General features: G+C 46.1%; 2 protein-coding genes and 1 long non-coding RNA gene across 13 annotated transcripts in view; 1 reads left to right on the forward strand and 2 right to left on the reverse strand.

Annotated features, from left to right (window-relative positions):
- gzf1 (GDNF-inducible zinc finger protein 1) overlaps nt 1-806 on the reverse strand; it is a 38,459-nt gene extending 37,653 nt beyond the window's left edge. For 5 of the 7 annotated variants that reach the window (XR_015077554.1, XR_015077553.1, XM_085981748.1 and 2 more), the window contains exon 1: nt 509-804. The gene's annotated coding sequence lies outside the window, so the exon portion shown is untranslated. Of the gene's footprint in view, nt 1-508 lie in introns of all 7 variants that reach the window. The other 2 variants (XM_085981745.1, XM_085981743.1) reach the window with 2 other exon arrangements.
- A 16,249-nt stretch (nt 807-17,055) lies between these two features.
- Nucleotides 17,056-20,510, forward strand: LOC147121472 (uncharacterized). Its single transcript, XR_015077555.1, has 3 exons — nt 17,056-17,146; nt 18,263-18,331; nt 20,456-20,510. It is a non-coding gene; the product is annotated as an uncharacterized LOC147121472 (long non-coding RNA).
- Nucleotides 20,511-37,118: 16,608 nt separating this feature from the next.
- LOC147121473 (GDNF-inducible zinc finger protein 1-like) lies at nt 37,119-86,219 on the reverse strand. Of its 5 annotated transcripts, none has more exons than XM_085981739.1 (9): nt 85,924-86,219; nt 81,297-81,380; nt 81,121-81,211; nt 78,215-78,330; nt 74,664-76,118; nt 73,330-73,424; nt 57,194-57,361; nt 56,231-56,388; nt 44,273-51,330 (listed from the first exon to the last, which is right to left on the reverse strand). In XM_085981739.1, exons 5-9 carry the CDS (start codon nt 76,094-76,096, stop codon nt 50,662-50,664), a joined length of 2,523 nt encoding a protein of 840 aa, XP_085837865.1. In that variant the 5' UTR covers nt 76,097-76,118; nt 78,215-78,330; nt 81,121-81,211; nt 81,297-81,380; nt 85,924-86,219; the 3' UTR covers nt 44,273-50,661. The 5 variants fall into 5 exon arrangements, with proteins under 5 accessions (XP_085837867.1, XP_085837865.1, XP_085837868.1 ...); XM_085981742.1 differs by lacking the exon at nt 81,121-81,211 and having other exon boundaries at nt 44,273-49,168; nt 51,061-51,330; nt 85,924-86,216; XM_085981741.1 differs by lacking the exons at nt 44,273-51,330; nt 81,121-81,211 and adding an exon at nt 37,119-37,484.
- Nucleotides 86,220-106,846: the final 20,627 nt, after the last annotated feature.

Raw genomic sequence — 106,846 nt, forward strand, 5'->3', positions numbered from 1 at the left:
GTGTTTGGGGGGGGTGGCGGTGTGTGTTTGGGGGGGGTGGCGGTGTGTGTTTGGGGGGGGGTGGAGGTGTGTGTTTGGGGGGGGGGGGTGGAGGTGTGTGTTTGGGGGGGGGGGTGGAGGTGTGTGTTTGGGGGGGGGGGGTGGAGGTGTGTGTTTGGGGGGGGGGGGTGGGTGTGCACGGGGGAACTGCACGTGGAGGTGTGTGTTTGGGGGGGGAGGGAGGGTTGTAAGCCTGCCCACCGCCTGGTCTACCCTGTGCTGCTCCCTCCACCTGTCCCGCACCGCATCCAGCAGACAATGTCCCTCAGCCCTTCTCTCTTCACCCACCACCGCACACCCGCTCCCCAGCGCCGGGCACAGCTCCCTCCCCCGGCGGCTGTCAGTCCCCCTCGGCCGGCGGGGGGCGGCTGCACAGGCTCCCGCCCCGAGCAGGGGTGAGCCCGGCCCTAACGCGGTTCACCCTGGGCGGCGGCCGCGGCTCCCAACAGCGGCTCTTGTCTGGACTTACCTGACTCCGGGGCTGGGCTGCTCCGGGTCCGGGTGCCAGGACTGTGTGAAGCCGGGACTCTAAGTGGCCATCGGGCGGCACTGAGGCCCGAGCTCGGCCCAAAAACCACAACAAGACAAACGTCCGCCTCTCGCACTCCGCTCACCCACCGGGCCGCTCAACGCAGAGGCAGCCGCGGGGATCAACCTCCGTCGTCACCAGGATGCGCATGCGCGTTGTGAGGGCGGCCAGCTCCCGAGTGCAGAGGGTGAATCAACGAAGGTGGTGTTTGGGGGAGAGGATCGACGGTTGATTTCCAGTGTCTGAACGCAAAATGAATGAAACACTTCAAGAGACGAAGCAACAGTGCATCAAAAGTCGTTCATTCGTGGGCTTAATATATAAATATATTACATGATTACACTTTTATTTACTATAAAAACAGATAGTAAGAGTTTTTATAGTTATATAAAAAGAAAAAGGGTGGCTAAAGTAAATGTTGGTCCCTTAGAGGATGAGACCGGGAAATTAATGGTGGGAAATATGGAGATGGCAAAAACACTGAATGAATATTTTACATCAGTCTTTACAGTAGAAGACACTAAGAATATCCCAACACTGGACAAACAGGGGGCTAAAGGGGGGGGGAGGAGCTAAACACGATCAAAATCACGAAGGAAGTGGTACTCGGTAAAATAATGGGACTCAAGGCGGATAAATCACCTGAGGGACCTAGGGTCTTGAGGGAAGTGGCGGTAGGGATTGTGGATGCATTGGTAATAATTTTCCAAAACTCCCTGGACTCGGCAAAGGTCCCGGCAGACTGGAAAACTGCTAATGTAACACCCTTATTTAAAAAGGGCAGTAGACAGAAGGCTGGAAACTATAGACCGGTTAGCCTAACATCTGTGGTAGGTAAAATTTTGGAGTCCATTAACAGGACATTTGGATAATCATAATTTAATAGGACAAAGTCAGCATGGTTTTATGAAGGGGAAGTCATGTTTGACAAATTTGCTGGAGTTCTTTGAGGAAGTAACGTATAGGGTGGATAAAGGGGAACCAGTGGACGTAGTGTATTTAGACTTCCAAAAGGCATTTGACAAGGTGCCACACAAAAGATTATTGCTTAAGATAAAAAATCACGGGATTGGGGGTAATATTCTGGCATGGATAGAGGATTGGCTATCTAACAGAAGGCAGAGAGTTGGGATAAATGGTTCATTCTCAGACTGGCAATCAGTAACTAGTGGTGTTCCGCAGGGGTCAGTGCTGGGTCCCCAACTCTTTACAATCTATATTAACGATTTGGAGGAGGGGACCGAGTGTAACATATGATGATGATACTAAGATGGGAGGGAAAGTAGTGAGTGAGGAGGACATAAAAAACCTGCAAGGGGACATCGACAGGCTAAGTAAGTGGGCAGAGATTTGGCAGATGGAATACAATACTGGAAAGTGTGAGGTTATGCACTTTGGCAGGAAAAATCGTAGAGCAAGTTATTATCTTAATGGCAAGAAACTGGAAAGTACTGAAGTACAAAGGGATCTGGGGGTCCTGGTGCACGAAACTCAAAAGGTTAGTATGCAGGTGCAGCAAGTGATTAAGGCCAATGGAATGTTGGCTTTCATTGCTAGGGGGATAGAATATAAAAATAGGGAGGTATTGCTTCAGTTGTACAAGGTATTGGTGAGACCGCACCTGGAATACTGCGTACAGTTTTGGTGTCCATACTTAAGAAAGGACATACCTGCTCTCGAGTCAGTACAAAGAAGGTTCACTCGGTTAATCCCGGGGATGAGGGGATGGACATATGAGGAGAGGTTGAGTAGATTGGGACTCTACTCATTGGAGTTCAGAAGAATGAGAGGCGATCTTATTGAAACATATAAGATTGTGAAGGGGTTGGATCGGGTGGATGCGGGGAAGATGTTCCCGATGATGAGTGAAACTAGAACTAGGGGGCATAGTCTTAGAATAAGGGGCTGCTCTTTCAAAACTAAGATGAGGAGGAACTACTTCACTCAGAGGGTGGTAGGTCCATGGAATATGCTGCCCCAAAAAGCTGTAGAAGCTACATCATTATATAAATTTAAAACAGAAATAGACAGTTTCCTAGAAGTAAAGGGAATTAAGGGTTACGGGGAGCGGGCAGGAATTTGGACGAGTCTAGGTTCAGATCGGTCATGGCCCTGTGGGTAGCGGAGCGGGCCCAGGTGCCGTGTAGCCTGATCCTGCTCCTATTTCGTGTGTCTAATTCTGTTAGATTCAGGAGATGGTTCTGTGATAGTGGATTGGCGGTTAGGATCAGATCAGCCATGATCTTATTGAATGGCGGAGCAGGCTCGAGGGGCCGATTGGCCTACCCCTGCTCCTATTTCTTATCTTCTTATGTTCTTATTTAACAAAGTTCCTTAACCCAGTGCTGCCTTTCTGCATTCCACTTCGGGGTCATTTGGATTGACAAATGGTGGTAAATCTATCCCGTCTCACATACTAGAAAACAGGGACATGGGACAGGCCGGTGGAAATGCGAGGCTGAGATGTGGTGTTCCTGCCCAAATGCAAAAAAAAATCACCAAGATTAGCAGAGTAATTGGACTATTCTGCTTGAAATTAATTTAAATTCTCAATATTTTAGAAAATTATTCGTCGTAGATATTTGCAAACAACCTCTTCAAAGAGGCTGTTTATCTTTTAATTCATTGTGTTTTCAACAACTTGTTTTTACAAGTGTTATGTTTGCCTATTTTATTTCCAGACTCATCATTTTGCATATGTGACACAATGAAGGAAAACAGGTAGTTGGGAGCAGACAACCATCGACTGGTCTGCTTTTCCACATTCAAATACAACTTCTTCAAAATTATTACTTTTCTTTCTGGCTGCAAGAAGCGGGACTGATCTCCAAATATAAAAAAACTATGCCACGTAGTTCTTACAATCTCGCACTCTTGCTGGGGAGAAATGTGACCGATTGGTTAAAAAAAAAGGCATTATTTTTGAACAGGTTGGTTTTTGGCCCAGGGATGCAAGGCAAGCAGGCAGATTCAGGATTCAGCAGCCAGCATTAAAAGATGGGCATTGCAGCACCACCACCGTAGTCCTACGCAACAGTATAGAAGACATGCTGCAGGGACACCACTCTTTCTTCTCTTAGGCAGTCCCTTGGAACCGAGGATGACTTGCTTCCACATTAAAAATGAGTTTGCAGGTGACTGATGAGTCTAATGCGGGACCTACAGTCTCTGTCACAGGTGGGGCAGACGGTGGTTGAAGGGGCGGGTGGGTGGGGTGCTTGGGTTGACGTGCGCTGCCTGCGCTTGGCTTCCGCTTGCTCCCAGCGGAGAGACTCGAGGTGTTCGGCGCCTTCCCGGATGCTTCCCCTCCACTTTGTGCGGTTTTGGGCCAGGGATTCCCAGGTGACGGTGGGGATGTTACACTTTTTCAAGGAGGCTTTGAGGGTGTCCTTGAAGTGTTTCCTCTGCCCACCTGGGGCTCTCTTGCCGTGCCGGAGCTCTGAGTAGAGCGCTTGTTTTGGGAGTCTCGTATCGGGCATGCGGACAATGTGACCTGTCCATCGGAGCTGATTGAGCGTGGTCAGAGCTTCGATGCTGGGGATGTTGGCCTGAGCAAGAACACTAATGTTGGTGCGCCTATCCTGCCAATGGATTTGCAGGAACTTGCGGAGGCAGCGTTGGTGGTACCTCTCCAGTGCTTTGAGGTGCCTGCTGTACATGGTCCATGTCTCTGAGGCATACAGCAGGGCAGATATCACTGCTTGCCCTGTAGACCATGAGCTTAGTGCCGGGTTTGAGGTCCTGCTCCTCAAACACTCTCTTCCTCAGGTGACCGAAGGCTGCACTGGCACACTGAAGGCGGTGTTGGACTTCGTCGTCGATGTCTGCCCTTGTTGACAGTAGGCTCCCGAGGTATGGAAAGTGGTCCACGTTGTCCAAAGCCTTGTTGTGGATTTTGATAATCGGGGGGCAGCACTGTGTGGCGGGGGCAGGTTGGTAGAGGACCTTTGTCTTACGGATGTTTAGTGTAAGGCCCATGCTCTCGTATGCTTCGGTGAAGGTGTTTACGATGGTTTGGAGTTCGACCTCCGAGTGAGCGCAGACGCAAGCATCGTCTGCATACTGTAATTCGATGACAGAGGATGGGACGACCTTGGATCTGGACTGGAGGCGACGGAGGTTGAACAGTTTCCCGTTTGTTCTGTAAATTAGCTCCACTCCAGTGGGGAGCTTACTGAGGGTGAGATGGAGCATTGCAGCAAGGAAGATTGAGAAGAGCGTTGGTGCGATGACACAGCCTTGCTTGACCCCGGTTCATACGTGAATTGGGTCTGTGGTGGAACCGTTGGTCAGGATCACGGCTTGCATGTCGTCGTGAAGCAGGCAGAGGATCGTGACAAACTTTTGAGGGCAGCCGAATTTGAGGAGGACACTCCATAATCCCTCACGGTTGACAGTGTCGAAGGTCTTTGTGAGATCAAAGAAGGCCATGTACAGTGGTTGGTGCTCTTCCCTGCATTTCTCTTGTAATTGACGTGTGGTGAAGATCATGTCCATTGTGCCCCTTAGTGAGCGGAATCCGCATTGCGACTCTGGGAGGAGCACTTCGGCCACTGGGAGAAGGCGATTGAGGAGGATTCTTGCGATGACTTTCCCTGTGGCTGATAGCAGGGTAACTCCTCTGCAATTACTGCAATCGGACTTGTCACCTTTCTTGAAGATGGTCACAATTACGGCATCTCTGAGATCCCCTGGCATGCTCTCCTCCTTCCAGATGAGAGAAATGAGTTCATGAATTCGCACCAGTAGTGCATCTCCGCCATGCTTTAGTGCCTCGGCGGGGATTCCATCTGCTCCTGAGGCCTTGTTGTTCTTCAGTTGTCAGATGGCCTTTTCAACCTCATGCCGGGCTGGGGTTGTGCTGAGATGGTGGCGGGTAGCATGCTGTGGGATGGAGTTGAGGACACTCGTGTCGAAGACAGAGTCGTGGTTAAGAGGATCTTCGAAGTGCTCCTTCCAGCGGGCACTGACTGGTTCCCTGTCCTTGATGAGTACCTCTCCGTTCTTGGCCCGCAGTGGGGAAGGGCCTTGGGTGCTTGGGGCGTAGATGGTCTTGACTGCGCTAAAGAATCCACGCACGTCGTGGTTGTCGGCTAGCTGCTGGATCTCCTGTGCTTTCTCCACCCACCATCTGTTCTTTAGGTCGCGATTTTTTTGTTGGACCTCGGCCTTCAGGCTTCTGTAGAGCTGCTTTCTTGCTCTCGAGTTCTGTTGCTGTTTCCAGATCAGAAATGCCTTGCGCTTGCGGCTTATTAGCTCCTGGATCTCCTGGTCATTCTCGTCGAACCAGTCTTGGTGTTTCCTGGTTGAGTGACCGAGCGTCTCTTCACAGGTGCTGATTATGGAGGCCTTGAGTGCAGACCAGATGCTGTGGGCACTCTGTGTCTCTGCATCACTGGGAGTCGTCAGGTTGTTTGTGAGGCGCAGACTGAATAGGGCTTTCTTAGCGGGGTCTTTGAGTGCTCCCGTGTTAATTTTCCTGCGGCATTGTTTCTGTTTCTGCCGCTGTTTTGGGGCTACATTGATGGAGATGACAGAGCGGATTAGGCGGTGGTCTGTCCAGCAGTCGTCAGCTCCTGTCATGGCACAGGTGATGCGGACGTTGTAGGGGGTGGTGTGGGGTTGGCGCGTACGCCCAGTCAGTTATGCCTCTGACTGTTTGTGAGCGGTTCAAATTGCTCCCACGCCCCTAAGTTCTAGACACCGGACTTAGGTACAGGCGGCGATACAGAAAAGACTCGAGTAGACAGGTGATTTAGATGTAAGCAAAACCAAGATTTTTATTGAAAAATAAATTAACACAACCTTATGAAAAGTTACTAGTATAAAATTTACAGGCAAATACAAAATAACTATACTTATACAGGGAATGGGGAACACACGGCACATCGAGGGAAAACGACTATTTTAACAATCCCCTTATCCTTATCCCACCCCCTATACCTAACTAGATTAAGCTATGAGGGGTCAGAATTCATGCTCACCAATCAAAGATCTGCTGAATCCAAAACAGCGGTGGGGTTTGGGCTTCGCTCTTTGTGCTCTCTGGAGCCTGCCATCGTCATGTGGTCTCGGGGTGCTGCAAGGGCGTTGTCCAGGTACAAGTACCCCAAAGTTAAAGTCTCTGCTTGGGTACTTTACCTCGCAGGGATGAAGGTTCCTCTTCCTCGGGCGGCAGTTGGAGTTTGCAGGAAGATAGTCGCAGGTCAGCTGGACTGAAGGCCCGATTATTCGAAACATTTCTTCAATCGTCTTCTTCACCACCTCGCCTCGTCGCTTCCCACCTGGCCTGGCCTGGCTTGTCCGTGTCCGCCTGGCGCAATGCCGGGCATCCCTGATGGAATGGGGAAGGCACAGGCAGTGGCTGGGCGGTAAGTGCGGGACGGGGGAAGAGCAGTAGCCACGAGGGCGAGGGGCCAGAGCAGGAGCCGGGAGCAAGGGCAGAGAGAGGTTGGCAGTGGGCCTACAATTATACTCCTTTGGATGGCCCTTATCTGCGCACCAAATCAGGTTAGTTCTTTGTCCCAATCTTGGTGGGCTAGTTTAAATAATTAAATTGCGCCTGGCGCTAAACTTAGCGCTTCACCAGGACTAGCGCCCCAAACGGGGCGATACCGAATTTCTAGCCCTTTGTGTCTTAATGCAAGGAGCATTCGTAATAAGGTGGATGAATTAGCTGCGCAAATAGAGGTAAACGAATATGATATGATTGGGATTACGGAAACATGGCTCCAGGGTGGCCAAGGCTGGGAACTCAACATCCAGGGGTATTCAATATTAAGGAAAGATAGGCAAAAAGGAAAAGGAGGTGGGGTAGCATTGCTGGTTAAAGAGGGGATTAACACAATTGAAAGGAAAGATATTAGCTCTGATGATGTGGAATCTGTATGGGTAGAACTGAGAATTACCAAGGGGCAGAAAACGTTAGTGGGAGTGGTATATAGACCTCCAAACAGTAATGCGGAGGTCGGGGATGGCATTAAACGGGAAATTAGAGGAGCGTGCAATAAGGGCACAGCAGTTATCATGGGTGACTTTAATCTACATATAGATTGGGCTAAGCAAATTAGTAACAATACTGTGGAGGAGGAATTCCTGGAGTGTATACGGGATGGTTTCCTGGACCAATATGTCGAGGAACCAACTAGAGATCAGGCCATCTTAGACTGGGTATTATGTAATGAGAAAGGATTAATTAGCAATCTTGCTGTGCAAGGCCCCTTGGGTCGGAGCGATCATAATATGATAGAATTCTTCATTAAGATGGAGAGTGAAATAGTTGACTCAGACTAGGGTCCTGAATTTAAATAAAGGAGACTACGATGAAATGAGGTGCTAGTTGGGTAGGATTCATTGGGGAATGTCACTCAAAGGGTTGACGGTGGATGGGCAATGGCAAACATTCAAAGATCGCATGGATGAACTACAGAATTTGTTCATCCCAGTTTCGCATAAAAATAAAACAAAAAGGTGACTCAACCGTGGCAAACAAGGGAAATTAGGGATAGCATAAGATCCAAGGAGAGGACATATAAATTGGACAGAAAAAGCAGTAAACCTGAGGATTGGGAGCCGTTTAGGATCCAACAAAGGAGGACAAAGGTATTAATTAAGAGGGGGAAAATACAGTATGAGAGTAAGCTTGCAGGGAACATAAAAACTGATTGTAAAAGCTTTATGTGAAGAGAAAAAGATTGGTGAAGTCAAACGTAGGTCCCTTGCAGTCAGAATCAGGGGAATTTATAATGGGGAACAAAGAAATGGCAGACCAATTAAATACATACTTTGGTTCTGTCTTCACAAAGGAGGACACAAATAACCTCCCAAAGATGTCGGGGAACATAGGGTCTAATGAAATGGAGGAACTGATAGAAATCAGTATTTGTAGGGAAATTGATGGGATTGAGGGCCGATAAATCCCCAGGGCCTGATCATCTACATCCTAGGGTACTAAAGGAAGTGGCTGTAGAAATAGTAGATGCATTGCTGGTCATCTTCCAAAATTCGATAGACTCTGGAACAGTATCCATGGATTGGCAGGTAGCTAATGTTACTCCACTGTTCAGAAAGGGTGGTAGAGAGAAAACGGGGAATTACAGACCGGTAAGCCTGACATCGGTAGTGGGGAAAATGCTGGAGTCCATTATAAAGGACGTAATAGCAGAGCACTTGGAACAAAGTGACCGCATCAGACAAAGTCAGCATGGATTTACAAAAGGTAAATCGTGCTTGACTAATCTATTGGAATTTTTTGTGGATGTAACTGGTAAAATAGATAAGGGAGAACCAGTGGATGTGGTGTATTTGGATTTTCAAAAGGCTTTCGATAAGGTCCCGCATAAGAGATTAGCGTGTAAAATTAAGGCACATGGGATTGGGGGCAAGGTATTGACTTGGATAGAGAACTGGTTGGCAGACAGAAAGCAAAGAGTTGGAATAAACGGGTCTTTTTCCGAGTGACAGGCAGTGACTAGTGGGGTACCGCAGGGATCGGTCCTTGGACCCCAGCTATTCACAATATATATTAATGATCTGGACGAGGGAACTAGATGTAATATCTCCAAGTTTGCAGACGACACAAAGCTGGGTGGGCGTGTGTGCTGTGAGGAGGATGCCGAGAAACTCCAGTATGATTTGGACGGGTTGGGTGATTGGGCAGAAGCATGGCAGATGCAATATAATGTGGATAAATGCGAGGTTATCCACTTTGGTGTCAAAAACAGGAAGGCAGATTATGATCTGAATGGCAATAGATTGGGAGAAGGGGAAGTGCAACGAGACCTGGGCGTCCTTGTGCACCAGTCGCTGAAAGTAAGCATGCAGGTGCAGCAGGCGGTTAAGAAGGCAAATGGTATGTTGGCTTTCGTAGCGAGAGGGTTTGAGTACTGTCTTGCTGCAGTTGTACAGGGCCTTGGTGAGACCACGTTTTGAGTATTGTGTGCAGTTTTGGTCGCCTTATCTGAGGAAGGATGTTTTTGCCATGGAAGGAGTACAGCGAACATTCACCAGGCTGATACCTGGGATGGCAGGAATGACGTATGAGGAGAGATTGGGTCGATTGGGCTTGTACTCACTGGAGTTTCGAAGAATGAGAGGGGAATCTCATTGAAACTTATAAAATTCTAACAGGACTAGACAGACTAGATGCTGGAAGGATGTTCCCGATGGTCGGGGAGTCCAGAACCAGGGGTCACAGTCTAAGGATAAGGGGTAAGCCATTTAGGACAGAGATGAGGAGGAATTTCTTCACCCAGAGAGTGGTGAACCTGTGGAATTCTCTGCCAAAGAAGGCAGTAGAGGCCAATTCATTAAATATATTCAAGAAGGAGTTGGATATATTTCTTAAGGCTAAAGGGATCAAGGGATATGGAGAGAAGGCAGGAACAGGGTACTGAATTTGGAATAACAATAGCAAATGCTGGAAAAACTCAGCAGGTCAGGCAACATCCGTGGAGAGAAATTTGAGTTGACGTTTCGGGTCGAACCCTTCTTCAAAACTGGAAAGAAAAGATAGATCAGAGGCAGGGCTGCGATCGGATAAAAGAAACAAAAGAAGTAAAAGAGACAATAAAAGGTATTAGAAGCTAGACGAGATGGTAATAGGCTGAGATTAGGTGTAAAGTGTACTGGCAGGGCAAGAGATAGCTGCCAGGTGTGAGAGAGAAACAAAAGGAAAGGTGGGGGGGGGGGAAAGGAGTGGAAAAATTACAAGAAAATATGAAATAAGGGCCGAGGTTATGATCTGAAATTGTTGAACTCGATATTGAGTCCAGAAGGCTGCAGAGTGCCTAATCGGAAGATGAGGTGCTGTTCCTCGAGTTTACGTTGAGCTTCCGTGGAACAGTACAAGAGGCCAAGGGCGGTGAGGTCCGAGTGGGAATGGAGCGGTGAATTAAAATGACAGGCGACCGGAAGCTCGGGGTCACCCTTACGGACTGAACGGAGGTGTTCCGCAAAGCGGTCACCCAATCTGCGTTTGGTCTCCCCAGTGTAGAGGAGACTGCATCGTGAGCAGCGAATACAGTATACTAGATTGCGAGAAGTACAAGTAAATCGCTGTTTCACCTGGAAGGGGTGTTTGGGGCCCTGGACAGTGGGAAGGGGGGAGGTATAGGGGCAGGTGTTACATCTCCTCCGCTTGCACGGGAAGGTGCCAGGCGAAGGGGAAGGGCTGTTTGGGGTGATAGAGGAGTGGACTAGGGTGTCTCGGAGGGAGCGGTCCCTGCGGAATGCTGAAAGGGGAGGGGAGGGGAAGATACGTTTGGTGGTGGGATCACTTTGGAGGTAGCGGAAATGCCGGAGGATGATCCGTTGAATGTGGAGGCTGGTGGGGTGAAATGTGAGGACAAGGGGAACCCTATCGTGGTTCCGGGAGGGAGGGGCAGGGGTGAGGGCAGAAGTGCGGGGGATAGAACTGACACGGTCGAGGGCAGCGTCAACCACAGTAGAGGGGAATCCTCGGTTGCGGAAAAAGGAAGACATGTCTGAAGCACTGGTGTGGAAGGTGGCATCGTCGGAGCAGATACGGCAGAGACGGAGAAACTGGGAGAATGGAATAGAGTCCTTACAGGAAGCAGGGTGGGAGGAAGTGTAGTCCAGGTAGCTGTGGGAGTCAGTGGGCTTGTAGTGAATATTGGTCGATAACCTATCCCCAGAGATGGAGACGGAGAAGTCGAGGAAGGGAAGGGAAGAGTCAGAGATGGACCATGTGAAGGTGAGGGAAGGGTGGAAATTGGAGGCAAAGTGAATGAAATTGTCAAGTTCGGGACGAGAGCAGGAAACGGCACCGATACAGTCATCAATGTATCGGAAAAAGAGGTGAGGGAGGTGTAGTGTCCGTGTGTAGATAAAGACACTGAAGACAGGAGTTGGTTCATAGGTATTTACTAAGCAAGTCTGGGGGGGGGGTTCTAAAGGATATACACAATACACAGGCTTATATAGCCCAAGTGGCAATTACCGGCATTACGCACACCTGGGGCTCTTAAAGGCACATACACCACAATTCCTCCCCTTCTAGCTAACTAGTACATCATATTTTAAGTAATTATTAATCATATGTTTATATGCAAAATAATATACATTGCTGTATTAATTAATTATAAGTTAGTCTCTCAGGAGGCTTCCTGACTCGGTCTGGATAACGCCTCGGGGGTGTAGTAGTTTCTGGTGGTGTAGTAGGTTCTTCTGACAAGGCTGATTCGGCTTGAAGGCCAGTGTCGGGTTCATCGGGTTCCAGTATCACCGGATCGGAGGTAGATATGGGTATCTCTACTTCATCGTTAGATGTATAGAGTGGTGGTGTAGGTTGTCCCTTTTCGGATGACTTGATGATTTGGTCAGCATGGCGCCTTATTATGCTTTCTCCGATGTCCACGGTATACATCAGTGGTCCTAGTCATGTACAGATAGTTCCAGGCTGCCATTTCTCGGTACGGTAGTCCCGGGCCAAAACCGGTTGGCCTATCTGGAAGGCCCTAGTTGGCCTTTCATTCATGCCCTGAAACTGCCGGTTCTCCACGTCCCTTCGGATGTTGGGCTTGACCAAATCCAGCCGGCATCTTAGGTTTCTATTGTAGAACATCATGGCGGGAGTTTGGTTGGTAACCATATGTGTGGAATTCCTATATGCAAATAAGAAGTTATCCACCTTGTGCTGAAGTTTTATGTCTTCATTACCCATGGCCTTTATGGCCTTCTTGAAGGTCTGGACAAACCTTTCAGCCAATCCATTGGTGGCGGGATGGTATGGGGCGGACGTGTAGTGCTTTACCCCATTGTTCTTTAAGAACTTTCTGAATTCTTCGGACACAAATTGCGGTCCATTATCAGAACATATCTGTTCCGGCAGCCCATTCTTGGCAAATATGGTCCTTAATACTGTGATGGTTTTTTCCGTGGTGGTGGAGGACATCTTTATTACCTCCGGCCACTTGGAGTGTGCATCAACTGCGATTAAGAACATTGAGTCCATAAATGGACCAGCAAAGTCGATGTGCACCCTTTGCCAGGGAGATGAGGGCCACTCCCATGGATGTAGAGGGGCCTGTGGTGGAGCATTTTGGACCTTCTGGCATCCTAGGCAGCTCTTGGTCATGTCTTCGAAGACTCCATCGATACCTGGCCACCATACAAACGCCCTAGCTAGGTTCTTCATTTTCACTCCACCCAGATGCCCCTCATGAAGCTCCTTTAGCACTTTATCCTGGAGTTTGGGTGGAATCACCACTCTGGATCCACACATCAAGGTTCCTCGGCACACTGACAGCTGTTCTCTTCTTTGCGAGAATGCTGGCAACAGTGGTTCGCCATGTGCTGGCCATCCCTTCACTGTTAAATCGTAGACCCATGAGAGAGTAGGGTCATTTCTTGTCTCCCTTTCAATGGCAGAATTTGTCACCGGTAGACATTCCACTATGGTAGAGTGGAATATCTCTACTGGGTCTACTGTAGGTGCCTCTTCTATCGTTGGCAATGGTAGGCGCGATAAACCGTCAGCATTCCCATGCTGTTTTGACCCTTTGTATTCAATGTTGTATTGGTGTGCCCCTAGAAAAAGGGACCACCTCTGTAGTCTTTGTGCCGTCATAATGGGGACACCTTTTTTAGGGTTGCATATGGAGATGAGGGGTTGATGGTCAGTCAGCAAGGTAAATTTTTGTCCGTGTAGGTAATGGTTGAATTTCTTCACTCCCCATACCAGGCTGAGTGCTTCCCTGTCTATCTGGGCATAGTTACGCTCAGCTGAGTTCAATGAGCGTGACGCAAAAGCTATTGGCCGTTCCGAGCCATCAGGAAATCTATGGGACAATACCGCTCCTATGCCGTAAGGGGATGCATCGCACGCCAGTCTGATTGGTAGTGATGGGTTGTAATGAGCCAAAACTTTCTCGGATGTGATTAAGTCTTTACATTTATGGAAGGCACGTTTACAGTCTTCGTTCCATTTCCAAATCACTCCTGTCTGTAGAAGATCATTAAGAGGGTGTAGAATAGTTGATAAGTTCGGTAAAAATTTATGATAGTAATTTATTAATCCCAGGAATGACCTTAATTGTGAAACATTTTCAGGTGCTGGGGCTTTTATAACTGCTTCAATTTTTTCAGGTGACTTATGTAACCCTTCCTTATTAATTATGTGGCCACAATATGATATCTGATTTTGGAAAAATTTGCACTTGGGGCGATTTGCTCGTAGGCCCCGTTCTTTCAGCCTAGTGAGCACCTGCTCCAAATTGGCAAGGTGCTCGTTGTCGTTTTCTCCTGTTATAAGGATGTCGTCTAGGTAGCATTGAGTCCCCGGAATCCCTTGCAGGACTTGCTCCATAGCTCTTTGCCAGATAGCTGGAGCTGATGCTACTCCAAAAACCAGTCGATTGTACTGGTACAGGCCTTTGTGTGTGTTTATTGTGAGATACTTTTTAGAGGTCTCCTCAACCTCCATCTGTAGATATGCCTGTGCCAAGTCAATTTTTGTGAAACGTTTCCCTCCGGATAGTGAGGCGAAAATATCTTCTATCCTCGGAAGAGGATACTGTACCGTGTGAAGGACCGGGTTTACAGTCACCTTAAAGTCCCCACAGATGCGAATTTTTCTCTGTTCCTCAGAGCCATTTTTCAATGCTTTTTTCATGACTGGAACGATGGGTGTTGCCCATTCGCTCCAATCTACTTTGGATAATACGCCTGCCTTTTCCAAATTCTCCAGCTCCGCCTCGACTGCCGGACGTATTGCGTATGGTACCGGTCTTGCCTTAAAAAATTTTGGAATTGCTGCATCGTCCACTTTTATTGAGGCGGTGATGCCTTTCAAGGTTCCTAGTTTCTCTTGAAACACTTCTTTGGCGTTGGCCAAGATGTCTTTTAATCGTTCAGGTATGATGTCATCATTGTTTTTTTCCTTACTGGTCACCGTCAGTGCCTGAATGGAGTGCCAGTCTAAACGTATCTTCCTTATCCATTCACGTCCCAACAACGGTGGACCACCATCTTGTAGAATGTATAAATACAACTTTTGTATTTCTTTGCCGTTGTATACCACAGGCACCTTTATTTTTCCTTTGGGGTATACTTTCTGCCCCGTATATGTTTTTAAGATAATGGATGTGTCTTTTAGAGGTATATGCGAAAATAGCCTCTCGTAATCTCGTCGATTTATTACGGTTAGAGCTGATCCTGTATCTAGCTCCATTTTAACTGGGGACCCTGCTATTATGAGGGTAACCCAAATGGTCTGGTAATCTTCATTGGCAATTACATTATGTAATTTGAGAGAGCTTAGTCTCTTGTTCCCGGAGTCGCTATCGCTCTTCTGGTCTTTGGAGCTACTGTCCGTCATCATTTGTACCTTCCTCTGCTTTTCCTTATTGATTCTTTTCCCGTTAGTGGATTTTTTATTTTCAGATCGGCATACACGTGGAATGTGTCCTAACTTTCCGCATCGTCTGCATGCTTTTTCTTTGAACCAGCAATTCCTCTGGTCATGGTTGGATCTGCCGCAGCGATAACATCTCTCGAAACCCCGTGTCATTTCATGGGTGCCGAAGTCCTGTGGCCTTTGCTGTATCTTTGCCGCTCGTATTGCACTGAAAGCCTTGTCCAGTGTTAAATCTTTCCCAGAAGATACCTCTTTTTGTGTTTCTACACTTGGGGGATCGCAGATGAATTTGTCTTGCAGAGAATCTGCCAGTCCTGCCTCGAATTGGCAGTGTAGGGTATCAACAATCTCCTCAAAATTCTTGTCCATCGGTTCGGCTGGAGTGATTAAGTTGCGTAACAGCTTGCATGTTTCTGCGCCCATTAGATCCAGAAGCACTGAAGCTTTTTTTTCATCTTCTATTCCATTTGCGGTGCAAAACACCTCCACTCTTTCTACATATGTGGTCCAATCCTCTATCTTGTTATCAAAAACATCAATATTGCCAAAGTTAGGCTCTGATTCGCTATCAGAAGCATCAATATTGCCAGACTTAGGCATTTCAAAGAAAAGATATGGCGCTTCCCGCACTTTTTTTTTTCTGTAGCAAGATATGGCGCTTCCCACGCTTTCCCACCGCTGCTACCGATAACAACGGTGTTTTACTGTGGTTTCCATTTATTCACTGTTGGAGACTCGTTTCTGACGGAGGTCTAAATGCTGACCTGCTTGCCGCGCCGGCCGTCTCCCGAGTGCACCCCCCAGTCCGTTATTGCTTGCCTCCGATGTCGCTGCCTGTCCCAGCTGTAGAGGCCGTCGCTGGAGCCCCAGCCTGACGCCCAGGAAGGATTAGCGCAGTACCTGCCACCAGCTTGGCCAGCTGGTGAAACCACAGTTTCTCTTACTTCCTTGAGTCTTATGGACGCTGTCCTTGAGGTGCTGCCGAATTGCAAGTAAGTCCGTTTCCACTTCGTCGCCACTGTAGTGTCCGTGTGTAGATAAAGACACTGAAGACAGGAGTTGGTTCATAGGTATTTACTAAGCAAGTGTGGGGGGGGGGGTTCTAAAGGATATACACAATACACAGGCTTATATAGCCCAAGTGGCAATTACCGGCATTACGCACACCTGGGGCTCTTAAAGGCACATACACCACAGGAGGGGACCCAAGTAGGACTGGAACAAAGATTGTTCCACATAGCCCACGAAAAGGCAGGCATAGCTAGGACCCATGCGGGTACCCATGGCAACACCTTTGATTTGGAGGAAATGAGTGGAGTTAAAGGAGAAGTTGTTCAATGTGAGAACAAGTTCAGCCAGGCGGAGGAGGGTGGTGGTGAATGGGGACTGATCGGGCCTCTGTTCAAGGAAGAATTTGGATGATCAGCCATGATCTTATTGAATGGCGGAGCAGGCTCGAGGGGCCGAATGGCCTACTCCTGCTCCTATCTTCTATATTTCTATGTATTGTTATTCAGTTCTGTTTTAAATGTCTTGCCGCAGAAATTCTATCGAGGTTCTCCCGACCATTTTCCTAACTTCAGTAGTAGATTGGAAAAGATAGTCATTTACACCATTTCTCCAGGGTTTCTGCCGAAGTTATAGTGGCCGATTGGGAGAGAATCCATGGAAATGGCATAGTGGTTAGCACTGTTGCCTCACAGCGCCAGGGACCCGGGTTCGAATCCGGCCTCGGGTGACTGTCTGTGTGGAGTTTGCACATTCTCCCCGTGTTTGCGTGGGTTTTCTCCGGGTGCTCCGGTTTCCTCCCACAGTCCAAAGATGTGCGGGTTAGGTTGATTGGCTATGATAAAAATTGACCCTTAGTGTTAGGGGGATTAAATATGTGGGGTTACGGGGATAGGGTGGGATATGTGTTGGTGTAGGGGTTACGGGGATCGGGTGGGATATGTGTCGGTGCAGGCTCGATGGGCCGAAATGGCCTCTATCTGCACTGTGAGGTTTCTGTGATTCTGTGATATTCCAGGTGTTCTGTTTTATATGCTTATCCGCTTATGTCTAGTCATCTGTGTATTGGAGTGCTTTTTGTCCTGCAGGTTGGGATCAATACCATGGACAATCCATTGCTGAAATATAGTGCAAAGGAATATTTCTTCAAAGCAGCACTGTGCCATTTTATTGTTGATGAGCTGAATGCTAAGGTGAGTGCAACTTCATTCTTAAGCTTCAGTGCTTTGGGGACTGGGTGCACAGTAGGACTTGTGTCGAATCGAGCTCAGACTGATGAGATGAAGGTTTATTTCTGCTGGTTTTAAGGTCCCTAAATGAAATTCGTTTGAACAATCTAAACCCAGTTTACCTAGGGCCACAGAATAAAACTGCCCCGGCAATCTGACTTGGTGAGAGCAGAAAAATGGCTGGTTAGAATGATGGAAATGTCACACTGGTGCAGGAAGTGGTGCAGTTCTGGGGATGGGTTTACAGCACACTTTTGGGGTGAAATAGAAATTAGTTTTACATTTGCACACCACTAACATCCTTCATCTGGGGTACAAAAACTCATCAAAGAATTTTAGGAAGGTGGGGGGAAAGAAAACCATTGCAGTGACGGCCATGTTTAGAAATATTAGCCTAGATTTTCTTACTGGCATTATTTGGGTTACTAGCAGAATTAAAATAATACTGGCAAATCTAGGCTATTGTATCTAAGGGAACATTAGCGATTACTGAAAATACTGCACCTGGAGTGTTGTTGGTAGAGGTGGGTAACAGGCCTGTCTCTGACTGATTCACCTTTTGCAGAGGACATGGATGGTGGTTGCTGTACAGAATGTACAAGTCTTCCTGGGACTGGGACAGTGAGTTTGGAACTTGGGCCAAGATGTAACCACATAAAAAAAAATTGTGGTGGGTGGGGAGGGACTATTTGTAGTAGGGGAAAGCGGGAGACAAAACCCATGCCAAAATAAAATTGGGTGGAACACACCACCCTTCATTCCCCACCCCCCAGGGTTACATCTTATGAAAGGCAGGGAGAGAGAGAGAATAATATAGCATCAATGTACTGTTTCCATGTCTTTGTAAGGGGATGTAACTTATGTGTGATCAGATTGGAGGCGTCTCTCTGTATTAGATACTCATGATGGGGATGCTAGCATTTTCTGTGTACAGGAATATCTTGCTAAGTGTACTTGGAAATGCTTATGAACATAAGTATTAATATGTAAAAATAAGTTAAATATTTTATTTTTTCCCGTCATTTTGATTTTGCACTTTTAATAAGTATGTAATGAAATTAAATTATTGCTTCCTCACAGCTTGCTCTGGAAAAGTATGAAGAAATGTTTCCAGCATTTTCAGACTCACGGGAATGCAAACTTTTAAAGGTAATGCTTGAGAATCATTGCACTGTTGGTCTCTCAAAAAAGGGACTGCAATCTGGTAAGATGAATAGATATTGGCCCGTAATTTCCGATAGAAGGCTTCCTGCGTGCGGATGCCTTCTATCGGGGAAAAAATCTACGTCCTTACCGGAGGGCTCCTGAGGTCCGGACACTTCCGATGCTGGGCCTCTCCACAGTCGAAATGCGCAGGACCCACGTATCCCAGGGACGCAGGCAGTTCGCAAGCATCCCTGGGATCACGTGGGCCAGGCGAGCCAATGAAAGAAGGGAATCCCCCTTCGTACTTTTGACAGACATGCCTCTCTCACACCTGGCAGCTATCTTTTGCCCTGCCAGTACACTTTACACCTAATCACAGCCTATTACCATCTCGTCTAGCTTCTAATCTCTTTTACTTCTTTTGGTTCTTTTATTCTTTTGTCCGATCGCAGCCCTGCCTTCGATCTAGTTCCTTTTCTCTCCAGTTTTGAAGAAGGGTCAAACCCGAAACGTCAACTCAAATTTCTCTCCACGGATGTTGCCTGACTTGCTGAGTTTTTCCAGCATTTTCTGTTGTTATTTCGGATTTCCAACATCTGCAGTATTTTGCTATCGTCAAAAGTATGAATGGGGATCACTGAAAGACACTAAAACATTAAATAAATTTTTAAAAAACCATCATGTTTTTAAAATGAGTTAAAATTACATTAAATTAAATATTTTAAACAAAAATTAATTTTTTGAGAATTTTTTTTACGGGCTAAAAATAAACTTACTTTTTTTTAAAGTATTTTTTAACTTATAAATGAGTGGGGAAAAATATATTTTTTACTTTTTTTAATTCTTATGATGGTAAAAGCAGGCCTTACATAAGATTTTTGAGTGATTTCAGAGGCCCTTCTCCAGGTTAGGCGTCCGATCTGTCAAGAGGATTCTTGACAGATCGAAAATGCTGGTTTTCAGCGCATGCGCTTCGCACGCCTGAAACCGGCATTTCCGATGTCCCTACGGGTGTGTACACACCCGCAGCCATCGGAAAATACGGGCCATTGTATAACAGAGGCATATAGTTTTTTGAAAAAGTTTGCTTTTCAAATAGCTAATTAAATGCTGGCAGCAGTGGAAAATTCTCAAAGGAACCAAGAAATCTAATCATTGAACATCAGTGGCCATCAGGACTGAGAGCATGAATCTCCAGAATACTCTTCTCATTAAAAGCTGAATTTCCACCACAATTTAAAGTTAAATTCCTTGTTACTTACAATCTCTTAATCTTCAAATGGGGGGGGGGGGGGAAGATTTTTAGTTCAGTTAGTTGTAGGAATATGAATATCTCTAGCCTGTTAATCCCAGATACTGTATAAAAGCTTATTTTCATGGCAAAATGCGTCATTATCATTTGCATGTGGTTGTACAAATAGCTGTTACAATACATCACTTCCTGCTGTCCATCATTCTCTTTATATCTTCCTCCTTTCCTCATAAATCTCTTGCCTATTTGAAGACAACAGCCACAATTCTTTACTGAAATAAACTTTGAATTAAAAGTCTGAACATTTTAACTTGCATGCCAGTGTAATAGAATAAATTATATAGAATGCAAGTGGCAGTGCTGGGGACTTGAGTTCTGGTCTTGGGCAGTACCAAGGACACAGGGACCACTGGCGCTTCTCAGGGTCAGGATCGGAGTACCTGTGGCGGTAAATCTTGCAGTCCAGTTTCAAGGTTCAGGGAAAGGCTTGGCCCCAATAAGTATTAAAAAAAAGAATAGTTCAAGAATAAACCAGAATAAATAATCATATCATATCAACAGAAAGAGGCAGAATTAAAAATATCAGTTACAAATTATTTGATAAGGTTCCTAATTGAATATCTATCCTCGGAACATAGACAGAGCCATAGGGGGTAATAAGGGGATGCATTCTTTCCCTCACAACAGTTTTTTTTGGCATGTGGTATGGCCTACTCTCCAAACCCCAGATCTGCCCCAGATAGCCCCTTTTGTTATGTTTTTGTCTCTACCTCTGCGTGGTCACTTTGTTCAGCATGGCTGGTGTGACAACAGTTGGATAATAACCCCATTGTACACTCACATCTGCATTTATAATTGACTTTTTTTTTGGATAGAAATTGCTTGAAGCTCATGAGGAACAAAATGGTGAAGCTTACAGCGAAGCAGTAAGTACTGGCAAGTTGTGAAACGTACACAGGTTATATTGTTTCAGATTTTCAATTAGTGTGTTTTAAGTAAAATGCGTTTCGTGAACCTAGGTCTGTATTCATTGTGATGTGAGAGTTTAGGTTTGTTAATTGTTTCATCTATTGAAAGAGTTCAGGAATTATTGATCTAATGCAGGTGCAAAATATAGGGTGGCGTGCAACGTTCCCACTAAGCTGGTCTGGAGGTCCCGCGCAGGCCACTCACTGGCTTTTAAATGGAAGAAACCGCGTTGCGAGAACATTTGAATGGGCCATGTAGCCAATTACAGGGACCGCGCACGGGGGGGGGGGGGGGGCGGGAAATAAGAGGGAACATTGGTGCGTATAATTCATTTTCTCTGAGATACTCTTGGACTGTTGCATTGACTCAACTTTTCTATTGAGAAACTTCAACTCCTGCAAAGCCCTTTTTTTTGCACAACAGAAACAAGATTGGACAGAGAAGGTAAATTGGTGATACCAAACTGGATTTGAAAGCCTGTAAGTTGTTGGAGGAAGGGAAGAGCGAGGAAGGTAAAGAATTCCAGAGTCGAGGTTTTGGGATAGAATGAGTTAGAGCAGGAGTTGGTGTAGTGAGTTTTAATTTCAGTGCAGGGAGGAAGAAGAGCATGTGAACTATCATGTATTGAGTTTAGGAGGGGCAGGATAGGAAAGTTCAGAAGCCCTTGCCATAGCAGCATCAATTCAAATAGAGTAGCAAGAAAGGTGCCAATAAAGATAAAACTTGGAAACCGCAGGTGAGAAGAATCGCTAATTAAATTAGACTTTACTGGATATTGGTGTATAACCACCTTATTTTTTGCTGCCATCTCTTTTTTAATTTGTCCGTCTTCTTTCAAGCTCACAACAGCAATCATTTCTTATACAAAATCGAATGATGAGAGTTTGAAACAAGATGGCTATCTCAGCATGTTTATTCAGTGAGCAGCTGAGCCACTCAGGCCATGAAGTCCTGGATTTGATCCCCAGTCTGTGCTGATTTACTCGATCCCAGTTGGGGCAGCAGCACAAATGTTGCAGTGCCCCTAGATTAGGGAGAGAAAAATTGGCCAAGGCTGTGTTCCTGATTGTTATCCAGTGACCCCTACCACCTAGAAGGACAAGGGCAGCAGGCGCATGGGAACACCACCCCCTCCAGGTCGCACACCATCCTGACTTGGAAGTATATCGGCGTTTCTTCATCATCGCTGGGTCAAAATCCTGGAACTCCCTCCCTAACAGCACTGTGGGAGTACCTTCACCTCACGGACTGCAGCAGTTCAAGAAGGCGGCTCAGCACCAGCTTTTCAAGGACAATTAGGGATGGATGATAAATGCTGGCCTTGCCAGCGATGCCCACACCTGTGAATGAATTTTTTTAAAATCCCACAGAAAGTGTGGACATTGGACTTGCCCACCACCATGGTCAAATAACATGCCAGCATTCATTGTCAAGTTTCACACACGAGTGATGGTTGTGGCTTAAGTACTGGAGGGCTCCAGTGTATCCCAACATAATAAAGTCCTTTGATAAAGTCCCACATAAGAGGTTAGTGTGCAAAATTAAAGCACATATGGGATAATATACTGGCATGGATTGAAAATTGGTTAACAGACAGAAAACAGAGAATAGGAATAAATGGGTCTTTTTCGGGGTGGCAGGCGGTGACTAGTGGGGTACCGCAGGGATCAGTGCTTGGGCTCCAGCTATTCACAATATATATCAATGATTTGAATGAGGGAGCCAAATGTAATATTTCTGAGTTTGCTGACTACACAAAACTAGGTGGGATTGTGAGTTGTGAGGAGGATGCAAAGAGGCTTCAAGGTGATTTAGACAAGTTGAGTGAACGGGCAAGTACATGGCAGATGCAGTATAACGTGGATAAATGTGAAGTTATCCACTTTGGTAGGAAAAACAGAAAGGCGGAGTATTATTTAAATGGTAATAGATTGGGAAATGCTGATGTACAAAGGGACCTGGGTGTCCTTGTACACCAGTCACTGAAAGCAAACATGCAGGTGCAGCAAGCAGTTAGGAAGGCAAATGGTATGTTGGCCTTCAATGGAAGAGGATTTTAGTACAGGAGCAAGGATGTCTTACTACACTTACACAGGGCCTTGGTGATGTAGGGGGCATCTATTAACTGGTTTATGGTAACATACCTGGCCAGCAGTCTTTTTGCCTGCTGCACTGTAAACCAATCGCTACCCCACCTTTCAGTTCTGGATGGAGGACTTATAATTAATGATATTAAAACGGACAATTGGTTTGGATGTGAGCAAAATTTATTAAACTAAAGAAACCATAATCAAATATAAACTATACCACACGAACACAGTAAATGCAGTAAAAGTGTATAACAGAAGGGGGGGGGGTTACAGATGGCGAAAACGAGGGATACAATGATTACAATGTTATTTAAACAATCTTAGCAATTCCCTTAAATCACCACCCCAAACTCCTTGCTAGGTTGTCTTGTTGAGGAGTCAGAACACCCTGCTCACCTGTGGTCCAGCGAAGTAAAAAAAGAAAGAGAGCTTCTCAGCAGCTATCTTTATACCTGTGTGCTGCTGCCGTTCTGTCTGGAAAATTCCCACCTAAAATTCCAGTACACAAACAAAAGGACTGTGATTGGTTGCTGAATTGCTTGTTTAAACATAGCCAGCCATAATAGGCCTTGGGTCAAGTGGGCAACTCCTGACCTCCCTGGTTTGATTGACAGGTCTTTCACACAGACACAATACAAGCTGCCTAGCTGACTGTGATTGGTTGCTGAATTGCTTGTTTAAACATAGCCAGCCATAATAAACTGTCTCTGCGGCCTCGGGTCAAGTGGGCAACTCCTGACCTCCCTGGTTTGATTGACAGGTCTTTCACACAGACACATTACAAGCTGCCTAGCTGCTTTTGCCATGCTTTTTGCTGATGGCCATTTTAAAACCTGTGAGATTGACTGGGCTCAAAGGCACAACTTTTAATCAAGATGTACTGTCTCAATGTGTGTGAATATTTCCACGAATTTCCTTGATTCCGTTGTAGTCCAGCTCAGCCCAGCTCAGCAGTCTTTCGTGGTTCTGAGTATGCTTTAAAACATTGCTCTGGCCCAGAGGCAATTCAAAACACATAAATCTTCATCCACGATGTGGACCAATGTTTCTTTTATCTTCAGGAAAATTAGGGGAATTTTGCGAAACCCCTACATTGAGCCTGCACCTGGAGTACTGTGTGCAGTTTTGGTCTCCTTACCTAAGAAAGGATATACTTGCCATAGAGGGAGTGCAGTGAAGGTTCACCAGATTGATTCCTGGGATGGCAGGACTGTCATATGAGGAGAGATTGGGTCGACTAGGCCTGTATTCATTAAAGTTTAGAAGAATGAGAGGGGATCTCATTGAAACGTATAAAATTCTGACAGGGCTAGACAGACTGGATGCAGGGAGGATGTTTCCCTTGGCTGGGGGTTCTAGAACGAGGGGTCACAGACTCGGGATACGGGCTAGGACATTTAGGACTGAGATGAGGAGAAATGTCTTCAGTCAGAGGGTGGTGAATCTGTGGAATTCTCTACCACAGAAGGCTGTGGAGGCCAAGTCACTGATTTTATTTAAGAAGGAGACAGATAGATTTCTAGACACAAAAAGCATCAAGGTATGGGGAGAGAGCGGCAATATGGTATCGAGATAGAGGATAAGCCATGATCATATTGAATGGCGGAGCAGGCTCGAAGGGCCAAATGGCCTACTCCTGCTCCTATTTTTCCATGTTTCTAAAATATCAATGCCTTCAGGAGAAGAGAAAAGAAATTGAAAGTAAGGAAAAGGGGTGGATTTTAATTTGCAGTGGGTATCCCGAGTTAATTTCCCACCCACGTGCGGCAGAATGAGGCCTCATTAATCACGCCACCAGACAAATTCCTGCCTGGAACAGATGGGAAGTGGTTGCTGGCCTGCGGAAAATCAGGACGCCAGCCAGCATCTGTTAAATGTGGAGAAGGGGTTTCTGGAGGGAGTCCGGGACAAGGGAGGCATAAACTTCCCTTGTGGGGCCCGGAAGAGCAAGGAAAGTAAACAAACTTACCTTGAATGGACTCTTTGTTTCCAATCCTCTTCTGATAGGCCTTCGCCCCGGCAGGAAAGCCACAGCGGCTTCCCTGCTCAGGCTTGAGTTAAGATTGTAGTCTGGGCCCAATAATGTCATCGGGCCCTAACCTGCATTTTTAAAGAAGGAAACAGTCGGCCTCGGGTGAGCAGCTTAGCCACCTGACCAGCTAGCCGGTATAAATCGGAAATGGCGGATTCCTGGTTGGTAAGTCACCTGGTGGATTTTAACTGCTTACCTGTCTGATATATGCTAGATGGGTAGGATTAAAATCTCTCCCCAAAGTTTACATAGGATATACAGCACAGAAAAAGGATATACGGCACAGAGGTACAAGTTAATTCATGTGTCTGGCTCCATAACATATACTTCATAAAATAAATACATTCCGTCCCCATTTGCAATCTTTAAAAGCCGGGCACTTTACATATTAGAATGAGGTGCATGTTATTGTGAGTGTTTCATAAAATATCCTAAAGCTGGTCAGTGAGGTTCAGTAGTATAATGCACTATGAGCTGCTTTCTCTAGTTGTGATGTACACATTTTAAACAAACACATGACTGCATTTAATGTGACATGGCGTTTTGTTTTGTGATACTGTGTCATCAGACTTGACCTTAAACTAAAACCTTTAATCCTGCTTTTGGGCTTCAAGCTTGTTTCTTCAGTGAAATCGGCTACTTGACTTGAGGATTCACCTTGCATGAATAGGTGTTTTATGTTTTAAAATATTTTAACTTGCAAAATGTAAATGCTGTATACTGACAAATGAACTCAGTACAGGTATTGCTATGTATCTTCAGTTATTACAGTTTCTGTATATTCACTTTCAGAATGAAAATTGCAGGCAAGTCCTTATTGCAAGAGGTTTTTATGCCAATAGGGACTTATTGTCCTCCATGCTCACTAGTGCTTATCCTAATCTGTTTAGTTGTTATATTTGGTCATTTGTTTTATGTTATTTAGTCCTGATGTTTTGAAAACAGATTTTAAAAAAATTAAATCCTCAACTGTTTAACCTAAGAATATAGATTGAATTAGTTATTTTTTGACAAGTGGGTACAAGAATAGAAAGCTAAAGGCTATAACGTTTTGTTATTTAGTGCAATTTGTATGCACATCATTTTGAATTCTGCTTTGAACCCAAAAGCAAAAATGTGAGTTACATTGGTGCTGTGAGAAATCATTTTTAGTGTTGGACTAAATTCTGGGATCACCGTTCAAATTGTTACGAAGGCCCAATTTACCAAGTGGGGAAATTTTCATTTAAACTAATTCTTCAAACATTTAATTACAAATTTAGATGAAACTTTATTTTTAAAGTAGACATTAGACATTCCATTAATGGTAGATTTGATTTTTAACTTTTATTGCAGAATTTATTTAATGCACAATTATTTGTGCTAGATAAGCTTCACATACACAAGATAATAAATAAGAAAAATACTTTGGGCACCTAATGGAGAAACCCTATTACAAATGCCAATAGTATGTAATCCAGTGAGTTGCAACCTGTCGCACACAAATGCAGTAATCAGGATGAAGTACTTTAAATATCTTCTCTTGCATTCCTGAAGTATGTCTATACAGTACTATTGAGAAATTGCTACAACTTGTTTTATTGGAGGTTTTAGCAACTGGCTTTCAAATTAATAAAGCTCCAGCACTTGTTTTGAACAAGTTGTTAAGACATTGGGTCAGATTTTTTTTTTGAGTTGACTTGAAGCATGGTGACCCACAGTTGTCGGGAATGTTTTTTCCCCGCTTTGAGGTTGGACTTGAGAAATCCAGTCTCTTTGTGGCATTTGAGTGGAGAGAGAGTGTGGTAAGTGGGAGAAAAAGTCATTTAAGTGTATTTTGTGAATTTTAGTGTGCTAAAAAGTTAATTATTTGAAGTGAGTTTATTTTTTGAGTGTAAATTAAGCTGCTGGGGAGCTCAAACCGGAAGTAGAATCCGGTATAAAAGGGGCGGGGCTAGTGCGGCTGCACAGAGTGCAGTGCATTGAGTGGAGTGAGAGTTTGGTAAGTGGGAAAGTTCGGGCAAGTGGGAGGTGAGTGGGTGTTTTTGCTCTGTTTTGTTCCCTACTCCCAGGCTTAGACAGCACTGCGGAAGCGGAGCTGCGAGACGAATCAACCAAACAGGCCCCACAGACAGCATTCAAAGAGGAGGTTGGTGATCAGCTGGTTGGTAGGTTCTCTTCCTTTCTCTTTTATACCTTTAAGTTGGTAAGTCCTATTGAATAGTGGTGTGATATTATCATCTATATCCGGGCAGGGTCTTCATAACTAATATTAAGAAATGTAATTAATTATATAGAATGGAGCAGGTGATGTGTTACTGTTGCGAGATGTGGGAGTCGGTGGACCCCATTGAGGCTCACGGTGAATACGTCTGCGACAAGTGTTTGCTGCTCGAGGAACTCCGGCTCCGTATTGAGGTGCTTGAGACCGAGCTTCAGACACTGCGACACATCAGGGAGGGGGAGAAGTTCCTGGACTCTATGTTTCAGGAGGTAGTCACACCTATGAAGTTAATTAATTCAGATGTAGTCCGTGGTCAGGGACAGGACGGTGTGACTATGAGTGAGGCAGGTACAGGGATCCAGGAGGTAGTGTTGAAGGAGCCGCAGCCCTAGCTCTTGTCAAACAGTTTCGAGATTCTTTCTCCCTGTGAGGGCAGGAGCGGGGACTGCAGGGAGGATGAGCAACCTGGCCACAGCACCGTGGAACAGGGGGCCATTCAAGTGGGGGGAGTAAAAACAAATGTTGTAGTGGTAGTTAGGGGGATAGATAGGGTTCTCTGCAGTCAAGAGCGGGAGTCCCTAAGGCTGTGTTGCCTGCCCGGTGCCAGGGTTAAGGATGTGTCTTCTGGGCTGGAAAGAAACTTGGAGTGGGAGGGGGAGGATCCAGTTGTCATGGTCCATGTTGGTACAAACGACATAGATAGGACAAGGAAGGAGGTTCTTTTAAAGGAGTATGAACAGCTAGGGGTCAAATTAAAAAACAGAACCTCAAGGGTAATAATCTCTGGATTATTACCTGAGCCACGAGCGAATTTGGCTTGGATAAATAAAATTTGAGCGTTAAATGCGTGGCTCCAAGATTGGTGTGGGAAAAATGGGTTTTGCTTCTTGGGACACTGGCACCAGTACTGGGACAAGAGGGAGCTGTTCCGTTGGGACGGACTTCACTTGGCCAGTGCTGGGACTAGAATCCTGGCGAATCATATAACTAGGGCTGTAGAGAGGCCTTTAAACTAATTAGTCGGGGGGGGGGGGGGAGGTTTCTAGAGAGCAAATAATAAAAATGACTACGGAGAAGGTCATAGACTTAGGTAGCAGTGGGGGAATTAAAAAGCAGAGTGTGTCAGGAAGGGACAGAAGGTATGGAGTAAAAGGTAAAGTAGTAAAAGGGGAAAAAGCAGGAACTAAGTGTCACAAAACATATTTGAAAGTTCTTTATCTGAATGCATGTAGCATTCGTAACAAAATGGATGAGTTAACGGCACAAATAACTACATATGGGTATGATCTTGTGGCCATTACAGAAACATGGCTGCAAGGTGACCATGACTGGGAATTAAACATACCAGGTTATTTAACGATCAGGAAGGACAGGCAGGAAGGAAGGGGAGGTGGGGTGGCTATGTTAATAAAGGAAGGAATCACTGTAATACAGAGAAATGATATTGGGTCAAAGGATCAGGATAGTGAAACAGTTTGGGTGGAGATAAGGAATAATAAGGGGACAAAAACACTAGTGGGCGTAGTCTATAGGCCTCCGAACAGTTGCAACTCTGTTGGACGGAGTATTAATCAGGAAATAGTTGAGGCTTGTAATAAGGGAACAGCTATAATTATGGGGGATTTTAACTATCATATTAACTTTACAAATCAAATTGGGCAGGGCAGCCTTGAGGATGAGTTCATTGTGTGTATTAGGGATGGGTTTCTTGAGCAGTATGTAACTGAACCGACTAGGGGGCAAGCAACCTTAGATTTGGTCCTGTGTAATGAGACAGCATTAATTAAAAATGTCCTAGTAAAGGATCCCCTTGGAATGAGTGACCATAACATGGTTGAATTCCATATTCAATTAGAGGGTGAGAAGGTTGGATCTCAAACAAGCGTGCTGAGCTTGAATAAAGGAGACTATGAAGGTATGAGAGCGGAATTGATTCGAGTGGACTGGGAAAATAGATCAAAGGGTATGACGGTACATGATCAGTGGTGTACATTTAAGGAGTTATTTTACAACTTCCAAAAAATATATATTCCACTGAGGAAAAAAGGGTGTAAAAGAAAAGATAGCCATCCGTGGCTAAGTAAAGTAATTAAGGATAGTATCCGACCAAAAGCAAGGGCATATAAGGTAGCCAAATCTAGTGGGAGGATAGAAGATTGGGAAGTCTTTAAAAGACAGCAAAAAATAACTAAAGGATTGATTAAGAAAGGGAAGATAGATTATGAAAGTAAATTAGTAAAAAATATAAAAACAGACAGCAAAAGTTTCTATAGTTATATAAAAAGAAAAAGGGTGGCTAAAGTAAATGTTGGTCCCTTAGAGGATGAGACCGGGAAATTAATGGTGGGAAACATGGAGATGGCAAAAACGCTGAACAATTATTTTGTATCAGTCGTTACGGTAGAGGACACTAAGAATATCCCAACACTAGACAAACAGGGGGCTCTGGGGGGGCGGGGGGGGGAGGAGGAGCTAAATACGATTAAAATCACTAAGGAAGTGGTACTTGGTAAATTAATGGGACTCAAGGCGGATAAATCTCCTGGATCTGATGGCTTACATACTAGGGTCTGGAGGGAAGTGGCAGTACGGATTGCGGATGCATTGGTAATAAATTTCCAAAACTCCCTGGAGTCAGCAAAGGTCCCGGCAGATTGGAAAACTGCTAATGTAACACCCTTATTTAAAAAGGGTAGTAGGCAGAAGGCTGGAAACTATAGACCTGTTAGCCTAACATCTGTGGTTGGTAAAATTTTAGAGTCCATTATTAAGGAGACAGTAACGTGACATTTGGATAAACATAATTTAATAGGACAAAGTCAGCATGGTTTTATGAAGGGGAAGTCATGTTTGACAAATTTGCTCGAGTTCTTTGAGGAAGTAACATACAGGGTGGATAAAGGGGAACCAGTGGACGTAGTGTATTTAGACTTCCAAAAGGCATTTGACAAGGTGCCACACAAAAGATTATTGCTCAAGATAAAAAATCACGGGATTGGGGGTAATATTCTGGCATGGGTGGAGGATTGGCTATCTAACAGAAAGCAGAGAGTTGGGATAAATGGTTCGTTCTCAGACTGGCAATCAGTAACTAGTGGTGTTCCGCAGGGGTCAGTGCTGGGTCCCCAACTCTTTACAATCTATATTAACGATTTGGAGGAGGGGACTGAGTGTAACATATCAAAGTTTGCAGATGATACAAAGATGGGAAGGAAAGTAGTGAGTGAGGAGGACATAAAAAACCTGCAAAGTGACATAGACAGGCTAAGTGGGCAGAGATTTGGCAGATGGAATACAATACTGGAAAGTGTGAGGTTATGCACTTTGGCAGGAAAAATCATAGAGCAAGTTATTATCTTAATGGCAAGAAACTGGAAAGTACTGTAGTACAAAGGGATCTGGGGGTCCTGGTGCACAAAACTCAAAAAGCTAGTATGCAGGTGCAGCAAGTGATCAAGAAGGCCAATGGAATGTTGGCTTTTATTGCTAGGGGGATAGAATATACAAACAGGGAGGTATTGTTGCAGTTGTACAAGGTATTGGTGAGATCGCACCTGGAATACTGCATACAGTTTTGGTGTCCATGTTTAAGAAAATACATACTTGCTCTCGAGTCAGTACAAAGAAGGTTCACTCGGTTAATCCCGGGGATGAGGGGGTGGACATATGAGGAGAGGTTGAGTAGACTGGGACTCTACTCATTGGAGTTCAGAAGAATGAGAGGCGATCTTATTGAAACATATAAGATTGTGAAGGGGCTTGATCGGGTGGATGCGGTGAGGATGTTCCCAATGATGGGTGAAACTAGAACTAGGGGGCATAATCTTAGAATAAGGGGCTGCTCTTTCAAAACTGAGATGAGAAACTTCTTCACTCAGAGGGTAGTAGGTCTGTGGAATTTGCTGCCCCAGAAAGCTGTGGAAGCTACATCATTAAATAAATTTAAAACAGAAATACACAGTTTCTTAGAAGTAAAGGGAATTAGGGGTTATGGGGAGCGAGCAGGAAATTGGACATGAGTCTAGGTTCGGAACGGTCATGGCCCTGTGGGTAGCGGAGCGGGCCCAGGTAGCCTGCTTTTGCTCCTACTTCTTGTGTTCTAATTATGTGTTAAATTTCAGGAGATGGTTCTATTCCTGTTCCTGGCTGGGGTGGAGATCACCTTTTACAGAAGGTAAGTACTGTGGAAAATATAGGGACAGAGTGATCTCCTGGACGAGTTTCGATCGCCTAGATGGGGCGGAGAGGAATTTCCCAGATTTTTTCTCCCAAATTGGCCATTGGGTTTTTTTATCTGGTTTTTCGCCTCTCCCAGGCGATCACATGTGTTCAGGTGGGATGTAGAGTGATAGTAGATTTGAGGTTAGGATCAGATCAGCCATGATCTTATTGAATGGTGGAGTAGGATCGAGGGGCCGATTGGCCTGCTCCTATTTCTTATGTTCTTACGTTATGTTCTTTCCCCACCCTTTAAAATATATACCAGCATACTTTTTTAGAAACCTAATACCATTTGGTCTAACCATATATATATAAAAAAAAGTATTGCAGTGGAGGTCATGCAATTTATATACTGCTGACCCCTCCTTCCAAGCTCTGGCTCAGTATTGGAAAAAACATAGCAAGAGTCGAACTCATCAGTATAAGTACATAACATCAGAATTATTGACATTCATCTCTGTAAAAATGTAAATATATTCATAATGGATGATTGTTTTATTTTAACAAGTAGTGTTCACATAGCTCCTACTTCGATTAGTTGAAAAATTGTGACAACTGTGGGGCACGATAGCTTTAACTATTGCCATATAAAGTCATGGATATTTTAGGGGGTAGGTGTGAAATTCCTTCAGTTAACTCCAGTGAAAAAGGAAGTATGATGGGAAGAACTTCACCCCTTCATGTTCTAAGGACTGGCTGTAGTATACTGGTGATGAGAGGCTAGGTAAGGTAATTTAACGAGTTTCCTTCCTCCACCCCCCCGGTTTTAATTCAAAATGACGTCCTTTGTATCTGCAAAGCTGTGTTTTTTTTCTTTTTGTCAGATGTCCAGGAAATATTTTGGCAAGAATTCCACTGAATTTTTCCTTAGTATTTTATCCAGTGTACTCTAATCTGTAATGGTGTAGAGCTATTGCCACTATGTTGTGTGGATTGTATGCCTGTTCCAATGTGTTGTGTTTAGGTGTTATGAAGTGTCCCAGTGTAATTATTCACATGTAGCATGTTATGTCTTCATAGGTATTGTTAACAAACCTGTGACATTGTGTGTATTAGAAACTGTTTAATATCTAATGCATCAAGACAATTTAGTCTTTGTGGTGTTGTTTTGTCAGATTTGCAGAACTATGAAGACAAATGCTTCTGAAAATAAAGCAGTTGGTCTGTTACTGAAACACAAGAAAACTAATTCCTCCATTAAAATAAAATATCCTATTATCAAAGTTTTGTGTTTCTTGACTTTTTTCCTGTACCTCTAGTGTACTGCTGGGCTCCATCCTTGGTCCCCACCTCTACCTCATTTACATGCTACCCCCTCAGTATTATCATCTGAAAGCATGGGGACAGCTTCCACCTGTTAGCTGGTAACACCGAGCATTACCTCTTCACCACCTCCATCGATCCCAGGTCTTTTGCTACACTGTTCCACTGCCTATCCAACTTTAAGATGTGCATGAACCAAAATTTCCTCTCACGTAATGTCTGCAAACTGCACATCCTCTTCAGTTCCTGCCAGCAAATAAATGCCTCTGACTTTGATTCCATCAAACTGCCTGGCTACCATCTCCGGCTTAGTCCAGAGGTGCAAAATACTGGCATACTGCTTGATTTCCAGCTAAGTTTCCTTCCTCACATCTATTCCATTAACAACACTGCTTTCTTGCACCTCTGAACGATCACCGGCCTGCACTCTAGCTGCCACCAAAACCATAATACATATTATTCCCTCATAGGCTTAACTTCTCAAATGCTCTCCTAACTGGCCTTTTCGCCTCAAATTTACAACTCATCAGAATGTCATGGCCTGTGTTCTCAAAGACCCACACTTCCATCACCCCAGCTGTGCCTAATTCCACTGGCTCCCCAGGCCCCAATGAATTAACCTTTAAGATCTTCATTTTCAAATCTCTTCACGGCCTTGCCCTACCTTACCTCAGTGATCTCTAGCTGCATGCTACCATACCCTCTGTTTCTGACACGTTTGTTCCGTGCTTCCTCCACTCTACCATCATTGCCGTTTTAAAGAATTCCCACTTTAAATCATTATGCCTTGTCATCCCTCTGATTTCAAAACCCTTCGACAAGCCCTCTTCAGTTACACAGTGTCAGCTGTGGCTCACTTGGTAGCACTCTCGCCTCTAAATCAGAAGGTTGTGGGTTCAAATCCCACTCGAGACTTGAGCACAAAAATCTAGGCTGACACTCCAATGGAGTGCTGCACTATTGGAGGTGCTGTAGGAATTGACGAATTCCTAACCAATAACTGAGGTCGACTCTGGTGATCAATCAAACAGGTCTTTAATGTAAGACTAAAAGAGTTTAAACAGTTTGTTGAGATCGATACAGGAGAACAACGAAAACAGGTCTTAACAAGATGGAGATTCCACGAGGACTGCCTAGGCAGTCACGTGGTTTGCGACGTGACGTCATCGCGTTTGCCCGTGTTTTCCCGTGCTCTTAAAGGGGCCACGCCCCGTACATACAAACACAGTAATGTCTAACACAATGGTACAGGCTTAGGCTGGTGTTAGAACATTAAAGGGAATTATATACAGTTGCCCAGAGTCATTCAGTGGCTCCGCCACATGCGCCCCCCCAGAATTCGCTTTAATGGACAAAGTCAAACGGTGAGGGGGTCTGATGAGCCTATCAGAACGGCTCCTGTACTCCTGAGGCGGCGGTTGCACTTGGTCTGCTGTAACGGCGATGGGTGGCCGACCACGTCTCGGCGGTTCTGCTGTCTCGACGGGGCGGTTGAGGTCCAGATGTGCCGGCTTTAAGCGACCGACCGAAATGTGGGCCGGTTTACCACCGCCCTCTACCGTGAAGGTTTTGTCCCCTGGTCCAACACGTGGAAGGGACCAGTATATGGGGCCTTGAGTGGATCCCTATGAGCATCATGGCAGATAAAGACGTACTCAGCCTTGCGAAGCTCCGGGGGAACGTGCGAACCCTGTAGCCCGTGGTGCGAAGTGGGCACCGGTGCAAAAAATCTGGCCGCCTCCTGGTGACTATTAAGCTGATCAGACGTGGACCATGGCTTCGTCGATTCCGGCAGGAAATCCCCTGGGACTCGCAGCGGCTGACCGTACACCAGCTCCGCTGCTGAGGAGCGAAGGTCTTCTTTGGGGGCCGTGCGAAGGCCCAACAGGACCCACGGTAGCTTGTCTGCCCATCCAGTGTCCTGGAGGCTGGCCCTCAGGGCGGCTTTCAGTGATCGGTGGAAGCGTTCACAGAAGCCATTCGCCTGTGGGTGGTAGGCTGTGGTGCGGTGTAATTTGACACCGAGTCCTTGGGCCAGTGCATTCCAGAGTTCAGAGGAAAACTGTGGTCCTCTGTCGGAAGAAATATCTGCGGGCACTCCGGCGACCCAGGTGGAAATGAACGCCCTGGCCACATCTGCCGAAGTAGTGGATGACAGGGGAACCGCCTCCGGCCATCTGGTGGTGCGGTCAACCATGGTCAGGATGTGTGAAAAACCATGGGAGGGTGGGAGTGGTCCTACCAGGTCCACATTGACATGGTCAAAACGCTGCTCCGGAACTGAGAAGGTGGCCAACTGAGCTTTGATGTGGCGCTGTACTTTGGCCTTTTGGCAGACCACACAGGTGTTGGCCCAGTCGCGGACATCCTTGTGCATGCCATGCCATACAAATTTTGCTGACATCAGCTTCTGAGAGGCCTTCATTCCTGGGTGTGACAACCCATGTATGGCGTCGAACAATTTACGGCGCCAGACGACCGGGCGAGGGTCCCATACCGAGACGTCACACAGCAGCGTGGTACCTGCCGAATGGAACTTGACGTCGGCCAACCGGAGGTCAGTGATGGTCGTTCTGCAGGCTTGGACTTCTGGGTCTGAGGCTTGGTCCGCTACCATGAGGGCGTAATCGATGCCCAAATGGACCATATTGACGGTCGCGCGGAAGAGGCAGCCTGCCACCAGGTTGTCCTTACCGGCCACGTGCTGTATATCCGTGGTGGATTCGGATATGTAGGTCAGTTGATGTTGCTGTCGGGATGACCACGGTTCGGCGGTCATGGCCATGGCAAAAGTTAGTGGCTTATGGTCCACAAATGCGGTGAAAGGACGTCCTTCCAGGAGGAAACAAAAATGGCGGATAGCCAGAAAAAGGGCGAGCAACTCCCGGTCGAACGTGCTATACGCTCTCTCGGTCCGCCGTAGCTGACGGCTGAAGAATGCCAACGGCTGCCGCGTCCCGTTCACCCACTGCTCTTGCACGGCGCCGATTGCGTAGTCTGACGCGTCGGTGGTGAGGGCGATGGTGGCTCCTGGCAGCGGGTGCGCCAGCATGGTTGCGTTGGCTAAGGCGCTTTTGGTGTCGGCGAACGCTCGGGCCATGTCCTCTGTCCAGTCCACCGGGTTCTTGCCAGTCTTGCCCTTGAGGGCCTCGTACAGGGGCTGCATGAGTAGTGCTGCCTTAGGCACGAAACGGTGGTAAAAGTTTACCATGCCTAGGAATTCCTGCAGGGCCTTAATCTTTTGCGGGCGTGGGAAAGATATCACCGCCTCTACCTTCGCTTGTAAAGGAACTGCTCCCTCTGCGGTGATGCGATGTCCCAGGAAATCAATTTGGCGCAGGCCAAACTGACACTTGGCCGGGTTGATAATCAGGCCGTGTTGGCGGAGGCGTCGAAAAAGGGTGCGTAGGTGACAGATATGGTCTTCCTTCGTGGGACTGGCAATTAGGATATCGTCCAGGTAGATGAAGAGGAACTTGAGGTCCCGCAGCACGGAGTCCATCAGGCGTTGGAAAGCCTGGGCAGCGTTCTTTAACCCAAATGGCATTCGCAGAAACTTGAAGAGGCCGAATGGGGTGATGTCTGCGGTCTTCTGTACGTCCTGAGGGTGCACTGGGACCTGGTGGTAGCCCCGTACGAGGTCGACTTTCGAGAAGACGGTGCTCCCTGCCAAATGGGCAGAGAAATCTTGGATGTGGGGGATCGGGTACCGACCAGGAGTGGTGGCGTCATTTAGGCATCGATAGTCGCCGCCTGCCGCCAGGCTTCGGGACGAAATGGAGGGGTGAAGACCAGGGACTATTCGACCGGTGAATAATCCCTAACCGTTCCATGGTCGCGAACTCCGCCTTTGCGACCGCCAGCTTGCTAGGTTCCAGGCGCCGGGCCCGCGCGTAGACCGGGGGGCCGTTGGTGGAGATGTGGTGTTCCACAACATGTTTCGTGGCTGTGGAGGAGAACATGGGTTTTGAGAGGTCGGGAAATTCGGCGAGCAAACAAGCGAACTCATCTGGAGTCGGGAAAGCACAGGCGACAGTGCGCGACGTAGTGTTACTGCGGTAACAAGGGATAGAATTGAAAGTTGTCGCGTTGATCAACCGGCGGTTCTTCACGTCGACCAGGAGGCTGTTGGCGCACAGGAAATCCGCACCAAGAATGGGTTGAGAAACCTTGGCCATCACAAACTCCCAGTGAAAACGTTGCCCCCCCGAAGCACACCCCCACTCGCCGTCTGCTGAAGGTCCGAATTGCTCCGCCATTGGCCGGTTTGAGGGCGAGGCCATGATTCCCTGCCTGCACATCGAGGGTGGACGCGGGTAAAATGCTGCACTGCGCTCCGGTGTCGCACAGAAAACGACAACCGGAGAGCGTATCGGTGATGAAAAGCAACTTGCCCGCGTTGCCGATCGCCATGGCGGCCGCAGGGCGCCCGTTAGACCCGTTCCTCAGTGGTCGCAGTTGTTTTTTGGGGGGAAAGCTGCAGGGAGGGCAGCAACGTCTCGCCTTTGTGCCGAACTGCGCGTGGTAGAAACACAGCCCCGCAGGCTGACGAGCTGGGACGGCGTCTGTGGGGGATGGGCGCCTCGTGGCGGTGCAGTACTGCTGCGTTACCGCAAAAATTTTGTCCGCTTCTGCCGCGCAGTCTTCCACCTCGGATCTGGCCAGGGCAGCTTGCACCTGCTCAGGTAGCTGGCTGAGGAATAGTTCACGGAATAGGAAGCATTTGGGTTCTGAGCCCAGGAGTGTGAGCATTTGGCTCATCAACTCCAAAGGCTTGGAGTCCCTGAGCCCGGGCATAGCGAGCAATCTCCGGGTGCGCTCCGATTAGTGAGGCCAAAAACTTGCAGCAACTGCGCCTTGAGGGTTTCATACTTGCGCTCCGTTGCCACGAGGCGGTAGAGCTGTCGAGAGTGGAGACCACAAAGAGATATTTGGTCTGATCCGCAACAATGTCCCTCAGGGCGAACTGGGCCTCGACCTGAATGAACCACGAGGTCGCTTGCTGCTCCCAGAACTGCAGTAGCTTCAGCGAAACGGCGTTGGCCTCCATGCTGTGTTCTTTTCACAAAAAACGGGGTCACCAATGTAGGAATTGTCAAATTCCTAACCAATAACTGAGGTCGATTCTGGAGATCAATCAAACAGGTCTTTAATGTAAGACTAAACGAGTTCAGTTTGTTGAGATCGATACAGGAGAACCACGAAAACAGGTCTTAACAAGATGGAGATTCCATGAGGACTGCCTAGGCAGTCACGTGGTTTGCGACGTGACGTCATCGCGTTTGCCCGCGCTCTTAAAGGGGCCACGCCCCGTACATACAAACACTATATACAAACACAGTAATGTCTAACACAATGGTACAGGCTTAGGCTGGTGTTAGAACATCGTTAAAGGGAATTATATACAGTTGCCCAGAGTCATTCAGTGGCTCCGCCACTGTGCTCTCTTTAGGATGAGACGTTAAACTGAGGTTCCGTCTGCTCTTTCAGCTGGACGTAAAAGATCCCATGGCACAATTTTGAAGAGCAGGGAGGTTATCCCTGGTGATCTGGCCAATATTTATCCCTCAATCAGAATCACTTTAAAAAAAACATTATCTGGTCATTATCAGTGTTGTTTGTGGGACCTTGCTGTGCGCAGATTGGCTACAACAGTGACTACACTTGAAAAGTAATTCATTGGCTGCTTTGGGATGTCCTGAGGTTGTGAAAGGCGCTTGTCTTTTTATACTTTTGTCTCCATCCACTAAACTCCTTTCTTCTTTTTCCATTGTCCTTACTCTGTATCCACTCTTCCTGTACTTTGTAAAGTGCATTGAGATGTCTTTCTGTAAATGGGAAGTACTACAGGAATATTACTTTAAACAAACTTCAAAACTTGCACTATTCATGAATATATACCAAAGGTCAGAAACAGGTGTTGGCGTATTGGTGCAATAGATTTGAGTTCCCATCCCAACCTGAATGTCTAAGCTTTGCCACAGAAGAACGAGAGGAAAAGTACATGCTGTCCACTTTGTAGCTACCATCAATACTATGGGATACAAAAATAACAGTTGAATGCAGTACAGACCCAATTTTTTCAGGTTTTTTTTAATGCAGGGGAAGAAACTTAGAGATGTAAACTAAACAAGGAACTTCATTTGTTTTTCTATCAGCATAACATGATTTGGTTATAAAGTGCAGGCTAAATGCACCAAGCAAATACACTTTTAAGAACACCATCCTTTTCCCAGTTTAGTTCTGGATCTCCCACATAGACTGAAGGAAACCTCTCTACTGCATACCCAGGAGTTCCAAATCATGATGCAGACTTTTTCAGATATACATTGGGACACTGTCATTGCCTCCACCCAGAGTCAAAATCGTGGGTCTTGCTCTGCTTTTGTATGTGAGTGGGGTGTCTTCGTCCTCCGCTCGTTCCATGTTTATGCCTCTTCACATGGCAAAGTTGTGGAACATACAGCAGACTACGAGATCTTGAAGAAGCTGGTGGGCCTGTGTTGTGAGACCTGATCTGTCCAGGTTTCTGACCTGCTGCTGCAAGTGCCTGTTGATGATTTTGGTAGCAGCACGGGCCCCATTGTATCTGCATTCTGCTGCTGTTTGGCTGTCTCAGAGTCGTCAGGAACTAGGGTTGACTATGATACCCTAGGAACACCCTTGCATTCCTTTTTTCGCTGTAAAATATTTCTGGAATGATATATAAAATGATGTATTGCTACAGTTGTACAGGGCTTTGGTGAAACCGCACCTTGAGTACTGTGTGCAGTTTTGGTCGCCTTACCTGAGGAAGGACGTTCTTGCCATGGAAGGAGTGCAGCGAAGATTCACCAGGCTGATACCTGGGATGGCAGGAATGATGTATGAGGAGAGATTGTGTCGATTGGGCTTATACTCATTGGAGTTTAGAAGATTGAGAGGGGATCTCATCGAAACTTATAAAATTCTGTCAGGCCTGGACAGACTAGATGCAGGAAGGATGTTTATGATGGCCGGGGTGTCTAGAACCAGGGGTCATAGTCTAAGGATAAGGGGTAAGCCATTTAGGACTGAAATGAGGAGGAATTTCTTCACCCAGAGAGTGATGAACCTGTGGAATTCTCTGCCACAGAGGGCGGTGGAGGCCAGTTCATTAAATATATTCAAAAAAGAGTTGGATATATTTCTTAAGGCTAAAGGGATCAAGGGATATGGGGAGAAGGCAGGGACAGGGTACTGAATTTGGATTTTCAGCCATGATCTCATTGAATGGCCTACTCCTGCTCCCATCTTCTATGTTTCTATGAAAGGGTCATGACTGCTGCTTGGGAAGCACTATCCCTGCAAGATCTTATTTTGATGGCCACAGGTGACTTGCACTTTGATGGAATGAAAGATCCTTGTGATTCAGAAAGGCCATAGAATTGTACGTATAGCCCTGTAAGGGACACATGGGTGGGTGCTAGCAATGATGATCTGGAGTTTGGGTAAATTCTGTCATCTGAAAAAAAAGGTACATTTTGCTACCAATTGTTCATGGGGAAAAATCAGAAGTTTGTTTTCTGCATCAGCCATCTGCTTGCTCCATCTGTGAACTGCAGATTGATTAATGATGTTGGCATCCCCTGTGATGGTTTGGAATAAGCTAGATGCATAAAAGTTCAGAGCTAAGGTGACCTTTGCAACTACTGGGCCATCGCTGTAGTGAAGGTCGACAAGAAGTCAGATTCTGGGAGACGACACAACTCCCACTTGCTCTCAAGTGAATTGGAGCCTATGAAGTCAGCTTTATTCCAACATTCCAAAGTGTGCCTCTGCCTGTAGATACAGCTTTCTGGTTAAGGGCGAGCGTGGACAGTCCATCACCCTCTTTTCATTCTCTCCTTTCTCCAATTCAGAAAAAAAAAGTGGACTGCCCTTTGGAATTACCTTTTTCAAATTGCAGCTTCTAAAAATGTGGTAGCCAAAACCCTTGGGCAAAAACCACTAAAAAAAAAATAACTTGATTAAAGTTATAAAAAAGAACACCTAGCACAAAACTAAATGACACTTTCAGATAGTCCTCGTCAGCCCAGAAGGTGCCTGTAGCCATCACCAGTTTTCCATGGGTGAACACAGCACACAGTTGGTTAAGGGAAGAATATTCGCCAGGGCAACAAAAGAACCTCCTGCTCTTCTTCAAATAGTGCTACAGGATATTTAACATTCACTTAAATAGGCAGATGGATCCTTGGACCATCTCATCTGAAAGATGGCAAAGATCTGAGAGCAAGCCTTCTGTTCATTCTCTCCACAGGATAAGCTACCTGCTACAGAGTGATTACAGGAAAGGGAAAATAGTAAAATACTTGTTTTAAAAAAAAATTCTGAATCATTACTTTCCTGAAAAGTGCAAATTAGATATTCAGAAAGATTTTTTGTTATTTATATTAAAAATTGTAAATGCAAGTACAAGCACAATTGCGATTTTGCTACCAATAGCAAACAAAGGAAATCTACATGTTCTCCCTGTGAGCGTCTACGCCATAACTTCGACATTTTTTTTCCTGATATGTGCTCCTGCAGGCAAGGCTCCCAGCTGGTTTGTGCATTTGTAAAAACAGTTCTCATTTGCTCTAAATGATACATTTTCAAGTAGTTATTTGTATTCTTTTGAATCATAATGACTATACAAAGTCTGAAATGTCAAAAATAATGTTTATCATACTAACAAATGAGTCTTGGTTTTAAAATGTTAAGTATTTCCAAAGATGTTTAATACTGGGAGCAACCGGTTTTACTATCTTAAAAAAACCCACAATTTTAATAGAATTTAAAAGATCATTTAAAAAATGAAACTATTTTTATTTATTCCCCAGGTCTAGAGGTAGGAATTGTACAGTGAATCTCCAATTCTGGAAATGTTATAAAAAAACAATATGGATAGGATTCTTGGGAAATTGTGGAAGAATGTGGCAGGTATTTTCTCTAGTTTCTTGTGATGAAATTGTGGATATGTATTACTATATATCTGCTGCTCATTCAGGTTGCATTAAAATTGTTTTATTGCCTTCCCCCTTCAAGCTGTCCCCTTCCCCTCAATTCATACTGCCACTCTTCCTTTCCATCCCCTCCTCTCAATTCATGCCTGCACTCTTCCCATTCCATTCCTTTCCTCCCCTCCAGTTCACAGATTCAACTTTCCCTCGACTCATCATTCACCCGAGGCCTGTGCTACGCTGGCGGGGGGGGGGGGGGGGGGGGGGTGGGGAGGTGATGGGGAATTAAACATTGCTACACATGATGATTGAGAATTCCTGATCTTGTGAGTTTTGTAATAGGAATTTTTGCCCATAGCATGCATAGAATGGTTACAGCGCAGGAGGCCATTCAGCCCGTACTGGCTCTCTGCAAGAGCACTTCAGCTAGTCCCACTCCCCCGCCCTTTCACCATAGCACTGCAATTTCTTTTCCTTCAGGTACTTATCCAATTCCCTTTTGAAAGCCGTGATTGAGTCTGCCTCCACCACCCTTTCAGGCAGTGCATTCCAGATCCTAACCACTCGCTGCGTGAAAAAGTTTTTCCTCATGTCGCCTTTGGTTCTTCTGCCAATCACCTTAAATCTGTGTCCTCTGGTTCTCGACCCTTCTGCCAATGGGAACAGTTTCTCTCTATCTACTCTGTCTAGACCCCTAATGATTTTGATCACCTCCATCAAATCTCCTCTCAACCTTCTCTGCTCTAAGGAGAACAACCTCAGCTTCTCTAGTCTATCCACGTAACTGAAGTCCCTCATTCCTGGAATCATGCTTGTAAATCTTTTCTGCATCCTCTCCAAGACCTTCACATCCTTCCTAAAGTGCGGTGCCCAGAATTGGACACAATACTCCAGTTGAGGCCGAACCAGTGTTTAATAAAGGTTCACCATAACTTCCTTGCTTCTGCACTCTACGCCTCTATTCATGAACCCCAGGATCCCGTAAGCTTTTTTAACCGCTTTCTCAACCTGTCCTGCCACCTTCAACGATTTGTGCACATATACCCCCAGGTCTCTCTGTTCATGCACCCCCATTAGAATTGTAACCTTTAGTTTACATTTACTCTCCTCGTTCTTCCTACCAAAATGTATCACTTCGCACTTTTCGGCTTTAAATTTCACCTGCCACGTGTCCACTCATTCCATCAGCCTGTCCATGTCCTCTTGAAGTCTCTCACTACCCTCCTCACTGTTCACTATACTTCCAAGTTTTGTGTCATCTGCAAATTTTGAAATTATGCCCTGTACACCCAAGTCCAAGTCATTAATATACATCAAGAAAAGCAGTGGTCCTAGTACCGACCCCTGGGGAACACCACTGTGTACCTTCCTCCAGTCCGATAAACAACCGTTCACCACTACTCTCTGTTTCCTGTCACTTAGCCAATTTCATATCCATGCTGCCACTGTCCCTTTTATTCCATGGGCTTCAACTTTGCTGGCAAGCCATTATGTGGATCTTTATGAAACGCCTTTTGGAAGTCCATGTACACCACGTCAACTGCACTTCCCTCATCAACCCTCTCTGTTACCTCATTAAAAAACTCAATCAATGCAACAGCATTCAATTGGCCAGAGTCGCTGCAGCATCAGTTAGGAATGGAAGTAAAGGGCAAGTTGATGAGTGGGGCAAGATGTTTTTTTTGCAGGGCTTCATGCTAAAACTGCAGCTGCAAGTTCCAGTGATCCTGGCTAGGGCACATTACAAAACAAACCCACTGCATTTCTTTCTATTGCACCCAGCAACAACCATCACCAGAATTTATCACTTTACTGCACATCAGCCGTCGACCACTTATCTCGAGTAGCAGCAATCAATGTCTGGGATTTATTTATACAAATAAATGTGTTATGGCACTTTACTGGCTGCACTACATTTGCTTTCTATGATTTTTGATAGTGGCAATGTATTTATATTTAACAACTTTAAACAGTAATAGACAGTTGAAATTACCAACATTTAAGCCAATGTGAATACAGAAGCCAAAACAATTTCACGCATGGGATGAAAGATGAAAACAAAGCACATTTTTTTGATTTCATGCCAATATCCAGTGTCTTGATTCTGTAAATCCACATTCAACTCAATAGCTATAAATTTAATTTTACTCATGTATCTGATCACTGTTGACTGCTGTTAGCAAATTGGGCAGATGATTGTACACTAGAAAACGATAGTGAAGAAAATCATACAAAAGACCTTGAAAAGCAAGTAAGGCCTATTCAACTGAACATCAATGCTGCAATAATAATTGAAAATTTTGTTTCCACTTGGACTAGATCAAGGTATCACGATATTTTTGGGGTGGCGGTGTGAGCGGGAATTCTGCAGTTTGAAGTTTTTTCTGGAGCAAGTTGCAGCACCCGTAATAAGTGGTCGATTGCTGATGTAAAGTGCTAATATCAAGTATCTTACTAGCAAAGCTAAACATATCTACTGTAACTTGGGATTGTGAGATAGTTTTATGTGTACTGCACATTTTGCTAAACTTTGGCAAAACCAGAATTCCCTACCCTATGAATTTTAGTAAACATTTATATTAAGCAATCAACACATCTTTTACCTTGTATTTTCAAACTTAACATTATTTCCCATCTTGCCAGGAAGGGGTGGAAATCCACAGTACTACAGATTGCTTACTTGATTTAAAGAAGTAACTAAACTTCATTTCATTGTACACTGCAGCAAAGCTGTTTGTCATGAATAAAATAGAAAATTGAGAATGTGATACTGAACTGTGGATTTTAGCTACAAGACTGCTCTACCAATGAGAAACTACTGAAGTCTGGGCGATTAAATTAGGTGAAGAAAAATGTTATTTAATAGAGCTAAAAATGACTAGAAGCACTGAAAAGCCACTCACATCTGCCCATATATATCACAGAGAAAACACAAAGTACAAATGTGCTTTTGCTTTTAATCTACTTCAAAAGAGAAATTATTTTCTTTCCTCTCTAGGGGTTTAAATTCCTCCGAGCAGTTTAAATTCCTCTTGCACTATTTTAACAGTTGTTAACCATTTATTGTAAATGGATTAATGACCACATTAAAATAGCACAGGCAACAATTTAATACATATGCATTAATCAGTATTCTAAAAATAATTAAATTAAATCCAAACAAGCAACACCACTGTTAGCTAGGAAAGCCGGTAGATGCCTACTTCTAGACCTCTGCCAATACTAACCCGAGTGACTTATTCAGTCATTTCCCATCTCTCTCTGCCCTCATGCAGCATTGCCAAGATGTGAAATTCACAGAGGGGCATCATGTGTACAAACTTCTGCAGGTGCAGTTTAAATCTGGATGTTAGCAATAATCCACACTTCACTAAAACGATGTGTAATTACTAGGCTTATCAGTAGCATAGAAATAATTAAAAACACACTTTGTATACTTGATATATCAGCTGAGCTCAATCTTACCTCTGGGTCAGAGATTGTGGGCTCAAGGCCACTTTAGGACTTGACCACACAATCTAGTCTGACACTTCCAACAACACAGCACCCCCTCAGTACTGTAGTAGAGTTGCTGTCTTTTGGATGAGCTGTTAAACGGTGGCCTTGCCTACCTGTATAGGTGGGCGTTAAAGATCCTATGACACTATTCTAAGAGCAGGGTGTTCTCCAGCTGTTCAGGTCAACATTCCTTGCTTAACCACCACTGCCAAAACAGATTAATTAGTCATTTATCTTATGTGCAGTTTGTGGGACCATGCTGTGCCGAATTGGTTACTACATTTGCCTACAAAGCAGTGACCCATTTCCAAAGTAATTTGTTGGTTGAGAAATAGTTTGGGATGTCTGGAGGACATGATACAAGAGCTATAAAATGCAATGTTCTTTCTTATATACAACTTTAAAAAAAAAAATTTTAATTACAAAATTCTAACAAAACATTAGCAAAAATGAAAGTGCACGGAAATGGCAGTAGCCTTTGACTTGGGTTGGAAATTAGCTGGGAGGTAGAATTCAGAGTGGTGATAGTATGTACTCTGGTAGGATGTTGTAAGTGGTGTTCCCCAGGAATCTCAACTTTTCACCATATTTATTAATGACTTGGATTAAGGAAGAGTTGTATATCCAAGTTTGCAGATGACACTAAGTTAGGAGAGACAGTAAGTAGTGCAGATGGGAGCAGGAAGTTGCAGAGGGTTATAGACAGATTAAGTGCGTGGGCAAAATTGTGGCAAATGGAGTTCAATAAAGTATCTGAAGGAAAAAAATTTGCAGGGCTACAGGGAAAGGGCAGGGGAGTGGGACTAGCTGAGAGTTGTCACAGGCTCGACGGGCTGAATGGACTTCTTCCAAGCTGTAACCTTTCTATGATTCTATAATGTGGGCAAATGTGAGGTCATCCACTTTGGACCCAAGAAAGATAATTCAGAGCATGGTGAGAAACTAGGAACTGCAGAGGAGCAGAGATATTTGGGAGTCCAAGTACACAAATCATTAAAAGGTAGGAGCCAGGTACAAAAAGCATTAAAAAGGATAATGGAATGTTGGCCTTTATCTCTAGGTGGCTGGAATACAAAATGAAGAATTATTTCAGTCAAATATTTCCCAGCTGGAGAACTGCATTCAGTTTTGGCTACCGCACCTCAGGAAGAATATATTGGCCTTGTAGAGGGTGCAGCGCAGGTTCACCAGAATGACACCAGGGCTAGAGTTAAATTATAAGGGCAGGTTGAATAAACTTGGTTTGTATTCCCTTGAGTATTGAAGATTGAGGGGTGATCTGATCGCAGTGTTTAAAATATTAAAAGGATAGAGTAGACAGAGAATCTATTTCCTCTGGTGGAGGAATCAAGAACAAGCGAACATAATAAAATTAAAGCTAGGCCATTCAGGAACAAAATCAGGAAGTTTTTCTTACACAAAGGATAGTAGAATAGTAGTAATTTTCTCTCTCTTCACCCTCCTCTCCACCAAAAGGCTGTGGATGCTGGGACAATTGAAGCTTTCAAGACTGAGATAGATAGATTTTTGTTAGGCAAGGGATATGGTGGGTAAATGGCGTTGAGGTGCAGTTCAGCCATGATCTAATTGAATGGATGAGCAGGCTTGAGGTGAACAGCCTATTCCTGTTCCTAAATGGATTTAAACTACCATGTGCTGGATTCACTGTTTTGATAAGACCCATTAATTTAAATGAAAAATTTGAGTCATAAAGCTTTAACAGGTTGTTCGAGTACAAGCGTAGAAAGAAAAATATAAAGGAAAACACAACATAAAAAGGTCTGTTGTACATTTATATCTTTACTACCTACATAGCACTTTCATAGGAAAATAAGAAATAAACATAGTACAGGAAACTTTGTGCTATCCGGCACCGACGGGACCAAGCTGTTGCCGTCCCATCAAAACTGCTGGACAAACCAGCGCTAATGTTGAAACATACGGAGATTTTGAGCTCCGTATCTGGCAACAAACCCTGTTGCTTAGCAACAGCTTCTAAACAGTCGGCCGTACCTTGCAAGCGTCTCTGTAGCTTAGCAACAGCTTCAGCGAGACCTTGCAGAGTCTGACTGGTGAAAAAAAAGCAACGAAAAGAAAAAAAACCTAACGAAACGGCTCCTGATTTTTGCCGGTGGCTCGAGCATTCCGGACAGTTAACCTCCGGATAAACCAAAGTTTCCTGTACTTGATGTTTTCTAAGATAAATAACAGTTGTTTGAAGCATTAGACTATCAATGCGAATGAATCATTAGAAATAATGACAATGTTTGAACTTGTTTCACTCAAAATAACCATTTAACATGATGAAAATACACGTTACACAATTGAGGCACGAAGATAAAATAAATAGGACATTTTTTGGAGAACCTTTCATGTTGAAAGTTTGACTATTGAGCTTTTAAATATCAAAAAAACCCTAATAAATTAACTACAGGGTAATGTTAGGCCTGTAATACAATCTGACTTTAATAGGTGCTTTACTTCTACATAAAACCACATCTCCTTATTTAGAACATGTGTAGCTTTTACTTTTCTGCAATAAATTCCTTTCCTTCATCTGTTTTCAGCAAAATTTTGCAGAAGAATATATGGGAATGGAGTAACAGAGGGTTGATGTCTGGTAGAGCAGCTATGCAAAATTGCATTTTAAGTCAGTTTGTTTTTATCTTGCCAGTTTTTTTGGTGGGGGGCATGGGAGTGTGGACAGACAGACAGACACAGGGAGGTCACATGACAGGATACAGCAGAAAAGGCTGGCATTTGGGGGAGAGATGGCCAGGCCTGTTTGGTAGCGCCAAAAACTACTGGAAGGTTTGCTCACCAGAGCTTTCCAAATAATCCCGATGAAGAAACAAATCATTGCTTCTTGGATCACACGATGTGTAGTAGAACATAAATTACCAGGCAAACACTAAGTAATTTGTTGCATGTAGAGCTTTTAAATTCTACTTTTAATAGACATTTCAACTGCTTTGCTTAAGAATTCAGTTAGTTTTTCAAATTGCTTGTTCATGTATCAGATCACAAAAAAGTTGCAAAATCTGAACACTTCATCCGTCAACTTAAAACAGGAGAAAAGTAACAATTTTACCAAGAATTAAGATACTGCTTTCAAATTCATTCAAACTGCAGCTCAAATGTGATGAGAAGGATACAAAGACACAGAAAACCTCTGTACACTTTTTGATGCACTAAAAATATACACCATCACCCTTTACAGATTTGCCTCAGGCTACACTTGTTATGGGAATCCAATAAACTAAGCAACATCAGTAGCATTGGAGGCATCAGAACTCCATTTGGGGAGGACAAATGTAAGAAGTCACACAACACCAGGTTATATATAGTCCAACAGCTTTATTTGAAATCACAAGCTTTCGGAGCGCTGCTCCTTCGTCAGGTGAAGTGGAGAAATGCATAAAGGCACAGCTTATATAGTGAGAGAATCATGTCAGATGTTTACAGGTAATGTTTCCAACTGCCATCATTCAGCCTCCGATCTTCGGGTAAGCATTCTCCAAGGCGGCCTTCGAGACACAGGACAACACAAACTCGTCGAGCTGAAACTGATAGCCAAGTTCCGCACCCATGAGGACGGCCTCAACCGAGATCTTGGGTTCATGTCACGCTACATGTAACCCCACCTGACGCAGGGTCATCCAGACTCGAGTCGACATTGGCTTGTTCTCTCTACACAGATGCGGCCGGACCTGCTGTGATTTCCAGCAAAAAAAATGTTTTTTGTCTGTTTTTTAGTTTTTCATACAGACCCCAGCATCTGCAATATTTGACCCCTTGTGACCCCACCTCATTGTTCTTTGATGTAATGTTTTCCTGACTGACCTGTTTGGACACCATTTATACCTTTGATTGCTGTCATAAATGGCAGTTGGAAACATTACCTGTAAACATGACATGATTCTCTGACTATATAAGCTGTGTCTTTATGCATTTCTCCACTTCACCTGACGAAGAAGCAGCGCTCCGAAAGCTTGTGATTTCAAATAAAGCTGTTGGACTATAACCTGGTGTTGTGTGACTTCTTACATTTGTCCACCCCAGTCCAACTCCGGCATCTCCACACCATTTGGGGAGGTTTCACCTGGTGCTTGCAGATGCTGGATATCTTTTTTTTTTAAAAGCTGCCGTTGGCAGTAGTTAGGTTCGTGTCCACTATCTTGGATCTGGACACAGGCAGGCTGAATTCTCAGGATGCTTGTGCAGGTCACTAGTGCATTTTTGTCATTCCTGGCCTGTATAGACCTTTCCCCATCATTACCAATTTGCAAATGCCACTTCGCACAATTATCCATTGTTGCTCAATCTGCTCCTGTGACAGAATGGAAATTGTTCTGTAACATAAATGGGGTATTTGTCTGAGAAACTTAGATTGAAACTTAATTTCTGCAGAGCAGAAATTCCTTTTATTTGCATGTGAAAGTGATACCCTTGTTTTCTCACATCTATTTTCTATGGAAGGCACTTTGCACAAGTTTACCCTCAAACTGGGAGAGGGGTAATCTGGGCCAAGAACTCTAAATTATTGCAATCATTGTTTCATAATCGACTAGTGGAAAATGTGTCTGTGGTGGGACAAGATAACATTACCAATCCCTGCCTCAAATTGAAACATTCACTATACTTTTTAAACAATGGTAGATTAGACCATCTACTATATAGATGGATGAACAGAACATCTAAAATGGGTCCTGACTCCAAAGAGAAAGAAAGAGGCTACGAGGTAGAGATATATATAAACACTGGTGCAGAAGGGGCAAAGGATAATAGAAACTTAAATTAGAAAACTAGTGAACAGAATACAGGTCAATGTTCAAAAATAATTGGGAATCAGGAATGAGTGGTACATGTGTGAATGCACAAAGCATTCAAACCAAAAGTGAAGAGTTAGAAACATTATTAACTATGGAGGGATGTGATATTAGAGCAATAACAGATGTAGCTTTGTTTGGGACAGGACTAAAACCGTAATATTTCTGGTTGTAACATTTTCTGGAGAGATGGCAATGTTCGGCAAGAAAGGATATGGCTTAAATTCACTGGGCAGAAATGTTAGCAAGTAGGCCTACGGATCAGCAGCAGGAAATCTTCAAAATCGAGATGGGTAGATAACATAATATTCTTATAGGAGGGCATTAAAAAATAAAGCACCAGGGATAAAGAGAGAGATTAAAACTAAAATGAAACTGAAAAGGGAGGCACATGATAAAATTAGGGCTAACAATACTAAAGGTGAAAAGGAGATTAGAAAGACTAAAAGAATACGAAAGAAAGGCTCGCAGATAATATAAAAGGAAATAGTAAGGGCTTTCATAAGCATATAAAAAGAAAAAATAGTTAAAGAGTATAGCTACTCAGGGATTAAGGAGGGACTCCAAGTGTGGAGGATGAAAGTTTGGCAGAGAGATTAAATAAATACAGGAAACTTTCGATTAACCGGCCCCTAAATAACCAGAATGCTCTATCCACCGGCAAAATTCAGGAGTCGGTTCAGGTAATTTTTTTACTCCATTTATTGCTCTGCAAGGGTGTAGCTGAAGCTGTTGCTAAGCTACAGAGACGCTTGGAACTTGCGGCCATTGTTCTGCACCTGTTGCTAAGCAACAGGGTTTGTTGCTTTATACGGAGCTCTCAGCTCTCTGTATCTTTTACTATAGCTCTCAGTTATCCGGATTTTTTGATGCACCAGCATCATGTCGGTGCCGGGTAAAAAAAAGTTTCCTGTAATTTATTTATTTTTCCTTTCCAAAATCTGGATTCTGATAATTTAAAATTAGTCCATGAGTTATGGGAATATTGGAAACAAATACAGCTGGATAATACTAGTTTACATTTGAATAGTCTGAATATTGGTCACTCCATTTACTGTACTCTGCAATGCTGGCAGATTATCACTCTGCATAACAGTTAGCTGTGAAGACCCTGTTGATATGGTGACAGGTGTTCCACTCTGTATTTGCCCAACCCCAGCTGCATGTGTTAACATGTTATTGATGTGACTAGTCATGACTAGGCATGCAGGCACAGAAATTGTAGTCACAATGCTTGTGCTAGGGGTCCCATTTTTTTCCAATGCATTGCTGTCAAGGACTAGCGCTTGTGTACTTGCTGCACCTAACTGTTCAACATTAGCCAAGGTATACAAGTGAGGCTGCACTGAATCGGTTGGGGCATGGAGTACAGCTAGCTCATTAAAAGTGGCTGCCATGGAGGCTGCTTGAGTTACCATAGTGATGGAAGGCAGACCAGCTGACCTCCAATCTGAAGTACCAGATGCGTTTTGTGCATGTGCACCGGAGATGTTTCCATGGAGCGTTACTGTATTTTGGTCACTGATTATTTCTGTACAAGATGCTGAGTCGTCTTGTGTTTCTGAAGGGGCAACTTGCTCACAATCAACAAATGCGTGGAGATCTGTTCTTCGAACATGGCCCTTTTTAGAGCCCTCATCCAAAGTGATAAGGAAGGATTGCCATGGTGCATTCTTGTTATGAACCTGTTAACAATTTTAATTTAAAAAAATCAAACATTTGTGACAGTTGTTAAAAGATGATTTAAAGAGTTTAGAACAGCACAGTTCAAATGCACATATGTTTAAAATATTTCATCATGTAAGCATGTAGATCAAAGCACAATATAGCTGAGCTGGAAACTTGCTGAATGTGTTCACACTCTGCCACGTTGCATGTCACTTTCATGTCTATTATAGATTTAAAAGGGAAAATAGAGCAGAAACAGCACAATTAAGTTTAGAAAAGTTCCTCACAGTAATAGTACAAGTTACCAGTACGCAAGTAACATTCACGCCACACAAGTGCCAGGCAATAACTACAGGTAGACTACCCTTTATCCGAACTTCTGAAAACCGAAACCCTCTAAAAACCGAAGTTTTTTTCGGTCAGCGTAAGTCGTGCACACGACCCCCGCCGACCCCCCCCACGGAACCACCTGACTCTCTTCCAAAGGCTCGAAAGCAACGAGAGCTCTGAGCCCGCGGCGGTGCCGGCCCCTGTTCCGACCGAGCACGACGACCTGTTGGTGGAAATGCGGAACTTCATTGCATTCCAGGCTAGCAGCGATGGACAAGCCACGACTGCGGACCCCCCCGCGGACCCCCGCCGACGCCGACCCCTCCGCGGACCCCCGCCGACCCCCCTTCCGAAATCCGAAATTTTCCGAAAACCGAAACACGGCTGGTCCCGAGGTTTTCGGATAAAGGATAGTCTACCTGTATCTCAAACAAGTGAGAGACTAACCACCGCCCCATGACATTCAATGGCATTACCATTGCCAAATCCCCCACCATCAACATCCTGGATGGGGGGGGTGGTCACCATTGACCAGAAACTTAACTGGACCAGCCACATTAATACTGTGGCTACAAGAGCAGGTCAGAGGCTAGGTATTCTGTGGCAAGTGTCTCACCTCCTGACTCCCCAAAGCCTTTCCACCATCTACAAGGCACAAGTCAGGAGTGTGATGAAATACTCTCCACTTGCCTGGATGAGTGCAGCTCCAACAACACTCAAGAAGCTCGACACCATCCAGGACAAAGTAATCCACTTGACTGGCACCCCATCCGCCACCTTAAACATTCACTCCCTCCACCACCAGCGCACCATGGCTGCAGTATGTACCATCTACAGATGCACTGCATATACTCACCAAGGCTTCTTTGACAGCACCTCCCAAACCTGCGACCTCTACCACCTAGAACAAGGGCAGCAGGCGCATGGGAACACCATCATCTGCAAATTCCCCTCCAAGTACACGCCATCCTGACTTGGAAATATATTGTCGTTCCTTCATCGTCACTGGATCAAAATCCTGGAACTCCCTCCCTAACAGCACTATGGGAGTACCTTCACCACAGGGACTGCAGCAGTTCAAGAAGGTGGCTCACCACCACCTTCTCAAGGGCAATAAATGCCGGCCTTGCCAGCGACATCCCAGGAATGAATTTTTAAAAAGTACTGAGAGGTTATAACTATCAGAAATGATTGAACAGGCTGGGATTCTTGTCTCTAGGAAAGAGAAGGCTGAGGGGTGACCTAATACAGGTCTAAGATTATGAAAGGATTTGACAGGGTAGTCATGGAGAAGATGTTGCCACTTGTGGGGATTCCAAAACTAGGGGTCATAAATATAAAATAGTCACTAATAAAGCCAATAAGGAATTCAGGAGAAACGTCTTTACCCAGAGAGTGGTTAGAATTTGGAACTTGTTACCACATGGAGTAGTTGAGGCGAACAGCATATCGATGCATTTAAGGGGAAGCTAGATAAATGCATGCGGGCGAAAGGAATAGAAGGATGTGCTATTAGGGTTAGGTGAAGAAGGAGGAGGAGGAGGCTCATGTGGAGCATAAACACCGGCACAGACCAGTTGAGCCAAATGGCCTGTTTCTGTGTTGTGAATTCTATGCAATACATCTGGTCACTGGATCCATAAACATTTGAGAGTATGAAAAGCAGGTTGAATGTATCTACAAGTCACACTCTCACCATGAAAGTTACCCCTAACTGCATCACTGTCTGCAACAGCAACAAATAATTTGTGTATTACATGAAATCTTGCTTTGACATACCACCTCAGGGAAAATAATTTGAAATAAAAGTTTGGCATTCTATAATTTCTCAGGAATTTCAAAGGCATTTCACATAGTTCTATAAAATTACATGAATTATGGCTAGTGTAAGAATTCGCAATAATTTACAGTTCTGAAGATTAATTTTTTTGATTAAAGAATCCCTGGGCGTTGTGCTTTTAAATTTCCAGGGATAAAAATGGCTGTCACACCACATGGCCGAAGACAAAGGACTTGGAAAGCAGCTTTCTGTGTCTGTAAGTAAGGTTCAATGGAGCTGCCAATCAAAGGGGAGTCCCCACCCCCCCTGCAGCAGGACTATCGATGCCTGTTTACAAAACGTTCTACAATGTTGACTCTAAGATCGAGTGCTTGAAACTGCCAGCATGAACAAAGGAACTTTGTTTGCTAAGCACTCAAGACTGTCAATCAATTGAGGTTCCAGATGACCACAGGACAATGCTTTGTTTACAAAGCAATTGAATGCTATTAGCATTTGCTTGTATATCGAGTGGATACATCTAAACTGCAGAAGAGACTTTTGTATCTTGAATGGGATCCGTTTAAGAACTGAATGGGTTTAAATCACCTAGTATTCTGGACAATAGAGCAGTTGTATTTCCCTTTTGTTTCAGCCCAGGGAGCTCCGGAAGACACATTAACCCAGTCCAACCACTCTGAGTTAGCCAATCACAGCTTTCTCTTGTGTATTGGACCCTTTGGGTGGGAATTTTGCACACAGCCCTTGCAAGGCAGAACAGCAGGACCTCACCAGGTATATAAGATAGCTGCTGAGAAGCTATCGCTCTCTTTTACTTCCTGGGACCAGAGGTGAGCAGGGTGTTCTGACTCCTCAGCAAGGCAACCTAGCAGGAGTTCGGGGGTGGTGATTTGAGGGTAATTGCTAAGATTGTTTAAGTAAAATTGGAGCCATTTTATCCCTCGTTTTTGCCATCTGCAACCCCGTTATATAGTTTTACTGTAATTACTGTGTTCGTGTGGTATAGTTTTAAACTTTTGATTGTAGTTTATTTAGGTAATAAAACTTGATTTTTCTCTCATCCAAACCACTTGTCCGTTTTAATATCATTAATTATAAGTTCCTCCACTCAGAACTGAAGGAGGGGTAGCGATTCGAAACCGGTTTGTAAATTGGTTTAGAGTGCAGCAGCAAAAGGCTGCTGACCAGGTGAATTATCGTAAACCAGGTAAAAGGTTGGAATTGGTCAGAGCTCAGAGGCAAAGGCTGCTGGCCAGGTAAATTACCATAATCCAGTTAAAAGATGCCCCCCTTACACTAGGGCAATGATTTAATGCAACAAAATTAGCAAAAATCATGGGACGGTGTGGGGGGAATGTGGCACTCGCAAGGTATATTTGTGTTCCAGTTGTTGGTTGGGATCAGTTACGGAGCAAAGTGGAGTGTGTTGAGTCTGTAAGACCATCTAGGGAAAGACTAACTGTTATAGTAGCTAGTCTTATAGCAGGCACTTTCTTCAATTCTACACCTCAGTACTTTGATTGAGACTCTAATTTTAAACAATGTCAGTGAACAGAGTTTTTGCCAGGTGTAAAACCAACTGTTACATTAAGCTGTTGGAAACTTCATTCCATGTTAAATGGACTGAGAGACAGAGTACTGCAACTTAAAACAAACTCATTAAAATTAAAATGCCGGTGAGGAAAGAAACTGATAGTGAAGTTTTACAGTCAGAAGAAAGTTGCAGGATTCAGTACAGGCCACTTGCCCTAATTAAAGCAGAATTCTTCACAACTTAGAACCACTGTTTGAACACTATTAAAACAACATTGACACAGGCTTTTTCAAAGAAACTTCAATTATAAATTAAATAGCCTACTGAACAGAAACTGCAGCAACATTCTAATACTAGGAAAGATTGCTATGGTGAACAGTAAAGGTTTCTGTTTTTATGCCTTAAACATTGTTCAAAGACTTTTTAATTTTACATTTCACAGACAAATAACCATTTAAAAAAATTAATTAATACAATTCCTACTGCTTTCTATGTATGAATGTGCTTCTCCTATATCGCTTCTTTCTTCATTTGCTTCTTACAGCTTCCAGTTTTATCGCAACATCAATTTCTACAACACAAATGATTTCCAGTGGCATTGTTGCTGGAGAGTGTACACAATGGGATCTGCCCAACATTGGCAGCACAAATAATCGGTTGCGAGAGTACAAATATACAGAGGTCCAAGGTTGCATGGGTGCAGAAACCCAAAATGTGAGAAGGGCAAAAATTGCACATGGATATCAAAATAACAGCAGAAGTACAGATTCAGCCTGCTGTGAGGACCAAAGAGAAGAACAGTATCTCAGCAAATGGAGCAAGAGACAAGTTTACAGAGACAACTTCCATTATAAATGTGGACACAGGAATTTATAGTGGAAAAGTTCACCTGAAGTGCATGCAGACACAAGATTTTAAATATAGAGAGTGAGAGATTATCACAAGAAATTTTAAGATATATATTTGCACACTAGCATGTTTGCGATAAAGTCTCAATCTGTTGGGGGGTTAATGCATTTGTCAGTGTTTGTAATTTGACTGTGTGGGGAAAACTGATTGTTTTGGGGGAAAAAAATAGGGCTACGACATGGCAGATATGATTGCAATTACATTAGGAAATGGGAGCACCCAACTTCAGGTATGCTAGAATCCCCTTTGCTTCGCAAATTTCACTTGTAAAGCAGATTACTCTGGAAACAGGAAATTGCTCATCTGCAAATGATAGTTTAAAGCATCACACAGATCTATTATGTGGAATAATTCAGATACTCACTGAAGTATGTCTTCTGAGTGTAGATTTTTCAGTAAATGTCCTCCCACATGCACTGCACATAAAAGGTTTCTCTCCTGAATGTATGCGATAGTGGCGTTGCAGAGCATTCAGCTGTGTGAATTGTTTGCCGCACTGTTCACAGTAATAGGGCCTCTCACCTGAAAAAGACGCAGTAAATTACTGGACGCTAAAACAGAACACTACTTGCCTCAGCATTTGAAAACGTCAAACATTTCATGCTAGCAGCATTATAATGTTCAAATAAAAGCTCTTCCCTTAGAGAGTAGTGTGAAATAGTGGGAGGAATCGCAGGCTGTTTAACAGTCGGACAGGCCGTGACGTGAACACTCCTTCCATGGCCAATGCGCCCAGGTGATGGTCACGTATAACTTCAGAATTGTATATCCAGTGCCATTATTTTTTTCCTCCTCCTGTCTTAAGGTGTGGACCACTCGCACCAAAAGCCCTTTGGCAACTCATTCCAGTGGCTATTTTCCATGTTTGGAGTTGGCAGTGGGTGGCACAGCTGAGTCAGATCTATTGTAAGCTGACATACACTTTCCAGCAGAGATAATTAACAGGCAAAGGTCCTTGATACATACTCTCCAGCTCAGGAAATTATTTCAAAATTCAGTTTAGTAAATTAATGTTAAAGGTATCTAATACCAATAACAGAATCACGTTTGGACATTAAGAACCATTCTTCCCACACCTCTCCTCACCAAAAGTAAGGTATTTCTTTCCCCCAAAGCTTTGTAAAGCTTTAAATCCTTGATTTGTAATGCCATTTGTTTTAATACAGCTGCTCCAGGCTATTGCTAAATTTTGTATCTTTAGAAAATCTTTATTAAAGCAAGTTCAGGTTTAGTGCTTGGCTTTTAAGTAAACACTGAAATGAGGCATGTTTTTTGGCCCACTGAGCTTTCATAATGAAAGAAAGTTAGAACAAAAATCGTATCACACCTGTGTGAACTCTAAGGTGTTGGTGAAGAGAATTTCTCTGTGCGAAAGCTCGATAACAGATCTCACATACAAATGGCTTTGATCCAGTGTGGATTCTATTGTGATGTTTCAGATTCTCCTTTGAAGCAAAACTCTTGCCACATGTTTCACACATAAAGGGTCTTTCACCTGCAAGATAAAAGTCAAATTAATACAACTGCATAAACTATCTTGAAAATTTGGGGGTCAGTGATCATGAACAGTAGTGACTATTCTATGTAGGGGTAGGCCATTCAGCCCCTTGAGCCGGGTCCACCATTCAACCGATTCATGGCTGATCTGTAGCCTAACTTCATCCACCCACCTTGGCTCCATATCCCTCAATATCTTTGGCTAGCAAAAATCTATCGATCTCAGATTAAAAATTGAGCTAACATCTACTACTTTTTGTGGGAGAGTTTTCCACACTTCTACTACCCTTTGCATGAAGAAATGGTTCCTAACTTCTCTCCTGACTGGTTTGGCGCTGATTTTAAGGTTATGTCCCCTTGTCCTAAACTCCCTCACCAGCAGAAAGTTTCTCTCTTTCTACCCTATCAATTCCTTTCAAAATCCTAAGTACTTTAATCAAATCACCCGCTAACCTTCTATATTCCAGGGAATACAAACTTAGTTTATGTAACCTCTCCTCATAATCTAACCCTTGGAGCCCTGGTAACATTCTGGTGATTCTGCGCTGCACTCCTTCCAAGGCCAATATATCCTTCCTAAGGTGCGGTACCCAGAACTGTACACAGAATTCCAGATGTGGTCCAATCAGGGCTTAGTATAACTGCAGCAACACTTCCTCCCCTTTATATTCCCCTTTGTAGAACAAAAAGATAAAGAGAAACTGTAATTGCTGAAATTCCAAAATAAAAACAAACATTCTGGAAATACATAAAGGTCACTCAGCATCTGAAAGGGAAAGACAGGTTAACTTAAATCAGTAATGGCATAAACTGCTAGAACCGATCCACACATGTGGATCAACAGAACTGAGAACGGGAGAACAAAAATGATAATGGGCTCGTCTAAAGAGCAGTTTAATGAATTACTGACAACTGAGTATACAAAGGTTATGCCTACATAGACCTGACACATTTGCAATGTTAAATCATTGTGGAGAAAGTGTTCTTTTTATGCTTTTTTATCTATTCTGTCAAAGCTGCTTTTTGACAGTACTGTGCAAATATTGCTTAAAGGGTGTAGATTTGCAGAAAGCTTTTATTCCATTAGGTTCCAAACATTTGTACAAGATAACATATCAGTGTTGAGAAGCTCCAGATAAAGATGAGTAACAGAATCAAGATGTTCTTAGACAATGTACTAGCCCTGGGGATGCCATATGTTTGGTCAGTTTAAACACCGAGGTTGAGGGCTCAGCTTCTGCCCACATGTGGTTTACAAACATCCAATGTTCCATTAGGTGTAGAAAGTTTGCACATGCTGCAGCTTAGAAGCTGATGCACAAAAACAGGAGCTCAACTTTCAAGTTTGAATTCAGCCACATGAATAGTTTCATGGTCACCACTACTAGCTTTTTATTCCAGATTTATTTAATTAATTGAATTAAAATTCCCCAGCTACTGTGGATTTGAACTCCCGTCTCATGAATCATTAGTCCAGGCCTCTGGATTACTAGTCCAGTAACTTAACCACTATGCTACCGTACCTGGCCTAAACTGTTAACTGGTACTGCCACATTTTTTCCACGGATAAAGCTGTCTTCAAGATCAGTTTTAACTTGCAAGCCAAATATTTATTTTCCTTTCTCTGCTCAGAAAAAGCTTGTCTGATAGGAGATTCCCCCTTCAACCTTTCTTGTCTCTCTCTCTATTTTATCACGACTATTGATCAGTGCTTCTCTAAATTGCTCTAAGCTGCAAATATGTCGTCTTACTCTCTCGTCATCCTCCCTTAAATTAAATCAAGATCCATTTCTTCTCAGGACTTCAAAGCTCACTTCCCCTCAGTCTTTTCTTCCTGTTACAGTCTTTAAGCTTTTAAAACTCATCACTACTACTTGCAGATGACACAAAGCTGGGTGGGAGTGTGTGCTGTAAGGAGGATGCCGAGAAACTCCAGTATGATTTGGACAGGTTGGGTGATTGGGCAGAAGCATGGCAGATGCAATATAATGTGGATAAATGCGAGGTTATCCATTTTGGTGGCAAAAACAGGAAGGCAGATTATTATCTGAATGGCAATAGATTGGGAGAAGGGGAAGTGCAACGAAACCTGGGTGTCCTTGTGCACCAGTCGCTGAAGGTAAGCATGCAGGTGCAGCAGGCTGTTAAGAAGGCAAATGGTTATGTTGGCCTTCGTAGTGAGAGGGTTCGAGTACAGGAACAAGGATGTCTTGATGCAGTTGTACAGGGCCTTGGTGCGACCACACCTGGAGTATTGTGTGCAGTTTTGGTCGCCTTATCTGAGGAAGGATGTTCTTGCCATGGAGGGAGTACAGCGAAGATTCACCAGGCTGATACATGGGATGGCAGGAATGACATATGAGGAGAGATTGGGTCGATTGGGCTTATACTCGCTGGAGTTTAGAAGAATGAGAGGGGATCTCATTGAAACTTATAAAATACTAACAGGACTAGGTAGACTGGATGCAGGAAGGATGTTCCCGATGGCCGGGGAGTCCAGAACCATGGGTCACAGTCTAAGGATAAGTGGCAAGCCATTTAGGACAGAGATGAGGAGGAATTTCTTCACCCAGAGAGTGGTGAACCTGTGGAATTCTCTACCACAGAAGGCAGTAGAGGCCAATTCATTAAATATATTCAAGAAGGAGTTAGATATATTTCTTAAGGCTAAAGGGATCAAGGGATATGGAGAGAAGGCAGGGACAGGGTACTGAATTTGGATGATCAGCCATGATCGCATTGAATGGCGGAGCAGGATCGAGGGGCCGAATGGCCTACTCCTGCTCCTATCTTCTATGTTTCTATGTTTACTTTTTCAACATAATGGACCTTGGTTCTTCAACATTGGTTTCTCATCAAAACTAAACTCAAACTTCTACTGCAATGTTTCTGTTGCGATCCATCTAAATTTATGATTTAGATTTTATTTTTAATGGAGTTTCTCCCCATTTTACTGAAGAATTTACAGAAATAACATACAAACCCTGGCAGATGTCGTAGTGAAAACATTGGCCAATATAACAAAAGGGCAGGAGGGAGCTAAACTAAAGCCGAGTTAGGCAGTTTCCAATAATGCTCCAACTGTATTTCCCAATACCCAAAATCTATTTCTTCCCCCTCCCATTTTCCAGTTGAAAACAGAAGCAGTAAATGGAGATTCTGTCAGGGACTATCGTGACAGGTGAAAATGGCAAAGTGGATCTGCATTTGAGCCATGCAAACAGAGCAAACATGCAAGAAAATAGAGGATAGTTAACAGGATCGTGGTCCACTTTAGAGACAACATTATTGATAATCATGCGAGCTGATCTACAGAGTGGATTGCAGTCATCATGCTGTTGGTAAAAAGAATGCTTCATCATTTGCAGAAGCATTCTTGTTACCAACAGCATATAACTGCAATCCACTCTGTGGATCAGCTAGCATGATTATCAATAATGTTATCTCTAAAGTGGACCAAATTCTAAGGAAATTAAGAAATTCCAGAATTGAAAATCCCAGGCAACAGGCCAATCAGATGAATAAGCTGTAATTATAAGCTTTATTAATGGCTTTAAGAAAATAATGATGTCTAACCAGGATTGCCTGGTCAAGGTTGCATCTTGAGGTTTATCTTGTGGATTTTTAAAATCAGAACTATAAAATCTTATTTGACTTTAAAGAAAATCATTTTCTGCATAATATATTATTTTCGACAATATCCAGATTTTATGGCTGTTTTTTCAATTTCATGAAGGCACCCAATTTCCTCACCTGGTGCTCCCAGGCTCTAATAACGATACTCTTCTGACTAACTGGAAAGCACCAAAGGAGGCCACAGTAGCCTTCCTCTTCTGGGGAGTTAACTGGCCTCTGCTAAACACTTCTTTCCAATAGGACAATCACAGGCTCGCTGTGAGTAATTACAAGCATGAACCAATGTCCTACTATTTCCTGGCAGAGTGGGAGTGCTACCAGTTAAAACGAAGACTAGACATGTACTGGTTTTATATTCAAATGTTGCTATTGATTAAATAGCTCTTAAACCACAATCCAATGTTCAGTAGCATTAAAATTTTAAGCAGCAATAGATGGAAAGTACAAAATGTAAGCCCAATGTGTACTGAAACTATTGGAGGTCTAAAAAAAAGTAAAGGTGATAAATTGATACCGATAATTTGTTTGAGTCTATTTCAGTGACATTTCAGCTGAGCTTTATTCACATCACCATGAACCATATTAGGAAAGCATATACCCAGTTTCTTAAATGCTAACAAGTAGTTCCTGAAGTGTAACCATTTGACAAACATGCAAATGATGAAACAATCAGAAGTGGCCATATTGCAATCCTTTTCAGAATCCTACATTTGCCACTGGTAGTAAAAAGAAAACCACGTATGACTGAAAGCTGAAATAAAAACTTGAAAATTTTTGAAACACACAGCAGGTTTATCAGCTTCTGGAAGAACATGGTAACGTTTCAGAGGCAGGAATTGCACCCAAAAAGTTAACCTACCTTTTTCTTTGAATGCTGATCAACCAGCTGTGCTGTTTCGTTATTTTCTGTTTTTACATGTCTGGATCTAAAAGTCAGCTGTTTTCTCTCTGGATGTGTAGCAGCTACATCCATCAATATTTCTTCACAACATGGTTGAATGGAACTTGCATCCGTTTGTGTGAGAGAGACTTTTTCCTAAACTGCATGAACAAACTTGCTTTCATATAGTAACTTATTACATCTTGCAGGAATATCCCAAAGCACATCACATTCAATGAATTACAATATAACGATCCTTCTTATGTAGGTAAATGTGGAAAAACTCCCTGCATTTCAAACAGTGCCATGGTGCTTTAGTGTTCACCTAAACAGGCAGGCGTCTTATCTGAAGTACAGTACCTGGTGCAGTGCAGCAGTCCTTCAGAACTGCACTGAAGTGTACATCAATATTACATGCACAAGTCCTGGATTGGGGTTTGAATTCTCAACCTATTGGCTCAAGACAAAAAAGTGTTCCAACTGAGTCAAGCTGATAATTACAATTACATTGTATAAAACAGAATAGTTCAGAAAATATTTGAGTGCTGAGTTTGCCGATATTGGCCAGGGCAATAGCTGGAACATCAAAATTACCCCCAGGATCTCTGACCGTGAAAAATTAGCCAGAGTTAATGGCTGCTCAAGAATCCCTGCTAGAAAGTACACGTATACAAATGTCAGCTGAGGGCAGAATCAGGTCTGATTCTAATGGCCTCTACGGCAAAACTTATTGCCATGCTCTCAAAATGACCAATTGGGAAATGTACAGAGGGTTATAGAGTCATAACGGCACAGAAGGAGGCCATTCGGCCCGAGTCCGTGCTGGAGTAGCAAAAGTAAACATTGGTCCCTTAGAGGCGGAGACACGTGAAATAATGGGGAATAAGGAAATTGCAGAAACGTTAAACAAATATTTTGTATCTGTCTTCACAGTAGAAGACACAAAAAGCATACCAAAAATGGTGGGAAACCAAGGGGCCAATGAGAGTGAGGAACTTAAAGTAATTACAGGGATTCCCTCCCCAACCGCGGGTTTGCCATGCGTGAATTTTACGTATACACGGTTTACACTCTGCGACAATTTTTGTCAACCGTGGCACTGAAATTCACGTATCCGTGGTTTTTAATTTAGGAACAAGGTAAAAAAACATGATTTTTATGCTATTTATATGCTTTTTATATTCTTTTTTATTGTGTTTATAATGAATTTGCCAACCGCGGTTTTACTAACCACGGGGGTTTTCAGGGACGTATCCCCCGCGGTTGTGGAGGGACTCCTGTAATACCAGTAGAGAAAAAGTACTTGAGAAAATAACAGGACTAAAAGCCGACAAATCCCCCAGACCTGATGGCCTACATCCTAGGATTCTAAAAGGAGGTGGCTGCAGAGATAGTGGATGCGTTGGTTGTAATCTTCCAAAATGCCCTAGATTTTAGAACGGTCCCAGCAGATTGGAAGGTAGCAAATATTGTAGTGTATGTACCTTGAAGAAGGAACTATATTCTGCAGCCCCTGTATACTGCAGTACCATTAGTGACCACCCCTGTATATAAGCCTGTGTAGTAACTTTGTATAGTAGTTCCAGTTTTGTCTCCATTCAGTAAACACCTGTTATAACCAACTTCTGCAGTCCGTGTCTCAATTACACACGGACATTACATTGGCGACGAACAGATCCGAACTTACCGACAGTTCTGCACCACCTCACGGGGATCCATCCCTGAAGTGAAGTTATTAGAGGTCGAAGCCAGAAGGAAGAAATCCAAAAAAAAACAGAAGAAACGGGCGTCGACCGTGGGCAACCGCCCTCTGATTCATCGAATTCGAAGATTTGCAGGAGAGGCTGTTGAGAGCTGGGCTTCGTTCTCCAGTCTATGGTGTTCCAGCTAATCGGGCTGGTGGCAGGTAGTACACTGATCCTTCCTGGGCTGCGGCGGGCTAGAGCTCGATCGGGTGGCTTTTCAATGGGGCCAAGCAGCGTTGTCGGGAAGAGGAGAGAGGGTGGAGCACACAGGGCGCGGCCGGTGCTACGAAGCCGGGCAGCGTACAGACCCGAGAAGAGGGAGGAAAGTATCCCATAGGGTCTGCTCTGACGACGGGAACAGTAATTAAAAGAAAAGAAAAAGAAATTAGAAGCGCAGAAAGCCGCGAGGAGCTGCAGTTTGCCACGGGGACCGCGGAGCGCGGCTTTGGCAGCAGCACGGGGGGAAGTGCGCGAAGACCATAGGGCGTCGCCATCAAGGCATAAAAACGCCAGCAACAGCGTTGGCAGCAGCGGAAAAGACAAAAAGCGCGTGAGGCGCCATCTTAATCCAGCGGGGAAGAAGGCAAAGCGCGGGAGGCGCCATCTTAGATCTCCAAGATGCCGAAGACTGGCAATATCACTGCCTTCGATAATGAAATAGAAGACTGGACCACGTATGTGGTAAGAGTCGAAGTATATTGCAAGGCAAATTAAGTAGCCGATGAGAAAAAGGCATCGGTACTACTAAACTTAATGGGCGTAAGAACGTACGGCCTATTGCGGAACCTGATCACTCCAGTCAAACCGATGGAGAAGAGTTTTAACGAAATTGTTGATATCCTACAGGAACACCTAAATCCTACACCGCTGCCGATAGCAGAAAGATTTAAATCCCACAAGAGAAATCAGCATAAAGATGAGAGCAATGCTGATTACCTTACGGAACTACGCAAGCTATCAAAGCACTGCCAGTTCGGAGCAGGACTGGCAGATACCCTACGGGACAAATTTGTCTGTGGACTCCTGAGTGAAGGAACCCAGAAGAGGTTACTCTCAGAGAAAGAGCTGACGCTAGATAAGGCTTTCAGCGTGGCAGTATCGTACGAAGCAGCAGCAAGGGGAGCTGCGGAAATACAGCAAAAGCCACAGGAATACGGCACCCATGAAATGACACGGGGATTTGAAAAATGTTATCGCTGCGGCAGAACAACCCATGACCAGAAGGACTGCTGGTTCAAGGACAAAACATGCAGGCAATGCGGAAAGATGGGACACATTGCACGAGTTTGCAGGTCCGGGAAGAAGACAAACGACAACAAAAAGACTACTAAGGAAAAGTACAGGAAAGTACAAAAGATGACGGACAGTAGTTCCGAAGACCAGAAGAGCAATAGTGAATCCGGGAACAAGAGACTAAGCTGTCTCAAACTACACGTAATCGCAAAAGAGGATCACCAAACCATTTGGGTCACCCTCACGATAGCAGGGTCCCAAGTCAAAATGGAATTGGATACAGGATCAGCCCTGACCGTCATGAATCGACGAGACTACGAGCGGCTATTCTCACACATACCCTTGAAAGACACATCCATTGTCTTGAAGACATATACGGGGCAGAAAGTATGCCCCAGAGGGAAAATAAGGGTGCCTGTCGAATACGACGGCAAGGAAATACAGAAATTGTATCTGTACATACTGCAAGATGGTGGACCACCGTTATTGGGACGTGAATGGATCAGAAAGATAAGTTTAGACTGGCACTCCATTCAGGCACTGACTGTGGCTGGTAAAAAGGATGACGACGTCACACCTGGACGATTGTCAAAAATCTTAGCTAACGCTAAAAAGAGGTATTTCAACAAGGACCGGGAACACTTAAAGGCATAACCGCCTCGATAAAAATAGAAGAGAATGCAATTCCCAAGTTTTTCAAAGCAAGACCAGTACCGTATGCAATTTGCCCAGCCGTCGAGGCAGAGCTGGAGAATCTGCAGAATGCAGGCGTGTTATCTAAGGTAGACTGGAGCGAGTGGGCGACACCCATTGTTCCTGTCATGAAGAAAACGTTAAACAATAAGTCTGAGGAGCCAAGGAAGGTTCGCATCTGTGGGGACTTCAAGGTGACTGTGAACCCAGTCCTTCACACAGTACAGTATCCTCTTCCGAGGATAGAAGATATTTTCGCCTCACTATCTGGAGGGAAGAAGATATTTTCGCCTCACTATCTGGAGGGAAACGTTTTACAAAAATTGACCTAGCGCAAGCATATTTGCAGATGGAGGTTGAAGAATCCTCTAGGAAATATCTCACGATAAACACTCACAAAGGTCTTTACCAGTATAATCGACTGGTATTCGGAGTAGCATCAGCTCCGGCTATATGGCAAAGAGCAATGGAACAAGTCCCGCAAGGGATTCCGGGGACTCAGTATTACTTGGACGACATCCGAGTGACAGGTGAAAATGACAGTGAACACCTTGCCAACCTAGAGCAGGTGCTCACTAGACTAAGAGAACATGGGCTATGATGTTGGAGAGAGCATTGTAAGACGCCATGCTGACCAGATTCTAGAGTCACTGGAAAACGTCAAATCTACACCACGATCCTATACACCTGGTGATGAAACCGAAGAACCAATTGCATCTACCTCAGAATCGGTGATATTGGAAGCAGACGAACCAAACAACGACGTTGATCCCGAATCAACTTTGCCAGAAGAACCTGATACCCCAAAGAGGCGTTATCCGGACAGAATCAGGAAGCCTCCTCAAAGACTGAATTTATAATTGATTAACTTCAGCTAATGTATATAGCAACTGTAATTGTAAATATGTTATTTAATTATTAATCGAATGTTATGTACTGTTTAGCTAAAAGGGGAGGAATTGTAGTGTATGTACCTTGAAGAAGGAACTATATTCTGCAGCCCCTGTATACTGCAGTACCAGTAGTGACCACCCCTGTATATAAGCCTGTGTAGTAACTTTGTATAGTAGTTCCAGTTTTGTCTCCATTCAGTAAACACCTGTTATAACCAACTTCTGCAGTCCGTGTCTCAATTACACACGGACATTACAAATGTAACCCTGCTTTTCAAGAAAGGAGGGAGAGAGAAAACGGGGAACTACAGGCCAGTTAGCCTGACATCAGTCGTCGGGAAACTGCTGGAATCCATTATTAGGGAAGTGGTAATAACAACAGAAAAACTCAGCAGGCCAGGCAACATCCGTGGAGAAACAGAGTTAACGTTTCAGGTTGAAGACCCTTCGTCAGAACTCTTTTGCTATCGTATTAAGGAACTGGTAACAGGGCACTTAGAAAATCATAATATGATTAGGCGGAGTCAACATGGTTTTATGAAAGGGAAATCGTGTTTAACAAATTTGTTGAGTTTTTTGAGGATGTAACTAGCAGGGTAGATAAAGGGGAACCAGTGGATGTAGTATATTTGTATTTCCAAAATGCACTGGATAAGATGCCACATAATAGATTGCTACGCAAGATAAGGGCTCATGGGGTTGGGGGGTAATATATCAGCATGGATAGAGGATTTGTTAAGGGACAGAAAACAGAGTAAGGATAAACGGGTCTTTTTCAGGTTGGCAGGCTGTAACTAGTGGGGTGCCGCAAGGATCAGCGCTGGGGCCTCAGCTACTTACAATCTATATTAATGACTTAGATGACGGGACCGAGTGCAATGTATCCAAGTTTGCTGATGATACAAAGCTAGGTGGGAAAGTAAGCTGTGAGGAGGACACAAAGAGCCTGTAAAGGGATATAGACAGGTTCAGCGAGTGGGAAATAAGGTGGCAGGTGGAGTATAATGTGAGGTTATTCACTTTGGTAGGAATAGAAAAGTAGAATTATTTTTAAATGGTTAGGAACTATTAAATGTTGGTTTTCAGAGAGATTCAGGTGTCCTCGTACAGGAAACACAGAAAGTTAGCATGCAGGTACTGCAAGCAATTAGGAAGGCAAATGGCATGCTGGCCTTTACTGCAAGGGGGTTGGAGTACTAGAGTAAGGAAGTCTTAATACAATTGTACAGGGCTTTGGTGAGACCACACCTAGAGTACTGTGCAGAGTTTTGGTTTCCTTATCTGAGAAAGGACGTACATGCCTTAGAGGCGGTGCAATGAAGGTTTACTAGATTGATTCCTGGGATGAGAGGGTTGTCCCATGAGGAGAGAGGGAGTCGATTGGCCCTATACTCTTTGGAGTTTAGAAGAATGAGACGTTATCGCATTGAAACACGATTCTGAGGGGGATTGACAAGGTAGATGCTGAGAGGCTGTTTCCCCTGGCTGGAGAGTCTCGAACTAGGGGGCATAGTCTCAGGATAAGGGGTCGGCCATCTTAGAGATGAGGAGGAATTTCCTCACTCAGAGGGTGGTGAATCTTTGGAATTCTCTACCTCACTAGGCTGTGGAAGCTGAGTCATTGAGTATATTCAAGGCTGAGATAGATAGATTTTTGGACTCTAAGGGAATCCAGGGATATGGGGATCGGCGGGAAAGTGGAGTTGAGGTCGAAGATCAGCCATGATCTTATTGAATGGCGGAGCAGGCTCGAAGGGCCGTATGGCCTACTCCAGCTCCTAATTCTTATGTTCACTGGCACTGCAGAACCAGTATCCCAGCCAAAATAAATGTCTTCAGGAGGGCAGGAAAAAACTGGGGTTAGTAAAAACTTTTCAGTTAGAAACAAAACATTTCAACCTCTAGAATTTCAGCCATAACAATGCTGTAAGAAAATTCAAGTCATGGCGTTAATTGGAAACAATTTTCCACAAAGCCTACATTCTCTTTTCACAGGGCAACATGAAAACATGAGTGATTCTGCATTCCAAGCAGTATAGGACACTCGTGGTGTTTGACATCTTTTAATATTTTGCCATTGCGTTGATGTGTTCCATGGGTTAGAGTATATGGCTCTGATGATGTGGAATCTGTATGGGTAGAATTGAGAAATACCAAGGGGCAGAAAACGTTAGTGGGAGTGGTATATAGACCTCCAAACAGTAAGGCGGAGGTTGGGGATGGCATTAAAAGGGAAATTAAAGAAGCGTGCAATAAGGGCACAGCAGTCGTCATGGGTGGCTTTAATCTACATATAGATTGGGCTAACCAAATTAGTAACAATACTGTGGAGGAGGAATTCCTGGAGTGTTTACGGGATGGTTTCCTGGACCAATATGTCGAGAAACCAACCAGAGATCAGGCCATCTTAGACTGGGTATTATGTAACGAGAAAGGATTAATTAGCAATCTTGTTGTACGAGGCCCCTTGGGTTGGAGCGATCATAATATGATCGAATTCTTCATTAAGATGGAGAATGAAGTAGTTCACTCAGAGACTAGGGTCCTAAATTTAAATAAAAGGAAACTACGATGGTCTGAGGCGTGAGTTGGGTAGGATTGATTGGGGAATGTCACTCAAAGGGTTGACGGTGGATAGGCAATGGCAAACATTCAAAGACCGCATGGATGAACTACAGAATTTGTTCATCCCAGTTTGGCACAAAAATAAAACAAAAAAGGTGACTCAACCGTGGCCAACAAGGGAAATTAGGGATACCATAAGATCCAAGGAGAGGACATATAAATTGGCCAGAAAAAGCAATAATCCTGAGGATTGGGAGCAATTTAGCATTCAACAAAGGAGGACAAAGGGATTAATTAAGAAGGGGAAAATAGAATATGAGTGTAAGCTTGCAGGGAACATAAAAACTGACTGTAAAAGCTTTTATAGATACGTGAAGAGAAAAACATTGGTGAAGTCAAGCGTAGGTCCCTTGTAGTCAGAATCAGGGGAAATTATAATGGGGAACAAAGAAATGGCAGACTAACTAAATACATATTTTGGTTCTGTCTTCACAAAGGAGGACACAAATAACCTCCCAGAGATGCCGGGGAACATAGGCTCTGCTGAAAGGGAGGAACTGAAAGAAATCAGTATTTGTAGGGAAATGGTGTTAGGGAAATTGATGGGATTGAAGGCCGATAAATCCCCAGGGCCTGATAATCTACATCCTAGGGTACTTAAGGAAGTGGCCCGAGAAATAGTAGATGCATTGATGATCATTTTCCAACATTCAATGAAATCTGGAACAGTACCCATGGATTGGAGGGTAGCTAATGTTACCCCACTATTCAAAAAAGGTGGTAGCGAGAAAACGGAGAATTACAGACCGGTAAGCCTGACCTCTAGTGGGGAAAATGCTAGAGTCCATTATAAAAGATGTAATAGCAGAGCACTTGGAAAACAGTGACAGGATCCAACAAAGTCAACATGGATTCACAAAAGGTAAATCGTGCTTGACTAATCTACTGGAATTTTTTGAGGATGTAACTGGTAAAATAGATAAGGTACCGCAGGGATCGGTCCTTGGACCCCAGCTATTCACAATATATATTAATGATCTAGACAAGGAACCAGATGTAATATCTCCAAATTTGCAGACGACACAAAGGTGGGTGGGCATGTGTGCTGTGAGGAGGATGTCGAGAAACTCCAGGATGATTTTGACATGTTGGGTGATTGGGCAGAAACATGGCAGATGCAATATAACGTGGATAAATGTGAGGTTGTCCACTTTGGTGGCAAAAACAGGAAGGCAGATTATCTAAATGGCAATAGATTGGGAGAAGAGGAAGTGCAACGAAACCTGGGTGTCCTTGTGCACCAGTCGCTGAAGGTAAGCATGCAGGTGCAGCAGGCGGTTAAGGCAAATGGTATGTTGGCCTTCGTAGCGAGAGGGTTTGTGTACAGGGACAAGGATGTCTTGCTGCAGTTGTACAGGGCCTTGGTGAGACCACATCTTGAGTATTGTGTGCAGTTTTGGTCGCCTTATCTGAGGAAGGATGTTCTTGCCATGGAAGGAGTACAGCGAAGATTCACCAGGCTGATACCTGGGATGGCAGGAATGACATATGAGGAGAGATTGGGTCGATTGGGCTTGTACTCGCTGGAGTTTAGAAGAATGAGAGGTGATCTCATTGAAATTTATAAAATTCTGACAGGACTGGACAGACTAGATGCAGGAAGGATGTTCCCGATGGTCGGGGCGCCCAGAACCAGGGGACATAGCCTAAGGATAAAGGGTAGGCCATTTAGGACAGAAATAAGGAGGAATTTCTTCACCCAGAGAGTGATGAACCTGTGGAACTCTCTACCACAGAAGGCGGTGGAGGCCAGTTCATTAAATATATTCAAGAAGGAGTTGGATATCTTTCTTACGGCTAAAGGGATCAAGGGGTATGGGGAGAAAGCAAGGACCTGGTACTGAATTTGGACGATCAGCCATGATCGCATTGAATTGCGGAGCAGGCTCGAGGGGCCGAATGGCCTACTCCTGCTCCTATCTTCTATGTTTCTATGACTATTTGTGAATTTCCTTTTTGGCTTGTCACTGTCACAACCCAATTTGATTTACTCATGTATAATTTTATGACCTCTTCAATGGAGTTGCCACAATCAAACCCTTTTATAACCAGTTCAGCCTCGGCTCTTGTGCATCCATTTCCAAGTCATCAGTTGCACAAACTATGCATGCCATGCCACTAAATACTGACATTCACACATGTGGAAAGAAGCATAATTCACAATTACTAAAACCTTGAACTCAGTGCCAACAATGATCAACCAGCTGTAATTACCCCCAAGAACAGGCCAAATTAATTAATTTCCCAGAAAATCCTGGCTCTATGATTTATTTATTAAAAACTTCTCCACAAACTGTAGAGCTGCACAAACACTCAGAAACTTTAATGGAATACTAGCAGCTCCCAAATTTCTGGAACTACCCAGAAAAGCAGCAGCTACAATTACTTTTCAGTTTGTTATTTACACACAAACACCCTTGGCCCCTTTTGGGATTTTTGCAAACTCTATAAACATTAAAAAGGTCTCTTCAGGACTTGCTCTGTGATTCAACAAGTTGATCACGTGAGTAACTAAGCCATACAAGATGAGGAAAGTTCCAATTTCAATTTCCGCGATCTCAGACAACACAACAGCTGGATGAGGTAAGGGGAGAAAAATTGGCCACAGTTTTGCTCCTGACTGCTATCCAGTGACCTCTACTGGAAGTGTGGACATGAGGTATGGTTAGGTTTGGGCTCAGCTGCTATACACTCCTGAAGTAAAATAGCTTGTGGACACTCACATGAATAATGAGTGCTGTAGTAAGAAAATAAGAGGAGAAAATTAGTGAGAAAATAAAGTGTTTGAGTTAAAGGTGGTTACATCTGTGTAAATCTAATTTAAGGAATAGATGAACTATACTTTCTTGTGGAAAAACGGCCGTAGTTTATTAAAGTTTGTTCCTTGAGACATTTAGTGTTACTTTAACACTAATATTTTTCTGCATCTGTACAAGATTGTCAAAACAACCAATATAACTTTCCCCACAGCATGATTTAATACTGCAAAATGCAATAGAGTGTTTAGACACACCTTTGCAAGGTTATATTTTCACTCCATTTTCACTAACATTGCCATACTCTTGAGAAACTTACTCAATATCTCGTGTGTCTGGGGACTTCCCTTTCAAAAGTCAAACTACTTACGGGCTACTGGTGCTGATACAACATCCTACCAGCCATTGTTGGTCAGGTTAAGGTCATTCTGGAGACAGATCAAGCAGTCTCATATTGGCCCAGAAATTCGGGTCGGAGGCTTCCCGCGGGTGCAAGCCTCCGACCTGCACTTACCTAGCGCGCCGGCCGTTGTGCTGTGGGCCCGCATGGTATTCCGATCCTGGGCCTCCTCCAACTGCCAGCGCGCAGTGCTTGCGTATCCCGGGGCGCAGTTAGTTCGAAGCGTCCCCTGGGATCACGTGGGCCATGGAGGGCTAATGGTAGCAGGGAATGCCCATTCATAAATTTGACAGGAAGAGCTGTCAAAACTATAAATACAAATCAGCCCCAAAACATAACTAAAACTTCAAATAATTTTTTTTTTTAAATCACATTTTTTAAATAACTATAAATTACATAAAATAACGATTTTAAACAATAATTTAAAATTTTTCAAAAAAATTAATTAGTTTCTAACGGGGCTAAAAATAAACTTACCTTTCTTTAAAGTATTTAAAAATAATAAACCTGTGGAGAAAATGTTTTAATTTTACTTAATTCACCACTTACCTTGTTAAAAGCAGGCCTTGCGACTGCTTTTTAAAAGTGTAACTCCTGGAGACTTACCCTACAGGAGAAAGCTGCAAAAAAAATGTAAGTTCCAGGCGCACGCGCTGCCTCCCCGGCGCACGCGTTCGACCCGTGAACCCCTTCCTTTAAGGGAACGGAAGTTCCGGTTTCCCGCGCATGCGCAGTGCATGCACGAAACCGGCACTTTCGTTGGGCCTACGCGCGAGTACCCAGCGTGTACTCACCCGTGGGGACCCGAAGTTCTGGGCCAGTTATTATCTTCCTCTACACACCAATTTCTATGATCCTCGTGATTCTTTTATTCTTTATTACTACTTTCTGTTTTGCTTCAATTTTTCCCTCTTTCAAACATGTTGCTGTTTGCTGTGGTACAGGTCCAAGCTGTTTTCATTACTGTAGATAATTCCAAATATTTGCAAATAAGCTATGAGACATGGCTGAATCACAACTCTGGATTTACATTGTACAGTACATATTGCTTCAGGCTGTACTGCAGTTATACAAAAAAAAAATCAGAAAAATACAAAATAATTACCTGTATGAGATCTCTTGTGATATATCAACATATGATTCTGTGTGAACCTGGCACCACATTCATCACAGGCAAATGGCCTTTCACCAGTATGCGCCCTTGAGTGTGTGTGCAAGAGAGAGAAAGAGAAAAGTCTTGATATACTGTGGTCCACAAACATTCTAAATATTTAAAGATAAAACTACAAATACTGCACATTAGACTTCAAATGAACTAGATTGAATTCTAAATCGTAAGAGGCTTTTCTAATGCTGCATGCACTATAGTTACTACTCAGGACTTCAAAACATCCAGTGACATTTAGCTGTCATTTACTTTTCTAATACTGAAATTAGGTAGTCCATTAGTAACTCTTTCTGAAGAATTCTCAATTTTCAAATGGATATCTCCAGCTGTTTTTCTCCTTTTAGTGGAAAATGACTAAACAGATGTTAATTATAGTGACGTTTACAACCATCAGTCTAAAAAAAAATCAAATGACAAAACACATATGAACTAAGCCTTTGCCTTGCTTCTTCCCCAATCGCATTACCTAAACAGAAAGGGCAGACAAGAAAGCAGCATGCCCTATACCACTATCCGCTGGAATTCACTCCTAAAACAACTTTGTCTTGCTACCTTCCTCTCCGCTTTCAAAAGTCGCCTTAAACCCCACCTCTATGATGTGCTTTGGGTCTTTTCCCCTTCTAATTGTCCATCTTTTCCTGCTTAGTATCCACGTCTTTGCATCTGACATTATTTTATGGGAGGAACATTATATAAATGCAAGTCGGCATCAATGCTGGTTTCTAACTGGGTGTGAGGTTTCAAAAAGTAGCCAAGGTCTACTTGCCCTTCAATTTCCTGTTCTTTCCTGGGAAAAACATCGGGTCTACAGTACAGAACTTCATCAATGCCCTGGGATTGGCAAAGGTAGAACGGTAGGCATAAAGTTGTCTTATCATGTGTGTGTTAAAGTGCACGTTCATTTTATTTTGGCTAACAAATCACCTTTTTTCAGTCTGAGATACAGAGAGAAATGAGAATTCTATGGAACATATACGTTCAAAGAACAGAAAGCATAGTTCTCTAAACAGATTGTATAATCAAGGATAACTGCTATTATGTTTATTTTTATGTTGACTGATTACTCCTTCAACCTCACTCATAGCACTGCAAGCCACAAGGTAATATTTTGAACAGTTCTGTAATTATTAGAAAGTTAGATTATACTACTGTAACAAGGGTAAGACAGACGAAATAACTTCTACACTATCTCAGATCCAGATAATAAAATGGCATAACTAACTGAAGTGATAAAAGTGCATACTATATAGTTATATACTGTACATTTGTACCTCAAGTGCACCTTCAGTGCAGATGGCTGAGAAAACTTGGCATGGCATTCAGTGCACTCATAAGGTTTATCTCCGGTGTGCGTCCTTTCATGGAGCCTCAAGGCAGTTTTGGAACTCAGTCCTTTACCACATTGCAAGCATAAATGGCGTTCTCCACCACCCTCATGAACCTGAAGGTTATGCCGCTTCACGTCCTTTTTCCTTTTAAACTTTTTACCACAAAGCGAGCACGGGAAGCGGCGTTCTTCAACATGGACATATCTTTGGTGGCTTTTTAAGTTGCACCAATTAGCAAATGTCTGGTTGCAAGTTTCACAGCGGTAAATGATTTCTGGTGTAATACCATGATTCTGCTCTATGTGTTTCAAGTAGCTTTTCTCATACTGAAAATCTCTCTCACATTTGTCACAGTTGAAGTTTCCACCTCTTCTCTTCTCATTCTCATCGGGGGTCTTTTTAGTATCCTCATCCAATTCAAAATCACTATCATCACTCTCTGCTGCTTCTTCCTCGTCTTCATCATCATCCCCCTCCATCATCTCATCTTCATCATCTGGCTCTTCAACTATTTCTGTAGTTGTTTCCTTCTTGACTTGTTCTTCAATATCTTGGTTATCTTCTACAGAGGTCAGTTTTCCAGATTCCTCTTCCAAATCTTGATCAACCTTCTCTTGCTCTCGAAGCTTACGTGTATATTTCTTTTTGGGGATTTCCAAAAAGACTTTTCGTCCTGCCAACCTTCCACTGGCTCGCTTGGCCTTTACACTTAAAGGTTTCCCCACTTTCTTTTCCTTTTCTGACTTTTCCCATCCTTCGGCTCTGGTGGTTGCCGGCACTACTTTAAAAGCACTCTCATGAACTTTCTCTTCATCTGAAACATCTCGCGCAGAGGATACTCTGCGATTGTGTGCTGTTGAAGGAATCGCTGATGTGTTCTGAGAAGAAACTGAAATAGAATCACTGTCCTGTTTATTGCCTTTAATTCCCTCTACTCCATGGGAATCAGCCAAATTGCCCAAGTCCATCAGAGCTGACTCAAGTATCTGTGTTTTTACCTGACTGCAGACTTCTGCCAGCTCCCTGCACTTCAATTTCTCTGCAATCTCTTGTAATCTTTGTACTCTCTCAGCCTCAACCTCCACTTTTGCAGTATATACAAAATCCAGAAAAGAGGCAAAGTCTGCTGTGTAAATATCTTGCAAAGTAACAATAGTAATCTTAGTGTTCACCATTTCATTAAGGAATAGCTCCTTAAAGTAACTGCTGGCAGCAGCCAACACAGCTTTGTGAGCAACAAATTCCTCTTTGTTGCCCTGGTGCTCTATCTGCACAGTCACATCACAGAAGTAGCATAAGATGCGGAGTTTGTGCATCTCATCCAACAGGTTTTTAGGGGCTGCCTTTGACTCCAGAACAACTTGATTGCTTACCATCTTCCTTTATTTTGTTCAACCCCTGCAACATAAAAAATTATACAAAGTCAAGCTCAACAATTATGTTCATGGCTTGCATTACAAATTCTGAATTTAGATGGCAAACGATCAATATTATGAAAAATGGATTAAATAAATACAATTTTTTTTTAAAGTTTGGGAAAAAAAATTTAAACTCTTGTATATTGTGCAACCTTTTCATTTTTGTAGATGTGTTATACACAAGTTGTCACACATTATATAAAGTTTAGTATAAGGTCATTTAGGAATATTTATGTACACTAAAACTTTAAAGCGCACAGTACAGTAATATTTTATACTGTTTCTTCAGATTCTCCTAATTTCATTTAACAGCCAGTCTAACTTTTTTAGAAAAAAATCTGATCATACATACATTCATATTTAGATCAATATATTTGTTGGTTATGACAATGAAAACGTATTTCACATACCAGCCCTCATATATAAAATTAGCTCACTATCGGTAGAACAGCTGTACACACACGAAAACTATATAGGAATCAAACTTTTGTATTAATTTGTGACGCATCAAGAAACCTTTTTATAACTGTACATGTGTCTGGACGCCCTTACTGTGGGCTCTGAATAAGTATGTCCCAACTACAAAAAGTAAAATCTATAAATTCCCCCTTCCTGGCCAAATTCTTTGGACCATTAACTCAAAAGGTATTGTACTAGAGATGTGTGAAAGAGCTGCCATTCTTGCGTTAAGACCAATCAACAAAGAGCATTATTGTTAATCCATTACCAATGAGCATGATAATCTATTTGTTCAACATGGAGAGATTAATTTAGAACTAGATTGTTTAACAGACTACACTTTTTAATATTATGGGTGCACATTATCATATTGCCCCCATGACTTAAATTATTAATTCCCATGGAATAATGTAGGGTAATAGTTACAAGGTAGTAATTCAATCAAGGAGTTCCAAAGACATCAGACACTATAGGGGCGAAGCACAACACTGTTCTATGGAAATCAGCACAAGTTGACAACTGAACTATTGTCTTCAGTTCCCTGCCAACTTATTCTTCGTAACATATAGTACACAGATCAATTTTTTTTTTTTTTTTTTAAATAGGCCTTTTGACCATTGTTATGCAACAGGCAAATTGAACGTGGGACCAGTTTCTACATGCATTTCTCCACCACCTTACTCAACCTCTCCGTTGCCTCTGCATTGTCAGACTGCTTGTCCAACATTCAGCCTTGGACGAGCTACAATCTCCTCCAGTTAAACATTGGGAAGACCGAATCAATCGTATTCAGCCCCTCCCTCAAGCTCTGTACCCTTGCCACCGAGTTAATCATCCTCCCCAGCCACTGTCTCAGGTTGAACCGGACTGTTTGCAATCTTGGTGCCCTATTCAACACCAAATTTAGCTTCTGACCCCATATCCTCTCCATTACAAAAAGAGTGCCTACTTCGACCTCCATAACATGGCTCGCCTCAGCCCACATGCTGCTAAAACTTTCATCCATGCCAGATTCAACTATTCCAAAGCTCCCTTGGCCGGCCACCTATCCTGCATAAACTTCAACTCATCCAAAACTCTGCTGCACGTAATCCTATATGAAACTAAATAACGCTCACCCATCACCCTTGTCTTTGCTGACCGATGTTGGCTTCCAGTCTTCAAACACCTCCAATTTTACATTTTTATCCTCGTGCTTAAATCCCTTCATCGCCTCTCCCTATCCTATCTCTGTAACTTCCTCCAGGTATCCCTCCACACCCCCCCCCCCCACAGTACTCTATGTTATTCTGACTCTAGGCCCTATGCTCTGGAATTTCCTCCCTAAACCTGTCCACCTCCCTCTCCTCCTTTAAAACACACCTTAAAGCCCATGGCTTATATCATGCTTTTGGTCAGCCCCAATATCTCCTCCTTAGGTTCGGCATCCAGTATTGTCTGACTAAACTTCTATGCAGCGCCTTGGGATGTTTTTCTAATTTAAAGGCACTATGTAAAAGCAAGTTGCTGTTGTTGATACATCAGTGAATGGTTATTAAAGACTGTAGTCCTGCAAGCCCATTCAATAATGCAACTCAGTTTGTTTATGCAGCAATAATCAAAATGATACACACTTACTGTGAGGTTTAGTATGCCAGAGTCAATTTTGTCATGAATGTCAAGATGATCCCCATTCTATAATTGAGGTACAATTGCAAATCAAGTGTAGATTAAATTTTGCCGATGTTTCCAACCTTAAAAAGAACACAGTGTGATTGTTATGAGAAGAGCAATTAGTAAAAGCCACATTCACCCAATTCTGATCTGAAGAATATTGATGTAATTTAAGTGCTTACATTAAGGAAGCTATACAGTCTTTGTTGGGAGGGCATGCACCTTATTTATATGGATGCTACCTTGTTTTCTCTTCATTGAGTTATTCTGCTTCTGCAGCCGAGTGCACAGGGAAGCAGTTTGTAGTCAACATCTCTTAGTTGGCTGCTGGAAAAGTGCAAGTATGATTCAATGAACACCATCCCACCTGATTTACACTTCCTTTCCCATCTGTGAAATCAACTCAATAATGTACCACTATTTATTCGATACACTTTAGTACCCAATCTCACACAAGAGCTCATACACTGTCAGGAACAGTGGAACTTTGCAAAAGTTGGCATCTGAATACCACTAGCTGAGAAATATATTATATATTACAAAAACGATGCTTTATTCCAAACAAGGAACCTGGAGAATGTTGCTCACATGCTAATACCACTGAATAACTTCAAACTAATATCTGAATATTCATGCAAATTGCATTATGCCACATATAGTCATTGAAAATGAGCTTTGACTGATAAAACAGAACATTGCTGCTGAGGTAAGGCCTCATCATCTTCAATCTTCCACAGTATCAGTTTTCCATTTCAAATTCTTGCTGTGAACAATAATCTATAATCAATGCAAAAGTAAAATACTGTGGATGCTGGAAATCTGAAATAAAAACAGAAAATGCTGGGAATACTCAGCAGGTTAGACAGCATCTGTATAGAGAGAAACAAAGTTAACGTTTTAGGTCGATGACCTTTCATCAGAACTGGAAAAAGTTAGAGATGCAACAGGTTTTGAGCAAGTACAGAGGCAGGGAAAGGGGGAGGGGAGGAAAGAACAAAAGGGAAGGTCTGTGATAGGATGGAAGGCAGGAGAGATTAAATGACAAAAGGGATGATGATGCGAGGCAAAAGGGGATGGTAATGGGACAAGCAAAGAAACAAAAGATGGGTCTAGAGGTGTAAATGGCAATAGCAGAATTATCACCAACAGCCGCGGTCCGGAAAAAATGGGAGCAGTGGTTATGATCTGAAATTGTTCAACTCAATGTCGAGTCCGGAAGGTAAGTGCCAATCGAAAGATGAGATGCTGTTCCTCAAGCTTCCGTTGAGCTTCTTTAGAACAGGGTAGGAGGCCAAGGACAGTGAAGTCAGAGTGGGAGTGGGCGGAGAATTAAAGTGACAAGCGACTGGAAGCTCAGTGTCATGCTTGCGGATTGAACAGAGGTGTTCCGCAAAGCGATCACCCAATCTGCATTTGGTCTCCCCGAGCTTTAATGGGAGGCTTGATGCATACAGGAGGGAGAAGGGAGTAGAGGATATGAGGACAGGGCAGAAAGAGATAATTAAGAGTGAGGGGAGGCTCACACGGAGTATAAATATCGGCAAACATCAACTAGGCCAAATGGTCTGTCCCTGTGCTGTAGATTCTATGTAGTAAATGTCATCCTGCTGGTAGCTGGAACACAGCCACTTGATGCATTATTTTCATAGCCAGACGTTTACAAAGAAAAATAAGCAAAGACTCCAGAAGACTTGAGAGTAAGTAGCTTATACTAAAATTTCTTCTTCCACTGCAATATTCGCCTTTAAAAAATATTATGGTATTTTCATCAGTAAAGCTGCACTGATATTTTCTTTTGTACCTTTGTTGCTGTACATGTCAGATATTCTTTGTGATGGAAACTTGACCGCTTTATCATATGCTGATTAAAATCTAAGGAAATTTATGGCCAACTTATAAAATTTAATTTCTATGAAGAAAGTTGTTCTAATCTGTTTTCGGTGAATTTGCACAATCTTTTTGCTGCAAAATGTGGTCATTCAGTAAACAAATCATAAATTCTCTTTCTAGCAACAAGGATAAATATATCCTTTTGGAGGAGAAAGAACACAAAACACACCCCCACCAGGGACAAACTGTAAAAAAAAATCACCCAGTCCAGAAAAATTCCATGTCTGCAATGTAACAGTGATGGTTTATGAATAACTCTATAATTTCACAATATTCCATTTTTTTTCTTAAAGAATACCTTTGGTAACTGTGACAATAGCATTTGTTGTTGTACGTTGTAAAGTGAAATCTAAACCTGGATGCTTCTGAGATACATGTAGACTGAGATGAATATTCCACAACCATGATGATTGCTGTGCTGCTGGAGTGAGAGGAGTGTTATCTTGTGAGGGCAACAGAGCAGTGTTTAATAGTACAGATATGGGAATAAATGAACTATTCTGGAGTTATGCCCGATTACCTTTGGAGATCTGGGAGTATTTATACAGAACATCCCTCTTGAGAATACAGCGGAACGTCCATTATTCGGCATATGGAGGGGACCCAAATACGAAGAATAGAAATTTGTGAAGAGTTCCAAATTTTGGTCTTAGATACTGGAATGAAAACACGTACAAGCAACAAACTGAATTAATTTTTTGGGGGGAGATGTTTTACATCAGACAGGAGGAAACTGGTGTAGCGGGCTGTGCAACGTCTCACATAAGACTTTGTCCTTATAAAATTCTAGTGGATAATCAGGAAGATAAATAACTACAGCGCCAAAAATTAAGTTTCCATTGTTAGTGGAATAGATTCCATTGTAGGGTAGATCATGCAGAGTCAGTGGAAGGGGCAGGCTTGATGGGTCGAGTGGCTTTCTTGTTCCATCATTTATTGTCTCAGCAACCTGGCACGGGTAGCAATAAGGTCGTCCTCACCATAGCTAGGAAGTTAGTATGGCCTCCATTTAACAACGTCCTTTTGCAGAAGCAGATGCTCATTGTTCAGTATGGTCCGGTCTAGGAACTCCTGTATTGAAAACTGTTGATTGCGCAATTAATTATGCTCTATTTCCCCAAATACAATAGCTTGTTTTCAGAAAAGTTAAACTTACCAAAATAACTGTACCATGGAGTGCTTTTGTTAGCCCAGGTATTTCAATATTTTTTAAATGGTGGAGGTTCGTAGATTGTAAGTACTAAAATAATGGACAAGTTAAAAGAGAAAAAGAAAATCTTAGCAATAAGAATAGATGAAAATGTGAAAATGACAAAGCTCCTGTGCAGAAATTTAAAGGACCGCACATTGAAAAAGAAACAGGCTGTGCAGAACATAGTCCAGCCTACAGGGAACATTGTTTCTAATGCTGTATTTTAATCAAATTCCAGGTGTAACTTAAAGTAAAATCCTGTTAGGTAGGTAAGAAACAACAAAAGTTGCAAAAACTCCATTACAGTGTAATACAAAAATGGTTTAGTAAAAAATTTGCATACATCAGATATTGCCAAGAGTGTTCTGTATTTATCTGAAGCAAGGAGGTCTGGATTTGACAGCAGTACTTTAGCTGCAATGGTAATGAAGCTTCCTCTTCTCAAATTGGTAATCTACATTTTATCCCTATAGAATATTATTTTCCAATGCTTACTACCAACTCAGATCAGGTAAATGGTCAGCTGGATGTGGTTGGCTAGTCTGAACACTACCCGGAATGGTAATTCAACATTTCTGAATGTTCAAGTGTACCGTTAGATGCTCACATCAGACAGCCTTCTGCTGCTGTGAAATACCGAAGAGAGCAAGCAAGCGATATGTTGTTGCAAGTGACACTCAGAAACTAGCAACTCCGCTGTTTCTGGGCCTTTTCTTTTAAATACAGTTTAAAGCATCTTAATTGACTAGAAACATAGAAAATAGGAGCAGGAGGCCATTCGGCCCCTCAAGACTGCTCCGCCATTCAATACGATCATGGCTGATCATCCAAATTAGTACCCTGTCCCTGCTTTCTCCCCATACCCCTTGATCCCTTTAGCCTTAAGAAATATATCCAACTCCTTCTTGAATATATTTAATGAATTGGCCTCTACTGCCTTCTGTGGTAGAGAATTCCACAGGTTCACCACTCTCTGGGTGAAGAAATTCCTCATTTCTGTCCTAAATGGCTTACCCCTTATCCTTAGACCGTGACCCCTGGTTCTGGACTCCCCCGCCATCAGGAACATCCTTCCTGCATCTAGTCTGTCCAGTCCTGTCAGAATTTTATAAGTTTCAATGACATCCCCTCTCATTCTTCTAAACTCCAGCGAGTACAAGCCCAATCGACCCAATCTCTCCTCATACGTCATTCCTGCCATCCCAGGTATCAGTCTGGTGAATCTTCGCTGCACTCCCTCCATGGCAAGAACATCCTTCCTCAGATAAGGCGACCAAAACTGCACACAATACTCAAGATGTGGTCTCACCAAGGCCCTGTACAACTGCAGCAAGACATCCTTGTTCCTGTACTCAAACCCTCTTGCTACGAAGGCCAACATACCATTTGTCTTCTTAACCGCCTGCTGCACCTGCATGCTTACCTTCAGTGACTGGTGCACAAGGACACCCAGGTCTCGTTGCACTTCCCCTTCTCCCAATCTACTGTCATTCAGATAATAATCTGCCTTCCTGTTTTTGACACCAAAGTGGATAACCTCGCATTTATCCACATTATATTGCATCTGCCCAATCACTCAACCTGTCCAAATCATCCTGGAGTTTCTCGGCATCCTCCTCACAGCACACACGCCCACCCAGCTTTGTGTCGTCTGCAAACTTGGAGATATTGCATCTAGTTCCCTTGTCTAGATCATTAATATATATTGTGAATAGCTGGGGTCCAAGGACCAATCCCTGCGGTACCCCACTAGTCACTGCCTGCCACTCGGAAAAAGACCTGTTTATTCCAACTCTTTGCTTTCTGTCTGCCAACCAGTTCTCTATCTAAGTCAATACCTTGCCCCCAATCCCATGTGCCTTAACTTTACACGCTAATCTCTTATGTGTGACAGGCTAAAAGTACTGGGACTCTACACTTTAGAGAAGTGTAGGCTCGAGAGTGATCTGATTGAGGTTTATAAGATGATGAAGGTACAGGAAACTTTGGTTTATCCGGAGGTTAACTGTCCGGAATGCTCGAGCCACCGGCAAAAATCAGGAGCCGTTTCGTTAGGTTTTTTTCTTTTTGTTGCTTTTTTTTCACCAGTCAGGCTCTGCAAGGTCTCGCTGAAGCTGTTGCTAAGCTACAGAGACGCTTGTAAGGTACGGTCGACTGTTTAGAAGCTGTTGCTAAGCAACGGGGTTTGTTGCCAGATACGGAGCTCAAAGTCTCCGTATGGTTCAACATTAGCGCTGGTTTGTCCGGCAGTTTTGATGGGACGGCAACAGCTCGGTCCCGTCGGTGCCGGATAGCACAAAGTTTCCTGTAATAGATTGCATTCGAGTTGACAGTTTGTTCCAATTAAATAGTTTAAGGAGAACTAGGGGGTCACAATTATAAGTTTTACGAGGCCAGAGCGAGGTTAGACGTCAGGAGGCGATTCTTTTCCCAGATAATAGCGGACCTCTGGAACAGGCTTCTGGCTCACATGGTGGCGTCGAATTTCTGAATTCCATCCAGCGAGAGCTGGACCTGTTTCTGGCTGGGGCGGAGATCACCTCATACAAAAGGTAGATACCACATAGAATTATCAGGGTCAGAGTGATCTTCTGGACGAGTTTTGATCGCTGGGGGGGGGGGGGGGGGGGCGGGGAAAAGAGAGAAGAAGGGTGTTTCGGAGAGTAATTTGCACCCCCCCAAAATTGGCTAGGATTTTCGCCTCTCCCATAAGATCACATGGTGCGGGGTGCATGGGATGTGCGCGCCAGGTGTGTGTGGGCGCGGGGCTTGGGTTGGGCGCGGGCACGGTGCGGGGGTTGCGCACGGGCACGGTGCGGGGGTTGTGTGCGGGGGTGCGTGCATGTGCCGGGGGCAGCGCGTGGTGTGCGCGCGCACGGTGCACTGCACGTGGAGGTGTGTGCGCGGGGGGGCTGCGTGTGGAGGTGTGCGGGGTGTGTGCGCGGGGGGGCTGCGTGTGGAGGTGTGCGCGCGCAGGGGGTGTGTGGGAGGTGTGTGCGCGTGCGGGGGGTGTGTGCACGCTGGGGTGTGTGGGAGGTGTGTGTATGGGGTGTGCGCGTGCGGGGTGCATGTGTGTGGGGGGTGTGCGCGCGCAGTGGGTGTGTGTGGGCGGGGAGAGAGAAAAAGGGTGTTTCGGAGAATAATTTCCACCGCCCCAAAATTGGCAGGATTTTCGCCTCTCCCATAAGATCACATGGTGCGGGGTGCATGGGATGCGTGCGCAGGGGGTTGCGAGCGGGCACAGTGCGGGGGGTTGCGCACGGGCATGGTGCGGGGGTTGCGCTCGGGCACGGTGCGGGGGTTGCGCGCGGGCACGGTGCGGGGGTTGTGTGCGGGGTGAGAGTGTGCACGGTGCGGGAGTTGTGTGCGGGGGGCAACGAGTGGTGTGTGCGCGCGGCGCGCGGTGCACGGGGGACTGCACGTGGAGGTGTGTGCGGGTATGTGTGTGCGGGTATGGGTGTGGGGGGGCTGCATGTGGAGGTGTGCGCGGGGGCTGCGTGTGGAGGTGTGCGCGCGCAGGGGGAGTGTACGCGCAGCGGGTGTGTGGGAGGTGTGTGTATGGGGTGTGCGCGTGCGGGGGGTGTGTGCGCGCGCTGGGGTGTGTGTATGGGGTGTGTGCGTGCGCACGCTGGGGTGTGTGGGAGGTGTGTGCGCGTGTGTGGGAGGTGTGTGTATGGGGTGTGCACGCGCAGGGTGTGCGTGTGGCGTGCGTGTGTGCGGGGGGTGTGCGCGCGCAGGGGGTGTATGGGGTGTGCGGGGTGTGCGCGCGGGGGGTGTGTGTGGGTGGTGTGAGAAGAAGGGTGTTTCGGAGAGTAATTTCCCCCCCCCCAAAATTGGCAGGATTTTCGCCTCTCCCATAAGATCACATGGTGCGGGGTGCATGGGATGCGTGCACAGGGGGTTCTGCGCGGGCACGGTGCGGGGGTTGTGTGCAGGGTGTGTGTGTGCGCATGTGCGGGCGGCTGCGCGTGGTGTGCGCGGGGGAACTGCACGTGGAGGTGTGTGCGCGTGGGGTATATGTGCGAGGTGTATGTGTGCGGTGGGGCTGCGTGTGGAGGTGTGCAGGGTGTGTGCGCGGGTATGTGTGCGGGGGGCTGCGTGTGGAGGTGTGCGTGCGAGGTGCGCGCGGGGTGTGTGCGTGTGCAGGGGTGTGCGTGCGTGCTTGTGCGGGGGGGGGGTGCGCGTTCGCGTGCGGGGTTTGTGTGCGTGTGGGGTGTGCGCGTGCGAGGTAGGTGTGTGCGGGGGGGGGGGGGGGGGGGGGTGTTCGCGCGCGGGGTGTGTGCGTGTGGTGTGTTCGCGCGCGGTGTGGCGTGTGCGCGCGGGAGGGTGCGCGTGCAAAGTGTGCGCGCGCAGGGGTTGGAAGCCTGCCCACCTCCTGGTCTACCCTGTACTGCTCCCTCCACCTGTCCCGCACCACATCCAGCAGACAATGTCCCTCAGCCCTACTCTCTTCACCCACCACCGCACTCCCGCTCCCCAGTGCCGGGCACGGCTCCCGCCCCGAGCGGGGGTGAGCCCGGCCCTAACGCGGTCCCCCCTTCACCCCAGGCGGCGGCCGCGGCTCCCAACAGCGGCTCTTGTCTGGACTTACCTGACTCCGGGGCTGGGTTGCTCCCGGCCTGGGCCGGGTGCCAGGGCTGTGTGAAGCCGGGGCTCTAAGTGGCCATCGAGCGGCGCTGAGGCCCGAGCTCGGCCCAGAAACCACAAGACAAACGGCCGCCTCTCGCGCTCCGCTCACCCGCCGGGCCGCTCAACGCGCAGGGGCAGCAGCGGGGATCAACATCCGCCGTCATCAGGATGCGCATGCGCGTTGTGAGGGCGGCCAGGTCCCGTCCAGCTCCCGAGTGCAGACGGTGAATCAACGAAGGTGGTGTTTGGGGGAGAGGATCGACGGTTCATTTCCAGTGTCTGAACGCAAACTGAATGAAACACTTAAAGAGACGAAGCAACAGTGCATCAAAAGTCGTTCACTCGTAGGCTTAATATATAAATATATTGCATGATTACTTATGAATGCACTTTTATTTAACAAAGTTCCTTAACCCAGTGCTGCCTTTCTGCATTCCACTTCGGGGTCATTTGGATTGACAAATGGTGGTAAATCTATCCCATCTCACATACTAGAAAACGGACATGGGACAGGCCGGTAAATGCGAGGCTGAGATGTGGTGTTCCTGCCCAAATGCAAAAAAAAATCACCAAGATTAGCAGAGTAATAGGACTATTCTGCTTGAAATTAATTTAAATTCTCAATATTTTAGAAAATTATTCGTCGTAGATATTTGCAAACAACCTCTTCAAAGAGGCTGTTTATCTTTTAATTCATTGTGTTTTCAACAACTTGTTTTTACAAGTGTTATGTTTGCCTATTTTATTTCCAGATTCATCATTTTGCATATGTGACACAATGAAGGAAAACAGGTAGTTGGGAGCAGACAACCATCGACTGGTCTGCTTTTCCACATTCAAATACAACTTCTTCAAAATTATTACTTTTCTTTCTGGCTGCAAGAAGCGGGACTGATCTCCAAATAAAAAAAACTATGCCACGTAGTTCTTACAATCTCGCACTCTTGCTGGGGAGAAATGTGACCGATTGGTTAAAAAAAAGGCATTATTTTTGAACAGGTTGGTTTTTGGTCCAGGGTTGCAAGGCAAGCAGGCAGATTCAGGATTCAATAGCCAGCATTAAAAGATGGGCATTACAGCACCACCACCGTAGTCCTACGCGACAGTATAGAAGACATGCTGCAGGGACACCACTCTTTCTTAGGCAGTCCCTCAGAACCGAGGATGACTTGCTTCCACATTAAAAATGAGTTCTCAGGTGACTGATGAGTCCAATGCGGGACCTACAGTCTCTGTCACAGGTGGGGCAGACGGTGGTTGAAGGGGCGGGTGGGTGGGGTGCTTGGATTGACGTGCGGTCCTTGCGCTGCCTGCGCTTGGCTTCCGCTTTTCCTGGCGAAGAGACTCGAGGTGTTCGGCGCCTTCCCGGATGCTTCTCCTCCACTTTGTGCGGTCTTGGGCCAGGGATTCCCAGGTGACGGTGGAGATGTTACACTTTTTCCAAGGAGGCTTTGAGGGTGTCCTTGAAGCGTTTCCTCTGCCCACCTAGGGCTCTCTTGCCGTGCCGGAGCTCCGAGTAGAGCGCTTGTTTTGGGAGTCTCGGATCGGGCATGCAGACAATGTGACCCGTCCATCGGAGCTGACTGAGCGTGGTCAGAGCTTCGATGCTGGGGATGTTGGCCTGAGCAAGAACACTGACGTTGGTGCGCCTATCCTGCCAATGGATTTGCAGGATCTTGCGGAGGCAGCATTGCTGGTATCTCTCCAGTGCTTTGAGGTGCCTGCTGTACATGGTCCATGTCTCTGAGGCATACAGCAGGGCAGGTATCACTGCTGCCCTGTAGACCATGAGCTTAGTACCGGGTTTGAGGTCCTGGTCTTCAAACACTCTCTTCCTCAGGCGACCGAAGGCTGCTCTGGCACACCAAAGGCGGTGTTGGACTTCATCGTCGACGTCTGCCCTTGTTGACAGTCGGCTCCTGAAGTATGGAAAGTGGTCCACGTTATCCAAGGCCTTGTCGTGGATTTTGATAATTGGGGGGCAGCAGTGTGTGGCGGGGGCAGGTTGGTAGAGGACCTTTGTCTTACGGATGTTTAGTGTAAGGCCTATGCTCTCGTATGCTTCGATGAAGGTGTTTACGATGGTTTGGAGTTCGACCTCCGAGTGAGCGCAGACGCAAGCATCGTCTGCATACTGTAATTTGATGACAGAGGATGGGACGACCTTGGATCTGGACTGGAGGCGACGGAGGTTGAACAGTTTCTCGTTTGTTCTGTAAATTAGCTCCACTCCAGTGGGGAGCTTACTGAGGGTGAGATGGAGCATTGCCGCAAGGAAGATTGAGAAGAGCGTTGGTGCGATGACACAGCCTTGCTTGACCCCGGTTCGTTCGTGAATTGGGTCTGTGGTGGAACCGTTGGTCAGGATCACGGCTTGCATGTCGTCGTGAAGCAGGCGGAGGATAGTGACAAACTTTTGAGGGCAGCCGAATTTGAGGACACTCCATAATCTCTCACGGTTGACAGTGTCGAAGGCCTTTGTGAGATCAAAGAAGGCCATGTACAGTGGTTGGTGCTGTTCCCTGCATTTCTCTTGTAATTGATGTGCGGTGAAGATCATGTCCATTGTGCCCCTTAGTGGGCGGAATCCGCATTGCGACTCTGGGAGGAGCTCTTCGGCCACTGGGAGAAGGCGATTGAGGAAGATTCTTGCGATGACTTTCCCTGTGGCAGATAGCAGGGAAACTCCTCTGTAATTACCGCAATCGGACTTGTCACCTTTCTTGAAGATGGTCACAATTATGGCGTCTCTGAGATCCCCTGGCATGCTCTCCTCCTTCCAGGTAAGAGAAATGAGTTCATGAATTCGCGCCAGTAGTGCTTCTCTGCCATACTTTAGTGCCTCGGCGGGGATTCCATCTGCTCCTGAGGCCTTGTTGTTCTTCAGTTGTCGGATGGCCTTTTCAACCTCATGCCGGGTTGGGGTTGTGCTGAGATGGTGGTGGGTAGCATGCTGTGGGATGGAGTTGAGGACACTCGTGTCGAAGACAGAGTCGTGGTTAAGGAGATCTTCGAAGTGCTCCTTCCAGCGGGCACTGACTGCTTCCCTGTCCTTGATGAGTACCTCTCCATTCTTGGCCCGCACTGGGGAAGGGCCTTGGGTGCTTGGGGCGTAGATGGTCTTGACTGCGCTAAAGTATCGACACACGTCGTGCTTGTCGGCTAGCTGCTGGATCTCCTGTGCTTTCTCCACCCACCATCTGTTCTTTAGGTCGTGAGTTTTTTGTTGGACCTCGGCCTTCAGGCTTCTGTAGAGCTGCTTTCTTGCTCTCGAGTTCAGTTGCTGTTTCCAGATCAGAAATGCCTTGCGCTTGCGGCTTATTAGCTCCTGGATCTCCTGGTCATTCTCGTCGAACCAGTCTTGGTGTTTCCTGGTTGAGTGACTGAGCGTCTCTTCACAGGTGCTGATTATGGAGGCCTTGAGTGCAGACCAGACGCTGTGGGCACTCTGTGTCTCTGCATCACTGGGAGTCGTCAGGTTGTTTGTGAGGCACAGGCTGAATAGGGCTTTCTTAGTGGGGTCTTTGAGTGCTCCCGTGTTAATTTTCCTGCGGCATTGTTTCTGTTTCTGCCGCTGTTTTGGGGCTACATTGATGGAGATGACAGAGCGGATTAGGCGGTGGTCTGTCCAGCAGTCATCAGCTCCTGTCATGGCGCGGGTGATGCGGACGTTTGTAGGGGGTGGTGTGGGGTTGGCGCGTACGCCCGGTCAGTTATGCCTCTGACTGTTTGTGAGCAGTTCGAATCGCTCCCACGCACCTGGGTTCTAGACACCGGACTTAGATACAGGCGGCGATACAGAAAAGGCTCGAGTAGACAGGTGGTTTGGATGTAAGCAAAACCAAGATTTTTATTGAAAAAGAAATTAACACAACCTTATGAAAAGTTACTAGTATAAAATTTACAGGCAAATACAAAATAACTATACTTATACAGGAAATGGGGAACACACGGCACATCAAGGGAAAATGACTATCTTAACAATCCCCTTATCCTTATCCCACCCCCTCTACCTAACTAGATTAAGCTATGAGGGATCAGAATTCATGCTCACCAATCAAAGATCTGCTGAATCTAAAACAGCGGTGGGGTTTGGGGTTCGCTCTTTGTGCTCTCTGGAGCCTGCCGTCGTCACGTGGTCTCGGGATGCTGCAAGGGTGTTGTCCAGGTACAAGTACCCCAAAGTTAAAGTCTCTGCTTGGGTACTTTACCTCGCAGGGTTGATGGTTCCTCTTCCTCGGGCGGCAGTTGGAGTTTGCATGAAGATAGTCGCAGGTCAGCTGGACTGAAGGCCTGATTATTCGAAGCTTTTCTTCAATCGTCTTTCTATTCGTCTTCTTCACCACCTCGCCTCGTCGCGTCCCGCCTGGCCTGGCCTGGCTTGTCCGTGTCCGCCTGGCGCAATGCCAGGCGTCCCTGATGGAATGGGGAAGGCATGGGCAGTGGCCGGGCGGTAAGCGCGGGACGGGGGAAGAGCAGTAGCCACGAGGGCGAGGGGTCGGCGCAGGAGCCGGGAGCAAGGGCAGAGGGCAGAGAGCAGAGAGAGAAGGTTGCCAGTGGGCCTACAATTATACTCCTTCGGATGGCCCTTATCTGCGCGCCAAATCAGGTTAGTTCTTCATCCCAATCTTGGCGGGCTAGTTTAAATAATTGTAGCAATTTAAACTAACTGTTTTTAGATGGCCGGTAATCGCACCTACTGGCCCGATTCCTGATTTGGTTTTGTTATTAATACATCTTAATCGGCCTGCCGAGCTTCGATGGCTTCCCTAAGCGGTTTCCAATTATTTATGCATACAACTTGATGGTCTTAAGTATAGGCCTCACTGGTTTTGATCTGTCTCTGATTTGACTTAATGCATACGATAGCAAAATACTGCAGAGGCTGGAAATCCGAAATAACAACAGAAAATGCTGGAAAAACTCAGCAGGCCAGGCAACATCCGTGGAGAGAAATTAGAGCTGACGTTTCAGGTCGAAACCCTTTTTCAAAACTGGAAAGGAAATAAAATAGATCGAAGTCAGGGCTGCGATAGAACAAAAGAAGTAAAAGAGACATTAAGAGGTATTCAAAACCAGACGAGATGCTAATAGGACAGTGGAGACAAAAGACAGCTCAGATTAGGTGTGAAGTGTACTGGCAGGATAAGAGACAGCTGCCATGTGGGAGAGAGAAGAGAGAAAAAAAAAGGAAAGGTGGGGGGGAAGGGAAGACCCAAAACAAAGGGGTGGAAAAAAAGTATAAGTAAAAATGTAATGGGGGCCGAGGTTATGATCTGAAATTGTTGAACTCGATATAAGGCTGCAAAGTGCCTAATCGGAAGATGAGGTGCTGTTCCTCGAGTTTACGTTGAGCTTCCGTGGAACAATGCAAGAGGCCAAGGACGGTGAGGTCCGAGTGGGAATGGAGCAGTGAATTAAAATGACATGGCAGCTGTCTCTTATCCTGCCAGTACACTTCACACCTAATCTGAGCCGTCTTTTGTCTCCACTGTCCTATTGGCATCTCGTCTGGTTTTGAATACCTCTTAATGTCCCTTTTACTTCTTTTGTTCTATCGCAGCCCTGACTTCGATCTATTTTATTTCCTTTCCAGTTTTGAAAAAGGGTTTCGACCCGAAACGTCAGCTATAATTTCTCTCCACGGATGTTGCCTGACTTAATGCATAATTCAAAGTCCTGTCTGCTTTCAAAACACAAAAGCCTCTCTTCACAGAAATTGCAGCTTGGGTTTCGATTTCCCAAAAACTGCTTGTGCCACAGAGTCCAAGCTTTTAAAATCTTGCAGGCTTTTGGCCACGAGGTGCGGACGCCATCTTGGGTACCCCTTTTCATTAAAATGTCCATGCAGGGTCCCTTTTCTTATTAATAACCTTTGGGGAAATGTAGAAATTTTGCGAATCTTACAACGTCCTTGCGGTCCCTCACTCGGATGATGACGTAGTCCAGCAGATGCCAGTGCTTGGAACGAGGGTGCTGCCATGAAGCCTTGTATTTGTCTCTGACGGAACAAGGTATTGGTTATGACGAGGCCATGTTCTAAGCATTTTGACAGGAGGAGGGTACCATAGGAGTTGGCTTTCCCTACCCCCTCTCTGCCGATCACACCTCCCCAGAGGTTTGTGTCCTTTCCAACTCTGGCGTTGAAATCGCCAAGGAGGATCAGCTTGTCGCCCGTTGGGACTCGGGACAGGGATTGTTCGAGGCTGGAGTAGAATTCCTCTTTGGTCTCGTCTGTTGCTTCCAGTGTTGGGGCGTACGCACTGATGACCGTAGCGCACTGGTTTCGGACTAGGGTGAGTCGAAGAGTCATGAGGCGCTCGTTTATACCACTAGGGGAGTCTCTGAGACGCCTGACCAGTTCATTTTTTATGGTGAAGCCTACCCCATGGAGGCGGCATTCTTCTTCAGGTTTGCCTTTCCAGAAGGTGTAACCACCGCCTTGCTCCTTGAGCTGGCCTTCCCCTGCCCGCCGGGTCTCACTTAGAGCGGCGATGTCAATGTCAAAGCGTCTGAACTCCTGGACAATGATAGCAGTACGGCGTTCCGGTCTGTCACTGTTGGGGTTGTCCATGAGGGTCCTGACATTCCAGGTCCCAAACTTCATTTTAAAGGGTGGAAGATGCCTGTGCGTGAATTCTTTTAAGGTGGGGTGGTCGTTGCACACCAGCTACCACACGGGCTTGACAGAGCAAGGTCTTGGCCTAATGGCAAGGGGATCCAAGATGATTGGAGACCAGGCTCTGCTACATCGGCCTAGCACACACACACACAAGCATATTCCTACTATCCCCCTCCCTCCTTCCCGCAGGTCCTCTTTCCTTGGGTTTCGTAGGATGCATTGTGATCCTCCCGACCTCGCTGTTGGCCCGTGCCACACCTTCCCTGGGCCCCGACCCTGCTGTGCCACTCCTGCGCCTTGACCTCGCTGCTGGGCTCGTCCTCATTCCTGGGTCCCGGCCTTGGACATGAATGATGTTGTCTCTGTTAAGTCTGTGTATAATAAGATACAGACTGCAGCAGAAATGGTACAACAGGTGTTTACTCAACGTGGCTCACAGTTGAACTGACTGTACAGATTACTACTCAAGGCTATATACAGGTGTGGTCACTGCCGGTACTGCAGTATACATGAGCTGTAAAAAGTAGTTCCCCCCCTTAAAGGTATAAACATTACAATTCCTCCCCTTTTAGATTAACAGTACCATAACACTCATTTAACAATTAAATATCAAACTAATTACAATGAACACTTTTAACATGCAACATTAGCTGAAAATAGTCTATTTATATATTCAGTCTTTGGAGAGGCCTCCTGATCCTTTCTGGATAGCGCCTTTCCCGAGTGTCTTGCTCTTGGTGCGGAGGCGATTCTGGCCCCTGTCGTCGGTTGGTTCATCAGCTTCCGATGCTACTGTTTCTGGGGTAGATGCGACCTGTACGTCGGGTTCATCACCAGGTATGTATGGGCGAGGCATGGGGTTGACTTGTTCCTGTGACTCTAGGATCTGGACAGCATGGCGTCTCACAATGTTCTCCCCAACATCCACTGTGTACATTAGTGGGCCCTGCCGTGTGCATATCGTTCCTGGCTGCCATTTTTCTGTTCGGTAGTCGCGGGCCAAGACTGGTTGCCCTACATTGAAGCTCCTTGTTGGCTTCTCATGGATGTGCTGGAATTGCTTACTCTCAACATCTCTTCGTATGTTTGGTCTGAGCAAATCCAGGCGAGATCTTAACCTTCGGCTAAAGAACATCATGGCTGGGGCCTGGTTGGTGACTGCATGTGTCGCATTCCGGTAGGCGAACAGGAAATTGTCCACCTTGTGCTGCAGCGGAATGTTGTCATTGTACATAGCCTTTATTGCCTTCTTAAAGGTTTGTACGAACCTCTCAGCCAATCCATTTGTGGCTGGATGATACGGGGCGAATGTGTAATGCCTTACTTCATTCTTTTTCAAGAACCTCCGGAACTCTTCGGACACAAACTGTGGTCCGTTGTCGGAGCAAATCTGTTCTGGCAAGCCATTCCTGGCAAAAATGGTCCGTAGGACCGCAATAGTTTTCTCCGTGGTGGTGGAGGACATTTTGATGACCTCAGGCCATTTCAAGTGCGCATCCACGGCTATTAAAAACATTGAATCCATGAATGGACCAGCAAAATCAATATGCACCCGTTGCCATGGAGATGAGGGCCACTCCCATGGGTGTAGAGGGGCCTGTGGTGGTGCATTTTGGACTTTCTGGCATCCTGAGCAGCTCTTGGTCAGGTCCTCGATTTGTTTATCGATTCCCGGCCACCACACATAAGCCCTTGCTAGGCTTTTCATTTTTACCCCTCCAGATGACCCTCATGAAGCTCATTGAGCACTCTATCCCTTAACTTGGGTGGAATTACCACTCGGGATCCACACATCAAGGTCCCCCGGCACACTGACAGCTGTTCTCTCCTTGTCGAGAATGCTGGCAACAGTGGGTCGCCATGTGCTGGCCATCCCTTCACCGTCAAATCATATACCCGAGCGTGTGTCGGGTCATTTCAGGTTTCCTTTTCGATACAAGCGTTAGTTACCGGTAGGTATTCAACTATAGCCGAATGGAATATTTCGACAGGATCCACTGCTGGTGCTTCCTCCGCAGTAGGCAGTGGCAGGCGTGATAGCCCATCAGCATTTCCATGCTGTTTCGTGCCCTTATATTCAATCTCATAGTGGTGCGCCCCTAGAAAAAGTGACCATCTTTGTAGTCGTTGCGCAGTCATCACCGGAACGCCTTCTGCGGATTAAAAATGGAGACAAGAGGCTGGTGATCAGTCAGCAAGGTGAATTTCTGCCCGTGCAGATAGTGATTGAACTTTTTCACTCCCCACACTAGGCTGAGGGCCTCCCTGTCAATCTGGGCGTAGTTACGCTCGGCTGAGGTTAGTGATCGTGACGCAAAGGCTATTGGCCTCTCCGAGCCGTCCGAGAATTTGTGCGACAGCACCGCTCCAATGCCGTAGGGTGACGCATCACATGGCAACCGAATTGGTAATGCTGGGTTGTAATGGGCCAATACCTCTTTCGCTGTGATTAGTGTTTTGCTCTTCTGGAAAGCTCGTCTACATTCGTCACTCCACTTCCATGGCACCCCAGTTTGCAGTAGGGTGTTCAGTGGGTGTAGTATTGTGGACAAATTTGGCAAGAACTTATGGTAGTAGTTTACCAGCCCGAGGAACGACCTAATTTTCCGGTGCTGGAGCCTTGATTACTGCCTCAATCTTCTCTGGGGACTTATGTAACCCCTCTTTATCGATAATGTGGCCACAATACGAGATCTGTTTTCTAAAAAACTCGCATTTGGGGCGGTTAGCTCGGAGCCCATATTCCTGCAATCTAGTGAGCACCTGCTCCAGGTTGGCAAGGTGATCACTGTCATTTTCGCCCGTGACTAGGATGTCGTCCAAATAACACTGGGTCCCTGGGATCCCTTGCAGGACTTGTTCCATTGCCCTCTGCCAAATAGCCGGAGCTGATGCTACCCCAAATACCAGCCGGTTGTATTGGTAGAGACCTTTATGGGTGTTGATTGTGAGGTATTTTTTTGATGCTTCTTCTACCTCCATTTGCAGATACGCCTGGGCCAGATCAATCTTAGTGAAGCATTTCCCTCCAGATAGTGAGGCGAAAATATCTTCAATCCGCGGAAGTGGATATTGTACGGTGTGAAGGACCGGGTTCACTGTTACCTTAAAGTCCCCACAGATGCGAACCTTCCTTGGTTCCCCAGGCGTGCTGCTCAATGACTTTTTCATCACAGGGACGATGGGTGTAGCCCACTCGCTCCAGTCTACCTTGGACAGTACACCTGAACATTCCAGACTCTCCAGCTCTGCTTCGACGGCTGGGCGGATCGCATAAGGTCTGGCCTTAAAAAATTTTGGGCTTGCGTTTTCTTCAATTTTAATTGTCGCTGTCATGCCTTTTAGTGTTCCGAGTCCTTGTTGGAACACTTCTTTCGCGTCAGTTAGGATCTTTGACAGTCACCCAGGTGTGACGTTGTCATCCTTTTTGTCAGCCACAGTCAGTGCCTGTATGGAATGCCAATCCAGTTGTATTTTCCAGATCCATTCATGTCCCAGTAATGGTGGTCCTCCATCTTGCAATACATACAGGTCTAGTTTTGGTGTTTCCTTACCGTTATATATAATGGTCACCCTTATTTTTCCTTTGGGGTAGACTTTTTGCCCCGTGTACGTCTTCAAAATAATTTTTGTGTCTCTCAAGGGTATGTGTGAGAATAGCCACTCGTAGTCCCGTCGGTTTATGACTGTTAGGGCTGATCCTGTGTCCAATTCCATCTTTACCTAGACTCCTGCTATCTTGAGAGTGACCCAAATGGTTCGGTGATCCTCCGTTGTGATCACATTATGTAGTTTCAGACAACTCAGTTCCCTGCTTTCGGCGTCGTTATCACTCTTTTGTTCGTCTGAACTATTCTCCGTTATCTTGTGTACCACCTTGTACTTCCCTTTGGTCGGTTTCTTATTGCTGGTTTTCTTTCCCTACCTGCAGACTCGTGCTATGTGTCCTACTTTTCCACACGGTCTGCACACTTTGCCTTTGAACCAGCAATCATTCTGGTTGTGTGTTGTTCTGCCGCAACGATAGCACTTCTCGGTTCCATATGACATTTCGTTTGTGCCATATTCTTGCAGTCTCCGTTGTATCTCTGCAGCGCCCCGTGCTGCTGTTTCATATGATACCACAATGCTGAAAGCCTTTTCCAGCGTAAGGTCCTTTTCAGATAAAAGCCGTTTCTGGGTTCCTTCACTTTGAAGCCCACACACAAACTTGTCCCTTAAGGTATCTGCCAGTCCCGCTCCAAACTGGCAGTGTTTCGATAGTTTGCGCAGTTCTGTTAAATAATCAGCATTGCTTTCATCCTTATGCTGGTTCCATTTGTGAACTTGAATCTTTCTGCTATCAGCAGCGGTGTGGGGTTTAAATGTTCCTTTAGTATCGTTACTATGTCTTCAAAACTCTCTTCCATTGGCTTCATTGGGGTTACTAGATTTCGTAATAAACAATACGTCTTTGCACCCATTAAATTTAACAATACCGACGCTTTCTTGTCATCTGACACCTCATTTGCCTTGCAGTACACCTCCATTCGTTCGACATATGTAGTCCAATCTTCAACTTCATTGTCAAATGCGGTGATACTGCCACTCTTCGGCATTTTGGATGTGGTTTAAAATGGCGTCTCCCGCGCTTTCCTTCCTCCCCCGCTCCCGGCGGTTCTCGTGGCAATGGCGGCGCCCTGTAGGTTTTGCGCGCTGCTCTCTCTCAGACGCTGCTCGGCCCCTGACTACCGGCTGCGCCCTGTGCGCTCTGCCCTCTCTCTCCCCCGTCGACGCTGCTCGGCCCTTTGCTGTGCCGCTCGGTCGGGCTCTAGCCCGCCGCTGTCCGGAAAGGTCTGCGCACTACCTGTTGCCAGCCCGTTTCGCTGGACCACCTCGACTGGAAAGCCAAGCCTGGCTCTCGACAGCCTCCCTCGCAATTCTCGAGTCTCTGTTGGATGACTGGGCGGTTGCCCCTGGTCGACGCCCGAGTCTCTGGCCTTGACCTCCAATCCACTGATCTCCAGGAACGAATCCCCGGGAGGTGATGCAGAGTTGCAGGTAGGTTCGAACCTGCCTCGTCGCCAATGTTACGTCCATGTATAATAAGACTAGCTGGAGTGCCCGGCGGGGGGGGGGGGAAGAAGGGAGGGCGGGGGGGGGGGGAAGAAGGGAGGGCGGGGGGTGGGGAAGAAGGGAGGGCGGGGGGGGGGAAGAAGGGAGGGCGGGGGGGGGGAAGAAGGGAGGGCGGGGGGGGGGGGAAGAAGGGAGGGCGGGGGGGGGGGGAAGAAGGGAGGGCGGGGGGGGGGGGAAGAAGGGAGGGCGGGGGGGGGGGAAGAAGGGAGGGCGGGGGGGGGGGGGAAGAAGGGAGGGCGGGGGGGGGGAAGAAGGGAGGGCGGGGGGGGGGAAGAAGGGAGGGCGGGGGGGGGAAGAAGGGAGGGCGGGGGGGGGGAAGAAGGGAGGGCGGGGGGGGGAAGAAGGGAGGGCGGGGGGGGGGAAGAAGGGAGGGCGGGGGGGGGGAAGAAGGGAGGGCGGGGGGGGGGAAGAAGGGATGGCGGGGGGGAAGAAGGGAGGGCGGGGGGGAGGAAGAAGGGAGGGCGGGGGGGGAAGAAGGGAGGGCGGGGGGGGGAAGAAGGGAGGGCGGGGGGGGGAAGAAGGGAGGGCGGGGGGGGAAGAAGGGAGGGCGGGGGGGGAAGAAGGGAGGGCGGGGGGGGGAAGAAGGGAGGGCGGGGGGGGAAGAAGGGAGGGCGGGGGGGGGAAGAAGGGAGGGCGGGGGGGGGGAAGAAGGGAGGGCGGGGGGGGGAAGAAGGGAGGGCGGGGGGGGGAAGAAGGGAGGGCGGGGGGGAAGAAGGGAGGGCGGGGGGGGGAAGAAGGGAGGGCGGGGGGGGAAGAAGGGAGGGCGGGGGGGGAAGAAGGGAGGGCGGGGGGGGAAGAAGGGAGGGCGGGGGGGGGAAGAAGGGAGGGCGGGGGGGGGAAGAAGGGAGGGCGGGGGGGGGAAGAAGGGAGGGCGGGGGGGGGAAGAAGGGAGGGCGGGGGGGGGAAGAAGGGAGGGCGGGGGGGAAGAAGGGAGGGCGGGGGGGGAAGAAGGGAGGGCGGGGGGGGAAGAAGGGAGGGCGTGGGGGGGGAAGAAGGGAGGGCGTGGGGGGGGAAGAAGGGAGGGCGTGGGGGGGGGGAAGAAGGGAGGGCGGGGGGGGGAAGAAGGGAGGGCGGGGGGGGAAGAAGGGAGGGCGGGGGGGGGAAGAAGGGAGGGCGGGGGGGAAGAAGGGAGGGCGGGGGGGGGAAGAAGGGAGGGCGGGGGGGGAAGAAGGGAGGGCGGGGGGGGGAAGAAGGGAGGGCGGGGGGGAAGAAGGGAGGGCGGGGGGGGAAGAAGGAGGGCGGGGGGGGAAGAAGGGAGGGCGGGGGGGGAAGAAGGGAGGGCGGGGGGGGAAGAAGGGAGGGCGGGGGGGGGGAAGAAGGGAGGGCGGGGGGGGGAAGAAGGGAGGGCGGGGGGGGGAAGAAGGGAGGGCGGGGGGGGGAAGAAGGGAGGGCGGGGGGGGAAGAAGGGAGGGCGGGGGGGGGAAGAAGGGAGGGCGGGGGGGGGAAGAAGGGAGGGCGGGGGGGGGAAGAAGGGAGGGCGGGGGGGGGAAGAAGGGAGGGCGGGGGGGGGGGAAGAAGGGAGGGCGGGGGGGGAAGGGAGGGCGGGGGGGGAAGGGGAGGGCGGGGGGGAAGGGAGGGGGGGAAGGGAGGGCGGGGGGGAAGGGAGGGCGGGGGGGGGAAGGAGGGCGGGGGGGGAAGGGAGGGCGGGGGGGGAAGGGAGGGCGGGGGGGGGAAGGGAGGGCGGGGGGGAAGGGAGGGCGGGGGGGGAAGGGAGGGCGGGGGGGGGAAGGGAGGGCGGGGGGGAAGGGAGGGCGGGGGGGTAAGGGAGGGCGGGGGGGTAAGGGAGGGCGGGGGGGGTAAGGGAGGGAGGGCGGGGGGGGTAAGGGAGGGCGGGGAAGCGAGGGCTGGGGGGGGAAGGGGGGGCGGGGGTCGGGGAAGGGAGGGCGGGGGGGGGAAGGGAGTGCGGGGGGGAAGGGAGGGCGAAGTGAGGGCGGGGGGGGAAGGGAGGGCGGGGGGGGGAAGGGAGGGCGGGGGGGGAGGGAGGGCGGGGGGGGGAAGTGAGGGCGGGGGGGGGAAGGCGGGGGGGGGGGAGGCGGGGGGGAAGCCGGGGGGGGGCGGGGGGTGAAGGGAGGGCCGGGGGCGGGGAAGGGAGGGCGGGGGGGCGGGGAAGGGAGGGCGGGGGAAAAGGGAGGGGAAGGGAGGGCGGGGGAAAAGGGGGGGAAGGGAGGGCGGGGGAAAAGGGGGGGGCGGGGGGAAAAGGGAGGGTGGGGGAAAAGGGGGGGAAGGGGGGCGGGGGAAAAGGGGGGGGGAAGGGAGGGCGGGGAAGGGAGGGCGGGGGAAAGGAGGGGGGAAGGGAGGGGGGGAAGGGAGGGGGAGGGAGGGGGGGAAGGGAGGGGGGGGGAAGGGGTGGGCGGGGGAAAAGGGGGGGGAAGGGAGGGTGGGGGAAAAGGGGGGGAAGGGAGGGCGGGGGAAAAGGGGGGGGAAGGGAGGGCGGGGGGAAAAGGGGGGGAAGGGAGGTCGGGGGAAAAGGGGGGGGAAGGGAGGGCGGGGGAAAAGGGGGGGAAGGGAGGGCGGGGGAAGGGAGGGCGGGGGAAAAGGGGGGGGAAGGGAGGGCGGGGGAAAAGGGGGGGGGGAGAAAGGAGAGCGGGGGGGGGGAAGGGAGGGGGGGAAGGGGAGGGCGGGGGGAAAAGGGGGGGGAAGGGAGGGCGGGGGAAAAGGGGGGGGAAGGGAGGGCGGGGGAAAAGGGGGGGGGAAGGGAGGGCGGGGGAAAAGGGGGGGGAAGGGAGGGCGGGGGAAAAGGGGGGGGAAGGGAGGACGGGGGAAAGTGGGGGGGGAAGGGAGGGCGGGGGAAAGGGGGGGGAAGGGAGGGCGGGGGAAAGGGGGGGAAGGGAGGGCGGGGAAAGGGGGGGGAAAGGGGGGGGGGAAAAGGGAGGGCGGGGGAAAGGGGGGGGGAAGGGGGTGAAAAGGGGGGGAGGGAAAAGGGAGGGCGGGGGAAAAGGGGGGGGAAGGGAGGGCGGGGGAAGTGGGAGGGCGGGGGGGGAAGGGAGGGCGGGGGGGGGGAAGGCGGGGGGGGGAAGGGAGGGCGGGGGGGGGGAGGCAGGGCGGGGGGGGGAGGGAGGGCGGGGGGGGGGAGGGAGGGCGGGGGGGGGAGGGAGGGCGGGGGGGGGGGAGGGAGGGCGGGGGGGGAAGGGAGGGCGGGGGGGGAGGGCGGGGGGGGAGGGCGGGGGGAGGGCGGGGAAGGGAGGGCGGGGGGGGAAGGGAGGGCGAGGGGAAGGGAGGGGGGGGGAAGGGAGGGCGGGGGGGGGAAGGGAGGGCGGGGGGGAAGGGGGGGGGAAGGGAGGGGGGGGGAGGGAAGGGAGGGCGGGGGGATGGCGGGGGGGGGAAGGGAGGGCGGGGGAAGGGAAGGGAGAGCGGGGGGGGGGGGGGGGGGGAAGGGAGGCCGGGGGGGGGAAAGGGAGGCCGGGGGGGGAGGGAGGGAGGGGGGCCCCCCCCCCGAGGTGAAGACCGCCGATTGCGCGCGCAGCAGGAGCTGAGACGCGGCGTCTCTCTCTGGCTCGGCCGGCGGGCCCGGTTGCCAGGGGTACCCGTGACGCTGACCAAGGCCCGCCCCCCGGCCGAGCCAGAGAGAGAGACGCCGCGTCTCAGCTGCTCCTGCTGCGTGCGCGGCCCCCCACCACCACCACCCACCCACCCCTCCCCCCCCCCCCCACCACCAACCCACCCCCACCAACCCACCCCCCCACGAGGGGTGAAGACCGCCGATTGCGGCTGTGCGAGACGGCCGGTGGGGCCGGTTGCCAGGGTGACCGTCGACGCTCAGCAAGCCCCGCCCCCCGGCCGAGCCAGAGAGAGACGCCGCGTCTCAGCTCCTGCTGCGCGCGCATCCTAGCGGCGCTGGGCTGAGGCTCGGCCCTCCAGCCTTCGAGTGGGGGCCGGGCGGTGCCTAGCTCGGGCGTGGGTGCGGAGGAGACGCCGAGGCTTCTAGGCCTACCTCGAAAAACGGGGAAAGGTAGGAAAATTAATGAGATTAGATAAGTTAATTACTTTCTAAATCATTTTTTTTTAAAACAATATGTGTTTTAAAAGCAACGTTTTTTTTTAAGACGCAGAAAGTGGGAAAAAGAAAGGAAAAGTTTGGAATCAAGATGGCGGCGACTCACCTCGGTTCAGAACGATAAGGCCCGGCCACACGCACCGATTGGCCCGGCGGCACACGCCAGCAACCCGGCGGACGATTGGTCGAGCTCGAGGTCACTCTGTCGCTAATGAGCGGATAATGAGATGCTAATGAGCGGAACGTTGAAGGTTTTTGGGATACCGCGGGCGGGATTTTAGCCCGGCCGAAACGTAAATACGCTTAAAACCATCTCGGAAGCGTAAGCTTTCTTTGGAGGTAACGCTGCGCGTAGCTACGCCCTGTAACTTTCGAGCGCATAGCCCGACAGACGCACAGGCGATGACAGACAGAATGACAGACAGACAGAATGACTGTCTGTCTGTCTGTCATTCTGACAGATGTACCGATTTATATATATAGATACAGACTGCAGCAGAAATGGTACGACAGGTGTTTGCTCAACGTGGCTCACAGTTGAACTGACTGTACAGATTACTACTCAGTGCTATATACAGGTGTGGTCACTGCCGGTACTACATACAGTATACATGAGCTGTAAAAAGTAGTCCCCCCCCCCTCTTAAAGGTATATACATTACAGTCTCTCACAGGATCAAATTAGCATTGATATTCTCGCTTTGGGAGCTAAGTTTAAGTGAAGAGCCAGTGCTCACTGAAAACAAAGAACAGGCATGGTCGGGGGATGGGCAGTTGGCTCAGGTAACTTTAACCTTGCAGCTTGAACTTGCAGATAGGGATAAAAATGCACCCACTATTAGAGCCAGGGGAGCTTAAACAGCAGGAGAGGGGAGACTGGGGGGGAAAGAGAGCAAAGGATGGCAATGGATTGTCAAGGATGGCAATGGATTGTCAAGGATGGCAAAGGAGCTCACTCGGGAGCTGCCAGCACAGGAGCCATCTTGTACTTGTACCACCGGGCCCTGTTGCACCGGGACATCACTGCTTGGAGAGTGTAACTACAGTGCGGCAAGTTTACATAGGCAAAACCCATTATAAATGCGGTCAGGAATTTATAATGGTAAAAAGTTAACAAAACGTGTGCAGAAATGGGACAACAGGAAGTGAGATTGTGCAAAGAGGAACTGCATGCAAACGTAAGATTTTTAATATATAAAGAGGGACAAATATATAGTGTATACATCAATCCCTATTCTTGAGTTACTATTTTGTACCCATGATGACCTGCTCTACAAGTTTATCACCTGCAATTGAAGGACATAAACATGTATGAGTTGCAACTCGTTCACCAGATTTTCTAATTAATTTACTGAATGCACAAACGTGGATGTTTTGCCCCAAGTAAAGTTAAGCAGTTGCTTAACTTGAATTCAAGTCAATCCCCAATATTTCCTTTCATTGGTGGTTCCAGAGTGACTAGAAATTCTTGTGGAGCCTCACTTAGTGCAAGCAGAGTGGAGACACAGAAGATCCATAGATTGTATGCACTGATCTTTGGTCCAGTTGAGTTCCAATAGGAGCCTTGCCTTGGAAAAGTTACCCCTATGTTCAACTGAGAAGAGAGGAAAATGTCTTATTTATACATTCTCGTGTACAATGCATCTCTAGATTATTCCAAATTGCTCTCTGCAGATCAAATTTGTGAAGAGGTTATTGCTTTGCTATCAGATTACATGCAGTGTCAGAATAAAAGTGTTCATTGCACTGTATCTTTAAAATCCACACAAAAGCCTACAAACCATAACTAGATAGAAACATAGAAACAGAAGATAGGAGCAGGACATTCGGCCCCTCGAGCCTGCTCCGCCATTCAATGAGATCATGGCTGATCATCCAAATTCAGTACCCTCTCCCTGCTTTCTCTCCATATCCCTTGATCCCTTTAGCCTTAAGAAATATATCCAACTCCTTCTTGAATATATTTAATGAATTGGCCTCAACTGCCCTGTGTGGCAGAGAATTCCACAGGTTCACCACTCTCTGGGTGAAGAAATTCCTCATTTCTGTCCTAAATGGCTTACCCCTTATCCTTAGACCGTGACCCCTGGTTCTGGACTCCCCCGCCATCAGGAACATCCTTCCTGCATCTAGTCTGTCCAGTCCTGTCAGAATTTTATAAGTTTCAATGACATCCCCTCTCATTCTTCTAAACTCCAGCGAGTACAAGCCCAATCGACCCAATCTCTCCTCATACGTCATTCCTGCCATCCCAGATATCAGCCTGGTGAATCTTCGCTGCACTCCCTCCATGGCAAGAACATCCTTCCTCAGATAAGGCAACCAAAACTGCACACAATACTCAAGATGTGGTCTCACCAAGGCCCTGTACAACTGCAGCAAGACATCCTTGTTCCTGTACCCAAACCCTCTCGCTATGAAGGCCAACATACCAGTTGCCTTCTTAACCGCCTGCTGCACCTGCATGCTTACCTTCAGCGACTGGTGCACAAGGACACCCAGGTCTCGTTGCACTTCCCCTTTTCCCAATCTATTGCCATTCAGATAATAATCTGCCTTCCTGTTTTTGACGCCAAAGCGGATAACCTTGAATTTATCCATGTTATATTGCATCTGCTATGCTTCTGCCCAATCACCCAACCTGTCCAAATCATCCTGGAGTTTCTCGGCATCCTCCTCACAGCACACACGCCCACCCAGCTTTGTGTCGTCTGCAAACTTGGAGATATTACATCTAGTTCATGTAGCACGGTGGCATAGTGGTTAGCACTGTTGCCTCACAGCGCCAGGGACCTGGGTTCGAATCCGGCCTCGGGCGACTGTCTGTGTGGAGTTTGCACATTCTCCCCGTGTTTGCGTGGGTTTACTCCGGGTGCTCCGGTTTCCTCCCACAGTCCAAAGATGTGCAGGTTAGGTTGATTGGCTATGATAAATTGACCCTTAGTGTTAGGGGGATTAAATACGTGGGGTTACGGGGATAGGGTGGGATATGTGTTGGTGTAGGAGTTATGGGGATCGGGTGGGATATGTGTCGGTGCAGGCTCGATGGGCCGAAATGGCCTCTATCTGCACTGTGGGGTTTCTGTGATTCTGTGATATGAAGTAGTCGGCATAAGTTTTCAAGAGCTGTCTCCTTTCCAACAAATTATGGATCTTCACATCAAAACATGCATCTAATAATAGCCACCAAGTGACAGAAAGGAACCTTGTCAAAGTCAGTATGTTAGAAGCAAAATGTCAATAGGTTTAAAGTAGCCTCCATTGCCTTTTCTCATTTAGTCTTGTGTGGATTGTATCCGAATCTCTTTAAAAATACAAAGTGAAGCCCATTAGGTGACAAATCCAAAAGTAAGAATTACTTCAGAAGATCCTGCAGAGAGGCCATTGCCTCCTTGAAAGCATCTCTCTCTGCCATGGCCATGTTTGTGCCTTCATTGGCACTGCTAGCCTCCAAAAATGTAGCAAGCTGAAAACACCATTCAGGCCCATTTTAACTAATACACTGTTTTCATTTAATAGAGGTTCCAGTTTTAAAAAGAATGCACAGGCATCTGTGACACACTTACGAATGGAAGTAGTTTATGACTGATCGTTTAGGCTTGTTGAGCTCCTGTATGTAGGTCAGCAGTTCAAACTTTCCGGTGAATTGGTAAGTGATCTGCCGGTAGGTTCTCCATTGGATTGGATAGTCCTGGCTAACAGTGACAGTATTTATCAAACTTAACTTAAATCCTTGATCTCCGTCTTCATTCGCAAAATCTTTATATTGAAATGACTCACCACATTCTGTAGAATGTCAGTCTCTATTCTGGGCAGAATGAGGCCCTCAGGAATTTGATATATTAGGGCCCCATAAATCCATGGGGGTTGCACCAGTTTCCTGACATAACTCCAGTGGGAGATTGCCAGAACACACTAGAAAACAGCAAGGGTCAGATTGTGCCAGATCTTCATTGTTTCTGGGATTTTCCTGCATGCCTGATAAGAGGCAGAACCTCCAAGTAATCAATAACTTAATTTAAAAAGCTATTGTGTCAGTATTTCCTGTTTAAATGCAGCCACAAATTTCATTGTGACGTCTTGTGGCTGAAGCTGTCACATGACCTGCTAATTTATGACTTCTGTACCAGCAGCATAAAACATGGCAACAAGGGACTCCCAATGGACGCTGATAAAATAAATGTTCAGTGTCTAGCATGGATCCATCATAACCACATTATGTATCACTATAAAAAAATACAAATTGCCTCAAATTACCCAGCAAACAATCAAAGGCGCTTACTTCATTGTCTCATCACTTCTCTCTCAAACTTCTTTCTACGGTACATCCTTTAAGCAGTTACCAATTTCAAGTCTCCTCTAAATATTCTCAGGTTCAATGTCACTAATTTTCCCCCAAATGGATCCTGCGTTTATGATCAAGAATCTACCTTTAGCGCCCAATATCTAGTCATGTGATAGTGTGCCCCAGGACTAACAATAAAGCCCCATCTTAAATGAACAGGATATTCTAATCTCGTACATGTCCCCACATGTGAACCTCCTATCTTCTGAAAGAGTGCAAATCAACCAACTGCTTTATTGTACAATTATTAAGTGAACGAAGAGAAAAACATCTGTAGCAACCTCACTGCACTTTGACTCAATACTGTATCATTACTAGAGATAAAGGAAATGATAAAAATGTCACTCTGCCTCGGTTAGCGAGCTAAATACTTACTTCTACTCATCAGCCCTTTCTGAATCTGACTGGCTCCATCTTAATATGGCTTTTGATGCCTCACTCAGAAGATCTAATAAATTGTTGCACTGATCACATGTCTGTATCCTCTTGTGGGACAAAATGTCAAGGGAGTGATCTCTGACTCTTCCTCTATCTGGGAATTGGCCAGCCAGTAAAAAGTGGCAGAAAACATGGGAAAATTGGGCAGCAAGGCATACTGCTATATTACTGCCCTGACTGCTATTTTCTCTTCCCACCCCAGCCACAATGGCTGCCGGTCCATTGCATATAAGTGATGGTGGGAGTTGCGGCCGGACTAGCTGCCCAATTTCCCTGCCTATGCCACTTTTGTCTGAGACCAATAGGAGATGGGTGGCAGTATTCGCTGTGGCAGTGGTGGAAGACTTGCTGATGCCCATTATTGAGGGGATC

Source organism: Somniosus microcephalus, chromosome 3 (genome assembly GCF_052327205.1).
Source record: "Somniosus microcephalus isolate GS21.2 chromosome 3, FLI_Smic_1.0, whole genome shotgun sequence".
NCBI classification, from domain to species: domain Eukaryota; kingdom Metazoa; phylum Chordata; class Chondrichthyes; order Squaliformes; family Somniosidae; genus Somniosus; species Somniosus microcephalus.

Bases quoted from the DNA above. Each gene is read 5' to 3' on its own strand.
- LOC147121473 (XM_085981740.1), bottom strand. From the start codon at position 76,096: ATGGTAAGCAATCAAGTTGTTCTGGAGTCAAAGGCAGCCCCTAAAAAC. The intron at 57,362-73,329 runs GTAATTATTTTG...TTTATCTTGCAG, and splicing joins TCACAAGAGATCTCATACAG to GTGAAAGACCCTTTATGTGT. The intron at 56,389-57,193 runs GTGTGATACGAT...CGTCTTTTTCAG, and splicing joins ACACCTTAGAGTTCACACAG to GTGAGAGGCCCTATTACTGT.